This window comes from Dromaius novaehollandiae, chromosome 3 (assembly GCF_036370855.1).
Source record: "Dromaius novaehollandiae isolate bDroNov1 chromosome 3, bDroNov1.hap1, whole genome shotgun sequence".
In the NCBI taxonomy this organism is placed as follows: Eukaryota; Metazoa; Chordata; class Aves; order Casuariiformes; family Dromaiidae; genus Dromaius; species Dromaius novaehollandiae.
In genome coordinates this window covers 14,857,851-15,002,029 of record NC_088100.1, presented here as the reverse complement: position 1 = coordinate 15,002,029, position 144,179 = coordinate 14,857,851, and the positions used below count along the sequence as shown (strand labels likewise).

The window sequence follows — 144,179 nt, the reverse complement described above, 5'->3', positions numbered from 1 at the left end:
ACAAACATGCTAAATGGACAATTACAATTTGAAATTTGATCAAACACATCTTCAGAGAGTAAAAGTGAAAAGGCAAATGACCACACAAGCAGCCGTTATTAGGTAAATTTTCTTTGGGGAAGGTAAAACTTGTGAAAATATGAGTTGCATGGTTGTTTACCTGTGTTACTTTCGTCCTAGCATGTTCTGCTGCTGGAAGCATCAATAGTCTGCTGAATATTGACCCCAAAAGCAAAAATTCAAGATTTAGAGTACTTTAAAAGCAAAAATAAAATTAAGATGCTCTCAATCTACTCACTAGGTCACTAGAATCATTTTGTGTTTAACAATCTTTGATTTTTAGACCAAATTCTGGGCACTTTGATTAGAAAATTGAAAACAACTTCGTAGGACCAGTTTTTCATTTTGAGTTTTTCTACACAGTGCTGGCTGCAAGCAGTAAGAATAATTAACTGGGAAAACTTAGGGGGCTTTTTGAGTTTTTGTGAGGTTTTTTTTTAATTGTTATTGAAATCACCATTAAAAATCACTGAATTATTAAAAAAGAAAAGTAGACAACTTAATTTTCACATTAGTTCTATGGTAAAAGGAAATGCTATAAAGATCTAGTACAACCAGCAGAACTCTTTACAATAAGATGGATCATATAGGCATGGATTCACTTAGCTTGGCAGGGAGCTCAGGAGATCTCTACTCCAACCTCCTGCTCAGAGCAGGATGAACACTGAAATAGTTGTTTCTTTCAAAAGAAATTTTTTTCTAGGGCCAGTATTTTATTCAGAACATTGAATTCAGACCAGTTTCTCGGGGCTTTATTCATTTGGATCTTGAAAATCTCCAAAGACTGATTCTACAACCTGTCAATCAACTTGTTTCTCGGGGCTTTATTCATTTGGATCTTGAAAATCTCCAAAGACTGATTCTACAACCTGTCAATCAACTTGTTTCAGTGCTTGACTACCCTCATAGTGAATCCTCCCCTGCTTCACTTTATCACAATTGTTTCTCATTTTCCTGCCATGCATCTCGGTGAAGGGCCTGTTCCCGTCTTCTCGGCAGCCTTCTCTGTGGCTTTGAAAGATTGCTGCTAGGTGCCATTCAAGACTTCTCTTTTCCAGGCTACACAATCCTAGCTCCCTCAGCCTCTTCACTTGTCTGTGCCATTAGAAAAGAGAAATAGTCCTTATTAGATCAAATGCATCTAAACTCTGCTCAGATTATCCATAAAAAACTCTGAAAAACTTTGTTCTACTCCAAAATGTTTCATAGACAAGTGCTTTTCACAGTTACCCCATGAGGACTTGACCTATGGTCCAGAGAAGACATTGGAATAACACCTATTGATTTTAAGAGTTTTGCATCAAGCCAAAACTAAAGGCATTTTTTTTATGAATTCTTGAACTTTGACCAGGAATTAAGGTTTTTTGTTTTTTGTTTTTTGTTTTTTTAACCTTGCAAACAGAATATCTTAAAGCTTTGGGGAGAATTTGCAGTCTTAAAGGCATATAAGAATAGATAAATGCATAAATAAAAATAAATCAAGCCCCTTTCTTTTTTTTACAAAAGCAAGGCGGGGGGGGGGGGGGGGAAGTAAAACAACAGAAATGTCTCCTGTTGCCTTCCAAGTCAAAAAAGAGTTGTTGTGTGTGTTTTTTTTTAAATGAAGCCTAATATGCTTCTAGTTAAGTGTGATAATCTCTTGACATGGATGACATTCTTCCTTTACCTCTCAGCCTTATCAGATGAAAAGCTTGGGCAATGAAATTCCTGTGCTGGCGGATGTGGCAGCATGGCAAACAAGACAATCTATTTTACTGAACATAAATGATTTTAAAGCATTTTGTGCAGGAAAATTGCAAGACTGTATAATACAAATGGCATTGTTACTTGATCATAACCTTACCCTATAAATAAAGAAGTTTCAGTATGGAAGTTTTATAATATAAATTTCATGTTCAGCACATCTATCAAATAATCTTATTTTAGCATTTAAAAGAAAAAAAATGAGACCTGAAGATATAGGGACTTGCACAAAATAGTATATCTTTTCCTACAGTAATCTCCAAATCGTTGGGGTTTTTTGTTAATCAAATTTTTCTCTAGGGCCAGGATTTTATTCTTGGTAACAACTTGGATGAAAATAATGTGTTATATTTTGAAGAATTTTTTGCAAGCATGACTTCCTTTAACATTCTCAAACTTCAGTTAGCCTTTCAGGGTTAATGATGCATTTTACCTCATTTGTCCATCCACTATTCACTGACTCTTGCATGAGGGGGAGATGAGGGAACCATTTTTTATTTAACCTCACATTTGGTTTCATCCTCTAAATATAGTACTTTAGCTTGTCTGATGAGATAGAACTTCAGATCATTCCATTTACTCTGATTGGGGATGTCAGACCTTTTTTTTTTGTTATGTATCACTGAAAAATCTATTTAATACTATGGTTGGTAGTGGTAAACCCTGCCTAGACCTTAATTTAAAAATACCATAGCTTGATTTTCTGGTCTCTGTAGGAATTATTTTTCCTTTTTTTACTGAATATAGCATACTTATCAGAAAGTACAATATGCAATTTCACAACTAACAGTATAAACTCAGTTCTGAAGTTAAGAATTATTTAATATTGTATTAACTCTGTATAGACTCCTGAAGCCTATTAGTTTTTTTTTTCTAAACAGAGAATACCTAGCAATATAACACGTACCAAGCTCAAAAATGTTGCAGACTTCTAAATGTTATTTTGGGCCTCAAGCAGAAATGGAAAAGGTTGTGTGACCTCCTTATCCATTCAGCATTCTGCATCATTCACATACTTTCGTTAACTTTTGTTTTCTTTGTTAATAGATTTTAATTAATAGGTTTTGTATATATATATTTACATAAAACATATATATATATATATATATATGTATTCAGATCCCATCAAAATACCTTTTTTGATCAATATTTGGCTGTAACAGGTCAGCTTTCATATTTCTACTGGGAAGTGAATCACAAAGTGCAAAGAACATGAGTGGTTTATAATGTCAAGATCAGGCAGACAATGATAAATGTGGATGTTTTCCATTTTGTGTCCATTTTGACATTTTTAGATTCACAGCAAGAGTTTTCTATGGGCATATTCAGGTTTGGACACACTTCTGGAATTCAGACCCCTAGAATGGCCTCTCTGTCTCTTTTCCTTTCTTGTTGCTTAATGCAAAGGCTGATTCCTTCCACTGCTGACATTCTTACTCCTTTCACTGAGTAAATTAACTTTGGCAAAGTTCAAGCGCATTGCTTTCCTAACAGTGCTTAATTTAGATCATTTCATACATTTCTAAGTTAGTCGCACTAGTGTAGGCTAACTGATTCTTTCATACTGAACTGTGATCATTTACCATTGATACGTGACAAACAATTTGGTTAGCAGAATTGTGAAATATCATTTGCAGCTTACACAGATGAGTCCTGATTGCTTTGATGAATGTCCTGGATTAATCTGTACTTGATTAGATAGGTTTACTTCTACAATTAAGTTTTGGATATGAACTCCACAAAAACAACATCACACGAGTTCAGTGATAGGCCTTCAAACTTTGTCTTACTTTTCTTAAAGCTTGTAACATTTCCATGGCATGTAAGGAAACAGGCAGGGGGATTGACACTGTCACTTATTCGAATGAGTACAGCATTTACGACAGCTGTCAGAATTCCCCAGCAGAAATGGAAGTGCTTCACATTTGGTGTGTTCAGTTCTGCAGCAGTAGAACATTTTACTCTACAGTGAAGTCTTGTCAGATTAATTCATTTTACACAAGGGAGTGGCAATTCCACACCTCAGAGAAAGGAATAATTCTTCTTAGGTTTCCTCTCACAAAAGGGTTGCCTTGCTTGAAAGAATTCCTCTCATGTTTAATTTATGGGGGTCCTTTTTTGAAGCCTTCATCTCACAAGAAGTTCTTCACATCAAAGTAAAATTTACCCTTACCCTGCCTACCACCCACATTCCTGCTTCATGCTGAGCTGATCTTATAACCAAAGTTCCAAAAATGAGATGAAGAAATAAAAAAGTATTAAAGGATTAAAAAACTGGATATTGTTGGCAATCCAGTGCTCAAAGTAAATCACAGCATGACAGGCCAGATGGATAGATAAATAGGTAAGGAACTGCAGCATTTTAACATACCTGTGGAGCAGTGTTGCAGTATGTAGTACATACCACACTTATGGTAACATGTCAGATGAGCCCTGGATGATGAAAATGAGGTTGGGAAAGAAATGTGAATCTTAACTTTTTTTTCCCCCCAAAGTAGCACATCAAGTGTGAAATGATATTTTCCACACTGGTGATCTAAGATATAATTTACAGGGAAAGTAGTCTGTAAGTGCCTGAGCCTCATATGCTCTCCCAACTATATATCAAATTCCTCTCATAATAGCTCTGCTAATTAAGTAATTTAGAAAGAGACTTATCTATGTTTGTTGATTTTGATGAGATTCAAGATGACAGATGGATACATGTTCTGGAATATGCTGCTGACTCAAAACATACCCACCTGATTAAGAAGAGTCTGTACTAGATGCAGGAGGAACAATGTGAGTTAACCATATAACAGTGTAACATCAAGAAAGGAGTATATGAAGTTCATATTCTATTTAAACAGACATATGCAGGGGGATATAAAAATAGAAAGTTTGGAAGATTCTGCACAGGTGTCAAAATTAGTGGAATGGTATATTAATAGCAAAGGTTCTATGGAACAATGAACAAGAGTTATGGGAGAGTAAGAAATGTTAAGAAAACTGAAGTCAGGTCAAGTTTAACTGTCAAAATCTGTGCCAAAGTGACCAAGTGGCAGACCACACAATAGATTCCTATGATTCAGGAGTCTTATGATAATAGAACAAAGAAATAAAATAAGTAGTAAAAAGGAAGGAGTTATTAAAAAAAATTAAAAAAAAAAACTTTCAACAGATTCCAAAGGTGGTTTTGTGACAGACAGATACATTTACTTATTCACCCGTCTGTGATTAATGAAATATTACATGGAAAAAGACTCTAGGGGAAAAGTTATAGCAACTTTAAAAAGAAGTGCTGCTTGAAAAACTAGGTAAATATTAGCAGGTCTGTGTGAATGATTTTATTTCACTGTTTATATTCTCAATAGAAATTGAAAACAAAACAAGGAAAGGGAGGCAGAAAGACAAGTCAGAAACTTTGCAGAACAGAGTGCTATGCAAAAGACAAGAGATGGATTAAAACTTTTTAGGATAGTAAAAGAGCTCAGTGACCCACCATTCACAGACAGCCCTTCAGAGACAGATGTTAATTAGCCATAAGAGTTGATGGACAGCTGAGTGACAGATATGGATTTTTTCCCCTGTTTTTATAGATCAAAACATTTTATCCTAGATATTGACATTATTGGTGTGATCCATTGTTTTGATATTCAAAGACTAGACTACTGATAATGTAATACACCACCGTTTTAAAAGCTGAAGCAAGGTCATAGTTAGCTAGCTTCTTTATCAAGTAAAACATCTCACCAGGGACATAGTATTCTGCTAGTTCACAACACTGCTATCTTTATCACCTGCTAGCCTTTGTGCGACATTTCATGTGTGATTTTGTTGAAGCCTATTGGGACCTTATTTTTCAGAAACTATTCTTTAACCCATTGCTAAATTACTCAAGTCCTCACCATATGAAGTACTTCATCTTGAGCCCTTTTTATTTATAATATAAGACCCATGAAAAAGACATTCACCATAAGGGGATTTTGATTTAGGAACACATTTTTCCCTTTATTCTCAGATAAACAGTTTGTTGACTTTCATTGTATACCACAAAGCTAACATTTTTCAGCATAGGATCATGCTGGCTGAACCTCAGGGGTGACAAGATTTCATTTTATAATGACTAGATGTTCTATATAGAACAGGAGAAATGAGAGATCCACCCCTCATGTTCACTTTTCGTGTCACCGCATGTCTGCTTTTTCAATGTACAGCCTAAAGACAGGGACTGGTTTTGCTTATTATGAGTAAAAGAAACAAATGAACAAGGTAATAAATAATATTACCACAGCAATTTTGTGCGACATTTGTAGCTCCATCTCCTCCTCTCATTCTATGCCTTGACAATCCTTAAAGCCATGATTCTTGACTATCAGTCATAGGAAGCAGCATTGCTGAAATAGCCAATTTGCACAGTGCCAAGCCTGGAAAGTGATATCTGTGAAAGTTAGGAGACAGATAGAGATCATTAAATGAAAATGAGCCCTCTAGATAAGATGCTTCAGGCAGGTTATTAGTGAGGTATTGGAAAAAGCCACAGTAAAGACAGTGACTTGTTTACAGTTCCTAAATTCCACTGAATCCCCAAGCTAACAGGTCAATAAATAGTGACATTTCTCCTAAGGGGTGAAACATGGGACGTAATACTACCATAAGCCTGGTGACTGTGTAGCTGCTCTTACTCCACACAGAAGCACCCAAAGGGAATAAATACCGTAAACTTTCAGGGGAAATAAGAGATTTGGTTGTATTGTATGATTCAGGAGTTCTGAGTGGCCTGAAATAAGAGAAATGACAAGCCTTCATGAAAAAGCAGAAAACTTTGGATGGGGAACCCATTGCTGGTGAAAAAAGACAAGCTAAAATTCAAATATTTTATTGTATTGGATAATGATGATTCTCAGTTTAGAGCTGTTCCCTTTTTTTTTCTGTTTCTATTACTTATGAACACATTATCATAAGAGCTGCTCAAGTGAGTAAGGCCAAAGATTTATGTAGCTCCTGTGTAGATCCTGTAAGGCCAAACATTTATGTAGCTCCTGTGTAGATCCTGTTCCTGACAACACCAGGAGAACTTAAGAACATGGCAGGTGCATGGTGTTTTCCCCTGTATATTCATACCTTCCAACCATTTGTGTTCAGGGCCTTCCTTGATCATGTATGCTTCTCCATTATAACAAACCTCAGTGAGCTGCTTTTCCATGAAACTGTTCTCTTTCCTTGACTGTGTGCAAGCTTTTAGCATCCACAACATTTTGTGGCAAGGAGTTCCACAGTTTACCTGCATGTGGAGAACCACTTTCTTCAGCTTCCTTTGAACATGTCTGCAGTTAATTAAACTTGATGCTCCTTTGTTTTGTTCTTGAAAGAAACAACGAATAACTGGCTTGTACCCATCCTTTCTATGCCACATATATTTTTATAGATCATTTTCATACACTTCCTGTTTTCCTCAGGCTGAAAGTCCTGGCTTATTCAGTTTTTGCTCATACAGAAAACATTTCATAGTTCTGATCATCTTTATCACCCTTCTCTGGACCTTCCTGAGTTTGTTTATATTCCTTTGAGTTGGGAAGATCAATACTACATCTTCAAGATGCAGATGAACCATGGATTTGTACAGTGTTTAAACAATATTTTCTCTTTTATTTTTTATTCTTTTGATAGAAATAATTTTATTTTATTTGCCAATAGTAAAGTAATATTTAGGCTCCTCAACCTAGATTAATGCCTTCTATTGCACTAAGCATTATAAACGATGTTACAAACCAGGCTGCATTTACAGAACTAGTACAACACGCCTCAGCCTGTTCTCTGGCACTTGCCTGAAATGGCTTACTGGTGCTATTAAATTCTCTGGGCTACACAGAAGAGTAGCCACTTCCCAGCTGTCCATTCTAAATGGTCCTTAGCTTATGCTAATTCCTGAAACTATTTGGGAGAATGACAGTTATCCTGAGCAAAACTGTGCCAGGCACTATTAGCTTCACCAACATAGATCCTAAGATCTAAGAAAATTAAATTCTCAAATAAAGCAGAAAAGGAATTGCTTAGGAACTTAACTTTTTTTTCCTTTTTTTTCCCTAGTAGCTGGAGCTTGTAGACTTGAAGCATATACCTCGGATACAATTATCTTTTTTTCCCTCCATGTAAGGTTGAGATAGTTAGACATAGCTAAATCTGCTATGACACTGCTAATGCCATATATCAGCACTGAATGTGGGTATTCCACAAAAATAAGCAGCTTGTTTCTCTAAGTCCACAACAAAATCTGGAACTGATACCCTATATCCCATTGAAACTAGGAAGTCCAGGAAAGCGTGAAGACTGAGTTTTCAAAAATGACCTCTCATTTCTGGTGCTTTCTCTCTGAGGTGCTAAGGTTAGGTCAAAAAAAAAAAAAAAAAAGAAAGAAAAAGAAAAAAGAAAAAAAAACCCTCAGATGTCCACAAGACAGAAGTTTAGATATTTTCTAATATTATTCAAGAAATCTGTGCCAGGGTTACTAAATGCTAGCAATGTTTAAGCATGTGCCAGTGTATTAACAAAAATTAATCAGAAATGGCATTCAAATGTATGGAGCTATTTCTCTGCATTCTCATGCATAAACTATAATGTCTCTTGCCATGTTTCTTTACTAGTAAAAATTTAATTTAGTAAAATTCTTTCTAAGAAAAAAACAATATCACATATACATGTTTAAGACCTTTAAGTTAACCTAGACTAAACAGGGCATATAAATTATAAGCAGCATATTGTTCAATTTTTCTTCCTCTTTTCAAAATACTTATTTCATTTTAAAAAAAAAGTCATATGCCTGGCTAACATCCCTTTGACATGATTCAGTTGTCCTTTGTGATGTTGAATACAATATTTTAGCCATTCAAGCATCACCACTGTGAACATAAAACAAAACATTTTCTTGTATTTAACTTTACTCTTTCCAGTTACTATTCACTTTGCCCCTTTTGCTTTCTCCAGTACTATGTGTAATATGACTCCTTATCATCACAGAAACAGTCATTGTGAAACCTGACTGCATATCAACAACTTGAAAAGGCTATGAGGAGAGCTTTAGAAGCTTAATCCAGTGTGGTTCTCAAAGCCCCTGACACCTTACAGAGGATCTCAGATCCCAGATGGCATTGGCAGGGTCTCTGATCATGAAAGGAAATTCTCAGTACCTTGGAGGATGAAACCTTAGTGATTATGTCCTGATTCTTGGAGTGCTATATATATATGCCTTCTTTCTTTTGTTCCCTCTTCCTTGCTTGAGACACTACTTTGAAAACAATTTCCGTAGCTTTTATTCTACAGGATGAAATTAAATGTTATCAGTCAAAGGGTCATACCCTGAAAATACAAAGATGAGCTTTCTAGAAGAGAACAAACAAATTCTTGTCAAATTCTTGTCGTCTTTTGTCTGTAACTGTGTTGAACTGCTAAATTGTGTCCTGCTTCACAGAGGAAGAGAGAGAAAGAGAGGTTGAAAGAGAGAGAGAGAGAGAAAGAGAAACTCAGTTGAAAGGAAAATATTTTTTCTGTTTTTCTATTCCATCTTTGCAACTCATACCATTGCCTTCACCTCCACAGGAGCAGGTCCATTGATAGAGCAATCAGAAATGTACTGAATCAAGATAAAAACACCTCATGAGTGATTTGCACCCTGGTTACCTTAATTTTTGAAATTCAATTTTTCTCAGCCAATGAGAGCTTTGATTGGGAAAGGACTTGAAGATCTAGCCTAGTACTACACATTTTCTGCACTTATCCGTTCCTCAACGAAACCTCCACTGGAAGACGCAAAGTAACATCTCCATCTGTGTTTTTATATATGTGCTATATTCTCAAAGGATGCACAGCCTGTTTATCCCTTTCCCTGAGTGCAGCCTCTCGTGAATCCGACTTGTTGGAAATTTGCTTCTATTGTTGTCTCAAGAGATTCTAACACGGCCTTCCCAGTGCGGTAAAAACTCATAGGCTTTCCCATCCCACAGCTTTGTAGCCCAGAGTCCAGAGCCTGGTCCTAGCCAGGCTAAATCTGTAGGAATTCTGCCACGTTTTCACTCTCATACCTTAGAGCAAATAACGTGAAAGTCCTTTTGGGCTGGTGATATGTGGATTGCAGTCCAAATCATCCTTAATTACAGATAATCTGTTTTAACTCACATTTTAAAATCACGTTATTTGCACTCAGACAGCATCAGAGCAAGTATAAATAGAGGAAGCAGAGATTCGATGTCTGGCATAGTCACAAGTAACTTCTTTTGCCATTCCCTCTTTCTGAGCAAGCAGGATTTCTCTAATTTATTCTGTTTGGTGCCAGTTCTGGCATTTATTCTTTGACTGTTCAGTCTCTTTCAGGTCCTACAAAAGCTGTAATGAACTTTCTGTCAGGGGAAATTTTAAAATCTATTTAAACTGCCAGAGGAGCCATCAGCCATAAGGATATCTGCCAGGGAATAAATAAATAAATAAATAAAAAGAGTTGTGAGTGCTTCATGCAGAGCTTTTTTATTCTAGCACCCAGAATTTCATGACATTGGTCTGTTTTAAATAATTAACAAGTACTTTAAAGGCAACAGCCCTTGCTAAAATGCTTCTGCTGCTTGAATTTCAGAGACATGACTGTATACACATGAGGTTGGGAAGGGAAGATATTGATGCTTTCAGTTGTATTACTTGTTATGTGCTGAGGTCCTCCTTATTTTTCAGCGTGACTGTTACAGAGTAGGAGGTTTTAATGCTCCGAAGCTTGTTAGGAAAGGACCTACCACCCCGGTCTGTTGGTACAGGACATAACAAAACACAGTGTGTTCTGCTCAGCAGAGAAGGACTGGAGAAAGACTGCAGAAAATGTAACATTTTCTTCAAAAAAGACCTCATAAATTTAAAATACATTTATAAAACTTAAGTGCCATGTTGGATCAGACCATTAGTGATCTGTCTAGCCCTCAGACTCCAGATAGCAGATCTGTTTCCTTTTTAATAACTTATGGGTACAACTTATTTTCCTGGTGACAGAAATAAAAATTTATGTGATGCCCCATATCACACGGAATTGACAAAAATTCCTTGCATTTTTTTCAAGAGTAATGTTAGGTTTGAATATAAATCTATATTGCTAGGAGAGATATTACCTTCCTATTCCATGTCTGGGCAGAGAACGGTCCAACCACTGTTAGAGTCGATGGTTGGCAGCTGGTAACTACAGATGCCACCAGTTAATAGAAAGGATATCAAGATGATGGAAGTTTATATGAATGTTTGTTCTCATGCTAGGTTACTTTAAAAATGTTTGGATTTGCTTTGTTTTTTTATTTTACAATCTACTTGTGTAACAACTGTCTTTGTTATTTCTCAATCAGTTTTTTAGAGAGTTATGTGGCTCCCTTAACAGTTATGTGTACTTTCCACAAAGAAAATTATCATCCTCATGATCACATCTGCAAATATTCAATCTTCTACAAAACTGCTCAAAATTTTTAGCATAAGATGGCTTTAGGCTTATGTGTTGCCCTACTCCCATACAGTACTCTCTCTGCAATTAACAGCCAGCTCAATTCTATAAAAAAGGGCAGAGCTAAACAAGGTAAAATGACACTTAATTTTATGATGGGCTGACAGGCTGCTGATTAAGTAAAAAGAGCAAAGCAAAGGCTTTCTTCTGGTTTTGGGGCTGATAGGCATAAACATTCCAACAGCTGCACATAAACACTCTAATAATTTTATTTTCTTCCTTCAATATAGTGTAAATTATATGTGGAGTAATTTTATCTGTTATTTTTATCTTCTTCCAAAGCATATGTATATCTTGAACTGTTAAGCACTGTTTATTATTAAACCATTTCTAATGACATCTTTTGTGTCTAATGTGTCTTTTGAAGACACATGGCAATATTTTTACCCAGTTCACTTAAACATGAATTTTGCTAGAACAGAAATGATCAAGAGAAGCTTTAAAATTTATTTTTCATTTACACGGGTGAATAAGTGGTATATCCTCCAGTATTTCAGGATTAAATCCATTTATATTTTCAAATGATACCTGTTGACTTTCCCTTACTGTCTAATTTGGTATCTAAGATTATTTTGATCTGAAAGAAATTTATTTCTGTACTTGACTGACTTCATGGTTGTGATAGCTTTCACTGTTAACCACAGAATATAAATTTATTTGACAAAAACACAGGTCTCTAAAAAGCTATTGTAAAATTACATTTGAAATTCTTTGGTGTTTTCCTACCTTTTGCTACTCAGATCTATTCAGGCTGTGAAGTGATAAATCATATGACTAATTCAAATGCTCAACATAATGTTACTCTTTCTTTTAAGACATTAAAATCAAATATGTTAAGTTCTGATTTTTTGCATAGATCAATAACGTGCATTACTGACTAGGCAGAAATAATTCTGGAAAGCATAGAAGAGATGCATAATGGTGGGTGGCAACCTTATTGAAATTACTGTTACCAGCTCTTGTGTTGACACTTTTCATTTGCCTTACCCATTTTTCTCACCCTAACGTTTCACAGCTCTTTATATGAACAATATTATTTTTCAAATGATAGACATGCTTATCAACAAATAAGGTCAGGTTAAGAAGTAATACCAGCATATCCCGGAATCAGCAATTGATGAAATAAGCTCCAGTGTAGAAACCTGGCTGGATGATCAAATATTCTATAATCCCAATAAGGACATGATCCAGACTGTTAAATTATGCTAGTGCTCGCATCTCTGAATTTTTTTTCAGGAGGACTTCCAGGTACAGAGTAGCAAACATAGCAATGGCTAAGAGATTTAGCAATTGAATGTTAAGTTCAACCTGAGAAAAGCAAGCCCTCTGCCAAGCACACTCCTAAATGCAATCTGAGTCATGGATGGAAAGATGTGGAGCCATACAGTAAGGGCTGAAAGTCAATACCAAGCCACTTCCTAACCAGCCTTCCAGCTGTAACTAATCCTGTGATTATGCTGAGTATGTTTTGGTGCAAATAAAATGCAGATCATCTTTTATGACCTCTATTCTGTGCACAGAAGCATGTCTGGAGCATTCAGACAAGTATCATAGCTCAGCTGAGAGATACAGGAACCAACCCACAGCAGTTCAAGCAGTAACCTGAATTACTGTGGCATGCCTTACAGCAAACCTGAAACTACCTGAAGAATTAACCAGCCTCATGATCATACTGTTTCAAAGCTTTATTCTATAGCAGGGCTCACTTCAACAATTGCAGCTGCACAATAGTGGGTTGGGATGTGGCTATTCCCCAGGAGCTGTGGAAGCCTGCCTAGCGTGTGGCAAGCACTAACAGAACAATCAGAACATCAGAACAGTCCAAGCTATTTTCAAGGCCAAAGCCCTGAACACGGGTTTAGACTGAACATGCAGTATGCACATATATTCACAAATCACGGTCTCTGTGAGGGAGCAGCAGGGGCAGGCTTCCTCACAAGGAAAGGCCAGCCAGACCTGCAAGTCGCAGTAAGTCAGGCAAGGCCATGGCCTAATGCAGAAGGGCACTTAAATTGAGTTTCACTCTCTTTCCATGAAGATGGAAATGCTTATTTGTATATATTTTTGCAGATAAATATTGCCCAACCCGGATGACCCTAATTTAAGTAACTATATCTTAAAAGAATGAAGTGCTAATACACAACCTTGATTGTTTGCTCACATACTCTAAGACGCAAATAATTTGACCTATTTATAATGAGGTAACAATTCAAAAAATTCATTGTACATTGGAGATTGGCATATATAGGTTGCATTTCCCTTATATATTGTTACATATAAAAATATCTTCAAATTAATATCACTAAAGTATTTCCATTTTGAAAAATCTTGTAGAATTGCATGGTACTTCAGTCCACTGAAGACTATTAAGCTTGGGTTACAGAATCAGGGTCAAAACTACAGCTAGCAGCTTTCTGTAATCAACAGTTCTTCCTTCCAAATTCAAGACACCTGTTGAGGAATGCTCACTTTTCTCCTTATTTTAGTGATGGAAAGTGTCTACAAGTGTCTGTTTACTTGAGGGCAGTTCAAAGACTGGGCTTCTCACACTTAGGGTTTAAATGAATAACCATCACACAGCCACAACAGTGAGATTAAAAAAAAACAAAAACCAAAAACCAACCAAACATAATCCCCCAAAACCTAAAAAAAATGCAGCAGATTGACTTCAGCTACTCTGCATGGGGAAGATGAATCAACTGAACTTGATAGAGATGCCATTGCTTATTTTTTCAGTACATCCATAATTGCTGTGAAGAGCAACCAATACTATATTTTGCTATAATCCTTCACTTCATCACACTGAATGCTCATCCAGATTCATTTTAAGATTTATTATCTCTTCACAGCAAGGAGAACCCCAGGAGGAAATAATATCTGAAACAGGGCTGCTACTGGTACAACTGAAATTATATTTTGCTTAAGGCTCTGGTAGAAAGCATAAGCTCACCTAAATGTATGTTTGAATAATTTAGAGCTATATCCTTCTATGTGAGCCTTAATTATAACCTTCCTCTGATAGTAACCTCCCTGGAATGATGTAAGGAGGGAAGTACTTATTATTTTAAGTGTGGGTGTCAGAAGATGGGGATGACCTCTCTCTGGAATACCTATCTCCTTAGACAAACATTAAGTACTCCCTTAAAAGTCATTTTTTTTCCAGTAGACAGTAATGACTCATTTGGAGCCATTGCAGTCTTGACTCTCCTCTGCCCTACCCCAAATAATTAATTAGTCTGTATAACGGTAGTTCATCACATGAATGACTACTTGGGGACTTTGATAGGTTAATTATTGGTTCATTGCACTATGCTAGTTCTGGAAGAAACCATTGTGATCTATTATATCAATAAAAATGAAAGGAGAGAGGAAGAAAATGTTTACAGTTCATCATAGACCTTGATGTAATGTCTTCTCTGCAGCTATAGAGTTTGGTGGCTTGATAAATAACCCTGGGAATATGTTTCTTGAGAACTCTTTTGAAATGATTGCTTCAGAATGTTTGCTTAGCTTTGATTCACAAGCATATGGAGAAAGAGCACTAGAAATGATGCTTCTGATAAACATTGAGATAGAGATTGTCTTAATACAATTCAGGCTCCCAAATATGCTTCATATCACTAGAATTCATAAGAGTATTAGTGTTTTCTTTGGAGTAAATTATATTTATGCCACAAATTCAATGTTTTTATTAAAAAAAATGATTTTTCTTGTCACAAAATTTGAGTATGTCACTCACATTGAGTATGGACTTGTCATTCACACTTGAGTATGAACAAGCCCATCTTCAGGGTGGAGAATCCCTGGACTTTATAGTTCATGCAATGTCGAATCTGTTTAACTATGCTGATGCAGGAAGCTTAACTTTGCGGTCCAGGCCATCCTGCACTGAACTAGTTATTGATCAATAGCTCCAATACTTGGTAGCTTCTTATGACTGCACTGGTGGCAAGCTATGCACTCAGACTATTTTTCATGGGGAAAATAAAGTGTGGTGGTCTTTTTTTGTTTTCCAAATACATTTTGTACACTTCTGAGATTCTACCAACTCTGAATAATCTTGAATAAAAAATATTTTTTGTCCTACAGTGTGCTGTCCTTTGTACAAGGTAATTTGTACATTATAAGATTTTATTGTCTTGCAAGGACAATAAAAAGAAATCAGAAAGCTTAGGAAAGTGCAATAAATGTTCATAAATGTATAAATTACTACATGAGTTAAACTGTACCAAATGGGCACTATCCCAGATACATTTTTCTTTTGTAAACTGACATGAAAAACATATTCCAGTAAACACTATAAAATGACACAAGCAACATCTTCAGAAATCTGCAGACCTTTCACTGTCCCAAGAATTATATTTTAATAAAACCTTTTCATAATTATGAAATTAAAATAAACTCCATTATTGCTGTACCCATCTGCCTCAGATTATGAAATTTTTTAGGCAGTCTGATGCATGGGAGACATAAAGAATAAACATGAAAAATACATATTAATTGTTTAATATCCAGTATAAATAAACTCAAGGTGTATTTCTTGAGAATACCTGCTACATAACTGTATTGGAACTTCAAGTTTTGGGCTTAATTCTTCAAAATTATTTAAACTTGATCCATGTATTCTGTATTTTGAGTGGTATTTCTATCAATCTAAGGGGAATGGATCAGAAAAGAACAAGGGATGAGAAGAAGAATCAAGGAGAGAGTTTTGGAAGGCAGGATATTCATCTCACACTTTTTCTCACTGCAAAATCCTGTTTTGTCTGACTTGTGGTTAGAGAGTTAACAAAAAACAGGAAAATGTTTTAACACCTCTCAAGTTTTCCAAATGTCCCTACTCCACTGTGTGTAGGGTGAGGAAGAAAAGAGCGCTCTTGCTGACAGGAAAGTACCAGTAATTCTCACAGGCCACATAAATAAAAGCTGTAATGTTAACAACAGGTTTTCTGGGACAGACATTCTGAGGACCTGTATCAGAGCCATTCTGTGGTATGCTTCTTTGCAATAATAATTTAGTGATGGGAGAAAACACTACTTGCAAGAACTGAAGGGTACACACAAATTCCCTCTTCCCCCTTATTATCACAAGGAGATAATGAAGTAATGAGTACACGGAAATAACAAAAGTTCTAATCCTCTCTTACCCTTCACATAGAGTGCCAATTAGCCTGGCACTATGGCTTTTATTTTCCTTTTTCGTGTATGCTATCAGGAAACCAAGCAGTCCTGGCTGGCAGAAAAGGTGTAGTGGGAAAATTAGCATTTTCTGATGGGAAACTCTTCAGTTGGAAATGACTTTTGACCAGCTTTTCAATAAGACTGCTTTAATTTCATGGCTGCTCTCTGTACAGTAAAATTGATTTCACCTATTCAATAATGTACCTGCAGTGAAGAGGCAATTAGAGCATACCATATTCTTCATTGTTTTTCAAACTGTGAATCTTACTATAGATCACCGAGGATATTGGCTAAGTGAGGAACAAACTTATGAAGTGGTTTCCACAAAATAAGACTTGCAGGAACTGAAACTAAAAATCCATTTTGGTACAAAAATTGAAAAAAAAATTGAAATTAATCTTTTTAATTTGTTATCTAGAAGTGTACTTACTTTTCAGTGATGACTGGCACCTTCATCCAGAACCCATGGAAAGTTTGTGTCTTCTATCTCCATGTCTGTTAGTGTGTGTGTGACAATACGTGACAGTGTGTTCCAACTGAAGTAACATTTTCTAACTGTTGAAAGGGAGGAAATAGATAGAAATGTGAATACTTAAGTCTACTTTCAGTACCAGATACTCTGGATTACTTGTACTTAACTAAATTCTTATAAGTGTTAATAAGTCTACTAGGCTTAGTTGGATCCAGCTCATGAACTTTTGAAGGTGCAGAGTGGGCAATATTATGCAATGCATTTCTCTTCCAGATGTAACATCAAGAAACCTTTTGGAATATTGAAAGCATGGTTCTTCAGTCAATTTTCCAGACCTTTGAACCTCCAAGTAGAGCAAAGGAAATAAGTAAGTGGCGTTCAGAGAATTCCCTTGTGTAAAAGAAATTTTCTCTTAATCCATAAATGTCAGACCCAGAATCCTTCCTTCTCAATTCCCAGCCAAAGTGGATAAAAGGACAGTTGTGTTGGTAATAGGCTGGGGAGCACTCTGTGCTGTTGTGTAACCTTGCTTTAGCAAAAGTCTGATCATCCAACTCAAAATCCTTTGATGCTTTCATAGGCCAGGAGTTTAAGTGGGTTTATAGACTTCTGTCATACTAAGGAAGATTTTTAATATGTGTTAGAAAGGCAAACCATAACTATTCATTATGTCTCGGGCTCTAAGGGGCTGTTTCTTAGTCAGGAGCCTTCTCAGAGAAATGAATCTTCCGTATGATTTCAATGCATTATACTTTATAAGCTATTAAATATTGGAAATAACTGATGGCCCATTTTCCTGAATGCCACCTGATCTACATGTAAATGGCAAATGGTTGCCATAGAAATTATTTATCAGTGGTGAATGAAGCATGGCGATGACATTTTAAAGATGGGTCTTTGAGCTGTAGTCTCATCATGAATGCTGTTACAAAGTCCTTATTCCCATGTCAAAGCGTTTAGACTCAAACAGAAGTGAAGTTTGAAGTACTGAAGGGCTGTTTGTCCAGAGGGATGGGAACTGCTGTGAACAAGAGACAAAGGGTGTATCTCTTTTGTTGTCTCAAATAAAAGGTTGGACCCATGAGGCTCTGTCATGCTGAGTTTAACTTTTTAATGCTAAGCCACCTACTGAAACCAACAGCAGCCCCTTTATAATGCAAGGGGATCACTGAGTGCTGAAAATGGGATTCATAAATGTAAGCAGAGGAAGTATCAGCTGCCCCTTAAGCAGTGAGGATTTTGTGGGGAGGAGTGTGTTGCTATCTCTCCTCTCAAGGATTCTTACTTTTAAACTGCTGGGAACTGTCTGACTCTCCCCTTAGATATGCAACCATGAAACTATTGTTATTAGAACCCTTTCATCCTTTCTGCAAAATTTGCTAAGAATGAAATGATTCTGTATGCACAAATAAAATTTACTTGTGGTAGGAAAGACCAGATTTCAAAGCTGTGCTCCAGGTCAGACAGACTTGGCAGCTCTCTGCATGGTGGACACTTCTGACTTTTTCTCCACACATTCTTACTTTCAATAGAGTAGGAAATTTCTGAGAAAATGTTGCCAGTTTCATGGAGGAAAGTCTAATTATTAACATAAAATATATAATAAATATGGTTTAAAAATGTATATTACACTTCCTGCAGTAAATAATGATTCTTTCTACAATTTCTAAATAGATGAATAGAATAGATCTAACTAGAATGATTGTGCTCTTACTGGTTTACAATAAAAGTCATATTACTGAACTGAAGGACGGCTGCAAAGGAAAGAGGCAAAACCACTGTAATTCTTCACTGCTTAGATATGGCATAGACAGCAAGTGCAGTAAGTGTTAAGTGGTTTGAACATTACACTGCTGTTTAACACACTGTCACACAGACATGCACAGACAGTTTGCGTGTTAAAAAAAAAAAAAAAAAAGATTATTGGGATTTTTTAGGATAATGCTTACTTGAGGAATCAAACACAGTGGTTGGTCATTGTCCAGATGATGACAGGAGTCTCCGTTGCAAGCGTCCTTGCAACAGCATCTTGAGTCGGATAAGCTGAGACTCTGTCAATCTCTATTTTGCTCAGTTCCCACTGGCCCATGGTCCCACATGGCCATTCCAGTACATGTTGGATCCATCACTATTAATTATCTTAAGGTACCTACAAAACAACCCATAACTATCTTGATTATGTACAAAAAAATATCCCATGTGACCACTTCTTCCTCTGAAACAATTTCTACTGACTATTCACAAGTATCTACATTCAGTTTTGCTGATTCTGCAACAAGGCCACTGCGGGGAGTCTCTGAGATAGTCAGATTCTCCACCCAGTATGTCAAGCAGCACACTGAAACATATCCATAGTACCTGTCAATCGGTGTAGGCACAGCAGGAGCTATTTGGGGGAATCTTAGAGAATGCCAACACTCTCACCAGGTGAGCTCCATAACAGCTAGTCAAATGCTTTGTTGTGAAGACACTAGGGGTTGAGTCAATCCCGTTGTCTCAAATTGGTCTATTGTCTCCCATCAGTCCATTGTCTCATCTATGCAGAGACTAGCCAGGGAGTTCCTGGGCCACCTGGGGAATTAATGACTTAAGTGCACTGGTTGTGCACACAGGCACAGCCCTGATACTCAGCTACACTCTATACTTCTAGGTAGGACAAACCTGAGTTTCACTCTTAAAAGTTAAATTCCACAGTTTGTGTCACAACTAAGACAGAAAACACCACTCACCAGGCGCAGTTGTATTCCCTGTGATTGTCAGCTCTTGCTAGCTCTCTCTCACCCTCTCTCTGATTTGGCAGATGTTCGTGTAGTTCGCTGGGTCTTGGCATAGAAAAGTGATTTCTTTTTTTTTTTTTTTTTTTTTTTTTTTTTTTTCCCCAGTAGTCTGTGGTTTCTGTTTCTTCATAGCAGCCAGGAATGAGCCTTATGTTTCTGGGGAATTAGAGGTTATACATTAAGTACTGCCACAAATGTTATTTTTAATACACATGATGGAGAGTTTTAGTGTCTGTGATATACTTGCATAATGCTGCAGTTGGTAATACAGGAAGGGTGAAGCAATGCTGTGCTGTGCCAAAGTTAAGGCTTTAAACACTGCAAGCACCTATTCTGCATAAGTATTTCTACTATCATTATGACACTATACCACTATATGCAACGTCTGCTGTTTACTCCAGCTGATTGTTTCTCTGATGACATGCACTATCAGCACGGGCCTTATGACAAATAGTTGTGTTCAGAATAGTGGCCATGGGTCTTGGTATTTCTGGCCAGAAATACTTATAAACAAACAAATGTTATTTTGTGTTACAGCTACCCGTCCCATTTTCATCAGTATTTTGCTATTTCTCAGCATCGAGCTGAGCTGTCTAGAGAAAAATACTCAAGAACAGGTAAGGTTAGCTGTTTAAAACTCCAGGTAGCCCAGATCTTCTGGTATCCATACTTTTTCTTAAGGTAATATTATGTATTACTACATACTAATTATTACATATTTTTATTTATTAAATAACATGTAATGATAAAACTGCTATGTAGATCTTTTTCTTATATCATATTCCTCTGTTCCTCATTAGCAACTTCAGTGTTTTCTAGGTCCTGTGGAGCTGAGGCTGTTGTCCATGAATTTGTGTAAATGCCTGCGTATAAACTGTAATAGTTAATGTCACTTGAAGAGAAAGTTTCTAAGAAACTTCCAGGAGTACTAACTGCTAGGCATAGTGGCTGGAAGTGGAGAATACTATGCCTTTAACCACACTGTGGGACCATGGTGTTTCAAGAACTTTTCATATTGTACACTACATGAGTCAGTAATCCTGTGTGTGGGAAAAAAAAATCTGATCACACCAATTTATATTATAACATAATGTGTACAAATCAGTCAAGCTAACTTAATTGCTGGTGACCATGGCATATTCTTAAAAGAAACATCTTTCAAAGCACGTAGGTGCAAAGGGGCAAAGGGTGAGCAGATCACACATAAGAACTACTAACTGAAAAGTGTTCTTTCGTCTTTATTTCCCACTTCTTCATCTTCCCAAGTAGATCTAATTTCTGATGACGAACTAAAACTTGTCTAACTTCTGATAAAATCTATTTTCTGATTTTATACCTTTGTTTATTCCAAAATCCCCTTCAATTTTTCTGAATGTTGAGGGCTCTAGCAATGCTGGGATCCACTCCTGATCTGAACAATTAGTTTATAAAAAGAGTAGTGCCTAGAGAATAATATCAAATAGTAAAATAAAGTCATTATCAATAATGTAAGTGCTTCCCAAAACTGCAGTGCCCACAAGGGAGTTATGTTCTTCCTTTAATGGCAAATGAGACCAAAATATTCTAGCTTTATTATATTTGGGGAGGTAGCAAAAATACTTTTTTTCCAGTAGCAGAGTGCAAATGGAGAGGAGATAGAGTGAGAAAATAAAGAACTTGTATGTGCTTCACAAAGAAGGAACCTTTTAGTTTCAAACTTCTGTTCATTCAGAGGCCTGTTTAGGTCAGTTTGTCAGTCAGCAAAACCAGAGAGGACAAGTTGTTTAGACTCTATTGTCAGCATATTGGGAAGAGTTTTTCTCTGAACTGTTTTCTTCTTTATCTTTTAACAAGGACATATTGACCAAATTGCCAAAAGAACTAACAGAGAGAATGTTTGTGATTTTTGTTCCATGGGCTGCCAAAATTTGGACCTACTCACTGATTTCAGTCAGTGCAACACTGGTAATTCTTGAAGAGCTACTCACAATATTTACATTGTTTCATACATGGAAAAGTTCTTTATTAATGTTGTCTATTGCCCGATTGTCTTTTGGGTGATTTTATTTCATTCTTTTCAAGGGTCTCTGTGCCAAGACTAGGGATGAATACTAAATTGTAAGATATAAGAGGTCAGAAGCACTGAAAAAAAAGTATTCAAGGAGTCTATCAGAAAAGCTTGCAGCCAATTTATACACGGTGATCTATTTCTTGGATGCATTGTTGATTTTCAAATTTTTATTCACATATGGGCTATGAAAATAAACTTGGAAAGACTGCTTCTGTAATTGACGTAAGATTTTTTCTGTTTCCGCATTTCTACTGACATTAGTTCACAAAAAATCAGATTAATTATAGCTGGAATCATTTTAATAACATCTAGAAAGCCCAAATATGTGAAATTTGGGAAACTGGATTTCCCTTATCATTCTTGATGTTGTGTAAGAGATGTAGGTGTGAAAGTGATCTGTCTGATTACATTAGACTGGCCAGTAAATAACCAGAATGATACATTTGGGGAGTTTCTGTACAGGATGGAGAAAAAATCCATATCTTTGCATGTTGGTAGGTGTGAGAACAATTCATTTATCAAATACTTTCTTTTCATTAGGTAGAACAAATGTGTTTCCTCACATTTATAGTTAGGTTCCTCTGAAATCAACAGAAAATAGAGAAGAAAATAAATTTGTTCATTCAGTGAAATAAGCCTCATTCTGCAAGACAGAACAAATATAGCCAAAATGTCATAGCAATGGGTGAAATTAATAATACCATTGTGGAATTAAGTAAAAATTTATTTTTAATAACAAATGTGTCAGGTTCTGTTGATTTGAACAAAGATGATATTTCTTTTTTGGTAGCTGTGTAAACTTAGAGCTGATCCCCAAGATGAGTCTTTTTCTGCCCTAATCTATAATTTGATTCTACGTTTCTTTGGTTGATGAACAAAACAGAGAAGGCTCAGTTTGTCTGTAAACTGCTTTACTGTCTCTGTAGTATAGGGGACAGTAAAACCCAGTGTTTACTTGGGGAATGGATAAACATTATTTTCAGACTGGTTTTGAAAATGTTGAAGAGAAAAGTGCTATTTTAGATGTTTCTTTTTATTAGAGTGTGGAATTAAAGTCCTGTAGTTGAGATTTATGGTTTTCATAAGGCCAGGCAGAACAACAAGACAGTCTGGATGAGCTTTAAGGTCTTGTGTATCACATGTTGTTAGATAGCCCTGCATTAAGTCCAGTGATTCTAGCTATTTGCTCTAATTGTTTTAGGCATCTGAGATTGGATTTAGGCACACTCTTAACACAGCCTTTTAGACATTTCTAATTATTTAGCAGAGTATGGGCACCTTTGCACACCTGATTCACAATGAGATAATGAGGAAGACAGAAGCTGAGCAGCATATTGACTAAGCAGCTGAAACAAGTATATTGCACAGAGGTAACACCATGTTTAACAGAAACTATTACCTCTTACATTCGAGAGCACTGTCAGAGGAAGAACTGGTAGTCACTGATGAACAGCCTGTTGGCTTGAGTACTTGCAAGTAAAAGGATGACTTGAATTCCAGTCCCTAGAATAATTCTGGACTTTTGACTTCTGGAATTACGTCAGTAATGTCATAACATCAGCAACGTCAACGATCAGCAATGTCAACACCTGTTTTTTAAAAAAATAGATAAATAAAAATAAAATGGCTTGGTCATATTTTTCTCTCTCCTAAAAGAGGATTCATGCTCTGAATCCCAATTATTACTTATTGATATAATATTATTGTATTATTATTCAGATATATTTGGGTGATTACATTTTTGATAGGGATAAAACCTCAGCTAAGCCTTTGGTGCAAGTAAGTTTAGTATTTGTTCCTTCTTTGCTCCTACTGGCTGTCCAGCTCTACATGTGGGAGCACTGATCCACACTTTAAAATTTCCTATCTATCACAGCTTAGTATGCAAGAATCCTGGGTGATTAAGGTTTATTTAATTACTTTTTTAGGGATAGGTATCTAATGTCCATGCTGTCTTGTTTAATGCTAGCTGGAACAGTTAAATTTGCAAACCACTTGCCCCTGCTCCCTCAGTGGGGATTGCAACCCCTGGCGGAGATTGTAAGCATCTCTGGAATATAAGTGGATCATTCATTCATCTCTTCCCATTACCTACAGAGTTGCCTGTCACTATTATAAGCCAAACATAAGTGCCTTGAGTTCAGCAGGGCAGTCTAAGACTTCCTTTCAAATACTACAATATCTGAATTGGTTGTGTAGAGTGAGTGATCTGATTTCATTAACTCAATCTTTGGGAGAACAAGTTTACAGAGAAGAGTATGGCCAACATATTATGCTTAATATCTGCACAATGCAAGGGATTAGCTGTGAAGGATACGACACCAAAATGTTAGCAGCTGATCCACGTTCTGCATTGCACAGAAAAAAACGTAAAATTGAAAACATCAACATGACTTGAGGAAGAAACTGCTTTTCATATTTCATGATCTAAATGACTAAGTTATTATCATTTATGTAGGAAAACAGCTCCATCCAACCTCACCTTTCTGATATGTCTTATCCTTCACTCTTCCGTCTGTGGTCAATCTGAGGCTTTTAAGAAGCTGTGAAGTATAAAGGATCATATCAAGCTTGCTAAGCATAGGCTGAAGGAGCACTCAGTGTTGAAAGGAACTTAGTAAGCATTATCTAACATTTATATAAGAAGATTTTCAGGTACCAAACTGCTGCAGTAAGAGTTCAGAGAGACAAATACACAAAATTCATAACAACCAAGTAAGAAGTCTAGAACTGATAAATTAATAAAGATTCCTTAAAGTCTGTAATTTTAAACTGCAGCTAAAAATAGCTCTTTGTGTACTAGGTTGTGGACGGGGGTTAAAGATATATTATGCTTTTTTTTCTTTTTTCTTTTTATATAGTCCAGATTCATCTTCCCATTTCTGTTATCTCATTAACCTTGCCAAACTGCTCAAAAAAGGATTTACCCTGAAGCTAATTATATCTAGTTTGCTTCTACCTGATCTTGCTGACCTCACTTCCAACTCTAAATTAATAGTTGGCAATTTAAGATACAATTAAAGATCCTTTATAGGAAATCTTGGGCTTGGTTATTTTATTTACATTGATAATGATGCAGTCATCGGTACTAACAGGCATTTTCAGCAGCCAAGTTAGTTGTTGCTGATCCACCTGACATTATTCAGAACACCTAGATATTATCAGAGGCAGACTTGATTGGCTCCAGAAAATAAAATTTTAGGCTGTACACAAATTTCTACTTATACTTCTATTTTATCATCTGATCCTTGCTTCCATCTTCAAACTGCTGCACAATGCCAGGGTCCTACGTTTGTGACCAGTCCTTGACCTCCTCGATCCTGACCCATGGGCTAGCTTGGCCTTGAACCTGTGTCACCATGATGGACCTGCTGGGTGCAGCCTTCCTGCGCTGTGGCTGATCCTGATCACTGCCTCCAGACCGGCTCCTGACCCTGACTTTTTAACTCAGTGTCCTGACTCCTTGGCAGTGCTTGCCTTGCTGTCACCCTTGGCTCCAGGGTCCCCTTCTCCGTGGAGCAGTCAGCCCTCGCTGCTCCCTGGCATGGCAACATGAGCAGGGCCACACAGGACAGCCTCAACTTAATGAAAAGCAGCTCGCAAGGGAAGGAGGGGCAGCCCTCACTTCTAGCTTTCTTCACAGTAGCTCTTATCAGCAAAGGAGCTGACTTGGATGTCGCCAACTGAACTCATAGGAGGTGGGATGTGGCAATCAGGGCCCTGACACACTAATGTTACTGCTTTCACACCCATGATTCTGACCATGTCTCCACAGATCATGACATTTGTAGGTGCCTAAAAATAAGTGAAAATAGAAAATTTGTTTGGTTGTTTTTTTTTTTTTTTTTTTTACAGAGTGAGTTTTTGAGTGATGCACAGGAGGTTTTGCTCTTGTTCTGTCGACAGTGCCAGTAATCTTAACCCATTTCCACCTGACAATCTGTCAAAGCTCCTCTATAAACTGTGCCCATACTGTTATTACATACAACTACCTACACATAGTAGCATTCGGGCATGCTAACAGGTACTCTTGGTATGTAATTTTCCAGCCAATTTCTACAATATAACAGAAGCATTCCTGAAATTTCTTTGCTAACTTGGTCTAAAGCTTACATAAATAATGAACAATACTGATTCATTTTGCTGATAAAGAATAGGAAAAAAGGTGATGTGCTGAGAAGTCTTCTGGGCCCAGCAAAAGCTAAGATAATGAAGTGCTTGTTAATTGTTACAACACTGAACAGTTAAGTGTGGTTTGGGGTTTCATATCATATTACTGCTGGTGATGCTTTTGTGACAATTACATTTAATTTGTTTATAGAAATACAACAAGTAGTGACAATGTTAAAACATTTAGAAAAATTGAGAAAACAAAATCATTAATATTTCACATTTCAGGTTTCACAATATCTGTAATTTCTTTCAGCTATGATGATAGGAGCTGTTGACTACTTTTTCTCATGCAGGCAGAAACAGATTAGTTTTTAGATAGCACAGAAGACTCAAGAGCAAACTTATGCAGTCAAAGAAAGAAGAATAATAAAGATTTTCAACCTTTCTATTTCTGTTGTTGGACAATCTGACTGCTGGAGAAGCATAAACCAGCATCTGGTCTTTAATTAGACAAAAAAAAACCATGGTCATCTTATGCCAATAAAGTGCATCAAATGCTTCCATAGATATTTGGTCATTAATTGTTTTCCCGTACTGAGAAGTTTTTCTCATTAGGTTGCAGAGACTTTGCTGATACAACAGCAGAAGATTTAAAAAAGACATACAGGAGGAGTCAGCTGGAGATTATGATTTATGTGATAAGACTTGTTCCAACCCTAGTTGAAGCCAGGACAGATACTTGTTGTCTTGTTCCCCCTTTCCGGTCTGATGTAAGCAAGATGACTCCAGGATGATGAGGACCCATCATGTCATTGTGCATACTTGTATCCCAGGATGACAGAAGCACTAATCTCGCTGTCTTTGAGGTGTCTCCCGCTTTGCTTAAAAACTAACCACAGTATTTTCTAAACATTAATTAAATGCTTACTTCTTTTTCTACTACAACTTTTTATCTGGCCCTGTGGCCAACCAAAAAGACTTCCTCTTTAAACCTGAGTGCTCCAAGGGATTGATAAATATTATTTTGAACTCTTTTCTAACTTTTGCCAAACAAGACTGAAAAAGACCTCAGGTGACTTTGAGTTCAGTCATCAAACCCCCTTTGTACACTGATCAAGATTCATCTTAAAAAAATAATTTGTTATTGTTTTGTCCTGCTACTCCTACTGACAGGCTGTTACGGAGCCTCATTGCTTTATTGCTTGGGAATCTTCCTCTAATTTCTAGCCTAAGCATATTAGTGGACAGTCATTTACCCTGTTAGCTCAAACTGTTTATTCCCTTCCAAGCAGCACTTATGTAACAACCATATCCTTTGTGTCTTTATCCTTTAAGAATGAACAAATAAATACACAAGACAAAAATCTTTTGACTTCTTGGGTAAGAAGGCTTATCTATTCCTTTATCATACCAACTTTTCTTGCTCCACATGCATGTACAGGACAAATAAATTAATAATCTTATTATTGTATAGATAAGATAGCACTTTTTAAAGTAGAATTGATTATTTCTTACTTTATTGGTGCACTATGTTACCAGTTATACCTGATATGCTACTCTATATCTTCTAAGATGACATACCTTTCTCATTACTGAACTATTTTGGAGGTTTATAAGCTATCATAAGATGATGGAAAACTAGAATCTTTTTATACTAGTCACTCCCAATTAATAAGCTTGTAGCACAAATTATTATTAGTCCCCAATGACATGACCTTGCACTCTATAATTTATCTGATTTTGTGTTACTATGATCCTCAGGTTTATGAAGCTCTTCATGCATGATATCCTAATCTTCTTCCAAATGACTTCTATGCTTGCATTATCAGCAACTTTATGAGCAATTTTAGGCTCATTTGAGTTCCTGTTACCTTTTACAAACTCAGAGTATCACTTTTTGATTGGTTGTGGCACAAACAAAGAAAAGAATGAAGAGTCACTGAGATGAATGGGAAATTGTTGGGAAATCCTGTCACCTGACAATAGAGGAAATTATCCTAAAGCATGGATGATTTAAGTACCATTTGCAGCTGACCACAGAAGGACTTCAAATTGAAGTTTTCAACAGTGTCTTTAACCACTGAACAAATGTAGCACAATAGCAAGATGAGGCTTCTAAAATAATGACTGAGATGTGAAGAAAGGAAAGTGTATTTATCTAGAGTGTATTTGATCATAATTGAAAGGCAGGAGGTCAGACATGAAAGAGAACTGCTTCCACTGCAGCTCACAGCTTTACTGACTAAAAAATGGCAATTACATTATTTATTTATTTAACATGTTCTTTAATTATACGTTCATTCTCAGTGCAACATCCTTTTACAACGTTGTGTGTACAAGGCTAAGTATCTTGATGGCCTCTTAAAATAAGACTTACAGATTTGAGAGTATCTCAATTTGTGTGCTAAATCTAGAACTAACATTTTTATATGCTACTACCAATAAAGGCACCACAGGACAAAACAGAACTTTGGTAAGTCATTTGTAATTTACATTAGTGCTTCTAGTTGAACAACTGTTTATGTAAAGTAATTTTGCCATACTTAACTATTGTACAAAGTTTAGCATTCTCCTAAGATTTTTATTTAATACTCCTTTATTATCAACACATTTTGTCTAAGCTTATAAACTCATGGAGAAGTGTACTCATAAGGGTGTTTCTTTCAAACTTACATACAAATGAAGCTTGCTAATTTGAATATTCTGTTACTACTTTATATTCAGGCTGGTTAAAATTTGTTTTTTTATTAGCAAACATAATAGCAAATATGCTGAGTTTGTGTTTTTATTGCCAATAGACAAAACAAAACAAAAATCCCAATAGCTTTGGCACAAGCATTCTATTAATCATAGCAAAAAATGAATAAAATAAGCCCCTATGGCCCCTATGGCTATGTGTTAAGTATACACAGTACGTGTTTCACGCAGAAATGCTTAATAAATTGCATGTTCAAGTGATGTTTTATTTTATCAGAAAACTGTCTAGAAGGAGCTAAATTCCCCAATAAGACATTTTCCTTTGGTTTTTGCTTGTTTTAGGAATATTCTCCTATTCTTATTCTTTGACAGTAGATGCTTTAAATTTATATAGTAGCATTTAAATGCCTGTTTGCATCAGGCTCTTCCTCAAGACAGAGGCCATCAAGATACTTAGCCTTGTACACACAACATGTTGTAAAAGGATGTTAATGATTTGCCTGACGAAATAGTCTGATGTCTATTTTATTATTCTACTTTTCTGAGATTTCAATGTCTATGTAGCTGTCTTTCTTTCACTATCTCTTATTTCAGCATCTGTTAGTACATGGCAAGTTGTCTTGTCATGCTGAAGGCGGTCCTTAACATCTTCCCTTGAAAACGAAGTTTGCTTGTCTGCAGATGCAGTTACTGATACTGATTGCTTTCATGATTCAGATCAAAACCGTATGAAAGAGTCTTAAAGTCTTTGAGAAGTTTATTCCAGGTTGCAAAAGAAATCCAGGCTTAATTTCATTCCATATCTTTTCCACTACTTATATGTAACCTTTTATTGCCAGATAGTCAGGAAAAAAAATCTTTAAGCAAGGCAAAGGTTCTTAAGGTTTTACAGCTTCCCCAATGCTTTGACCAGTGGAGTCTGTGGTTTTATGAATTGTTGTTTCTGACCAGGTGATTGTAATAGTGCTGTTTGAGAATGTCTTAAATGCGGACCAGTGCTGTATTTATTTTCAAAAAGCTTCTTCCCAAAATTATGAGTGAAGTGGGAAACAAAATGGTCCTTGAAAGAGATTAGGAAAACTGAAGAATCAATCCATTCATCTTTTTTTATTTTTTGCCTGGTTCAGGAAGCTCAAGGCAGAACATCCAATTCAATTAAAACAGTAAAATCACTTCATTTGACATCCAATAGAAGATATAGCAAAAATGTGCTTACAGTGTTTTAGAATGTCTTGCTTTTTTGCCACATTATCTTCATATGCTGCCCCCAACACTACCCCTACAAAAACAAATGCCATAATATACTTGCTTCCTTATAGTTACGCTCCTGACAATCATCTGGCTTATAGGCACATAACTTGTGCAACTTTTTTCCTGAGTAATTCTACAAAATTTTCATCAGCAGATGGATTTCCACTCTGTAATTTCAGGTAATTATTTTATACTTCTTTTTGTGTCTACCAAATTCATCTTGATATCCTTTAAAGCTGTCGTCGTAGGCATCTCAGAACCAAACTTTATGCAATAATCTCATTTTTTATATAATTATTGGTTCATTGAGATACGTAACTTTCATTTTCTCTTGCATAAACTACATATGCAGTGAGTCCTGCAGAATGCCCTACAGATACAGAACGTGATTATCATCTTCTCTCCAGATTTCCTTTTATTCAGTCACTACAAATGAAATCAATTCCTTTCCCCTTTCAGCATTAAAGTTTTAGATCTGGCCTTTTGCATGACACCATGCAGAATGGAATATTATATCGAATGTGAGCACTATCTGAGAAAGAAGGAACATCTCTTGTCCTGCATTATTATCACAATCAGCTTTCATTTAGCTTTCTCAGGTAAACGAGCATGCAGTCTCAAGAATTACCATCAAAAGGGGGTTACACTATATGTTTGTTACTGGTATAAAACTGTTACTTCTGATTAGAATATCAAACACTCAAACTTTCTAAAGAGAAAAGAAAAACAGTAAAATATTTGTTTAAATATGACAGAGCAGTGGTATGAGTGGCAATGTAGAGTCAGTGTTGTGCATGAAGTATTTATTTCCCACTCTCCATTACTGGAAGGACTCTGATACTGTCCAGACTGAAAAAGGAAGTAACATCTGATACATGTAAAGCTTCAGGCATTTGCTGATCCATTCTCAGTTCCACCATTTCACCCTTGGAAAATATAAAGCATAAAGTGAATGATAATCTTATTACTTTCAAAAAATTTCCCAAGGCTTCTGGCAAAACCCAGGTATGTTTGGCTGGTATCCACGCATGATAATGGCCATTGAGGGTTTGCACTGCACTGGGAGTGCACCAAAAGCACTTTCTCAGATTTTCACACACATTTTTAGTACCCACTTGCTCTGTAGCCAGCTCAGTGAAAAAAACAGTGCTACTGCAGAGCACATCCAAGGCCTACTTTGGCCATTTCAAGTGGAAGAAGAGATGATTACCGGACAACTGTACTGGACAATGTTGCATATCTATTTGGTACTGCTGACTGCTTTCCTTCAAGGACTGCTGCAGTTTGTACCCATTCCTCTGCCCCTGTGCTGTCTCTGCTCCAGACTGGGCACGCAGAACAACTGCAGATGGATCTAGGTTTGGGTTTAGTGTTTGTTTATGCCAAATATAGCACACGCACTGCTTCTGAAAATGAGGGCACAGTTAGTGAGGGCCACCTGGGCCCACCTCGCCAGGGGTCAGTTAGTACACCTTTCAGGATGTTGTGCTCAGGAATTGACCTCACTAAGCTTCCAGAGCTGTCTAATCAAGCTCAGGATGGGTAGATATATGCAACGATTACTGACCAATTTAAAACAGTGGTTCTGGCTTTCATATGCAGAATTTGCCTCAAGCACCACCAAAGCCTCTAAAGAGGTGGCTGGTGCTATTAGGAGCAGGAAATATACAGCTGCTGTCAGAGATCCAAGGGCATCAAAACTACCTTTAATGAAATCTATTTGACATTGTCTACTGTTAAAGGTAGCACAGAGCAGAGCCTTAAATCTTTGGAACATATTCTGAAAGACTCAGAAAATTAAATTTTGATTTTACTTTGGCCGGTTCTGCTTTGTTGAACACTAGGCCCAAGGGGTAGGGTGACAATTATCTGAAAGATGTTGCAATGGTTATGTTTTGTCCTGCCACTTTTATAAAGTATTCCAGCTTCTTCTAGTAGTTCCTAAGTCTGTGAAATAAGACTTAATTGCATGCATCTGTTAAATCTTGGTGTAAATAACCATAAACATGTGCAAGGCTTTAAAGTTTTTCATGATTAACTTGATATGCAAATTTACACCAACATATGGATTATGCACTGGATATTATTAATCAGTATTTCAAAAATAATCCTACATGTAACACAAATTTTTCCATTCCCCTTTGTTTCTTAGAAAGTGAAGCAAGAGCCCTTTAGGAACTTTATCTCCTCCTGAAGAATGTCACACAGAGAAGAGATACGAAAGAGAGGTAGATCTAAACTTTTATGTAATCATCCAAAATGGTCTGTGAGCTCTCTCAAGCTTTCTGCCAAAACTTCAAGTGTTCAGAGCTATTTATAATCTGACGAGGGATTTTCATCTCTAATATTATATGTATGTGTAAATATATATATATTTATGAAAGTAACTGCTTAACTTGATCTTAAAACCTATCTCTACTGTCACATTATTCTCCTAGAATATGCTAGATACCCAAAATGATCTAAATGGGTATTAATGACAAGACAAAAAAAAAAAAAAAAAAAAAAAAAAAGAGTAGTTTTGGTATAGAAAATGTGCATATATACATATAAGGAATTTTTCTTCAAATAATTGCATTATCAGAAATAAAGAAAGTACATTAAATTAAATAAATTGAAAAACCCAAAGAACAAACATAAATTATAATTCATGATATAAACTATTCACTTATACAGAAATATCTGCACAGAAACTGTTAAATAATTTCTTCCTTTAGTCTGAAGCAAATCTGCATTGGTAGGTGATTATAATTTGACACATCTTTAATTTGAATACATATCGGTTGAACTCATATGGGCATGAATCACTTGTGTAGATTACATTTAAATCAGTATTCTGATTTAACAGAAATCCTCTTATTTGTGCACATAACTATATCATGCTGCTCGGAGAAGATACCTGATGAATGACCTTCACTGAATTGCTTTGCAGAACTTTTTCAGAACTTTGCACTGCTTTCACTTGTATTTTAATAATAAGATTACCTGTGTCTTATTCTAATTCAATTTTATATTGATGCGAGTGTTGCATATTAATATTTTTACAAATACATCCAATATTTCTGTATTCTTTCTAGAGGGAAAAAAATGGGAAATGCAGTTTAGTCATAATCTTTTTGTTTTTCCCATTTCCTTATGTAAATGACAAATAATGCAGAAATGCTTTCCTGAGTGCAAACCTGCACTTGAAAAATGCATCAGTAATGAAACAAAAACAGTACTAAAACATGGTAAAAACATATAATGTAGCCTACAGGTGAAGTGTTCATTTAAGGCTGTTTCATCTTGTCTTTCTGCCTTTCCTGCTTTTTCTTCCCCTTTTACTTGAACTGGCTTCAGGTTCAGTTCTTTAATATTGATTTCACCTCCAGATTCAAATGCATAGTTAAATTACAGGTTTTAAGATTCCAGAAGAGCCTGATTCTTTGCCACAGTCTCATTTATTCCAGCTACTGGTTGAGGAAGAGCTCGTGAGAGGAAATATAAGCACTGAGAAGACAGCTAATACATGTGGAGTCTAAAAGAAGAGCTAAAGCTTGTATTAGAAACATTTTGCAGCAATGTTATCAGATGGTGAACTTTTTTTGTGGTGTCCTCTTCACACTGATATTTACATAGTGTAAGAATTGATTGGTTTGGGGAGTGCGGAAGACAACTGATGGATTTTTGTGATGTGGCTGTAAAAGACTTTGCACTTATGAATTGCTTGGTTGTAAACTAAATATTCCTAGGGAGCTATGCATTAACATGAACATTTTAAATAGATGTATAATTTAGAGATTTCCACAGTTTCTCACATTTAATTGAAACTGATCTAAAGACAAAAAAAAAGTATTTTTTTCTAATTGTTCAAGCTATGTTGGATAAAAGCCTAACTAATGTGCAATAATATGCTGTGATAGCTTTCAAATTTGTCCTGAAAGGAATATCTTAACAGAGTTCCTAACTGTATGTTTAAGTAAATGCTAATTCTAGAACCCTGAAGCCAGCGCTCAACAAATCCTTATTATAATGTCAACTGCTTCAGATGAAATATTCTGTTAATGACAAGCTTTAAGATATAACTTTACCATTTTGCACAATTAGAGCTTTTTATAAACTATAGCTGACACCATGAACAAGTCATAGCAGTCTTCCAGTTTATATACTTTTTGCTAAATATTTTGAACAAGCTTTATATCCATTTCATCTATTTTCTGTTCTTTGTTTTTCACATGGGATAATTTCTCTTACCAGAATGACTTAAACCTGTGAGCAAGAAAACATTTAGCAACAAACGATAGTTCACTTACAGAATAATTTTTGAAGACTATATTTTGATGCTAAAATGTATGCCTGCGCTCACAACACGGCATTCCGAATTTATCCTGTTTCTAAAGTGATGTAACTTAATAATTCCCAGAAATATGTACTAGGTAACATTCTTATTTCCATTGCATAACAACTATGTCATTCATGTTCTCATCGGTTTTATAGTGCAGATAATGAAGTAGTTAAATTACTTGTCAGCACTGCACTAACATTGATATTACATGTAGGTGATCTAAAAAGATGTCCTATTAAGCAATGTTAGGACATTCAGTGTTCCTTGCTAGACAACTTAAGATCTACATACATATATTTATTTTAATCAGTGCATCTTTTCACAGTTTTATTAATCAATGTACTCCTACTGAGTAAGTCAAGTGATAGCTGCTCATCTGCTTATTAAAAACACCTGCAGTTCTGAGTATACTGAAATTCCTCTCTTCAGTGCCATCACCTAACTAAAATTGTCCCCAAAGATATCATTATTTTTTCCTTACAGTAAGGTTTATGTGAGTGTCATGATTGTGGATTGCAATGTATACTTTAAGAATAGCTTGCTCATTACAGAAAGGCTGACTACATCATGGAGTATAGGAGACTACAGGTGTAACAAAAATTTAATAAACTTCAACAGAAAAAATATTTTACAATGTAATATATATATTTTTAATGGCTCAATGATGTTAACTGTTACTGTGGAGGCAACAAATTTTTTAGTCAATAAAGAAAATGGCCTTGCTAATAGCTTTGATTTGATCCTCCTAGAAGTGACCCTCTTAGAGCAATTCTTTAAACATCATCCTCTTGTAAAATAATCCTTAAGGGGAGAAGCCAAATATTCTCTAGAATTTTGTCTAAAGACTGATTAACTGTCTTTCATCTCTCTTCACCCAATCTTTTGCTACCTAGGTGAACTAGCTGGATGTAGACATATAGAACTAATGAGGCTATTTATCTTCTAACCTTTCTCACCAGGTAGAGAAAGTGGTAGGAAAAGGGGCAAAGATCATATTACCAGAGCCATTAAGGAGCTGACAAAATAATTTAGGCTTCCCAGGTTCCTGGTGCTTTTCTGCACAGAGTGACTCTTGGCCTAAAGCTGTTATATTTAAAAGCCAAGCCTGTCAAACTTCCAGTTTCTGGATCTCACTGTGTCTTTGCCAGTAAGTCTGAAAATCCTCTAGTATCAGATATTTTTCTTAATTACCTATGCCTGATGAAGAAGAAATCTATTGATTCTTTTTTTTTTTAATAAAGCCTCTTTAATACTTACAATATAATACTTATTTTCCAGTTGGTGTGGCTCTCATTTGAAAACTAAAATACAGCAGAACACAAGCTTCTGCCTGACTTGTCACAAGAAGTCTAGTGGAAGCAATTGAGTTTCTATGAGACTTACTAGGTTTCTCTTAAGTACCATGACTGTCCCCTTCAGGTCATGTTCCTACTCTTTTACAATCTCTATAGTTTTCTTGAACTGGATATAGATTGCAGCAGTTCTCCTAACATGTTCTCTGTGCTAGAAGGGTTGTTTCCTTTCTGGTGTTCCTCTTTTCATCTTGGCCCTTTTTCTTCCCAAGCATCACAGTGAGAATTTGTACTGAGACAAACTGTGGTGAAATTTAAGTCTTTTCCTGCATTATTGATTTTTAGCAGTTTCAAATCTGTATAGATGTGTATGACATGTATTCTTTATTCCTAAATGCAAATCACTTTCATTTAGTTGTACTAAAGGGGAAAAGTTCTGTTAACATTTACTTATCAGTAATTTCTACATCATCAGCCAGTGTCATTTACCAACTATACTAGAAAGTTTCTATATCATATAGGTCTTGAATACAAATTTGAATTTAAAAAAAAGGAAATATCAAAAAATATCCCTATTTGTGATATTGCTCCACTGGTTTATATTGAAATATAGATAATGAGTCAATTTTAAATTAGATCTAGTGATTGTCCTGATAATTTCATTTAGTGTAATATTTTTTAATCAAAATCTCATGCTTTGCTAAAATGCAAATGCCTTGGAGAAATAAAAATATACATGAACACAGTAGTCTTTATCAAATAGACCTTTAATTCTATCAGTGTAAATGATCTGAAAAAGCCTTCATTCTATGATCATTTCAACATTATGCTACAGACTTTATAACTACTTTATAATTTCTGAGTAATTTCTCTTACACTTAAATCTTTTTCTTGACCCTCTACCCATTTTCCTTTCATGTTTTATAGTTCTTCAGAATTTCCTCAAGTTTCCAGGAGGGGGTGAAAATTAAGACTAGTGGATCAGATAATCTTGTTCCTGAATACTTCACAGTCTCAAATAGTTTAACACATTTGAAAAAGTTTAAGATTCACAACTACTGCCTCAAAATATTCCATTTTTTTGCATATAGTAATGTTGATTCCCTACATATTATACAGTGTAGATCTAGCTTCCTCATTTATCCAAACACAGGAAAAAGGTGTCTTTTCAGTGTTAAGTCACCAGCCTCACCATTTACCATTTGCCCATCTTCACCTAACGTTATATCAGCTCTTGACCTACTTTTATTGCTAACGTCCCTCATCTTACTTTCTTCAGCCATACTGGCCACTGTTACTTCATGGATTCCTTTTGCTTCCTTAGTTCCTTAAGGTTTCTACTTTTAATATATCACTGATATACATGTCTTTTGTGTTCCCCTCACCCCCACATGTAGCACTTACTTTTCTTCTTTTTTAAAATGGATTCTTTCCCTCATCTTTGTTTGAATATGTCTATGGAATCCTGGATTTTGTGTATGGTGGGATTCATTTGCCAAGTCATAGGTGACTAATGTCATTTTAGCTACTTAGGGTATTTGGGGCTTCCACATGTAGTAGGTGAAATATATAGTACTTATGGCAGACCTGTGAGCTTCTGCAATGACACCCGGAAGCTAAAGGCACTAGATGCCTCTTTTTATGCAACAGAACCTCACCCCCAGTAATTAACCTTGAACAATCGCAAATTTCTCTTAACTTTGCTATTGCAAATCCAAGTTTCTGGTCAATGTTTCTGAGAGTTGGTTAAAGTTCTAGAAAATATGATCTATTGTTAGTTCCAAATCAATCTGAACAAAACATATCCATGAATGGATATCCATTTATGAATTGCAATTTCATTCTGGTGTCTAACTGAGTGCATTCTGCTGTATATTTTAAATTATTTCAGATTAAAAATTCATTTTCCTGTGAAAAAATATTTTGTCCTATGGTATTCTATTGCAAACTTTCTGGTGGATTCAGCCTATTCATCTCTCCGGTTGATAGGCAGATCTCAGGAAAAGTGGCTTGCAAGGGAGAAGCAGGTTAAAAGAGAGTTGATCTCTTCCTCAGGTTTTTTAAGCCTAGAGTAATGTCAGCTCTAAAGAGTTATAAGTTAGTGAGTGGGAAGCCGTGGAGACTCAGAGACAAAGAAAGCAAGAGACACTCACCTTCCCAGCTTTCTGGTCTTGTTCTTTCTTTCTTTTCTTTTTTTTAAAGAGCTGGTGCTAACTGATTGGTTTAGAACCTATCTCTAATTGCGTTTGCACAGTGTTGAAGCTGGGAAGACTTGTGGGAGACTCCACATATGAAGTTTGATATCCTCACTGCTGACTGTATAAACAAGGATATCTGAATTTTACACCGGAATGTTTGTATTGTGACAATTGTAATTAGGAGTGACTGACACTTTATCAGTGTTTCAGTGTTATTCATTCAGTTTCTGGAAATGGAGGTCTTAGCAGAATGCACATATTCTTATAGCAAAAACATACTGATAAAAAGAATAAATTTTCATGTATTGAGCTGCTGTCAGATCATCCCTGTTTTGAAAAAGAAAAATTGAGGAAGGTCAGTGGGGGGAAGAAATGGGCAGCTGTAGTGGAGAAAGACCACCCTAGAAAGCTTTTGAGTTGTAATTTTGGCCCAGAAGAACCATGTACACATATACTACTATAATCCCTGAGTGTATGTAATTTATAATGAAATGTTGACACGTAGTTGTAACTGTACTATTGTTATGTGCCACACTTAAAATATTCACACCAAATCATAATGCTTCATTGACCTTGACATATTTATCATCCTCAGCAGTTCTGTTTTCACCCTGTAAAATGTCTGAAATATTGCAATAAGAAATGAACCTCATACTTCAAGATCTCATTGAATACAAAGTTTGATGTTACATGAATATAATAACATGAAGCACATAAAACAGCCTTCATGACACTTGCATCATTTTTCGAAGTTTAGTGCATCTTCTTTAAATGAAATCAAATCAAAATGTGAAGAGATAACAAATCATATATCAGAACTAACTGAGATGCAGGAAGGGGGAACAGACACACAAAGAAAAAAAAAGTAACTGTCTTATATTTAATGTGTTTTTTTTCTAAAGAAAATAATCAGAAAAAATGGTATTTAATAAAGGGTTCTTACTTTCCTTTAGCTCAGTAGTCTAAAGTGAATTTGGCTCAAGGTAAATTTTTATTGACCGAAATGTAATCCCTCAGACTGTACCAATACTGAATTTGAAAGCTAGAACAAAACTATGGATATGGTCCTCACAATAAGTTTCAGCAGAAGTTATCAAATATGCATACAGTAAATAACCCCCGACTCAAATCTGAGCAACTATTAAATGGTTTGGTTGGAAGGAATCTGGAACTTACGATGCAGAATCAGGGCTAACCATTTTGCCATTTTGTAATTTTCACAGATATCGTGTGGTCTCTGTTAAAAAAAAAAAGTAATAATTTCATTAATATTGCCAAAAATGAACAGGAATTCTAATTATTGGCCTTTTGCAAAGAAGAGAAAACCTAGAAATGAACCTGATGATTCTATCTTCCTCCCCTGCTGTTAGCTTTTTAGTGTTTTAGATGTTTCTCAGGGAAAAAAACAAAACAAAACAAAACAAAAACTAGTCAAAAGTGCCAAGCAGTAAGTCTCCTATTGCTTCCCTGGAGAAATTATTTCACAACCCAATAAATCTCACACAGGGAACTCCTTCCTTTTTATATTAAAGCTGAACATTAAATATCTTTTTTCTTGATTATAAGGTCTTCAAGCTTAATAATTCTTCTTCCTTGGTGGGTATATTCCTTTCAAATACTGTAAAACTCTTACTATTCCCATACTCATATTTGCCACTTGCTCAAAGGCATATCTATCTGTTTTTGTGGAATGCATTCTTTAATTCCTTTAATTTGTTTTGTCCTTCTCTGATTTTTTTCTAGCTTATTTAACTTCACGGTTGGTAGGCCCTGGATTTAAACCACCTACCGCTAGACACTTTATGAGGTTGCCTAAAATAGCTACAAAAGCTGGGGGGTTTTTAATCAATAGAGAGAGATGAACACATCCAGAGCACAATTTAGTCCACCTGAGATCTGAACTTCCCTTGGAAGTGCCTCTGTGTCTGCATGGCTAGCGGGTGTCTAGGGCACCTGTTTTAAGTTGTTGTCCTCTAACAAGAAAAAAAGTTAAAAGTTTGTCAATAACAAGAATTAGTTATTGAATAGATTTTATTTATTTAATTTTCCACTCCCTTTTCAGAAGAATGACTGGCATTCTTAATGTGTAAAGGGTTGCCAAGTTAAAAAAAAGATGAGAAGAATTTAGACTGAAGCTTAGAATTTCTCCAGTACATTGAAAAATAAATGAATGATAACCTCTATTAACTCTAAAATCTGTAAAATCTAACACCTGTCCTCTCAAGGCACTAATACATCATGATGGAGTAAGCTAACTTCACCCAAATCCAGAATAATCTGTCTACAAACTGCCCCCAAAAGTAAACGGAGAAATCTGAAGTCAAATTTATCTGCAATAGATAACCACTATTACGGTTTTCCATCATTATATTATGATGGAAACCAAGAAATAACCTATTCAGTCTTGTGAAACTGTAGTTTAAGACAGAAAAAGATTTTCTAAAATCACTGCAGCTTACTCTGAAACTACAACTAGCATTTCGTATGTCTGTTTTTTTTCAGTTCATCTGTCCAGTCATCTGTGAAGCATGGTAGTAAAGAGAATTTAATGCATGAGAGTGCAGAAGAGCAAGAAATCCAGCATTAAAAGCTTTGTGCCTTTTGTAGTAGCTCTGCATATTCAGTTGCAGTTTAAGTTTAAGAATAAAAAGGTCTGTTTAGAAAAGTTGCTTACCTTTTATTCACCATAGGGTACATTCTGCTCTTGGCCAATACTGAGCATGATACACAGCATATTAAAACCTACCATTAGGCTTTCATAGAGTAGAATTTTGCAAAGTTTTTGATTTTATAGGATACATACATAACACATGAGGATGTACAGTGAAATAATTTATGATACAGTGGAGACCTTTTCCATTCATTTTACAGAAAAGAATGTTTTTTATGGTTTTGTTATGGTGAGAGAAATGAATATTCTTGTGCTGAGAACAGAACACAAACGGATTTTAAATATCAGATGCTACAAATTATAAAATTAAAAATTCACACTCTAAACTTTAAGACCATGCAAATAGTGCATTAATTACACACTTTTGCAGTTAAAGTAATAAGAAAGAGTAAAAAAATAATCTCTCAAAAGTTAATTACCCTTTTACCTTATCTGCTGTGTCTCACCTTCTTTGCATAGCACTAGATTAAAAGAGGGAAGTAAAGCTTTACCCTACGACTTCATGGTCTCAAATAAGTTTTTATTTTCTTACTGTATTTTGCTGACAGTTACTGAATACTAAGGATAATTGCTAATAAATTATACTAAATAGCATTAAGCTGTAACATAAATATAAAATATTTATTGAGACTGATTTTGTCAGAAATTTAAATTTCCATACTTTGAATAGCCCTGTCTATACCTATGGAATAGTTGCAGAGAATAGTATAGGATTATTGAAAAATCTGTTAGCAAAATAAGTTTGTTTGTTTGTTTTTTTTTTTTAGTAGAATAATAGGCAATGAAGCAGAAAAGGACACAGAGAAGGGAGTAAATCCACATTTTTTTCAAAGTAAAATCAGCTGTTCAGCTGTATCTAATCAGTTCCTGACAGTGGTTTGTCCAGCACCTTCTTAAAAGGGAGATTCTACCATATTCACAGGCAATCTACTGCATAGCTTCCCACTGCCTTTATGGTATTTTTCATGCATTTACGGAAAGGTGTCCTTCCAATAACCTCATCCCATTTTTCCTGGGATTTGCCAGCAGACACGAAGAACAGCTTCTGTCTTGCCCTAACTGTGCTGAAAACTGGTATTGTGTGTTCCCTAAGACTCTCTTCTTCTTAGTTGAAATAATCCTAATTCTTTCAAGTTTTACTTGTAGGTTAGGTTTTCCATTCTTCTGACGATTTTTGCTTTTGTGCTCTGTTGTACTACATTTTTCTTTACCTAAGGCCTCACAAATAATGTCATTCCTGTTTAAGCTCATAAGTATGATGACTGTTTTCCTCACAGCAGTATGACAGTGATGCTGAATCATCTTCAAATTGTAAAAAACCCACATATCTCCCTGTGGAGAATGCTTGCATAAGGAATCATTCTCATAAGATTTTGCAGTTTATTTAATTGCACACTTTTTTCTTGCTTTACTTTGTGTTCTAGTTTATTTTCAATACCTTTAAATTCTATCTATCATGATAGTACCACCATTACATCAATTTATGAAGTGCACTTTCTATTTCATCTGTGAAGATACTAATGAAAACATTGGAAAATCAGGTGGCTTCAAGCTAAGTTTGGCCAAGTAACATCTGAAAGCTAGACCAGTATCTCCAAAATAAATAATACATAAATGAAAGGACAAAATAAGGTTTGTAATGAAGGCAGACGGACATTCAGAAGATATGGCCAGAAAAAAACAAAAGGAAAGATTGCCAGCTGTCATGGGTCAAAGGCAAGCTAGAGATAGGCCATCAGTTAGTAAGTATAATGTTGCTGACAAGTGCTGCAACACCAGAGGACCTGCATCTGCTTTAGTGACTGCTGGAGATGTTGAGACCCTAAATGGTCTGCCAGAATCTAAGTCATCAAGTAATGAAATCCTAGGATGCTCCTGGAGAAGAAAAGAAAATCTGCAAGTTTCTGGAGGGGGAGAAAAATGTAAAGAAAGGATACAATATACCATAGCACATAAGTGGAAAAGAACTTCCTTCTTGAGGTACAAATAAAGAAGGAAACAAAAAAAATCAAGGAGTAGCATATATGGCAAATATAGAGAATGGAAATGATGTCTATGAACATTTATTGAAGTGCTACTGAAGAAATCTCTGCATTAAAGAGAAGCTATATTAAAAAAAAAGTCAAACTAGTGCTAAATAAATTATTCCCTACCAGCATTAGATATACTTTATGTAAGTGGGTGATTTGGTTGAAAAGGTTAAAACAGAAAAACAAAAAACTGAATTCCCTAGGAAATACCGAAAGCTTATGATGACACCTTCAGTAAAATATCTGAACTCTTCAAAAGACTAGACCATGGAAGGCCTCTGAAAAGTGATATAGTCAATGTCTTACCCTTCAGATCATCAGAGACATGACATTTGGGAAGCCAAGAAGCACCTGAAAAGGAAAATCATAGAGGATTTAATTGTACAAAGCATGAAAAGATTTGCCAGAGTAAGGAGAACATATAAGATGTGTCTGGCATAACTAAAAGGCACACAAATGGTTGTTCAGTTCAACATTTGCATTGAAACAATTTTCTCTTCTACAGATTTTCATTAAGGAAATCTGCTGTTCATAAATCTTGGAGATTCCCACAAAACTGCTTCAGAATTGAAAAAAGGCACTTTCAATAAATATTAACAATTTTAACAAAATTAACAATGTAATTAACCTCATTATAGCAGTTTTTCTATACAATAATTGTTATTATAAATATATTATTATATTGAGATTTACAATATTATCATACAATATCTGTAATAGGTTTTCTATATCATAGAGTTCCCAGTTCTTTCTCTAAAATAATATTTTGTGGGGGTTTTATATATATTTTATTATTTTTCATAAACTACTGTAAAGAATGCACATTTTAGAATTATTTTGTAAAGAATTTAAGGATACTTTAGAAATGGTGGTCTGCCACAAAGTAGAAAATCTGCTTTCTTAGAAGAGGAAATGTGAGTAAGATTTGCTGGTGTGCATTCAGAAGTCCGCATTGATTTCTGTAGGGTAGAGGTGTTGTCTTTTTGTATTACACAGTTTAAAAGGGGAGTAGAATTTCTTGGTCTTGAAAAGACAGAGATGAATCTGTGTATCTTTTTTAACGTATTTTTCCCCCTTTTTCTTTCACTCTTTTCTCCCTTTCGCACAACCCTCTGTTCTAACATGGTTTACAGTCAGAATCTCAGTCACTGCATTTTAGAGTGTAAATGAATACACCATAAAAAAAGGACGCATAATTTATTGGAGATCATATCCAGTTTGTTTAGGGTGCAATTCATCCCCGTGTAAAGGGCAATACTGCCAAATTCAGGTAATCAAACACCTTGACAGCCTTCCCTCCCCTCGTTCCTGCAAAGAATGAGACTGATTTAAATCATGGAATCAAAAATGAGCCTTTAAAATTCTGAGTCTCTAGGAAGAAACCACTTTTTGCTGACTATTTCAGGTTCATCTCCAACGTAGGATTTCTGCAAAGACAGAAATGTGGCCTTCTAACTGCTCAGAAGTGACAGTGGATAAATGCTGTTCAAACTAATTTTTCCTACCCTTTATGCCTTTAATATTTTTAATTGTTCCCACAATTTAATCTCTGATTCCCCTCAGCTTTCTATGCCTTCAATATATTCTCTAATTTTTTTCACATTCCACTCTGTCTTCTATATCCCTTCAGTGTCCCTGATCCATCCTACCTTTCCTTATTTCTTGTAACCTTGTTTTCTTAAAATTTGTCTAGTATAGAATAGCTTACAAGCTTAGCAATTCTAGGAAAGCTGTCCTGGCATTGAAATTTCATGTAATTCTCATGCTATGATTCATCTGTTTTTAATGATTTCTTTTTTTACTTACTAAAGCTTTTCTTCATATCCATGCATACTAAAAAGTACTCAAGTGAAAATGCAGGTATTAATGGTATGCCCAATGTTAATAGTATTCCAGGAATCCAGGCTTTAAAGAAACTCCTTCAAGCTATATAAAATTTATAAGCAAATCATTCAGTGGCTAAACTGTACTGCTCGCTTCCTGAATTGTTTCACTGACACAGAAGTGAAATGCACTCTTTGAAACCTTTCATGATCATTTAGTTTTGATTTTTTAACAGTTTACTAGTGCCGTACATGGATTTCAAAGTGAAATCTCAGATATGCATGAATTAGTCATTTGTATCCCCTCTTGAAAATATAAATCTTTAAAAAAAGAAATAGATGGGTCAAGACTCGGAGGGATTAATGATAAGGAAGAAATTATTACTGGATACTACAAAACACAGGCAGTAAATTACTGTTGTCTGTGGCTTTTGTAAACAAAAACACTTCTGGGACATTGCGTATGAGCAGACGTGAAACTTGTATTTGAATGGGATGAGCTATCATCATCTAGAAGAGGGATTAGAGGAATTGCAGTGGCATCAAATCCTAAAGCTGGATTCAATGATACTGCAACAGCATGAAATTGTAGTGTATCTAAAAGGATATAGAAACACAGCAAAGTTAAAAATAAAAATATATATCACCATGCTTAAAACAAAGGAAAATCAGAAAAAGGAAGATCACTAATACTAATATAAAAACAAGACTGAAGAGAGAAAAAAGGAGGAAATTCAAGGTTTAAGCCACCTGTGTAGCCCCATTTCTAATTTGTTTGATTTGCTTTTCAATAGATTTAAACCCCTTCTCCCTCTAACTTTTCCTGGATTTTTTTATATATGTATATATATGTGTGAGTGTGTGTGTGTGTGTGTGTGTGTATATGTATATAAAATTATATCCTTTTTTAGATCCCTAACTTTATTTTTGTGAAATCAGTTATACAGCTGAGAAATTGACAGAATTAGATGATAGATGATCAAAAAATTGAGATAAAGCTTTGATTTTGTAAGTTTAATGATATAAACTGGATAATATCTAGGAAAGAATATGAAATTCTGAGTGTCAGAGAGGCTGAGGAAAAACATGCAATGCATGTTGTTAGTTTAACAATTAGGACTAGCTACCATCTAGTTATTTCAAAAGGACATTTTTAAACTCATTGAAAATTATGCTGAAGGTCAAGATCTCTCAGCATAGGTCATAAAATGTAGATATCAACTACCTTAAAAATCTAAAAGGCATTTTCAGTTTATGTGAACACCAAGGGAATGTTCAGAAATGTACTTGGGTGATTCAGACATACAGTCTAGAGTCAGATGTGGTATAAAACCATGTTTCTGATTTAAAATAAAAGCATATATAAAGTGTACTAGAATCTTTCCATGCATTATTTCATACTTTTCAATAGATTAAACTTTTTCTTTGGACCAAGTTTTCATCCAATGAAAGACAAGTTTGAAATATTATTCTCATTGTTAATATAAGCAATATTATTGTGTTAGGTAAGAACATAAGATGTTATTTCCTCTTTCGTGTCCTAAATATATACCTGTACCACTAATTTGAAAATGCGGAGAGAGCAATAAGCACGTTCCCATTTTCCAGTGTGCCCTACAGAGTGTAAAAAGTATTTGGGGATGGACAATAAGGGCCTGAAGTGTCAGGCAAAGCTCTGTTGTTTGTATGAATTCATACAAGGAACTGCAGAGTAATATATTCTTAAACAGAATAAAACTTTGGCTGTGCTTCAGGATGATGTATAGAGAACTTTTTATGAAAGATCAGTTGTGAGTGAGCAAGATGGAGGCTTCAGTTTTCATAAACACTGTTACTTAGATGAGAAAAATTGTATTTGCTCTTTTTGATAAAGCAGCTGACAGCCCTACAAAAACAGTACAGTTTAAAAGTGAAATATATAAAATATGATAAGCTTAAGTTACATTTTTAGATGAGATATTACTTGAGACAAGATCCTTATTGCACCAATATTTCTATATAAAAAACTATGCATCTCTCTCAAGGAAGCTGATTATTTCTGAACATTGAAGAGACGGAGAACGAGGAATCCACCGGCATTCCTTTAAGTGTCTATAAACCATTTTTTACTGTTGTTTTCTTGCTTGCACTTGCTGTCTGTATATGTTTGCTTGAATTTTTTTTCTTTTGTATTTTTAAATTCTGTATAGTTGAATGCTTAGAGAACCTAGCAGAATGAAATCATATATTGCAATGGGCATAAGGGTTTTAATTCTTAAACTTTTATGTAAACGAGTAAGTGAGAATTAGAGTAAGCCTTTTGAAGTCGTTCAATATTCAGACTTATGAGAAGACCATAAATAAGACAGTAACGTACTTCAGTATTTTGTTTAGAAGAGAGTTTATGTCCTCCCTGTGAAGACTTTTTCAGTCACAAAGTATTAAGAGGTAGAGCTCCAGTCTCCTTTGGTTGGGCTTAGCCGAGTGACTACAACAATTGTATCCCAGCAAAAAGAATATTATTGTCTTCAAGCAGTGGTTCAGCCAATTGAAAGCAAACTACTGAAAAAGCAAGACCACAAATTTCTAAAGCAGAGAGGGACCTTTTCTGTAACATTCTTCCCTATTGACAGAAAATTTAGGCATCTAAAAGTGAGAGAAATAGATGATAACTAGGAAAATGGATATCTGAAAATTCGCCTGCTAAGAGAAAACTTCAGCAGTCTACTGACTTCATACTGACTTTTTACTTTATATTGACTTCATATGAGTGATTGCTGGACAGGTCCAGAGGTTTGGTTGAATGTATTTTCATATTCTTTGTGAGCTGCTAATAAGCCCAGGAAAAAGAATGGAAACCTAACTTTAAATACTTTCTCTGTTTCTAAGGTATGGGAAGAAGCTGATAAATGGTGTGTGCCTGTAGGGCCTTGCTATGCCATGAAGAAGTGAGCTCCTAGAAGCACCTCCTTGCATTTCTTTTGATGAATTGGCCAGATGTTACATGAGGCCAGGAAGAGAAATGGTTGCTAACAAATCAGCTTGCAGCTGCATGCAGAAGGACTCTGCTCAGCTATGATTTTATTTCAGCTACCTAAGCCAGGAACAAACTACGGAAAAAATAGAAATGCCTGTTCTCTGTCGGTTACCTCTAATACTCTTTGAATGCCTTGACGAGCTTCAGCAGGTATAACTGAAGGTCTCAAAGGTCTGAGCTGCCAACAGATATAATGAAATCACTAGTTAGTTAGAGAAGAAATTATATCTTCTGGTGAAATTAGAGTGTAAATTATTCTTGATAGTTATATTTTTGTTTGATCTGCTAGCTGGCCAGAAGCATACATATAGCTTGGAGCCAGACAGGGCATGTGCTGACTCATTCTGCTGATGCTCAGGGTACAAGCTGGGCTTTGGGGTGAAATTATGGTATTTGCTGCAAACTAGAGAGTTTTCAGGGAAGAGGAAAGACGAAAAAGTGACAGAGCTAGTTTCATTTTGTGGGAGGGCCGGAACATAAATTTGTAGGAAATCAGGTTTTGCTAGGTCTGTTATTCACACAGCAACTTACCAATCTGAAATTTATATTATCTCCTGGAATATATTTCAGAGAAGTACTAGGTCAAGTGATTCCAGGGGCTTAAGATTGTGTCAAGTTCCACTTTCTGGGTGATTCTATCATGTGGCAGAGTTGAAAAACATTCCTAAAGTGACATTTTTGTCATCATTTTAAAATCAAAGATTACATGTGGGAAGCCAGATTCTTGTGTGAGTTGCAGTGGAGTGTAACTTCTGCAGAGTTATTCTGGATTTACAGTGGCTTAATCAAGATGAAATTCTGGTCTGGTGCCTCCCAGAATTAATCATATGCTGCTTTTGCTGTGCTAATAGATATGTTAGCAATCTGGGGCAGGGCAGGGGGGAAAGGAGTTCTAATCTTGTTGACATGTCCCAATTCAGCTGCTGCCACGAAGATACTTCCCTGAAATGTAGTTAATAACCAGTGAGCTTTAGTCAGAGGCTCAGAATGTTTTATATTTTCTTGGCAGTCTCTGCTTGCAAAAAGCCAAGGACTCCTCGCAGCAGCGAGCTTTAGGTGGGGAACGTACAGCATTTGCATTTCCATCTCTTCTGACCTTGTCAACACTACGTATGTCATCAGGAAGGGAAAAAATGTGAACAGCTACCAGGCTTTCTTGGAACACTCAGCAGCTGAAATAAGATCTTAAACCGGGTGTTAGCAGAACTCTTTCTTTTCATTGTCCTCCCCGCCCCAACCCCCCAAAAAGCCTTTTGTGAAACTTGGTCTTCTTGGTTCAGTGTAGCAGACAGCTTTGATGAAAGCCACACTATACAGACATGCTAGCTGGCCCAGGTTCCACTGAAAGCATACTTAACATGGTAACTCCAGAATACTATCACTTCTACCCCCTCATCTAATGAAAAGAATGAGCAATAATGACTATAGCATAGGAACTTCAGTAAGCAGAAGTCAATGACTATGAGAGAGTAATACAGTACACTAGTGAAAGAAAATAATACAAAATATATAAATATAAATTTTATAGTTTTATATATATACACAGTTACGGTTATATAAGTTACAGATATAATGATAGTCAGAAGCATCAAAGTGCTTCTGTGGATCCTTGCATTAGTCTCTTCCTTTCTTTTGTGTTTGAATGTGAACTAGCTGAAGGACAAGGCAATAAAATGATCATAAAAGTAGCTTTTATATTTAGTAACATTTGTGCTATGCATGTCTTCTACAGATGCAAATGCTTTGTGCTGATTCAGGTTATCTGATGTAGCCAAGTTATTCCATATATTTCCTTTATTCTCTTCTTTTCCTCCATGTCTAGTTTCTTCTTACACATTTTAACTTTGCCAGAAGAATGACAGCAAAGTTTAAGTACCTTTTTTCCTTTGTACAGTCTGATTAATTCTCTCTTTGCATTTTGCCTTCCCAGAATCTTTCACACACTAATGACAGTCTGTCACTCTTGAGTTTCTTTTTAGTAGATCTTCAAGCTTGAAATTTCATACATTAATATTACAAGATTTTCCATATTCCAAATTTTCTCCTATTATGGAAAAGGGGTTGAAGTATGGTATACATCCAGTAAATCGATTTAAGTGTCACAGAGTTGTCATCTTTGAATCATCTACATAATTGTAGAAAGGTTAAAAAAGAACAGTTATCTTAACAGCTTTGGGATATTTTTCCAACTGAGATTACAAAATTTAAAGTAAGAACCAGTGGTAGTCATGTGGAGGCTATATTAAATTAAGATACCTTTAATGTACCCAAGATAAACTGCAAAATCTTAAAGGCAAGGATTCTGTCTCCTTTTCTAGTGTTGAAGTTTTTGATAAATGAAAGCTATAAACAAGTTTAAGTGTACATTTAAGTGGTTTGCTGTTTTGTAGATAAATGTTCATACATGCTTTTGTCCTCATGAGCTAGTTTCAGTAAGAGATGGTGTTGTCTTGTCCAGCAGTCATGAAATCTCTGCCTAGCTTGTGTCTGCTACTGTGTCTGCATATAACTGCTGAAATCCTGGCAGTACTAAGCTACTGAATATAGACTATCGTGCTCCTATAATGCCCTTGACAATTCTTTTTAAGGGGATTAGAAGGGGACACGAACCTAGCTGCCGCATGATACTTCCTGAGAAAAAGTTTAGTCAATTTTATCACCCTACAAAAAATGAAAGAGGAAAATAATGAGGAGGATGTCCCATACAACATCATTTTAAAGGTTTTGAGTTTGTTTCATCCTGAAGGGCTGTACACTTGCTTTGTACAGCGGTGCTTAACCAATATGCCATGTGGTCATATGTCCAGTTGGATCCTGCTTATTTATATTAAATTGCTAGAACTGTCCCCAGCACAGTCTTGGTCCTGGGCCAACTAGCACTTTCTCAAACAATTCCTGAGTACATTATGGGAGTTATCATGGACAGGGAACCATTTCCAGTGAACTGTCTGCATACAACTACTCTGCTTTAGATGATGAGAGCTGTGGACTGCCTGTGCAGGCCATTCTCTGGCAGTTGACCTCAGTGCACAAGAACAGCCTGTATCTATAGCTACATTCACTCCCTGTCTGACCCAAAGCATACTGAAATATTTCCAGCAGAAAGGAAGAACCCCAGCATGTGACTCTGGGAGGCCTACTGCACAGTACTCTACATCTGATCATTAGGCAGGTGTCAATTCGTCATATGAATTCAAACACAGCTGTGAAAATGGAGAGGTCGGTCCATTAGTTTTCAACGTGTAACTGAACTGTCTGAAGGAACAAAGAGAAAGGTGATACGTTTTCAAGTACTGACTCCCTGATTTTTGAAGTTAAGGACTGGTATATTCACTCCTAACTCCAGACATTCATTTGTTCAAGTTTATAAATTCTGCTCAGTGCTAGGTATCTTCTTAAATATTTTACTAGCAGATGAAAGATCTTACAAGGACCACCATTTAAGCCTTTCCCTGGCATTTTGTAGAAAATAGCTGATACAGCCTCCTAATCAGCATGTTGTTAGGGATGAATCCTATTTTGAAGTACTTCCATTTTGTCATCGGGCACTGTACTAGTTAGATGCATAATTTGAATATAATGAGTTCCAAAAGTTGGCAGGTTATTTTAAATAAAAGAAAAAGCAATCTCAGACCAGTCCTCTCAAACTGTAACTCCCATGTGTGTATCCGGCTAAGCATAATTATATAGATATTAACAAGAATAAAGTCTGACAAGATGAAAGTTCAACATAGTTGTTTTATTTATATTACTCCTGATTCTTCACCTCAGTGCATCAGTTTTTATTTGTTGTGGCTTCATTGACAGGAAACATTACCCAACGCTTGTGAAAAATATTTCATGATAGCCTGCTATTTTCTGAACCCATTAGGATCCACAATAATTTTAGTGTAGTGAAGAGTAACCCAGGATTGAGACTAAAATGACATTTTCTTACAGACATCCTTTAGAATGGAGCACACTGTATTTACTAAAATTCCCTGAAATACTGTAAAATATAGGTAGTTATTTTGTTTCCCAGTATTCCAAAGTGTCATAGCTCCATCGTGTCGGGTAAGGTTGCCTCCTCTGACATAGGACAACCCATCATAAATAAGGACAATTCTGAACAGATGGTTTGTTGTGTGGTCCTGCATAAGATGGATATCTGAGATCTGCTGACCTCCAGCCATGTGTTAATATGGGCTAGCACTGCTGTTACCTTTACAGGTGCTAGGTACCCACTCTCTCATTTACATCAGTTATAGGTGTGGGTGTTTACCACTGTGTATATATATGTAAAGCTTTGGACCTCCTTAAGACACTGAAAATGAGCATGAACTCATTGCCAAAAACTCAGACAAGTGGCTTGTCAAATGATGTGATAAAAATATCATAGAAGCCTGTAGCTGAAGCAGGAATTGGATTTTTTTTTTGGGGGGGAGGGGAGCGGGGAGTGAGGTATTCACTTAAACCAGGAGATTTATACTTTTATTTCTGTAGTTCTGTAGTTCTTTAGTCTCCATGTAAGTCTCAATATCTAGAGAAAATGTAATATTCATCCTTGCACTAGCACCATTTATGATGCATTCTACTTTTTCCCCCGATCCCATTCCTGCCATGCTGAATAAGTCATGAGTATTTTCAGTGAAAGAGAGAATAAATGTCATGTATTAGAATGCTTATGTACAAGGGAACTGTATCAAATATTGGTATTTTCCTCTGTTCAGCCATTATAATTTATATAGGGTTTTTTGATTAAAGAAATCAAATATTAATTGTGCTTGTATGATGTCAAGAAGAGAGGTAGAAACAGCTTTGTACAGCTTTGGCCAAGTCCTGCACAAACTCACTAAGACTATATATATATATATGTATATATATATATGTATATTTTTTAGTGAACACTTCTCTCCATTGCTAGCTTGGGGGTCTGGATCTCAGACAGATGTCCTCACCTCTGCAGCACAGAAAATCGCTCTCACACTCTCTCTCTGTCCACAGTTAAACTTGCCTCTGTTTCCGCAAATATACTTATCATTTATTTTTCTTCTCCTCTGGGGGGGGAAAAAAGAAAAGAACAAGAAAATGAAATAAAGCTTTTGTTAAACTACTCTATAAAAATGTATTCTGGCAGTTATAAACTATATTATTCACAGTTGTATATCCTACTTTTTTTGTCATTTTGCTGTTTATACCCACCCACAATAAAGACACAGGTTTGAACTGTCATGCCTTTTATTTTTCTCTGCTTTAGCAACCTATCTAAAGAATTTCAGATTTGATGAGAGAACAGGAGCTATAAACACCCCATGATTCACAGCTCCTACTAATAGGAGATAAAAACACATCCTAAAGGGTAAAGAGGTTCTTTAAAGGAGATACTTCTTATTCGAGGTGGTTGAATAATCTGTGAATACCTTATGCAAAAAGGAGGAAAATAGACCTGATTTTTCATTTTTCAAATTTATTTCTTAATCGTAAGTATTCAACAAATTGTTTTGGATAGGCTATTTTGTTTTTGTTGGCTGGTCACAAAATAGTTGTTTCTATTTACTCAGAATTTAAGTTTTATTATTTTTCATTCTGCTTTGTGTGGTTTACCATGTAAACTACAATTTTTTTTTCCTCTCTCTTTTTTCTCTTTTGCATGAAAGATGTGTATAGAAATTATGTGCTACATACCTGCTATGGTCCATGTATCAACAAAAATACTTGCATGAAGTATAGACAAACACCACCTCAATACAATGAAATATAGATGTTTTCTGGACTATGAACTCTAAACAAATAAATATTCATCAATGATGGAGTTCTTTAGAGGTCTTTATTTTATGTGCGGTCCCCAGTTATTTAAATCTGCTACTATTTTTCAGATAAACTTTGTACAAAAACCTGGAGAAATACCCATCTAAACCTTGAACATAGTAATATTTCTGTTAAAACTTGAAGTATTTTTTAAAAAGCTTAATCTCAATAAACAGTTTTTTATAGGATTAATTGCATTAAAATAGTTAAGCTGTGGAATTGTTATCAACTTAGAGAAAGACAAAATTCTAAAATCCTGCTTAACAATCTTTAGATTTGTAATTCATTTATAAGACTGGTGATAAGGTCTACCCCAAGTTTCACCAGATTTTAGAGAAATCTTGAGCAAATCATGCATTATGATGATCCTCTGATTGACCTACTTTACTGAAGTTGGAAGAAATTCTGATGATACACAGCGAGGATAAGACAGTCAAAATTTGGGCTCAAATCTTTTCTGCTTCAGTTCCTCTTCTACAAAACATAGGCAGGCAATGTGTCATACATGAGTATGTCACTGCCATGGTGGAAAGTTCTGCTGAGTATTAGGGGGTAATGGGACATCAGGAGTTCAACCATTTCAAGCTGGCAGGGTTAGGGCTCTGCATTTTGGTATACAAAACCACAAGCACATTGGTTTGGCATTAGGACTCCAGTAAAAGACCTTTCAAAATGCAAATTTCTGTCTTGCAAGTTATCTCCCTCTGAACCAAACATGCAGGCTCTAGGAATTTATTACATATCCTTGATGCGAAACATATGTCCAGGTTATTAATCTAGGTTCAGTATTGGGAAATAAATAATGAATGTGTAGTGCTGCCTCTGAATCCAAGTAGAGCACAGCTTCAGTTTATCATTTTCCACTTTGAAAATCTCTTGTTTTTCTAAACTGCTTCGGTTTATGGAAGAGAAATTGCTGTCTCTTTTACTCTTTTGTTTAATTGTTCTGATTCTTGCTGAAGTGGTTATTCTGGAGAACGATAACTTCTGCCTAGTTAGTCATTTTATATAAACCAATACCTCTCAGAGATCCACTCCAAGGCAGTTAAGAATTCTTTTGTCTATATTCTAAAAAAAAAAGAAAAAAAAGTGAAGTTTAGTTCAAAGTGCTTTGTTGTTTTCATGTGTAGGCTTTAGCTTTTTTTTTTTTTTTTTTTTTTTTTTTTTTTTGCCTGCAATACAGGTACAGTTCCTTTCTTCCTGCTTTTCTCACACAGAGATTTGCAATTTCCCCAGACACAGACACACTGATACATATTTTGAAATAGTCCAGAACCAGAAGTCTTTACATGAATTAATTAATAGTCTACTTAAAAACTGTGCACCGTCCTTTCTCAGCTTTTATGTGCTCAAGATAAACAGTCAAGACTTTTGCTTAGGCCAGTAGCATAAATCTAGATAGTAGTATTTCTCTCTGCTGGCATCTGTACAGATAGAAGAATCAACAGATTTGTAATGAAGAATAGGGCCTAAGTTCCAGATATCGTATATCAGCTAAAAATTCTAGGTACTGAGTCATAGACATAGCAGTAGAGGCTGAGAGACCTTACCATCATCCAGCACGTAGGGCTCATACTCATCACACAATTCAAAGAAGAAGACATAAAATTCTATTTCTCTCACATCTGAGAATGAAGCAAGGGGAGGAAGAAAATGCTCCTCTTCCTTGTGGTTGCTTTTACCAGTGTATTCCTGTGTTTTGATAAATTTACTACTTTTCCCATATCAAACAAAATGTTTTATTTTCATTTGAAATCCTTTTCTTGGGAGAAACATAAATTCTTTTGACAGTCCTACATGTTAGATGCTCCCTTGGAGAAGGAAGAAATCAATGGAATGAATTTTGTTTACACAGGATTTTTTTGCACAAAAATTGTACCTGTCATTAGAAATGAAAGATCCTTTTTTTTTCAAATAATTGAGCATTTTCAAAGACAGTCAATACTTTCCACTTATTTTCTTATAAATTAAAACATGGCTTTCCACAAGAAAAGAGATTTAAAGGGAAATAGTCTTGTTAATGGTTCAATTTTGGGGCTTTGGACTCTTGGAATATCGTAATTTAAAAATCAAAATGAGAGGATTTAACTACAAATTTGGCAGAATGCATTTGAGATTTCAATTTCTCTTTTAAAATTATTTTTATCTTTCCTTCAAATTAAAGGTATCTTCTATTTTTTATTAAATCCATGATGATGGTACTGTCATCCTTGGGGTGTTTCATTGTGACGAAGAGATCACACCTTGCTGTAAATTTAAAAAAAAAAGGAAATGCATTACCTTTTCGCTGCATCTGAAAGTCCCAAATGAAACCACCACAGCTCACTGCACAGTATGCTGAGTAAAACTCCTCAGATGAAGAGCAGATATCTGCACACTTGATAGATTTCATCTGCACTGCTTCTACATGAGATGTTCCTGTGTCTGTGAAAGATTCCTAGAGTGCAACAGAGAGACTAATGATAAAATATCTTGCCAGAGCCACTTAACACCAACTTCTAAAGCTGAAATTAAGCTCAAAGTGGAAAAATTTGCTCCAGTTTTAGATACCTCCCACCACAACTGATTGTATTATTCAAGCAACAAGATATGACAGACTATGTGGTAGTGCTGATTAATGGACACTTTGGGTGCATAGTGAGGCATGAAGTGAAGCTGATGCACACAAGAAGTACATTAATCACAAGTTCAAAATCCTGAAGCATCCCATTGTCACTCTGGAGTGAATAGGTTTTACATATAAAAATACATATTGTTTGTGCTTATTTTTAATGTCATATCAATAAGGTTTTATGGCCTTTTTTTTTCCTTTTAAAATGTGAATTATACATTTTGTGTGTGTGTGTGTGTGTGTGTGTGTGTGTGTGTGTGTGTGTGTGTGTGTGTGTGTGTGTGTTTTAGAATGGACATACTAATGCAGACATTGTTTGAGATCCTTTTGTTCTTCCACCCTCTCTCTCAGTTCCTGACAAGCTTTATTTTTTTTGTGTTCGAACAAGGAAATTGGAAGCTGGTTAATAGTTTGGAGAACAGCCATTTTGAACTGACTAAAGGGCCTTTGAAAATGTATTAGATATATATTATACGTATTGCACTTCTACAATTTTTATTTGCATGCAATTAATAAGAAGAAAAGCTCTCTACTTACTCAGATCTTGATCTAAGTAAAAGGATAAAGTGGGCTAGATAAAGCAGCAGCAGAAATTTTCCTTTCACCTACATCAACTTGACTGTTCTACCCTTTCATTTGCTGATACCTTTGTGTCTTATTAGCGTGTTAGCAGCTTCATGTCTGATCATCATGCATAGTCCCTCTGCTTAGTAAGAGACATTATATAGCTGCAGTCATCACCCCCACCCTGACAACAGGTAGGGAGCACCACTGATTACTTTATCAACCAATTCTAATATCTTAAGTCTTCAGTCATACCCTGGAGAGATTGTTATACTTTAAGGCATAGTGTGCATTATTTTAACCCTCATCTATTTACTCCCTATCCAATTATATTATTTCGAAATTTCTCCTGATCAGAAATTAAAAATGCTGTAAATATGAACCTCCTGTGCACCTTTTCATGTACAATCCATATTTATATGCATACTATTAGCTTCATAGTAGGGATGACACTGTCTACTGCTAAAATATAGCTGGTTATAGATGTAAGGGTGTGTGGAATGTGAGAGCATCTGATTCATTAAGTTTATCTGATCAAGGACCTTTTCAATTCAAAAAGAGTCATAAGTAACACAGAAAGTGATAAACAAAACGCAGAGAGACACAGTCACGATAAAGGAGACAATGACAAAGATCAAAAGTCTCCACTCACTAGCTGATGGGTGATAAAGAAAATGTAGGCATAGCTTCGGAGAGAGCCAACCTCAACTTTGTAACAGATAAGAAGGGAGAAACCAGACGTGAGGATTTGGGATATTTGAGGGATGCCTGTGGGACTATGCAAAACTTATTACGGAATGTCTGGGGAAGGGGATTGAGGAAGAAGAGAGGAAGAGAATATACTTCTCTTCTATTGGAGAGAGGAGGGGTATAAGAGGGGCCAGTTACCTGTGAGCAATTGCTGGTCAGTGCACTTGTCTGACTGAGCCCTGCACCTGGTCACTGCTGTCTGTCCTACCCTCTTACTAAATCCCCTCTTAGCTCTCTTTCTGTGAGCTCTCGCCCTGCAGCCCGTGTTTGAGTGCTGCCAGGTCCAGGCGCCCGCGCTGGAGAAACAGGAGCGAGCACCTGGGCCACACGCAGGTGAAGGGGATCTCATGTCCATGGTGCCAGTGCTGGGCGAGCGAGGGTCCCAGCGCCAGCTGTGGGACCGGAGTCATGGGGACATGCGCCCCATGTGCCAGCGATGGGGGCCACAGCGACAGTGACATGAGGGTCCTGTGCCACGGCCAGAGCTGGACCGCGGGTCGTGGTGCCCACATGCCCAGGCAGAAGCTGAGGGGGCAAGTGTCAGTATTTTCCCCAGCCTGGTGTGTGTGTGTGTGTGTGTGTGTGTGTGTGTGTGTGTGTGTGCATGTGTGTGTGTGTGCGTGTGTGTGTGTGATACACACTTGGCCTCACCCTTGGCTGATCCTGCAAACAGGAGAGCAGCAGCCGTGTCCATCGGCCTAGGATTAGGAGACCTCCAGGTCCTGGGAGCACTAGGCTAGCTCCAGAGGCTGGGCAGGAGGATGGCCATGGGAGGCAGTAGCCCACATACTATCCTTAATAATAAACGTTGAGAAAGAGTCTTTAAATGAAACCTATGTCTAGTTCCTGAATGATTCAAGAAATACTGAAAAATCAGCTGAAGTTTTCCCAATTCCTTGAATATTCAGAGGCCAGAGCCTGTCCTCATGGCATCTTTGTTCTAAAGAAGTCCTTCAGAGCTTGGAAAACATAAAGCTCAGAAGTGCAGTTGTTGATATGCACAGTATGCTCTATGTGCTAATGTTGACAGCTCCATATAGTGTCTTCTTACATTCAGTCCATGCCATTCTTAAAATATTTTCCTCCTTATAACTGAGACATTTCTGTGTCACACAAAACATTTATTTTATATGTATGCCTTAGCAACAAACTATGGGATTTGAAAAAAATGCAAAGGAAGCTTATGCTTCTAACTAATAGCACATCTGTGTCATTTATGTGTTCCTGTGTGTATCGGAAAGGTTATAAGTCAACATGGAGCTCTCATGAGAAATTGCAGAAGATCTTGCTAAGGTCATAAAGGCCACAACGATAGCAAGACATTAATGCTGTATTAGGGGAATTGCTGTGGAATAGATCAGTATTCTCTTATTATAGTACTGGTAGTTTTGATTTGACTCATTCTGCCCCATGATGGTACAAATCTTTTTACCACAAATACTTCTTTTCACTCTTGCCTCCACTTCATGCCAAGATGTATTTATTTATTTTTTATATTACCTGCTGTAAAGAGGAATGCTCCATGGTGACTTAGGAAGTCTTTACAAGCACCTCAGCATGCTTCAATCTACTGACAGTGCATAGGTCAGCTAACATCTTTTTGTATTGGAAGGTATTTTAGAAAGTATGTTTGAGTCATTTATTTTAAGTGGGGTAGAACAAAGTTTACTTACAAAATATACCAATTACATAAAGCCCTTAAAGCAATTTCATTGTTTACAGTGCAGCTTTGTTGAGCTTCATTGAAAATTTTCACAATTTTGTTAGATTTGTATGTATATTGTCAGTTCCCTTCTGTTAGTGCTATTGATTCAGTCCACCTAAAGTCACTGCAGTTTCTAACCCCAATAATTCTAGCCCTAACAATTACAGATTCATATGAAATTTATTAAATTATTACATTTTTAGGAATTTTTCCTGCTTGTACTTTTTATAATTATTTTCTTACCCTAATCTTTTTTTATTACATCATGGAGTTTGCAGGCTTGAACAGTCTCATTTGTATGAAAAGAATAAGCTTACATTTAGAGTGATGTTGTCATCTACAGTATTTCTCTAACTTTGTGTATGGATAAGGGAAAACTGCTTAACAGACTCTTGTTAAAAACTGAGTGATCTTTGGTCCTGTCCTATCTCATGCATTATGTCAAAAGATGATGCCTGTGGTTCATGTGAGGGTACACGGGCTCATGTAGGGTAGGTATGTGCTGTCTCAGTTGAGGAATATATATACATGTATATATACATATATGTGTATGTATATTATATTCAATATGTACATATGGAATACAAACAATGATGGTGTCAAAATTTAACTTTTATGTTTTCCTTCAGGGCCTTCGCTGGGAGTAGCAGTAATTCCGTGTTGGTCCCACATGACTGAGAAAATGGTGCTGTTTGTACCCCGGTAACACTGGGGAAAGCCTGCAGTGCCATCACTCAGGGCTAGGTACAAATGCCCCTGAGATTTTTATGCAAATACCTCAAACACGACTCCCCTCATGTGGTAGGAGTCTGTGCTGGGCATACGCTAAAGCACAATGAGTAGCCTCATTGGTGGTGGCCAAAGGGGGAGAGAATGGGATGTCATTTGTTGTCTCAAAGAAAACCAGCTCTTAATACCAAATGTTGAAGACCCTCCCAATCCTGTAGTTATGCATACATTCCTGGCCATCCCAGTTTGACACAGTGGCAGGGGTGACTTCTGTGTGTGTGTTGATGGTAGATCATGACTTCCAGTTTTGTTCTGGGGGCTGTACTGTCAACTATCTAGACATTCCATTTACTTAATTTTTTTCAACTGAAAATTTCATTTGAGAAAAAGTGTAATGAGCCAAACCAAACGAGATTCCAAACCTAAGAGACTTGTTCTAAAACATCAGGTAGGATTGCTAAGACAACACAGTGTATAAAAGCTGGTGAATTTTTTCCTATGTCCTTAATCCTACCATCAAGGCATGGAATATGGAAGAGTACCCTACATCTACAGCATTCTTACAATAAACGTGTTTTTCTTTTCAAGTTAATCTTTTCACTGTAACACTACTTTTTTTTTTTTTTTTTTCTGACCCAAAATAGATTAAGGTCTTTTTGTTAATTTTTAACATTAATTTTGCTCTTTAAAGAGAATTATAAAGGAAAAGTTCTAAAGAGGGACTAAATGTTAATAAATAAAAAATGTCACATTTGTCAGCTTTCATTTTGTTAGCCATTTAAAGAAAAATTGCTTGAAATAATAACATGATTAAAAAAAAATCAGTTTTACGTAAGTGTCCTCCTCTCCCTCCCCACAAAATCCTTCTGTTATCGATAATGATGATTTAATAGCTGTTAAATATGTTTAAAAGTATCTCTAGAAGAAAAACCATTTCAACATATAAAGACATATTTTATCAGGTAAGGAGAGAGATAATGGAACTTTCTCAAAGCTTTTTTTTTGTAAAATCTCAATACATTTGTGTTATATAAATTAACACGGGAGCATCTTATTTTTGTCTACTAACAGACAATTTGATTTCACAGATAGTTTCATAGCTAAGCAATCTCTACATGGATTTGAAATGATGATTTGTTTTTCAACATAAAAAAGAGAGACATTCATCCCTCTAAAAGCTCTTCAATTGATAGCATTTAAATATAGTGTCCATCTTAATTTTTTAAAGCCTCTTTTGAGACTTTACCTCACATTTAAATGATTCAAACTGTAAGCCTGCTATGCAGTGACATGATCCTTTAGTAGTTGGCTTAAGCTTCTCTTCAGGTTTCCTCCTATAACTCTTTTTGACCATTTCAAAGTATGAGTCTTTTGTATTTGCCCTTCCTCCAACAAGAGTCATTCCCTACTTCTGGTTAGCCTTTTTGCCCTTCATATCTTTTCTTTTGTTAATGCAAATCTTCTGAGACAGAGGCCCAGACCCCTGTCCAATATTCAAGCATGTTGGAGGAAGCATGATGGACTTCTACACTGGCAAAAAAACTTTATATATATTTGTTTGTTCGTTGCTTATTTCCTAGTAATTACTAATACCCAGCTCTGCTTTGTGAGTACCTCCAAGCCCTGGACCCGTGTTTTCATAGAACTGTCTGTTATAACTCCCAGGTCGCTTTTCTTCTGACTACTTCTGGCCCTTTACCCTCTATCTGAAATTAGTTCTTTTATTAATGTGTATCACTTGGCATTTTCCAACACTGAATTTCATTTGCCATTTTATATTCCAGTCCTTTAGTACTGTGTAGTCCTTCTGTAACTCTTCATATTTGTTTTTGTCTTTATAAATGTGAATTGGTTAGTAATCTCATTAATTTTTGTCATGAGTTTCCACTTTTTATGACTTTTGATTAGTATGTTGAACAGCACAGGTCCCTGTAGATCTCCAATGGTGACCTCCCTACACTGTGAAAGCTGACTAATTGTTCCTATCTGTGGTTTGCTGTCTTCTAACCAGTTATTAACTATTAGGATTAATGACTTTCCCCCTTACTCTGTTGTTTCTCTAAAAATTTTTTGTGCAGGATTTCATCAAGTACCTCTTAGAAATCCAGTTACACCTTTTTGACTCCATCTCTTGTCCACATACTTTTTGACTCCTTTAAAAAAATTATTAAATTTGTGCTTTCTTTTACAAGAGCCATGCTGACTTTTCCAGAACATATTATTATTAATCCTTATCCCACTAATGTCATTCTTTCATTTCTTTCATTTGATTTGTCTTCTTGGTAGGTATTTCAGCAGATTCTCAAAACAAAACACCACTCTCCTCCTTCCCCTTTTCCCTGCCCCCCACACAAAAAGCAGAAGCAGCACATATGTTACCCTTCAGTCTGTGTCATTAGTGCAGTTTTAAGTGACAAGTTATTACTATATTTGCATTTGACAGTTTAGCTATTTCATACTTCAGTTCCTTTATGACACTTGGGGGAAGACCAACTGCTTGTATCAGTTTGTTACTGTTCATTTTGTTGATTTGTGCTAAAACTTCTATTCACACTTTGATTTCAGATACCTTCTCTAATGAACCTTCTGAGAGGAAAAGGTCTGGTGGTGGAATGTCTAAGATCTCCCCTGATAGATAAAGATGTGAAAAAATAATCTACTTTTTCTTCTATGTCTAAATTTTCAGGCACGTCTTCACTCTTTCACAGTCCATTGACCCCACAGACTACCTGGCAGGCGTCCTGCATCGAAAGATTTCCTGTTGGATTCCACTCCTTTAGTAAGGAGTTCCTCCACTTTTTTTTTTTTTTTTTGGCGTATATTATTAGGTTTTTTGCACTTAACATTCCAGACTTAATGTTCTTTTGTATTTTCTTCATATGAACATGACCTTAGCTTCTTCTCACTTCAAACGGCTTGCTTTATTTTTTCACTTTTCTATGTTTTTACCGTATCTTTTCACAGCTATTTTCTGGGCTTCTGAAGGTAACCTGCATATGACCTGTAAGCATAATTTAGGTAGATGAGATAGACAGGGACTCTTTAATAGGAATATTTTGAATCAGATGCCACTCAGTCCTTAAGACCAAGTCAAGAAAGTCTTATACTTTATGGTTTCCCTAACTTGAATCTCCATAAGACATTAATTTGTTCTCTCTGCATAATCAGTGTCACGTAATGATGCAGTTTACCCAATCCAGGTGAGCTAAATGAAACTCCCATTACTCCTGTATTTCACTTGCTTGTGGTTCCTGTAGTCTGTCTTTTTCCCACCTGTCAGAGTCCAGTGCTCTTTGACCAGGTTCTTTTAGATATTCCACACATGGAGGGTGTAATGTTTAATAGCAAAATTTACTTCATTGACAATATTTGATGTTACATGAGATTTTTGATTTAGCAGAGTGATACAGCAATATGCTGAAATCACAATACTAGTGTAAGTTACACTTAGCAACATATAGCAACTGCAATATGCAGTTCAATCACAATACCAGTGTGATCCCCGTGACGGGTCTCTATAACGTGCTCACCATCATGACACTGGGCACCCTCAGTTGCTGGGAAGGAATACGTGGTTTGAAAGCAGCTCAAGCCCATTGCTCTCTTTGAAATCCTTTTGCTAGTTGTTCAGGTTTTGTGCTCTCTGTTGGGCTGGCTAACTCAGGGAGACATTCACACTCTTTTGATGAACTCAGGGAGAGACATTCACACCAGCCGAGCCACTAAAACAAAGGCCACTCTTGGGTCCCCTTTGTATTGAGATAAAGTCAGCTTTCGGTGCAACAGCTGTGGTCAGTCACACCCTATGTTATTCCTGAGCTTCATGGACACTTCATGTTTGGCCATCTCCTCTGAGCCTTCTTCCATTGTAGGGGTTTATTGGTCTGTCATGCCATCCCAGCCACTGTTGTTATTTTTCTTGGATAGTCAGTAATGTGTAATACCTTTCATACTGATGCCTGGATCCTGTCACTACCTAATAGCTATGTTATTTCTAAGTCTTCCCTAGAGACTTTAATGCATAGCATCACCTTTTCATTATGTGACCTACTCTATCTTTGCTGTATGCATAGTGCAATGTTTAACACTAGGATATAAATTTCCTTCCTGAGTTTCTTGTTTTCCCATTATGCAATATCATCATCCACAGCCTTACTTTCTGTTTTCCACTTTTATTTATGTTTCCTACATCTCATAGTTCTTTTTAAATGGGACTCATCTGACTGGTTTTCACCATTTTCTATTTGAACCTTGTCAAGTACTTATCTTTCCTTTACCAGTGGATACGAAGTTTTCATAGTTCTTTTTAAATGGGACTCATCTGACTGGTTTTCACCATTTTCTATTTGAACCTTGCCAAGTACTTATCTTTCCTTTACCAGTGGATACTAAGTTTTCATAATTTATAACTGAAGAAGTGATCATCCCAAACTGTTTTGCTGCACCTGCTGGCTATAAGCTGTTTCCCAAGCTTGGCAGTTCCTTAACTGAGAGAAAGACCTCACACCTTCCCATCTAGAAATGTACTGAAGTGTATGGTGAGTAATTTCCCTTTTGTGGTGTGTATCTTTTTTTTCTTTGACTAGAGTCAGTGAGTTTAAGGCAATGGTTTCAGACCACATATCTAGCTTTTAGATGAACCCCCCCCCACATGAATAATTCCCAAATAAATATTTTTGATCCTTAATATCTAACTTTATTTGTTGCTTTAATTGAATACGGTGTTTTAGGATGCTTTAATTGAATACCTGTTTAGGATGCTTATGGTCAGTCCTGGAGCCCAACTGAATGTTGCACTAGTCCAGAAACATGTCCATAGTACAGATCTGCCTGTTTAACAAAATGCTTCTATTCATCACAATGCTGCAAATTCAAAACTGCCACCAGACTGCCTCTCAGATCGGCATCCCTACAGAAAAAGGAACAAGGTGTCCTGCAGACTATTGCTGACACAGTATAATTATAGGGCAAACAGTTGCTCACACAAAGGCTCAGACCCATCTCAGAGAAATGGGAAGCCTATAGGCTTGAGCTAGAGAGCTGAGAGGTCTGATACTGTCGCGGCCCGAAAGGAGTCGTTCAGGACGACCTCCCTCCCCTTGGGGCCAAACGACCAAGTTCGTGATGCCCTTGGACTGAATTAAGGTGAAACGACACCAGCCAACCAGTTTTAAGATTTATTAACACAAAGATAAGGCATGTGGTCAAATAGGATAATTCAATGGCGAATACTGCAACTAGCTAGACAAAAACAGATCTTACCAACATGCAACAAAAGAGAGGGGGAAAGAGAGAGAGAGAGAGAGAGAGAGAGAGAGAGAGAAAGATATCACCACCCGTGGATCCAGCGGCGTCCTGTTGGTCCTCTTCCTTTGGGAGTCTCGGCAGTGGGGGGGGCTCCCGTCTGGTGGTAGGTGGGTCCTCTTCACCCTGGGTGTAAGTTTTGGTGGTGCGCGTGCAGTAATTACAACTCGAGTTGGGTCCGACCCTAGGTTAGCTCGGAATGACACGCGTGCAGTGGTTACAGCTCGAGTTGGGTACCTCCAAAGAGGGACCCTGAACAAAGAGATCCCTGGGCAATTATAGCTTTTTCAAATTAAGTTTCCCACCCCCCCACGTGGTAGTTCAGACCAATAGTAATTTTTGAGTCTGGGGTCTCCTGCTCCTTATTGGATCTCATCGTTGTTCCTAGGCAGGCTGTTTCTTTTCTCCCTTATCTTTTCTGTTGCAGTTTCTGCAGACAGGTGTGTCTTCCTTCCTCGGGTCCCACCATCATCTCTCAAGGTCTTGACAAAGAGGTGGTAACTCCAGCAATTAGCACTGTTTCAGCAGTGCACAGGAATGCAAATTGCTGGTAACTCCCTTATCGTTCCCGCCTGCACCAGCTCTGGGGCCCTTTCTCACCAAACTAGGGAGTGCGGCCTAAGGCTTCAGCAAATTTAGCCACTCATGCCAAGCAAGTTTTATAGAAGTTGTGCTAAAAACAGATCCCAAAGTCTCTGCCCGACTGTGGTCTCGTTCAGTGCAGGCTCAGTGTGTTCCGGGTGGTCGCAGGGAGACCATCTCAGGGGTCGCAGCAGCCCAGTCCTGTTTCCGCCAGGGACAGATGGCTTGTTCGGGGTTATGGCCTGCCTGCACCCCATGCACCAAGAAATGTTTAAGGCAAAAAATTCATTCATCTGTCCGCCACACCACCCCGTGACTTAAACATTGATTGGTACGTCTCCTTCCTGAAGTCTTCATCCACAGTGGTGATATGAGATAGAGAGAGAGAGATATCAGAAAGAAGTATAGAAAGGGTAGAACAAGTCATGGGAAGAGTAAAAGGAACGATACAGGTTCAGGTAAAAGGTGCTTAACAGTGGTTACACAGAGGTGTTGCCCAATGCAAGCTCATGCTTTAACAATTTTAGCAACTTTTAACTTCACAGAACACACATCAAAATTGAGTTAACGAAGGTAAGTGATTGTTACAACAGGTATAACAGCTGGCAAATGCGGTATGGATGTCAATATGCAATTTCCTCCTTCAGGGTAAACTGGGAATGGGTTTAAATGATGGGTACTGTGGTTGGCTGTGGCCAATAGATGGCACAGATTTTCTTTATGCCGTCGGGTGAGGTGGTAGGAACAAATTGCATGTCGGATTAATTGAACAAAGCAAGGAATTGTACAAGGTAAAAACATTAAAGCGGCAACTGCACCTAACAAATACAATATTAACTGTTTCACCCACGGTGCCCCCGGTAACCAGGACCACAAATTGCCACTCCAGCCGTTCCAGGTTTGGACGGGGACATGGGCTATTTTTCTGATATCTTTGGTTAACTGGAGAACTACCTCCCCTACATCATCTATTTCTAAACAACAGTTGGAAATATTTAATTTCCCACACACCTCTCCCTCTTCAGCTAACAGATAGTCTAAAACCATGCGGTGCTGAAGGATTGCCATGCGCATCTGTTGGGACTGCAGAGTTAAAAGATCTTTTGCATTAGCGGTTTTGTTGGTAATAATTTCTAGAGCCACTTTTAGGTTGTAAATTGGTTCTCTTGCCCCCGATATTAGTTCATTAGGATTCCAGGTTGCAGGCCCGTAATGTTGAACTATTCGTTCAGGAGGCCACTCATTATTTCCCCATTTTTGCATCTCACCCAAATCTACCTTAATGGATCGCGTCTTACGGGCAACCCTTCTGTCTCCGAGGTTATCATATACTTTTATGCCTAACCAAGGTCCGCCTGTTTCTGGTAAAAGGAAAAACAAAGGTCTGATAATCCCTGTATAACAAATTCCCGACCACCCCGCGGGTAAAAATTTATATGCTGTGTGTCTGCAGATCCAATAATGCCCCTTCTTAGCTCCAATGCCCTGAGCAAATGGCCCGTTTATCCCTGGTGGGAATTGAAAGTAAGTTGTGTCTCTGTCGCCCAGAGGGCTGAAAAATGTGGTTGCCCCATCACCTATTTGGCCGGTATAATACCAAGCCCCAGAAGTGCCTTCCCATTTGCAGGTTTGCTTGTAAGGGGGATAATTGGGTCGTTGGAGAGTTAAAGTTTTGTTTTTGTTTGACCAGTATCCCTCAAGTCCCCGATGACACCCCGTTTCATTGAGCCACATCCATAGGTGGAGATTCCTGTTTTTGTCGAGCGGCTTATGAGTGAGTGTCCATCGACATTTACTTTCCCCCACTTCGATCCCTCCCTCCTGGGTACGAATTAAACAATATTGCTCCATGGCTGGAAACTGAATTGGCCAGGTCCCACTGTCGTCCCACATGTCGTCCACGGTTTCGCTGTAATTGCTTACGATCTGGTCTGGGGTGAGGGATGTGGATGTCCACGGCCAGCTTGATAACCCTAGCGGTCCTCCGCAAACCCAGCAGTGGCTTAAATTGAAAGTTTGGCTTGCTGCTTTCACCAGCAACACGAACTCGTTGTTCTCGAAGAGATTAAATGAGTTGGGGGAAGGTAGAGGGAGTGGTCGTTCGTTGCCCTCGTGGATGCATCCTTGAATCAGGATGGTCCAGAGTAGTAGGTGCATCTTGGTCAGACCACCACCCTTGAAAACATAAATAAGAACAAACTCGCTCCTCAGGTCAGAAGGAGGGAATAATCCATTTTGTGTGAATCTTGTGGGTTTTCCCACTAGCATCTTTTGCTCTCCAAGTATATTTATTATTCTATTAACCTCCCAGCAGTTTTGCTCCCAAAAAGGAAGCCATTCCGGGCAGCCTTTGAACACCATATATGAGTCCAAGTAGATGTGTACAGGGGAGGTAGCCTGGCCTTTGCATTGGGATACGCTCCACACTGCAGCCAGCTCTCCCACCTGCGCACTGCCCTCTCCCTCTGTAATGATCTGCTCCTTAGTCCCCACTTGCAGCGCCACAGCCTGGTATCTCCAGGTTTTCCCTTTCTGCTTTGAGGAAGCATTTAGGATCTGATTGGAAAATGGGGGAGCTACTAGAATTACAGAGGGGAGTTGGGGGGTTTCTTTATTCAAGTCTGCCTCATCTTGTATATTTAAAACTTTAGCAGCTCCCTCTGTTACGGAGAAGACTTTGCAATAGTGCTGTATTTGTGTGTACCATTTTCGTACAGAGGCTCTCTGAGCCACCCCGTCAGGGGGCGGGGTCCCTGCCAGGACCGCTTTGGTCACCTTGAACGGACCTTGGAGAACTATGGGTTGCTTTCGAATAGTTCGTTCAGCCTCCCTTAGGGTGAGGCTGACTACAAACATCCCCTTCTCCCACGTAGTGTACTGTTTTTCAGCGTCATATAATGGCCTGGCAATAATTGAAAAATCAGGAATGTGCTTCCTCCAAAATACGAGCAGCCCTAGAGCATGTTGCAGGTCCTTTTTGGACTCCAGCATTTTAATTGAGTCTAATGAGGACAGGGTATCCGGGGGAATGCAGGTCATCCCCCCCCTCCACCAGATTCCCCAAAATTTTACTTCACTGGAGGGAGTTTGGATCTTTTCAGACGGAATTGTCAGCCCTGTCTGCTCTAGGTGAGCAATAATGTTGCACTGTGTTCTCTCAACGTCCTCTACCTGGCTCCCTCCCATGAGCACGCCATCTATGTATTGATAAATTTTGACTCCCACCTGTATGGGGACAGTTTCGAGCTCTTGTGCTACCGTAGGGGGATGCTTGTACCCCTGAGGTAGTTGAGTGAACTTGTATTGCTGTCTCTCCCACGTGAAGGCAAAATGCTCTTGGTCCTCAGGCTGCAAAGGGACCATAAAAAACATGTATTTGACATCGATTGTTGCCATCACGGGGTGGGACTTCTCCTGGATAGTCGCTATTAATTCAGCAATATTTGGCACAGCAGCCGTCAGTGGGCCTGTATTGTTATTCAGATGCCGATAATCAATTGTCAATCTCCACTTTCTGTTTGGTTTACAGACTGGCCACACAGGGGAGTTACAGGGTGAGTGAGTGGGAATAATTATCTCCTGTTCTCGTAATTCAGTTATTACAGGGGCAATTCCCTCCCTTGCTCCTAATGGCAGAGCATAGGGTTTGACATTGATTATTTTTGAAGGAGGAAGTGCGGGTGCTGACTGAAGCAGCCTCATCGAGGCTACAGGGAGCCCAAACGTCCATTCTTTTCCTCCCGAGTCTACCCAGGCACGGCCTTTTAGTAGGTCAAGTCCCATAATATTTGTTGGCAAATCTCCTAGTATCATTGTGGTTTCAACTGGAGATTCATCACCTGGCAGCCAGCATTTAATTCGGGCTGTCGGTTGTGGCTTAGAATTGCCAAAAACATCAGTGACCCAGATCGGTTTCTTATCAGCCACTATCCCATTGTTATCAGCAATATCCTTCCGAAGAGCTGATATCTGGGCCCCAGTGTCTACTAAGAAAGTAACTGGAGTTTTAAAGGGCCCTAGTGGGAAAGTTATCAACAAGTCTCCTCTGCTGTTTTCTGTGAGCCTCCTTAAGTGGACCCACTGGCCGTTCCCCGGCTCACTTAAAAGGGACAGCTTGGGGGGTTTTCCCGACTCCGGGCTTTTAAAATCAATCAGATCAATTTCCTGGGGTGCAGACGGGGTTACTACTCTAGGTTCTTGGGATAAGGGAGCAGGATCTTTGGGATTTGAGGAAGATGGGGTTCCCCTTATCCTGTCCCAACTTCTTACCAAACTTTCCAGGTTGGGAGTTGGCAACCTATCCATGACTTCTCTGGGAATTCCCTTTGAAATGCCTTCTGCCCATAATAATTGTCTCCTGCTATCCGACACCCGTACCATTTTCCCAGGATGTGGGTGTTGCAGTGATTTATATTGCCTCCCACTTTCCTCAACTCTTCTTATTTCTGCTTTATGCTTTGTTTCCCCCTGGCCAGTGAATCCCATACGCCTTCCGTAATTAATTAGTTCCTGTGCCACTTCCCCCCAAGTCATGTCAGGGGAGCCTCCCCTTTGCCTCGGTCGAGGAGTTCGTAATCGGTCTTGCAGCTGAACAGCATATAGCTTTAAAGCATCAGGAAGTCCCCTGATCAGAGGATGTAACCTCTCGGGGTCTGCCACACACTGCATAGGGGAGGGCTGCTGCGGAAGCAGCAAACGGTCATGCATCAATTGGAGGCAAGCAGTTTTCTGCACGCTTTCCAAAATGTGGCCCGCTGTGGGTGTTTTAATAGAAAAAGGGTCTCCTCTTTCCATTGGGTCTAATCCTCCTGCCCAGTAGGCTACCCTCTGGGTCAAGGACCATGGTTCCCTATTATCATTTGTGGTTAGGAAGACTCCGGGTCCCCAGTATCCTCTAGCCTCATCTTCGCTCAGCAGAATGCGATCCCCCCCAGTGAGGGAGACTCTCCACACATACTCAGTTTCAGTTTCCCGGGAGCCCCGGGAGTATTTTTCCTGTATTTTAGCCAAGTCCTGAGGGGAATAGGGGATAATACGCGTGGTATGTTGTTGAATACCCCTTTGACCATTATCAATGGTTTCAGTTTTAATCAAGGGTCTCATTACTACGTTCCCATCTCCAGGATAAAAGAGGTTCCTGCTCTCTTCTAATTCTTTAATTGGATATATGGATTTTAGATCAGATGCCTGTTTTCCGTCTAGTTTTGCCAAATTCGAGAATCCCAGTTCACTATCATCAAACCCCCGCCTGTTTTCTTCCAGTTCAGACCGCAGGATTCTCTCTCGGTCTAATGAGTCCGATAAGATTGTTTGAAGTCGCTGAGTATGGTTGCGCTCAGCAGCGAGTTGACTTTGCAAGTTTCTCACCTGTTCTTGCAAAGACTCAATTGTCTCTTTGTCTCGACTCTGCGAGTTTCTTATCTGTTCTTGCAAGGACTCAATTGTCTCTTTATCACCTTGCCTCTCCCTCTGGGCAGCAATTAGTGCCGCCCCTAAAACAGCACAAACTGTTGCTTTTCCTTTCCCGGTTTGTAGTTTTCGTTCCTTTGCCAAAAGAGTGATCCTATCTGCCACCGCCTTTGAGTCATGCCAATTGTTTTGGGCCCAAGCCATGCCAGGAAGAGAGGGCAGGGCTTTATAGCCCTTCAATTTTTCAAAGAGAGGATTATCCTCCATTGTCGGATCCTCAAATCGATCCCGACAACAACTATCACACAACACAAAAGGAGACTACTCCAAATTATTCAGCCTACTGTGGGTTCACGTACCCAGTGTGGATCTTTACAACAAGATCCTCTGTACTCCAAATTATTCAGCCTACTGTGGGTTCACGTACCCAGTGTGGATCTTTACAACAAGATCCTCTGTCCCCGCTCCTGGCAGGCACTTCCCAAGGAAGGGGCCACGCTAAGGGCCCTGGTCCCTTCTGGTAGGTTCAGTATCTCAAGGGCATCCTGCCGACTACGCCAATTATGTCGCGGCCCGAAAGGAGTCGTTCAGGACGACCTCCCTCCCCTTGGGGCCAAACGACCAAGTTCGTGATGCCCTTGGACTGAATTAAGGTGAAACGACACCAGCCAACCAGTTTTAAGATTTATTAACACAAAGATAAGGCATGTGGTCAAATAGGATAATTCAATGGCGAATACTGCAACTAGCTAGACAAAAACAGATCTTACCAACATGCAACAAAAGAGAGGGGGAAAGAGAGAGAGAGAGAGAGAGAGAGAGAGAGAGAGAGAGAAAGATATCACCACCCGTGGATCCAGCGGCGTCCTGTTGGTCCTCTTCCTTTGGGAGTCTCGGCAGTGGGGGGGGCTCCCGTCTGGTGGTAGGTGGGTCCTCTTCACCCTGGGTGTAAGTTTTGGTGGTGCGCGTGCAGTAATTACAACTCGAGTTGGGTCCGACCCTAGGTTAGCTCGGAATGACACGCGTGCAGTGGTTACAGCTCGAGTTGGGTACCTCCAAAGAGGGACCCTGAACAAAGAGATCCCTGGGCAATTATAGCTTTTTCAAATTAAGTTTCCCACCCCCCCACGTGGTAGTTCAGACCAATAGTAATTTTTGAGTCTGGGGTCTCCTGCTCCTTATTGGATCTCATCGTTGTTCCTAGGCAGGCTGTTTCTTTTCTCCCTTATCTTTTCTGTTGCAGTTTCTGCAGACAGGTGTGTCTTCCTTCCTCGGGTCCCACCATCATCTCTCAAGGTCTTGACAAAGAGGTGGTAACTCCAGCAATTAGCACTGTTTCAGCAGTGCACAGGAATGCAAATTGCTGGTAACTCCCTTATCGTTCCCGCCTGCACCAGCTCTGGGGCCCTTTCTCACCAAACTAGGGAGTGCGGCCTAAGGCTTCAGCAAATTTAGCCACTCATGCCAAGCAAGTTTTATAGAAGTTGTGCTAAAAACAGATCCCAAAGTCTCTGCCCGACTGTGGTCTCGTTCAGTGCAGGCTCAGTGTGTTCCGGGTGGTCGCAGGGAGACCATCTCAGGGGTCGCAGCAGCCCAGTCCTGTTTCCGCCAGGGACAGATGGCTTGTTCGGGGTTATGGCCTGCCTGCACCCCATGCACCAAGAAATGTTTAAGGCAAAAAATTCATTCATCTGTCCGCCACAGATACCACCTGTGATTTTCATCAATACCTTTATTTAATCTATAAAATTAGCATAAATTAGATGTACCAACAAAAACCTACATAAATGCAGCTTGGACCATCTTTTCTTGGGCAGCATGTCTGTGCATCAGTGGCAGCTGGAAGTGAAAAAATCATTAGGAATGTGTGTGTGTGGCGGGAGGAGGGAGGAAGGGGAGAGTGAAGAATGCAAGCGTCTTTAAAACCCAGTGATGGGCTTCCTAGCATTAATGGCAGGAGCTGAATCCAGTATGTGGCGGATCAACATTAATACATTCATTTATACATTAACAATTAATTGAGGTGAGTATAGATCGACCCTTGCCCAGGTCAATCTTCCCTGTTAGTGAATTGGGGGCTTCTAGGATTTAATGGCATTTCTACTTCACTTCTACAGCATTGGGCCTGTAGAATCGGATTTCTACAAATTCCATAAGAGCAACAGTACCTATCTGCATGCTAACAGGCAGTGAGGCTGATGATACTGGTGAAGGCTGCTGAGGATACAAACAACTGCATGCACGCTAAATAACAGAGATGCTGAATTCTTTTTTAATTGAATAAATGAGTCCTAACATATCCTATGATCCTTTCAGAAAGGCTTCATAGGAGATAAAAAGTTTATCAAAAATAAATATCCAGTCATGTTTATAAGTGCAGTAGTGGTTCACTGTCACTTATTTAAATCAAGACAAGCAAAAAACATTCAATCATAAGCCTGTCCTTTATAAATTATCCTTTGCAAGTGAGAAGCAAAGAACATACAAGAGACCCTTCAAGCCTCATGAAGATTTAGATTAGTCTCCTGGGGAATATCATATATGAATGACACTATCAACCAATATTATTTCTCCCCTCTGAAGGTATAAATGAGGACTTAGAAAGGCACAGCTTCCAATTCTCAGTAAAAAGCTTCATGGTCAGATCAAAAATCACAAAGACTTCCCAAGGTGGAAGCCAGATGCTACATAGATGCTACAAAGACTGTGAACTCTACAAAAGGTTTTGTATTCAAACTCTAAGAGCTTGAATATATAAAACAAAAAAAACCTTGAGTCTTTCCAGTGGGGCATTATATTTTTCTTATAATTTTCTTCTTCATTAATACTTTGTTTGTAATTTGAAACCAATAATTTTTACCCCATTCACTATGCTGATTTAAAGATATTTTCTTTAGTATGTCTGAAAAGCTTCAATTTTGCAATGCTCAGAAGAACTTCTTTAGATTTCAACATTATCAGTTGTCAATGAATATCATGAATGAACAGCCTAACCGCAAGACTGGATTTTTTAACCTTTCTTTATGCAGTATATAAACAGCTTTACTCCTGCTTTATTGATCACTACACTGTACTTAAACCCTGGGAAATATATTTCTGTTATGTTGTGAGACAAAAGATATGCCAACCTCTGATGAAATCTGTTCCTTCCAGACCTTAGAAGTGTCGTTAGTTTTTGTAACAGTTCCGTGGTTGATATAAACATTTTGACAGAAAATATTTCATGGTGACTGCAGTGTAAAGCTATCTGAGAATAAATGTACTGTGACTTGGAACATAAGTTACAATTTTCTTTGCATAGAGGCAAAATGAAGTGATGACAGAGTTCAGGAAACCTATTCTCCTCCTAAAATTGCAGTTTGACCTTGCTTTTCAATAGGAGTCTTTCAAAAAGTTAAACTTGACAGTGCAAGAAATTTCACAGAGTTATGACTGTAAACTGGCAATTGCCATACAGCAGTCTCCGAATTCTTCCTTAGTGTTCTGTTTTGGAGAATACGAAGAGATTTCTGGGTCTCCAGACTGTAGTACTCGGTAGCAGTATGAAATTATACAAAGTAAATGGTCATGGGAATCCAGATTTTCTGCTTAGCGTGCTTAGTACTGATAGACCGTAAGCCTGGGTTTGCTGTCCCTCGTTGGACGCTTTCCTGGGGAAGTATTGAGTAGAATATCTTTGCACAAAGAAAGTATCTGAATTCACTTTCCCATGGATATGAGTTTTCTCATGTCCTGAAAGACTGCTGAAACCTTTGGGCTGGTAGGTAAATGAGAGTTGCCATCACCTCTGCCTGTTTCCTAAGAAAATGAGGAAGCTCCAATTTACTGCCCCCAAATATTTTAAAAGAAAGGATTTTTTTTTTTTTTTTTTCCTGGAGACAGTTCAGGGCCATGAGTGCTGAATGGAGAAAGAGAGTGAAGCACTTTAGTACCAGATGGAAGCAAGTTTTAAGACATGTTCTTTTATATTGGATTTCTTATTGGCTGCCTTACACAGCTTCATGTTAAAAATGTAAATCCACTACAAAAATTTTAACAAGTTTAATATATTATACAGGAATTCTAACTATTTTAGGGCAGATTACTTTCTTAAGTTGCAAGCAGATCTTCATTTATCTAGTCTCAAGAATTGTTTCATTGACATCTTTATTTTTAATTAACAGACCTTCCATATATCATGTGCTTTGATATCTGTGATGGCACCACCATGCTGGATTGCATGCTGGAGAGGGCCTATGGTGTTTGGTGGCAGCTGTGAGTCATTCCTTGCAGTAGAGACTTTTTAAACCAGCCTCTTCATTAGAGGTCTCTTCCTCTCCCCTCCATCCATAATGCTACACTACGGACTGATTCCCAGTCACCAAGCTCAGCAGGTCCGTATTTTGGAGGGTGTTTTAGTAAGTTCCATTTGACACACTTGTGGCAGTGGTGAGAGAAGCTTGGAGCTGTGCAGCCAGTTCTTGAGAGCATCCGTCGATGGGAGGGAGCTTCAGACAGTAGTGAAGACCCCAGTGCGTGAGATGTAATGAGTCTGAGTGTCAGCTGGGACTTTTGAAAATGTGTCCATATTAGCCAAACTCTATACACATGGAAGGTAAAAACTTCTTCTACTGACTTAAATGGTTAAAGAGTTAGGTCACTACTATTCACTTTTTGCAATTTCTTCCTAAGATTTTAAGCCTTCTATTCATATGGTTGGCAAACTGAGACAGTACAAGGAACTCCTATTGTTTGTGAGAACTGCTTATAAAATGAAGTATAAACAAATACTGACCCAGCATATGGTAAGCATATTTAGCCTCTGTGTCCAAGAACCATATCAAAGCAGTATAAATAAAAGACTGCATGTACTTCCATGCATTACTATGAGCTCCTCATGCCATTTGCTTGGATACCCACAGAGCAGGATTTTAGCATTGTAATTTAAATCACTGAGATATTGCATGTCAATACACTTACATCCCACAGCAAGGTCATTCTATATGCTCTGTAGCAGCCTCAGGAAATAATGAGTAGATTGAGTAGATTACATTATAGAACTGAATTACACTTAAATTAAATCATAAAATACATGTTCTGACAATTAAACAGCAAAAAAACCAGCAAAAGATAAGAAATCTGAGGTATGGACGTAAGCCTACATTTGTTTCACTGTGGCATACATATGCTGTATAAAATGCACTGAGTCAGATCCTCACTTGGTGTAAATCAGTATGATTCCTAGAAGTGAAAGGATGTATGCCAACTCAATCCAGTCAACCTTCTTCATATGCATAAAATAGTAAGTTCAGTTTTTATAAGGAGATCGTTGCAGCACTTGGACCACATAAAAGATAAGAGAAGAAAGTAAAACACTCTCAAGGGAATTATACAAGGCCTTGGGAGGGAAGTAAAACATTGTAATTGTGATCCGAACACAAAAGAAGAATCTAAAAAAGAAAAAAACAAACAAAGATGGGTTTAAATGGTCTACTTCAAGACTGCAAAAGGTTAAGCGGGGGAGGGCAGATATTGTGCTCAGGCTAGTAGATTTTAATGTATTAATTAAGATCTGTAAAAGGCCATGCTGGGGTGACAGCCTGCTGGTGGCACATTTAATTAGTTGAGTCTATTCCGTAGTGCAGCGATTATGAAGAACTCTAAAGACACAGAACAGCAGCGCAGGAAACCTTCCAACTGCAAAGTGAGGCAAATTGGTCAGAAGCGTTTGAACTATTCAAACTTGGGAGAGCCTCTGTTGACTGTCAGCCCTCTGCTAACTTCCTGAAGGTATTTTGACAAAGTCAGCAAAATGCAGGGTGCACAATGCTTTCCTATATATATGTGTGTGTGTGTGTGTGTGTGTAAATATATATATATATATAAAAACAAATACAAGCAAGGTCTGAAAATCAAAGCGCTCCAAAAGTGTTTTCTTCAGCATCCTAAGGAAACACAGTTCATTTCTATGTTCCCCTGTGCACTGTTGCTGTGATATATTTTAGAACAAGTTGCTCTTGGCTAGATTTTAAGTTAAGACTACATCTGTGACTGTTCCTATCCCCATCCTAGATACTGACTTCTCCGCATCCAAAATTGTTCTGCTGAGTTGCTTGATGAGTGCTGTTGTTCGCAATTTATAAGACTATAAGAAAGGAAGGTACATGGACTTTATAGTTAATAAACAAAGGCAATGATTGATATGTTATAGTGTAAATGATTTAGAACAAGATCAGATATGCATGCATCAGAATGCTAATTGGATCTGCCACTGACAATTTTACCATTGCAGTTCTACTTAAGTTTCATGTTAGGACTTTTTAAAGCCTGGAGAAGTCTTTCTGTTATATTTCTATTATCCTTCTACTCTTTAGCATGTGTTGATATTGAAATTAGTTAACTATAACAAGTATGTATGAACTGTCCCATGTGATGGCCTACTTCAAGAGACACTGAAATACCAGCCTAGTCTGCATTTGGCAGCAAGGCAGATTCGGAAAGCAGCAAAGTTTTACAACACGAGGGACTGCTCCCATGTTTCTGATCCACTTGTCTCAACTTTTACTATTGACTCCTATACAAGATGAATGAGGGCTTCCATGTACATTTTCTATTTATTTTTTCTTTTTCTTTTTTTTTGCTTTTTACTTCCTTAAGATTAAAAATAACTAAGGAGATGCTTTGGAAAGTTGGGATGGGGGAAGTGTTTTTGTTGGTTTATTGTTTTGGTTTGTTGTTTTTTAATATATTTGGGTCTGAAACCATATATGCCAAGTTTTAGCTTGGAGCATTTTTTTTTTTTTAATGGTTGAGTTATAAACTCCCACAGAAAGGGTTATAATAGAAACACTGACAGGCATTTAACTATAACACTACTAGCAGGATTGTTATAATAATTGGATTTGGGGTGGAATGCAAAGCTAAATTTACAGATTCTTTCTGCCTTGGGGGAGCCATTCATTTTTGTCTGAAACAGCTATGGCAAAACTTAACATCAACGTAGGAAGAAGACACTAAAAAAATGAATGGTTTCTTCTCTGTTAGCTCCAAGAAAACAATCATTACTTGATAGATTTAGTGATGCATGAAATATTGGAGCCTACATCTGGGGATCATTACAAAAAAGAATAAATAGATTTATATCGAATGTCTTAATTTGTTGCTTTAAGTGAAAATGTGAAACTTGATATCTGACACAAGTATCTTTTCATTGGATAGTTCACTGGAGTGTTAAATTAAACAAAGCCACCCAAATAAAACCACAGAAATAAAGGTTGAAGCAATTAAGAACTTATCCTGCAGATCTTTATTCTGAAGGTCATGTGGTTTAATTCAATTAAAATAGAAACTTCTCTTTCTCCTTTTTTTCCTGTTACTGAGTTTGGCAGATCTCGATAACATCTTAATGTTTATGCCAGTGAAAGAAATGGCTTCATTCTGTCAGAGAGATAAATGAGGTAAAGTCATCAATGAATTATACTCAGTATCAGTATCAGTGTTACTTGTGGCAACACACAAGCTTTGCACAGGCACCTTCACATCTCAGGATATTCTTTAATGTTATAACCTTGTCAAGCCTATAGTGCTTGTACATATCCAGTTGTCTCTTAAAAACACCCATTACGCTGCCTCATCAATAGTTCTCCTTGAGCTGATAAAGTTTAATCTGTATTTGAACTAGAAAGACATGCCAGGTCAGATCTGGAATTTAACTCTATGAATGTAACTGCTCCAAGCATGTAGGCAGCTTGCACTACAATTTCTGTCGTAAAAAACAACCTTTATCAACTGACAGGGAAGAAGTTGAATTTTTTGCAAAACCATAATTGACATGGCCCGGCTGGTAATGTTCAATTATCAGTCAGACCTGATAATACATTTTCTTTTGAAATATAGTAAAACATCTTTAAGAGCTAGATTTGAGCAGCAACACTTTCTGAGGTAAAACCAAAGTAGAATTTACATCTTAGGATGACTGCATCAAAGAGCATTTGTACAGGATTTTGCATTTTTTTTTAAGTATGTTTGAGTAGAATAAAGGTTTTAATGATCTGCAAGGTTTATGAGATCCATCTTTCTCCCTGGACTTGATTGACAGCCTCTGTTGCATTCAGCACATCACTTGGCCTACTATTCCTCCATGGTCTATATGGAAAAATCAAAGTCCTGGTGTGTCAAGGTATGTAATGTAATCACCTCATTTCATGCTATTCAGAAAAATGCTTTCAATGGTAATTGAAAATTGCTGATATGAACATATCAGCATGTATATGAACAATATGAACCTACTTCAACTGCACTCTGAGCTTTCCAAGAGCCCAGAACTGTCCAGATTCTGGATTGCTCTTTTCCCTTTTTCCTCTTTGCATGACAGAAGAGGAGAAATCCCTTTACCTTGTCCAGTTAATTTCTTGCTCTGCATATGCTGACTGCCTACACAGCTGTTGCCCGCCATTGTCCCAAAAAATTAATGTGAGACTCTGGGCTGTGGTCTCTGTGGGGAATGCAGTTGGGATCACTGCTCTGCTCTCTGAGTCTGCAGACTTTTTGTAAGCAACTTAATTCCAGTATAGCCAGTGGAATTGGTGTGAGCTAAAATTTTTCCTCCTGATGAATTGTGAAGGCGTAGTCCGCCATTTTCAGTGGTCTCAAAAGTAAACTAAAAAGTGTAACTTTAGAACTGTTGCTAAGCTGCATTATAGAAGTGCCTGTAGGAGCAGTGTACTCTGCAATTGTATTAGCTCTGTCAAACCTTGTTTTCTAAAGCAGTCTCTGTGCTTTTTTGAAATGCTTTTGCTTGTATCCTAAGGATGTATTCAAGCTAATGGCCTGCAGTTATCTGTAAGCATCCCCACAATGCTCTTTACAGGTGAGTACTGCCTTATACCTTGGGACTGGATTGCTGCAGCTGATCCTCAGTAATTCATCAGACAAATGTTGCTACAGGAAACCTAGCTATGGAATTTATTAGATGGCACTCTCCAGTAGGAAAATGCTGACATATTTGGTTAACCAGTAGTGTACCTGAGGTTATGTTTCTGGCCTTAAATACTGAATTCAAGCAAAAATTGGAAATGGACAGGAGCTGAATAAAATAAAATCACACTATTAATTCAATAGCATAGTGAAAATGGAAATACATATAAAAATATTACTGCTTATATAAGATTCTTTCACTTTTAATATTTACTTTTTTAATATCGTTTTAATACAATATTACCGAGATTTTTATTTCCTTCTTCTTTCTCAGGAAAAGTGTTCTACAAAGTAACACAATTTTATGTCAGGAAGCTTTCCTCTAACTCTAGTGGAATATATTTCTGTATATCAGCTCTTGCGTTTTTCTAAGGTTCTCAATACTTGCTATGTTGCTCAGTATTTCTTGTCTCATCTATGTAACTTCATCCATGATGCCTCTGTGGTTTTGATACTTGGTTTTCATTTATCCTTAGCATTAAATCTCTTTTCATAGATACTTCCACTGTTTGTAGGCTTCTCAGAGACTATAATGGCAGTCAGGAGCATGCAGACACTCTTTATTATATTTTTTGTTTGTTTGGGGGGTTTTGTTTGTTTGTCTATTTTTGAAAAGCAGTAATACTCTGAAGCCCTCCTCTGTGGCACTGTTGAGCATTAACATGGGTTTCTTGCTTGGGATCCTTCAGCGAGATCAGTTCTACGAAGAGCATGTGTTGGTCTACAAGAAGGAAAACAATCACTTTTCTGGAATAGTTATTATTCTTGACCAGAGTGAAATTCTGGAGCAATTTCAGAGTGGTAACTCCTCTTTGTGGTTGGAACCTTTTAGTTTATTTCAGAGTACAGTTCTCCATAGAGGGATAGAATATGGAATAATCATTGCAAAATACTCAGTATTTTTCCTGCATGCTCTTCAGTTTCTTAGTATTCTTCACCTAAATGTATAATATCCTGGGTGGGATACTCTGAACAGAAAGAGAGAGTTTTAGAGAGATGGGGTATTTATTCATTAATAGTTTCTGTCCCATTTTGCTTGTTTGTACATGACATGTATAGCTTCATGTCACAGATTCTAATGACTTAGCAGAAAGTAGCATCGTCTCAAACCTTGTCTTTGGCTAAGTGGGAGCCCTTTGCTTAATATTCCCTTTTAACAAGTTTTCCCTTTATGAAAGAAGGGATATTTTATTTGGATGTCTTTTTGCCAACAGTATCTTGTGCTGATGTAAAATGTCCTTTCTTTTTTCTTTTTTTAAATCTACCTAATGTCACATTCTCATCTAGTTGTTTTCCATACCTTTTAAGTTTTTGATATAAGCTTTTCTTTTGCCCTAAGATCTTTGAATATATTCTGGTTATTAAGATGAGTTGTCCCTTAAAAACAAATCTTTTTTTCAGCTGTGCCTTTGTTAAGATTGTTTAAGACTGCTTTCTCTACTACTAAATTTAGTGTTGTTTCTGATTGCCTTCTATTCACAATTTTCCTTCACTTCCCAAAGCATGAATTTTGATGCCTTGACACTATCAATCCTACAAACCCTTTTCTTAGCATGCTAACTTCAAACTGCTCAAGATTACTGAAATTTTCATTTGTCTCACATCCAGTGTTTCCCTATTTGAAGTTTGTGTTATGACACCAAGAAATCAGCAGCTAGGTATATAGGAACATGCAAAAATCTGTGTAAGTTAAACTAAAAGTCTGTCAAGCCCAGCATCTGTGAGAGGATGCGAATAATCAGGGAAGACTATAAGGGTGTATTGAGACCCTTTCTGCTATTTATTCACCTTCCTTTGCAGAAGAGCTGTCTGTTTACAGACTAAGCCTTACAGATAAAAAAGAAAAGGTTGATCCCTTTTATACTGAGTACTTAACTGAGATGCCTACACTTTTTCTATAATAATGGAGGGAGAAAGTCCTCTTCAGAGAGTGATTCTGTCTTAAATTGGCTCTAGACCCCTCTTTGAAGGACTTACTTCAGCAGTAATGGGATACCTTCAAATGATGAGGTTCCTAAACTGGCACCTCAGATAAGTGCTTAAAACACAGCAGGATAACTCTTCCCCAGATGGCTAGGTAATCATCGTGGCGGGAATTCAAGGTGTCTGGGGCTCTCACAGGTAGCCAAGAGCCAGAGGTTCTGAAAATTCAATTTCCTCTTTGCTTATATCTAAGGGCAAAGGGAGAAAGCAAAACTCCTGATGAGATGACCAGCTGCAAATTCTCAGAGAAAAACTTTTTGGATCGGGTCCTGTCCAGAAAGTCCACAGGCAGGTGGGGTTCTACAAGAGACTGGTGTGTTCAGCTCCTCATAGAAAAAGCTCATTTTAGAAGGGGAAAAAAAGTATGGGAAGGGAAGGAAAAATGAAAAATTGTGATTCAGAGTGTGTTGAAATGTTTGGGTTGCTTGGATTAGAATCTACAGTTTTTGTTAATCTGAATAATACTGGAATATAAGATGATTCAAGCTATTTTAAATTCTCGGAGTCATTTTTTTATTGTTTTCTTAATATACTCCTTTTACACAATATGATTTTCTGAATGTCTTCTTTAACATAAAATCTAATGATTCGGTATACTAGAGTATGCTCAGGAAGCCAGTTTATCTCTTGAGTCTGTACATGTGGATTTGATCTGAACAATGATAAATGGTTCCATTTTATTACAGGAACTTGTCATTAATAATACCAGGTATGTCATGTACATTATAACAGCTTTGGTGTATTTAGTCCTTTGATATTTTATGGAGGAATGGTAATGAAATTTGCAAGCTGCTACACAGCTTTGTGTAAAAGAAAACAACACTTGGGATTGTTTACAGAAGTTTATAAATAATGTCAGATAAATAAACAATGTATCTGTGGGAGATGTTATGAATTCCACTAAGGAATTGTGAATAATTTTTTTTATACTGTATAGCACTTCATGTAATAGTATAACTTCTGCAAATAGTCTTTATGAAAAGGTTTATTACTGTACAATAAAGAAAGATTCATTGCAATTATCACTAGGAATTAATGAATTAGAAAGCTGAACTTTGTGAAGCACCTGGATAAGAACATACATTTTGCTGTAGAGTGTTTTTACATTTCCTCCTCATAGAAAAACAATGAAATTTGATTTCTCAATCTGCAGATACTCTGAGATTTAAGAATTACAAACACTGGTATTTTCAACACCCTTTTTGTTTTGTGTGGCTGGATAGTCATCTTTGGAAAAAAATAATGGCAAGAATTTAGACCTCATCAGCCTCCATGAAGATTTCATTAAAGTAGTACTTTATCTTCCCCTTTATTTAAAACTTAGCACAGTAATTGTTTTTGTAATATTACACTAAGGTAGCAATTGGTTTGCAATATTTACATTTATAAATATTACACAAATAGTAGAAGAATGAGGAAAAAAATGACTTCAGCATAAACCTAGGAGCTAGGCCTCTGTAGCTCTTGACTGGATTCTCAAACTAACTGATTGGTGATACTGTATAACTAATACTTTAGCCCTTACCTATAACATATAGGAGATAATACCAACCTATCAACCATGGCTGTTATAGCAATCTGTTGTTCACTATCTGTAAATTTCTGCAAAATTTAGAAGAGCTAAATATTAGTGGAGCATTTTTTGGCTCATAGCAAACCTAGGCAGCTCTTTCCATGAAACAAGTGTGACACTGTATTGTCACGGCAATGGCTGCATCATCATAGAGTGTGGATTCATCATATTTCCACTGCAGCTTCAACAAAAAGAGAATAATTGGAGATCAGGAGAGAAAAACTTTGCTTAAATCTGAACAGTAAAAAGAGGTCATTAGCAAAATGTAGAAAGAGAAATGCATATACTGGGGAAAGTAAACATATTTCAGTTAAATGATGATGTGTGGATATGGAAAGTTTTCTCAGTCAGAAAATCTCCACTTAATAGACTGAAGAGCAGTAAGGGTTTGCAGAAATGTCTCTAATGGGAACTGATAGTTAGAAGCAAAGGCTAGTGGGCCTCATTACTTTTCTCATTAGGCAACATCTTTAACTAAATAAATCAGATGTTGCCATATAACATCCCACAAAATCTGTCAAACTGAAGGGTATAATCTGGAAACGTACCATGAAATTAGCATAGATCCATGCAGAATTGGACTGAACAAGCATTTGCATCTTATACTAATTGACAAAAAGCAGTACTACTGCAGCACACAATTTCGCATGCAATTATTATTAGAGGGACAAGTGAAAACATTCTGAACTTCAATTTTCTCCTCATGTTCTGATGTCAAGTGCTACCCCAACCAACGTCTCCAGTAAATAGGATTTTATTTTTGTAGTACTGTGCAGTATATTCTTTAGCAGCATCTTCCCCCTTTCAAACCAAAAGTTTAAATGGGATCCTTTCCCTGCACAGCTGTGGGTGGCTGTGAAGAAAAAGGGGAAAAATGTTTCTTAGGAAGGAGGGTGGAATCAGCTTGGTGTGCCAGCACATAGTCTGCGATGAGCCAGGCTCAGCACTGCAGTGCAGAGCATTAAGCCAGGATATACAGCCCTGAGGCCAAAGCTGGTTGCTCTAGATTCTCTCTGTAGGCAATAGGGGAAGGTGGCCTCTTCAGAGCTCCTGAATTAGGGCTCTGCTCTGAAGATGGTCTATGCTGAACAATTAAATACTCAGAGGCAGAGGGGGGGGGGGGGGGCATGAGACTGTACGTGGTACTGCCTGTAGCCAAAATGGGTATTTCAGTCTTTCAAACAAAATGGCATCAGTTTAACTGGAACACTGAAGAATGAGCCCATTAATGTATTCTTCAGAGCTCACAACACTTTTTTTGGCAGGAAGGTCTGAGTTCAAATCCCTTTTCAAAGTCAGGCAAAGGAAGAAATCATGCTGCCTCTTCTATATGCTATGCGAGTACTCAGTGAAGAGGTTTGTGTTTATGTGTCTGAAAGGCATTAGAGAAGCCATCTGGTAATTTATGAGGCTACTTTGCTGGCACTAGTATTTCTCTTCTCCACAAGTTACTGAACATCGAGAAAGCCTGGGCCATTTAACAAATACTTCTTTTTTGATGCATTATACATTTCCCAAACGTACAAATAGCACGTATCTGGGAAAACCCAGAAATTTAGCAGTCCTTCTCCAATATCTTCTTGAGTACCTTCAGGATCAGCTCTCCTTAGCTGCCTTCAGGTTTGGTACAAGATGTTGACAGTTGAAGTGGGGGCTAGTTTTCAGGTTATATGAGACATATTGTTGATAGTTATGATTTATCAGGCTAGCAAAATTTTTTTGCTTGTATATGTTCAGCAAACCTCCTATCTCTAGCTGAGCCACATGCAAGCTTTTGGGGAAAGATACCTTTTTTTGTTTATTTTTGTTTATTCTATTTCCTTTGCTATGTGAAGCATACAATTCTTTCCAAATTAACAATAAACAGACAAATACATTAAACTGTCTACCTTATCAGGTTGTTCAATGGAGCATGACATTCAGTTTCACTGCAATTGGTATTTTAGCATAACTCACATTGAATAACTGCCACTGTTTAAACATTGGTAGTTATCTAGCTTTCCCCTATTTCTACTAATTTATCCACCTTTTGTGGCAAAGAATTGTAAGATTTAACATGTACTGCCCAAGCAACCATCTCTTGTGGTTTTGCTATGAACTTAAGCTTCTTGGTTTCATCACCTGTCAATGCTCTTGTTGAAAAAGTGAAAAAGTGTTGAGGCAAAACATCTTTCTTAATAAAAAAAAAAAAAAAAGAAGAAGAAGAAGAAAAAGAAAAAAGAAAAAGCATGTGTAGGTCACTTAGAGAAACTATCCCAAAGGATCTCTTGTCCTTTAGGGAGGGGATAACAGGGTAGTGAACAGTCAATCCCCACTGCTTCACATACGTATAAAGATCTTGTTCCATAGTCTGCCTAATGCACAATAAAATGTATATGAAAGGAAGAGTAACTATCAATATGTAACATTTCAGAATTTAACTACTCTCATAATAAATTAAATGTTCTGTTTACTCTGATTAGTCACTGTGCTGATGGTATTCTACTGTGATGACATTTGTGGTTTTAAAGAAAAGATTTTCTAATGTAGGTAACAATAGTAGCATTGGTCACATTGATAAAACATTGTCACAAGCTGTACTACAGTTCAGAAGAAGTGTCTGTTCCCCAGTGTAAAGGAAAAAAGATGCTGGATAGTAACTACACATATTATCAGTGACTGGGAAACAGGATAATTAAAAGATAACTAAGAAGATAATTAAATGATAACAGAGACTAACCTGATGTGCTTTAGGCTAAGTGCAATAATTAATCTTGATACATGGTATATAACAAAGGTTTTCCAGCATATTCTCCTACACTAGCCTACTAATCTGAAGTCACAGTTCTTATAGGCAGAAATAATTGGACCAAAGCGAAACGTTCATGTTAGACTAGTTCTGTCACGAGGGTAGTTAGTTCTGCTGTGAAGCTGTAGTTGGTTCATTTTAGAGAGCAGACAGGAAGAACAGAAAAACTTAATTAGCCGTGGAGTTTCTAAGTCCTACAAATATTTTGAGAAGTTCCACCCTCTCGCTCCACACTCCTGGAAACTGAAACTGGTTTTCAGTTACTTTACTGGAAGATACTAGAGTGATTGGCCTGGAGACTGAGATTGTTTCTGAGATTTTCCAGACAAGTGAGGGTTCTGGAAGGATACTTTGATCCCGTTCTGGAAGGGCTAATTCTTAGCACTTATCAGGAAATGTGTTTCGCCTTCCATACAACTTTCTCAAATTAAACATTCATTTCATTCCCACCCTGGAGGAAACCCCAGTTCTTAAAAATGCTTCACTCTGTGCTAAAGAGACAGATATTGCATAGACATAAAATGTAGGTGTGCTTGATTTGGACCAGAAGCATAAACTTGCCTCTCTAGCATTCTAGGTGAAAGCTTTGACCCATCAGGTTAGTCACTGTTCTCTTGTGGTTTTGCAGCCTTCTCTGAAAGTCCTGTCAGTACCTGCAGGTGTAAGACTAAGCTTGTGAGAACAGAGTGGAAATTCCCTTGTGTGCTACCAAGGTTGTAACAGGTCACTTGAGACCATAGGACAACACAATAAATGAGAGGAACGCTTCTTTTTGCATATAACTATCAAGCCTTGGACCTTGAGGCAATTTGCAGTTGAATTGTTTTTTACCTATATTTTAAGATTTTTAGGATAAAAATCTCAGTTTATTTGACTTATTATTAATTTTTAGAGTGTGTATCATGTATCACCAATATCTTTTATTGCTGGTTTAGAGGTAAGTGAAGTACACTTTATAAAACAGCAAATGGTGGGCTACAGTCATTCATTATGCTGATGCTCTGGGGAAACAGCAAAACTAAGTATTAATTAGTGTCAATTATGACACCACTTTTTATAATATTGATTTGTTAGAATGAATTGAGGTCAACAAATCCCATTCATACAGGCTTCTGAATAATGGCAACCTTTTAATAAGAGCATAGTTAGGAAGAGTTTAACAATACAACATTTCCTTAGAGCATCAACATGTGAAAGAAAGAACAGTTGATAGAAATATATATATATTTTTTGCTCTTATCATAATACAATTTTTGCCATAAAACTAACCCAGGTTCATTGCAAAATTTCAGCTTTAAGAAAAACAGGTAGAAGAATGAGAAAGGTGGTACAAAAAGCAGGAAAGAAACACTAGAGTGGTTTTGAAGATATTCTGAAGATCTAAATACTCAGAATCCTTAGATAGGATAAATCATGAATAAGTGAAACTATACCAGTTTGTACCAGTAGAAGATATAGTTTACCTGTCTGTGATTGGCTTACCTGACTACATCATTAGTGACCTCCTTGTGAGCTAAAGTTATTTGTACTTGATTTGCCACTTTTTGCTATCCACCTTGTGACAGTAGTTATCTAAGTCATGGAAAGCAAAGATAAAACTGGTAGACGTGGTCGGCTACCGTAGTATCAGGCAGGACCGATATGCATAGTACACCTTAACAAGCTGCAGAAGTCTCTTTGGCAAAGTAGAAATAGGAATGAAGCTATAGAAAGGGCACTTTTGAGGTAAGGTCATGTTTACTATATAAGGATCAAAACACTATAATGGTTTTTTTGTGTGTGTGTGTGTGTCTAGTGTTGGCTGGGTGGTACTTGTGAACATTTTCATTCAATATGATTTTTCAGAATGGATGATGTTTTGGGGAGGGTTTATTTGGAGAAGAAGTCCACCTGCTGCACATTATTTTGTTTTCAGAACTTATATCTTTTGTTTTAAACCTTTAACAATGTACTTGAGAAGAGCAGTGGGTGGACGAATGTAAATAGAGAAGCAAAAATACACACTTCAAGCAATTTTACTGCTTTTCTCTGCTTAGTTAAAAGGGTCTGAAAGAATTCTGCCAGGCCAGCATCTTCAAAAATAACTGCATTCCACATGGTGATGAGTCTTGTGAAGATCTGGGCCTCAGTTTCTAGTTCTCTGCCTCATGAATACAAGCGCATTTGAGATTAAGATCTGTGAATCTTCTGCTTACATGAAACATAAATGCTTCAGGAAATAAATATGCTTCTTCATTTTTATGGCTTCTATTATACTAGATTCCACTTGTGGAATTTTGGGAGTCATGACCCTACACAGCCATATCTGACTTACTTATATTTATACCTCCTGCAACTTTGAGGTGGTAATATTAAATAATCTGCCCAGTGTTCTCAGACACAGAAGAACAAAACAAACCAAAGCAAACAAATACTTGTGATCATACTATAGGAGAAATTGTTATGAGATCTATTGATTGCAGGAATTAAATATGAAATTCAATGAATTTTGTTTTCTTTTTTTGTTTACTTTTTGGTAAGAGAGTTCAAATTCTGATAAAAACTGCGGATATACTTTTGTCATATCTAGAAACAATATGCCCTTGTTCTCATTTAACCAAAAACAGTTTCTTTTTCATTCAACCGAAAGCAACCTCAGAAACCTCCTGGAAAGCTTGTTTTATAGTCCTCCAGGTTCAGCTAGTAAGCTGAACAAGCATTTGAGAGAAATCTTCAAATCATCTGGTATTGGCTCATTGCTAAAATTTAGTGGACTTGGTTTAAATGATGTTTTTTTGCAAGGTGTAGTGTGGGTCTTTTGGGGGAGATGCTGCATGTTTGCAAATCCTGTTGTGCTGAGTGGGAGATGAAGGTGTCTGACACTTCTGAGGAGGAACTCAGAATTAGTAAGATCAAATTTTGCCCATCACAAGATAAGACAGAGCATTATTTTGATAGGATATTAGCTATTATTTATTTTTAAGAGGGAAGAGTATTCTTTAATGACTGATTAAAATACATTTAGAAATGTGAGTCACACTGTGTGTACAGGGGAGAAAAGTGTCTTGCCACTTCTGCTGCAGTACCTATTTCTTGTTACAGCAAAAATGATCAACAAGAATGATCTTGGGGATTCCAAAATTGGAGAGTAAAATCAAATATATGCTTCAATTCATTCTCCAGACCAAAGAGGTACAAGGTAATTTCATGTATCTTGGAAATGAAAGCCACAAACAATGCCAAACAGCAATTGGGAGAGGAGGAAGATAAATGAAGAACTGTGTTAGAATGAGTGTGCCACTACTAAGCTCTGAAGAAAGCCCAGTATATAGAAAATAAATGGAAGCATATCGATACCATTCAGGAATGACTGTTGCTATTTTGAAATAGTCCTGCAACGAGTCCCTCAGTAATCTCTTCATCAGTGTGCTTTATGTGATATACTTTATTAATTTTATTTTTTAATATGTTAAGCATAGTCCTTTTCAGTTAGATTATTTTAATAAGAATTATTCCTTCAGCTGTTGTTTTTCCCCTATAGCTTTGTGCTTCACCCATTCTGGGTGAAAACTTCCCTTTCAACTGGTGCTTGATAACATCCCCTTTCCCCCTCAATTGTTACAGCCTACTAAGTAGTGCATCTAAATTCCTCCAATCTGTCTTAGCTTGAAATATTCCAAAAAGCATTTTTGCAAGGACATTTCATTTTAGATTTTGCAGCATCTATAAGGGAAGCAGACTTGGTGCCTGTCAAAGTCACCTGAGTCCACTTTAAGCTCTGTAGCTTAAAATAAAACTCGGATATTCCCTTCCAGCACAGAGTTATGTTCTTGATTACAAAGCTGGGAGCACTACCACTGAGGTAAAGCGTAAAATAGGAAAACTTAATCTTAGATCATACTTGACAAGGATCTTAGCCACTCCAGTATTTTACCTAGCTTCAGGGGCTTTTGTTTTATTTTGTGCAGAGGTGCACTCCTGTAGCAAAAGCTATTTCAGTTCTTTTGCAGCAGTATCTTAGAGGTACACATCCACTCCCTGTCTGTGAAAATTGCCATAGCCTACAAATAATAGCCCTAATCAGACTCTTGTGATAGACTCACACATTTTTGTTTTGTGAAAGAACAATTGTGAACATGTTGCCTGACAAACCACTTCTCTCAGAACCACACCTGAATTATAATAGCTTTTAATTATGCAATTTTCTTCACTTCTGCATATATTATGTAACATCAGGAATGCAACTCTCAAGGTTACAGGGAAAATTCTAAACTCTTATACTGTCATAAAAAATTAGAAAAGCATGCCTGGATCAGCAGAAATGTTCTCCTGGCACCTGATGAACCAAGATGAAGAGAGGAAAGTGAAGGAAGGACAAGTGACCCCGGCAAGATTCTTCAGATTCACTGTTGCAGAATACAGTGTCCAAGAGCCTGCATCGGTTACCAGGAGTGTCCTTCAAAAAAAATCCTTGCATATTTTGAGTGATTTGTACTTCACAGGATGGGTTTGTGCATTTTTCATTCACCTCAAAGGGCCAGGCTGTCTACACCCCTGGCAAGGGAAGCATCTTGTCCCAGACAAAAGGTAAAAGGTAGAAATGCTCATCAACACACTGTGAGGATGGTCATGAATGGTCATGAAATGGTCATGAATGGTCACAATGGTCATGAAATACAGGGATATTTGAGATATACAGTGAAAGCCTATCAGCTCTGATATGGATGCATTTCTTTAGTGGCACAGAAATGTTTCTTAGATGAAAGAGTAAACCCTGTAAAGTTAAGTGAGATGATTTGCATTCTTATTTTAGTATGCCTCAGTGCCATTGTACAGGTGGGGAACTGATAGCATTTCTTCAGTTCAAGAAGATGTTATGGAGATAAATTCAAAAGATGTGAGTTGTACATGCAACGGTGTTTATTGTTTGCATTGCTATAGCATGAAGGAGCATGGAACAGAGCCATGGATCAGCTTATGCTGATCAGCTAGAGGAATACAACAACTAGATAGGGAAAAAATCTTGGAAAATTTTTAGATAATATAATTTCACATGGCTTTATAACATTCTGAAACAATTTCCTTTGTTCTTATTTTTTGTTTGTTTGTTTGTTTGTTTTTATGATGACATTTGCAATTCACCTTCAGAAAGGAATAAAGAATTCATTTAGACCAGGACCTTCAAAAATTCCAGCTGAGTAAACATTAATTAATAAACTATTAAACAGAACCCTGATGACTGATTTGAAGATTTGTGACTCTGTATATTTGTTAATTAATAAACATTTGTTCAATGTTTTGAATATGACAAACACCAGGAAAGTACTAGAGCACAATTAGTCACCCTTTCGCAGACCTTTAGGTGAAAGAATTAGCTCAGCTGGATTAGTGGGAAAGTAATCTGACTAAGTAGATGGATTTACAAGCTGACAGTCGGATTTCATTGCTGCAGGGATAAGAAGCAATTCCTGCTGTTAGACTTACACTTATGGATGGCAGAGAGAAAATGAGGGACAACGTTAAGGATGCTCTTTGTCTAACAGTGCCATTTGTGCCCACAAGTGAGACAACTGTATTTCCATATTATGTGACATATCAATGGCTACATGGTTGTGCAGCCCCTTGACTCAGCTTGTAGCTGTGTCTTCACCTGTCGCATCAACCAGTTCTTTTGCTGCTCTCACGCTTGCTGTCCTTTCATGGATTATGCTTCTGGGGGTTCTGATTCCTACTTCTGTTTTTTCACTGCTCCAAGCAAGCACTGGCCGAATAAAAGCCAGGACTACTGAGTCGAACCTCCCACATCCCACAGGCCAGAGAATTCCCACTGATTCCTGCAGCAAATGCATATAATATAGTTGAATTAGTTATCTTTTCCTTCCTCTAGCTATAGCTTTCTGAAGATCTGATAATTATGATAAAGAATATGTCTCTGTCCCATTCTATTATCAACTGAACCCTTTCCTAACCTTGTAAATCCCGTTCTGAAAAAGTCAACTACATCGTGCAACGTGTCTGAAAAATGCAGATACAAATAATAAAAAGTTTATTTTTCTGTGTGTGTAAACTTGGAGTTTCTCTAAAGTCACAGTAAAAGTTATGTGAGATAGGAATGTCATGTTCCTAATCTTATTCTGGTAGATAGTAGTATAACCGAGAACAAAATCTGAATCTATATGTTTATCTAAATGTTAACTGTTCTTCTTCACTGTGACAAAGAAAAGAAAAAGACATGCATAAGGAATTGGGGAAAACAAGACAAACCCCCAAAACCCCAAGACGAGCACTGTGATTTTTGGTTTATTTCCCAATTAACTGACACTGACTTATTAATGTTTAATGCCCTGATAATGTCTGCAAGCAGTTCACTAGAGTTTTAAATAATATATCTTAGTATGTGGCTAGAGCCATATCTCATATTTGTATTTAATGAATGTAGATTATATTTTCTTCTCAGTGAGGCCATGGCTGGAAGCTCTATATTGATTGACCAGACAAAAAGTGAATTAAATATTGCTCACCATCCTAAGGAAAGTGAAATTACTGAATGATGTCTTGCATCTATCCAAAAATCCATTTCAGTCCCCCCCTCCCTTCCCCCAAAATCTATGATTTGTTTCTCAGCAGATACTACGGGGGACAGAAACTGACTGTATTCGTGAATATACTGAGGAGATTAGCTCCCTACCTAGGGAGAGGCAGGTGTACATTCCCGATTTAATATCCCCCACCACAATGAAGGGAAAGAGCTTGTAATGCCTGAGCTGATGGGATTCAGTGCTTTTAGACAGGTTTTAATTATCCTTTTCAAAATTTCTTTTTTTAGGAAAAAGCTTTAAACCAAGGACTCAAAACAAAGGACACACTTTTTTGGGCATTCCCTAGGAGTTGCTATGCAACATACGTTGAATGCTGCATTACATATGCTATCAGTGGCAAATTTTTTTCAGGACCAGATATAAAGCCATCCATCTCCTTTACTAGCCCTCAGTACATGATGCTGACAATCTTATCATTGTCAAGTCTTTTTAAAATAGGATGAGGGAGTTCTCCCACAAGAACACATCCCACTGTGCTCAAGAATTATCACAGCTAATGAAAATATTTTTTGAGAGTTAGTTGTTAATGTATGTGTGGCGGACAGATGAGTGAACTTTTGCCTTAAACATTTCTTGGTACATAAGGTGCAAGCAAACCAAAACCCCGAACAAGCCAGCTGTTCCCAGCGGAAACAGGACTGAGCTGCTGCGACCCCTGAAATGGTCTCCCTGCGACCATGCGGGACACACCGAGCCTGCGCTGAACCGGACCACGATTGGACAGAGACTTTGGGACCTGGACTGCAAATTACTGCTGCTTAACACAACTTTTATAAAACTTGCTTAGCCGCACTCCCTAGTTCAGTGAGAAAGGGCCCCAGAGCTGGTGCAGACTGGAAAGATAAGGGAGTTACAAGCAGTTTGCATTCCCATGCTTCACACTCCGGGAGGGAGGATGTCAAGGCTTTGAAATAGGGCCTGCTTGGGCGCCAGGACCCTGGGAAACAAAGCCTCCCCTCACTGCTGAAACAGTGTTAATTGGGGGGGGTCTGGATTATATCCTCCTCGTCAGGACCTTGGAAGATAACACCTACTGTCACTGCTGGGGCAGTGCTAATTGCTGGAACAACACCTGTTTGTCAGGGCCCTGAGAAAGAAGGGCAGAACCCGAGGAATCAACACATTTGTCAGCAGAAACCGCAACAGTAAAGATAAGGGAGAAAAGCAGCCTGCCTGGGAACAACGATGAGACCCAATAGGGAGCAGGAGACCCAAGACCCAAAAATTACTATTGGTCTGAACTACCGCGTGAGGGGTGGGAAACTTAATTTGAAAAAGCTATAATTGCCCAGGGATTTCTTTGTTCAGGATCCCTCTTTGGAGGCACCCAACTCGAGCTGTAACTACTGCACGCGTGTCATTCCAAACTTTTCAGCGGGAACCTAGGGTCGGACCCTGCTCGAGTTGTAATTACTGCACGCGCATCGCTAAAATTTACACCCAGGGTGAAGAGGACCAACGGGACGCCGCTGGATCCACAGGTGGTGATATCTCTTTCTCTCTCCCCCTTTTCTCTCTCTCTCTTTCTCTCTCTCCTCCCCTTCGCCTTCTCCCCCCACCTTTTCTCCCCACTCCGTGGAAAATAAAGTTAAAAGGTTGTACGATATTTGACCGGTTTTAGCGTCTTAATCCCGTCCTTGGGATCATAACAACCCCCCCCCGATACTGGATCGGGACAGTATGTGAAACTGCAGATACTGCTAAACTATCATGCATGCATGTTTATGAGGATTTTGTATTAAGTGTTTCTGAGTAGGCACTGAGTTACAAGGAAAAAAATATATAATAAACTTTTGTATTCTTTTTGCAAACTTGAAAGTAATTACTTTGATCTTAACAGTTGGGTCTGTTGACTTTGCTTCTTCTAGAAAAGGTGACAGCACTCATTACCATATTGCAGAAATGTGTTTCTAACTTGGCATCGGCTTATAAGTGCTTCTTTTATCCAACATAGAGAGCTGACTTTCCCCTTTCTCAGCACAGTCTGCTCATTTCAAGATGTCTAGAGCCAAAGCTGACAGTGGGAGGCAGTCTTAGTTAACTGAAATCAGCTTACGGTAATAAAACTGTCCCACTGAAACAGTCCTTAGAGTTGTCTTGTTTTTAAGAAGCTTTTCATTTCTTCTGTTAATCTTTGTCAGAATAAACAGAACATAACTAGTAGCAGCTTACTTTGTTAGTCTGGTGTATCCTGCATTGAATTGCTGTAGCTTTAAAGAGCGCAAACAGTATATGTCAGTATAACTGCTGTAAGCCAGGGTTCCCCACAAAAACGAGATGTGCTCTTATGAAACAGTAGAAGTTAATAATTTACCATTTCTGTTCAGTAGGTAACAGTGGCAAAAAGGAAGCAAACAAAATAGGAGAAAAAAAGAAAAATATGGACTCAGTAGAGCCAGTTCTACTCCAAAGTATATCATGCTAATGTCACAGTTTATTTGCCCTATAGTAGTTATTAACTCTCCATCAAATTATATGCTTTATACATTCCACTTTGTATAGTCATGTACAGGTGGGAAAACTGAGTGCTTTGTACATGGAAGATGATGTCTTTTCTGATGTAATCGCATAATTTACAATGATTTTGTACAACTATAAGCAATTCTACAGCATAGAAGGTATCAAGTAAAGCCCTTGCTCTTCTTTTTTGTGCCTTGAAAGTCCCTGAGCAGACTGCACCAGGGTTAGCTGATCCTTTAAAGAGGCTGTTGAAGACAACTTGGGGTTGAAACAGCTGAGGGATACATATGTGAGTTAACTGGAAAAAAAAATCATTAATTAGTGTTTAATTCATGATGTAGTTTCAGAGAAGAATAAACTTGAAGGAACTTTTTCATGTTCTGTATTGACTTTGGGATAGTTTGATAGGAATCTTCTCTTTTCTAAATATACCTAAATAAATTAGCATTTTTATAATGCACAGAACTCTCCAAAACTGAATTAAAACATTATACGAGGTAGATGTGACATTCAACCAGAAAGAAAACTTTTGATCGTTATTTGTAATATGGAACCAGAACTCCCACAGGTTACAAAAGCAGCATATGATAAGTCAGATATCTATATCTAGGAGTTTGAGAGTTCCTACACAAAAGGAAATCCTATTGCTGAAGAGCAGAGCAGATGCCTACTTGGATAGCTCCTGATGGTTGAAGATATATGTTCAGAATTTCAGGAGTAAGCTATAGACGGCCTAACTTGTATATCTCTTTTGTGTCTAAATTGCAACTGGTAAAACAGTCCTTCAAATTTAACTGTTCTCATATAGTCAATGGAGAGAAATAAATGACTTTAAAACCTTTAGATTTTTGCATTAAGTCAAGCATGAAAAATAGGCGGAGAGGATCTCTTCCCAAAGGCCTTCAAAGACAATTATGTCTGTTGCTGAAGCAGACTCCTAAATGAGGAGGGAGTTTTGAAAGGAAACATTTACAAAGTCTAGTCCAGAGGAGAGAAAACCAGAGCAGTGGTGGGGAATGAAAACATATTGATTTTTAACTGTAATATAATCAATAGTTTTCCTCCTTTTTGTGACGGAAGGGTGATGATGTTTATTTCCTTTGTTCCTTTGTTGTCCAACTTGGACGCTGTCAGGTGAAGGAAAGACTTAGTAGAAACATAACATATTCTTGCACAGTTGTAGCAGATACCTTGGATTTTTTGTCTTACATTTTTCTCAGAATCACTGTAAGAACAATAGAATAAAGCAATGCAATTAGATACTCAAGTGGTAAGAAGGCAAAAGAAGAGTAACTGATAAGTACTTACTCCCTTCTCCTTTCTCTCTGAGTTGCATAGTTCTGAAATAACAGCAAAAAGTGGGAATTGCAAAGGCAAGCTGAGAAAAATGAAACATTTCTTCAGACCATGATTGTCTGGCACTTAAATTTTCCTATGATTCTGTGTTTTCATAACAAAATAGTATGGCCAGCTACTAAGGTTCTCCAACCTGAAAGCAAGACAAAAGAAATGGAGGCTGTTGTTTAGCTAGCCAGAATTAGTGTGCAGAAAAAACAGACTTTTCTGGAGTAAAGATGCAAGGATGAGCAAGGTTGATCCTATCTGTGGAAAGAAATTAGATGAAATGATGAAGAAATTAGTTGAAATAATGGAGATATTATCTAAAACTGATAGAAGAGAATGAAGCACAGCTTGAAAGGTGATGGCAGAAAGCTCATTAGGGAAGGAGAATAATTGCATGCTGAGGTGGAGGATACTGAACAGCAGAGAGTGATGACCATCATATCTTTTAATAAGAACACAGGTGGCTCAAACAGAGTGTGATAATAACTCTCTCCTGTGCTCGTGTTTTTAAGACTGGCTAACATTGGAGGATATAGAAGTCAGATTCTTAAACTGTCAGCTAATCAATACAGCCCTTTGGGGCACTGATATGAAAAAAATGATAGCTCTTCAGCTAGAGGATCTTGTAGTGTGCAAACAGGCCACATGGAAAGCTCTAATAACCCATGGATGAGATAACTGTAGGTATACAAGGTTTAGCCTTCCAGTTAAAGAACTCTAGTGGTAACAAGCAACTGGAGATGTAGTTTTCTTATGCAAGGCATAGTTTTAAAGAGTGATCGGTTATTCCCCAAGGCTAATGAACAGAAAGAAGATACAGAGAGACCACAGATGGAAAAGCAGATTGTTTGGGGTTGATAAATGACATTATACTTTTGCAGCATACAGAGAATCTGCCTGCAGATGGGCAAGGCCCTGGAGAGGATTTGCACTGAACTATCCCTTTGATGGAGTTCACAGTTCATTAATCTATGACTTAGTTGCATCTTAGTTAGGGTCATTAGAGGAAAACATGAGCAGAAGCCAGGACTACTGAGGAATACAAAGACAGACAATTCCCAGCTCTAAGAAACAGGACCACTGTAATTGCAGACTACTGCAATTTTAAGTAAAAGGCACTCCAAAGCTAGCAAAAGACATGAGAAAAGTTTTAGGGGAAATAGATGGTAAAAAGGAAAGCCTCTACAGGGAAAGAAATAATAATCTTGAACATAAGTGGATTGGCAGATAAGGAGGCTTAGTGCTGCGTGTTTCAAAAAGTGGATGAGTTCCTGGAAGAAAAGTTACTTAGAAAAATCCCACCATGAAAATGTAACTATGGAACTAGTCCAGAGGATCGAAATGCAGCTCTGTACAGACTAGTTTACTAATATCATTCACTACTGGGATCAGAAAGATGACATATTTTTACCTTACCTTAAATTCCATGCATTAAGTTTAACTTGCTTTAAAATAAAACCTAACATCTGAAATTTTACTGAGACTAGTTTTCTTTAGATTTTGGGACTGACATATTTTGACATGATGTTCTAAAGAAGTTTCTAACACACATTCAAAACGCGTATTCAAGATTTGCAAGAGACTAATAAGAAAAAGCTTTACACTGGATAGGTCTGAGGTTCGTTTTGATCATACTGAAAACCACTGCAACATTTTCTAAGTCAAAAGATTATGTTACAGGCCCTTGAAATCATTAGAGAACCTCAAATAGTTCTGCACTGATCAGCAGAGAAAGGAACACCTGATTCATAAGAAGTCAGCAGAGCTAGTTCAGATGTTGCCCACTCCCTGATACGAGGGTGTATATTTAAAACTTACCAGGTTTCTATTTTAACTTCACAGCAAATGAAGCTTCAGTCATTGGGTTATTTTCTTGCCTTCTTTGAATGTTAATAGTCTTCTGACTATTGGGAATTTGTCCAGTATTGCAAGATAAAAATAAACATAAATTGGCCTGAAATGTCCTCATTTAGTAATGTTGTTTGCAAGTTAGTCAAACCCGATGATTTAAAAAATGTTTATTTCTAGTAGATGTTGCTTAACATCCTCCTGTGTTACTAATGGACTGGAAAGTGCTTCATCATACTTGTGGGATGCAATCAATCATCCTGTTACTTCTAAATATTGAAAAAAATACTTATAGAATACATGTAGAATATGGAAGGCTTTTCTCCTTTATTATTAGTAGACTAGCTCTGTCTGTTAATGGACTCAAACTGTTCTTTGCTTTTTTTTTGAATTAATGAACAAGTAACAACAATCCTTCTTGCTGTCGTTAGCTCTATTAGCCATGGATTTCTTTCTTTCTTTACTCATCTTCCCTTATCAACTTTGAATGTGTATAAATTGTTTAATGTGTCTCCTTTTCCATTCATAAAATACTATGGTTTCTTGTTGCTGCTTTTAATTAATTCCTGGCCTGTAATGAAATTTTCTCTAATGTTATCCTCTCTCTCGGTTATGGAATCATAGCTGTTATGACATTCAATAAACTCTGCTTAAAGTACTGCAATTTTTAATTCACATTTTTTTTCTATCTATATTTATTGTTTGGTTGAATTGTCTGAAGCTTTAGGAAACTTTCCACTTACATGGACTGTTGACTAAGACATTTCTTTTCTTGCCCATTTTGAAAATAATTAGGTCAGGACCACTGGTTCCTGGGCAACATTGAACTGACCTGTCAAGCCATTAATTTACCTTGACCTCTCATAATGAGATCCTAAGGAGTTATCTGGTGACGGACCTAGCCAAATTTGGTATATATTAGTTCTCAATCAATATGGAAAATTAGGTAGTGTTAAATCAAACTTGGAGCTAAATTCCCTTTGTCTGCACATACATGCACTTCCTGGGTAGGAAAAAGCAATAAGCTGCAACAGAAAAGAAGTCAGTTATTTGTATTTTTCTGAGTTCTTTCAGATAAGTGAACCACATTCTCTATAGCATGGTTTGGACCTTTTTTTTTCTTCTTTTAATTATGCATGTAATGCTATAAACGTGACTGTAAAAAATAGATCTCTGATTACAGTGTCAAAAATTCTAGCTTTTATGTTGGAATAAAATAAATATGACACTCCATAAAGTCATAATAGTAGATAAAATATATAGTCATAAAATACATAGTCTTGAGGTAACTCCATCATCAATTGCCTGGTAACTCAAGATTTCCTCCTGGCACCATATTAACATTATTGAGATGCATTAAGATTGTGTATTAAGATGTATTAAGAATGTATTAAGGATTGCATCATGCTACATCAAAGGAATATATTTTATTATATATATATTTATATATATGTGATATAGGTAAGTGTGATGCATAACACCTTCAAAGTCTTCCTAGATATCCATAAGCAAATAATTCAGTCTCTCTGTGCTTCAGTTCCTCAGTGGCAAGGATTTCATTTGCCGTGCTTTGACTTGTCTGTTTAGACAGAAATCTCTTCAGCGCAGAGCCTGTCTCTCGTGTTTCTGTAGTCCCGAGCCTAATGGATCCTGATTTCATGTGCCTCTAGGCTCTGTGATAATACTAATAATTGATTCACTTGATGTTTACAATAGAGATGGTTTTCAGCTGCATAACATGGAGTCTGTTTTAATTTCTCATATTACAGTCCTGACTTTTTTCCAGCTCACGCCTATGATCCAAAGTTTGGGATGGTTAGATGCAGTTTTCAGTGAAACTAATGTCTGATTGTTATAATAGACCAATTTCAGGGATACAATATATTAGAAGTGCTGCAAAGCCAAGTCTTGTTTATTTTACAAAAAAAATCTCACAACATTTGTTAAGGCTCTTCAAGGGGAGCTGTTATGCTTTCCTTATAGTAAGTAAGCCATTGCCAAGTATTTATGTACGCATGCTGCTTTTTAAATTCCACTTAATAACTAGGTTTCTTTTTAAATGTAAAGTGTAAATTAGAAGTCCAAAGGATTATTGTATTTTCCAGCTTATTAGTCATTGTTCTCCTTTAGTCTAAAACATGCAAATTAATGGCTTTCAGGAAAAAATCTGGACACTTGATTTATGACTTATGAATGATATTTGCAAATCCTAGAATGGTTCTCAGATAAACTGCTGTGAAAAACACTGTTGGTGGATATCCTGTATTAACTACCTTTTAGTGGTGTAATGATGTATTTCCTTGGCCTGCCAGATGCGTCTTGTCTTTTGGGTTTTAAAGCTTAACAGAGTCCTATTTTGTTAGTCTGCTAGGCACATTTTCCTCTAGGAATAATGAGGAGCTTAAACTGTGAATAAAGCTCCAGATATGAAAAACTTGCTCTTGCTGATAGTTACTTACGCATATGAATATATGCGTCAACAGCAACAGAACTGTTTGCCAGAGTCAGTACTGATCAGCATACATAATGATTCCTCTCTTGGCTCAAAAAAATGTGCTGCAAGTTGGTCACATAGAAATTTTCTAGCTGTTCAACCCGCTACTGGCTGAAATCATATTCTCTTCAGAATGTCTCAGCCTATCACTTTGTCCTACTGCAAAGTTTCAGAAAAGTTTCCAGTCAGATGGTGCAATTAATAGCTGTAAATTCTGACAATCTTTACTGCAAAGTGCAGTCAAAGGTAGTGCAGAGCAGTGAGTATCATCAGTTGCAAACACCTGATTGACAGAGCCCTTTGTGGTGCTATCAGTTGGCAGATGTGAAACCAGATGAGACCGGCTGGCTCTTCTTCTACCTTCTGAATATTATTTAAACAAACATACATATATTTTTTAATATTACTTTCTCAGCAAAATCAATCATGTAATTTCCTTTGGGTAATGATAAGAACAAGACAGGGTAGACAGGCTCAAGGAAAGATCTTGCTATTAAAATATGACCCTCACCACTGATAATCTGCTGTTACAGTACAGCTGCAGAAATACACAGTTGTGAAGTCTGAAACAATTTAACAGTCCTATAAGAGGCTGACAATCCAAGCGACTTCTACAATCTCAAGTGCATTATTATAATTAGTCTCCTTATTGCAAGCATCATTACTGTTTTTTCAAAAACTGCAAATTATTTCTGTTTTCTCCTTTTGAAGACAATTATATACTGCTCCTGGAGCACTTGCGCACACAGTAATGTATTTGGGAAGTGGTCACGCATTTTGAGCAAAACTTGATTAAAACTGCAGTAATAATAGATACGGCTATATATAAAAAAATACAGTCTATATCTTATTTTTACAAAGTTCCTCTGTGACAAAGTAAGAGCTGCCAGCATGGGGAATACCACAGTTGGAGGCGAATCAGCTGCTGCTGACAGCATGTATACAGGCCTCCCAAATCCCTCAAAGAGACAAGACAAAACAGTCCAGAAGAGTAAAAAGAACAGAATGATGTAAGCGAAGATAATGCAACATTCATGCCTTACAAATCAGGTCTTATCTAAAGATCCAGAGGAATGATATATGCTATCTCGATAGAGACCATCCAGGCGGTAGGCTCCCTGCACAAGACTGGGGACAAGAGGTGCTTTAATAGATCTTTCCAGAATGAAAACAGTAGTTCAAGGACCCAGACCTCTATAGGCAAAAGTTGGGACGATAACCTGGAAGGGATGGAAGTGCAGCAGCATGAACTGCTTTCCTTCTCAGCGGAGGACAAAGACTTGCTGAGATGTGACATAAATGTGTCACTCCCAGTTAACCCACCAACCCTCACAGCAGAGTGTGTGAAACTAGTATGAGAACATATGTTTCTAGATACTGTCTGGCTCAAATTCATTCAAGAAAAGAGCAATGCTACAGAACAGGATTAGCAAATAAACTAAATAAACCACTTTGTGCTCTCCTACCTTCCTCCTCTTTCTTCTCATGCCTCTGGCTACTCCAAGCACTAGCCGCCAACAAACCAGGGACCCAGTCCAAAGCCAGATTAGGTCAACAGAAGACTTAACATTGACTTCAGTCATCTTTGGATGCAGTTTGTAAATGCAGGCGCAAACTGGCCTATCTTCATTAATAGACTTGATATGTTTGCCTAGTTACTGGGAACATGTTGGGTTGGTAGACAAGACAGTGTCTCTCTCCCTTTTCTGTCTGTATTTGCAGAACTCCTTCCCTCTATGTTCTACATAGTTTAATTTTGCCCAATTATCAAGCTCCTAATTAACATCTAAGTCTGTGCTGAACTAACTGATGTATTTTATTAGCTATGTTTAATCATAATTGTCTAATATGACAAAAAATAAATAAGAGGAAGTGCTAGTATGAACGTTAAATAGCCAAAATCAGTTGCAGCCTTCTGAAGCCAATTTTATCCTCTGTTTTTCCCCTCTATTTTTAGCCTGACCCCTTCACACCCTCACTGACCGAATGATCCTATTCCAACCTACTGCTAACTGCAGAGGTTTCAATAAGCAATTTTCTCTAAGTGCTTTCTCCCGCAGCTCCTGCACCTTTCCTATACAGCTTGCAATCTTTCTTATTGAAACAGAAGGTTTACGATCCTTTTGGCTAACAAAAGCACAAATGACAAATCAGATCTTATTTTGACAGTGTGCTTGGTGGCTTAGTGTGGGAGATTCATATATTCAGAGAGCTCTGCACAAGTTCCTACTTCATCTTTATTTTGAAATCCCTCCATGTATAAATTCATAACCAAGCTACAGCATATGTGTGTTCAAAATAATGCTTTCGGTGGAGGACCGTACAAGGGTGGTGTCTTGTCCAGTGTAAATCAGCTCCACTGATTACAATGTAGGTATAAAATTAGAGCAGCAGAGAATTTCATTGATGGGACAGGGTTCCAGCCTGGGATCTGAAGTGCTTGTGACTGCAGTATGGCTGCCTTGACCAGGTAGGTTACTGGTCATACATACTACCGTGTGTGAAGACTAACCCTCAGAGAAATCAGACAGCAGGGTTATTTTGCAATAATCTTAGAATACTATTCCTAGAAAAAGGTGAAAGCATGCTTTCGAAAAATATTGACGTTGTTACTGCCAACAACTCAGTTTTGAATTTAGAAATCTGTGTGCTTGATGTATTTTCATTTGCATAATTTCATTACCATCTAGAAATGCCAGCAATTGACGAAGTGTTAGTAAGAAAGTTAAATCAAAGCATGTTTTCCAGTCCAGTAGGTGTTAGCAGCTTTAGCTTATCTGTGCCTTCAAATACAAATTTAACTTTATGTGAAATTTTAATATTTGCACTCATTAATGTTGGAAAAATGGTATATATTTGGAACTTGCATTCAGAAAAAAGTGGATCCTGTGCTTTTTTCCTCCTTCAATTTATTCTACTGAATTTCCTCTCTCTGTGCTGTCCTCTGTAGTGCCATCTGCACTATTAAAACTAGAGCTAAGACAATTCATGTGAATAAGGATGTTTTCCATCAGATTCTTATATGACATTTTACCTCTTCAAATCCTGTCCAGAAAATAAACAGACTAACATAAATGATTAGCTTATGGCACTAGGATTATTTTTTAAACCTACTATATTATTTTATATTATTTTGCATAGAATTTTAAGGCTGCATCATAGACAAAAAACAAAAGAGTGAAACCCAAATTAACTTTCCTCTTTTGTTGGTACTACTTTAATGTTCTGATTCTCCTCAAAAATATTGCCCCTCTAAAACAGAGTCAAGCTTGAACATTAGTTGACTTCTAGTTTCCGAATTGCTTTGAAATTTAGTATTTTTGCACTGCTTGAACCTAAAAATATTGAAGCACATACTTCTGCAGATGCAGATTTACTGGAGGTAGGGGAGAGAGAGATGCGCAACTGCCCTACCAGGACCTGCTGGTGGTCCAACTCATATTGCCATGTTGTCGGGTGTTGCATTTGCACCCACACTATTGCACAGCCAGTGATTAGTAGGTCTCCTTACAGACAAACAAATCAAAATAGTTTATGCAATTACATGCTCACATGATTTGCTGAATCAGGACCTTCAACATGAAACTAAGCAAAATACGTTTGCAGAAACGTGGGAAGCCAGAGATCAACGAACCTTGTGTTTGGGGCATAAATGTTTACGCAGTTCGTACAATAGCGCCTTGCAATGAAGCGCTAGGCTGTGGTATTTTAATTCTACTGTCATGTGCTGCCACCTGCCAGAAGTCACCACGTCTGTACTAACCAGGCGGATAACACTGAAGCTGGTGGAATGCAGACCTGCTTCTTCAGTCAAGGGCTGCTTCCTTTTGCAGCTACACTGACAAGACTGAGAAATCTCAGAGGATGCAGAAAAAGGAATTTTTGCAGGTTACTGCTCTTTGAAACAGCACAACACAGACTGTTTCCTCAAGTGTACTTAAAAGTCCAGTGTCAAATCATAAACTAAGTCAGATTCTCTGAGTGCAGCCTCACTATTTTCATATATTGATGCATTTACAAACTTAATTTCACATACCGTGTCTTTGAATCTAGCCAGACAGTCTCTAAGGTGGAAACCTCTGTGTGGGGGGGACTCTTGTTCTTTTTAATGTAATTTTCCTTCTGTTTGCCTTCTTCCTATCTCCATCAGTACAAGGAAGAACAAAAAAACCTGTCCGACAACTAGCAAACAGAGAAGGGGACTGTTACATTGCAAATATGTACGGCCTAATATTTGCAGCTGCTGATTTGCTTTCGGAGAAAGCCACATGACAGCTATGAAGCTGAATTCCTTCTCACTGTTTGCTTTTCATCCCCTGTCTTCCTTGCCTTTCTTTTGTGCGAAAAAGGAAGAGAAAAGGGAAACCTTGCACAAGTTTCTGTTTTGTGCTGAATCTGATGAGCTGGTACTTAGGTCCCATCTCAGTAACTTTTCTAAAATGCTTTCTTCAGATGCTAAACCCTTGGCTTATTCTTGCTCTCTTGCAAGCTGGATTGCTGTCCAGGTGTAGCTTTCTTTTTACCTTCTTACTTATTGAGCTGGCCAAGGATTTTTTTTATCCAGGAGTTTTGGAAGATCTAAAACTCTATAAAACTATACTCTAAAATAATGGTGAACTAGAAATGGTGTCCAAAGCAATGTGTGCTTGAGTCATTCATAATATATATATTTTTTTAATAAGACACCTATATCTAATGTATAGTATTTAAAGCACTGGTGATTTAACATACAGAAATAGACCTGAATATGTCAGCAAGACCACTCAGATACTATGCATGTGCTTAAGCAACTCAGTGATTTGTAGGAAGAGTTCTCAACAAAGAATGGTATGTTATGAAAAATCATCATCTTGATTAACAATTCAACACAAAACATGCAATGACTTTGAGAAAAACAATATTTTTTCATGCTTTGTGCATTGTACAAAAAGATATCCTTGCTGAACGGAAATTTTGATAGTGCAGGCTGCTTGCTTTTAGTTTGTGTTGGACATGAGCTACACTTCAAACTAATTCTGGTAGAATTTACCACTAAAACTGCTCAATATTCTTCTACTTACCTGAAACTTAACTGACTACATAAAACACTTGTTTCACCTTCTAATATTATGGCTCAAAACTTCTGATAGAGTCATTATAACCTCTGCCACTTGCTCCTATCTGAAGTTGGAAAATTAGTAGAGGGACAACTTAGATTAGCAGACCAAGTCTCTGTTGTTTATCCCTGAAGCTACCGGGATTCGGGGAGAGTGTACTGACATCTGTGAAACCAGAGGGAGCCTCTCCCAACCTCAGCTGACCCAGGCCCTGCAGCACAGAATAGCCCTCCATAGTATCCATACTGGAATATGCCTTCTAGGGAGAAAATTACCATTGAAAATGGTTGGCAACTGAGAGACTTTAAGTGAAAGACCGACCTGCACAAGGCTGAATTTCAGTCTTTGTAGCGCTGCTGTCTTCCAGCGTGCACAGAGCACTGCCGGATACTTTCCCTGGTATTTTTAATCAGAACGATGTCTCTTCCTTGGGGAAGCTCATTTATTGCTTTGGCTGAAACTGCTTTATTGTTATAAAATTGTATTTACTTAATCTGAAGCAGTAAAGAGAACCACAGCTTAAATTATATTAAATGATAGGAATAAGAGCCTAAGGGATTAATTCTAACAAAATTCTGCACTGAAAGGTAAAATTTTCCTCCCAGAGACTGTACTTGAGCCATTCATCTCAGGGACCAGATTGTGGAACAATATCTGTTCCTCGCTCTTGCAACAGAACAGCCAAGTTTTCTGAACTTCCTCTGAAAGTTTGAAAGGATTTTATGAATACTCAATAAATGGTGAAAACTGGAGTATTGTGAAAGGATTGTCTCTTCAACCAGGCTAACTGGCTGGTTTCATTTGTTGCCAACTTCATTAAAAGTCATAAGTCAGAAACACCAATTTCATTTGCATTGTTTTCTTGATATAAAACATCTGTAAATCTAGCTTAACTGGTACTATTCCATGCATTATTGTTGATTAATGCAGCCAGTGGCACCAAAAGTTGCTTTAGGGAAAAATAGTACTTTTTTCCATCCCAGTGATTATTAGAAGAAATATTTTTAATCATTTAGCCTTTAGTAAATCCACAGGATACTTCCTTGTGTTCCTGTAACCTGAATTTACCTTACTCCACAGGCACGTATAAAAAGACAATACACACTATAAATTTCTGATGAATTCCAATACTGAGCTGCATTCTTGGTGTCCTAATCAGCATAACAATGCTATCATTATATTCCATTGTTAATTATTTTCTTCTCTTATATTTAAGACTATTATCCTCTCTTCCTTGTATCCGATTAAAAGAAGAATATCTTTTATTATGTTACATTCTCCCTTTAAATGCTTTCATGAGGAGAATGGCAGTATTATCACAATTAAAATGAAATGCTCAATGCAGAGCATGTCTTTGTACAGATCTTCGAGTGGAGCTATGTAGAGATAGTTGATTTAATTGAAATAATGAATTCAGCCTGCATTACCCCATGCAGATATTCTTTGTCTTTAGCAGCTATATTAAAGATTTTCTATTAAAAGTCACATTAAATTGGGGAATATATTTGTCTGCATATTCTAAAGTGTGCATATTGATTTCTCCAATTATATGTCTGACTTTTTATTATACTTTGTGATTTTGTCAGGATCATGCATAAAGTACAGAAAATCATACGGATTTCCACTCTTTGCTTATAATAAGCAATATTCTTTTGAGTAAAAGAATATATCTATCTTTTTATTAAATCTGAGTGTGCATTTTTTCTTGTTTGCATACATCCTACCACTGTGTTGCACTAACCACCACTTTGCTGGTAAGGTTCAGAGACTGGCCAAGGATTGAGGGCAGATTCAGCTCCTATTAAAGTTGACATGATTTGGACTGTGTCTGAGATGAACTATTTCTTTTAGAGTTTGATGTAACTCGTTTTTTCGTCAGCCTTTCCCTTAAGGTCTGATTGAGCTCTCCACTGCAGTCCATCAAAAAGCAGTCACTGACTTCAGCCAAGTTGGATTGGGCCCTCAAGGGCACAACAGCAATGTTTACACTATGGGCAGCTGCATTGTATTTTTTTTTTTTTTTTTTTGAAACAGAGCAATCCAACTTTCAGAAGTGTCAGCTGAGATGGATATTCAATATTACCATATTCAATAAAAATATGCATTTTTCAAAGATTGCAGAGGACTAGATATTTATCCACATTTTTGTTGGAAAACAGCTCATCTGATAGATAAGACGATTGTTTTCACTGATTCTTGTGGTGATGTAAAGTATTATTCTTTATGAATAATATTGGAATCTACCTATAAAATTTTTTTCAGACATGCATTTCATACATATATGCATCTCATTTATATTTATAAGTGGAGCTGTTTAAAATATTTCATTTCCTAAAGGAAAGAAATGGGATAAATCTTGTGCAGCATTAACACATAAGTTTATGAGTACCCTTCTTTAATATTGCTGGTCAATACCCATTAATTCAGAGAAAGATGAATTCATTATAGTATCTAGCTGATACAATGCTGCACAGAGGTTTCATTTTTTATTATCTTGTATTTTATTTTATTTTATTCAGTATTCTCTGCTGCCTAGAGGCTGTAGATAATGTTAAAGCTCCATTTTGCCAGGCACCACAATACAACAAACATCCAGAACCACAAGGCTACAGACAATATTAGAATCAAAGATCACACAGTTTAAGTGAAGGGAAACTTTTTGTCTGATATCTGGAGCTGGCAAATTTTTGCTGTGACATGTGGGAATTAACTGCACCAAAATTACTGTAATTTCCATTCTAGGAATAGCATTATAGAAATCTCTTATTGATGCATTTCCTGGCCATTATGTAGAACTACTCACTCCACCCACAGAGCTAGCTGATTCTCTCCATGTATAGGAGCTTAGATGCATGCCTGACACATTTGGTTAGGTATGTGAAAAAGGTATTTTAACATGGTTTTTAGTATCGTATACACAGAAAATCATTGTTTTTATTTCGTACACTTCAAAATATGACTTGGGTACTTTTTATAAAAAGTTATTTATTAAGAAAATTGGGGAAGGGAAAGAAAAATCACAACCATGTTAAAGTTCAAAGCCAAGCACTTAAAATTAAGCACTTAAAAAGGAAAATTTAAAATTAAATTCTTAATACAGTTCTGTGATAGTATTTATCATATGTTCATGAACTATTTTTCCTCAATCAGACCTAAAAGAAGGTATATTATATCCTCCTGTCATTTTTTTGGTATGTAGACCTGTTCTTAACTGGTCTTCTTAAGGCACTATTATTCATTTCTCCCTGTTCCCTTATTCTCCCCCACCATTGTACCTGGATGTTTCATATAGATCTGTGAATTTATTTCTGTAACACCTTGTAAGATAAGCAGAGTATTATGCCCATGCTACAAGGTAAGGTTTGTTGCACTGTTTGATTAAATTGAAGAATATCCAGAAATTCTAGGTGTCCAATATAGGAAATGTAGGATCTGATTTTACAGAGTGTTTATATTACATTTTACATATTCAAAGCACAATCTCTATTGACTGCATTTGCACTTCTATAAATCAGACCCCACAGTCTCAAGTTAGACATCTAGAAAATGAGAAACATGTAGTTGGTAGTCATCTCTGAAAAACAGAGTGTAAGTGACTGACTACAATCAGAGAATTATTCTTCCAGGCAAGGACTCTGCTGTCTAGGTCACCACGTAACCGCTTTAACTAGAAAGCCCTTCTTTGTTTTCATGCAGTCTTTCAAAGGTGGAAAATTTAAATCTGCTTTGTGGATCACATGAAATGTAAAATAACCACTGGCACCAGTGAGTTGTCATCCTTTGTTAAGCTCAATATGCAAGAGTGATGAGCTACATACTTACTTAGTGCATTTCATAGGTATGTGTTTACAGGGGAAGGCAATCTCTGTGCTAAAGATGGGCAAAATCTCTTAGGATTAAGCAGAGAACTGAGGAGGATTCTATGTAAACTGCATTATTTTCAGATGTGAGACAATTTTCATGGAGACTCAAAGGGATTTCAAGCTGACTGCATCACTTCAATTTCTCAATGAAAACAGGTTTTGTTAAAAAAAAAAATTCAGCAACCTTGCTTTATATGTTAGCAGAATGATGTAATTCTTTCATGGCCTTGTTCTCTGCAACAGCTGTACTGTTTCAGTTATCTGTCTGGGGAGAAAAAAAAATTTTATGCTTTTTTAATAGACTGAGATAACACGTATGGCAAATTTGAGTCAGATTATTTAAGTTTTGGTAAGCTAAAATCAACTAAAAATACCTAGAGACATAAATTGTTTTGCCACCCTAATAATAAGGCAGTACTAATGTGCCCCTGCTCCATTAGAAAATTAGATAACTCTTAGCATTAAATTAAGAGAGATGATGCGTGGTGTGGGGCTTTCAGGCCTGATGGTAGACAAATTTGCGTTTATTCTTGAAGTTACTAGGGGCATTTTTGTTGTGAAAGTAATATAGCTCTTACTTAAGAGCTATAAGAAGTTATATGGCCAGGTAGTGGAACCTAGGGTAGCGGAACAAGGCCGTATGCACGTTCACTTCACTTCTTACAAATCTGGTTGATCTCAGTACTGAAGCATACCCTAAATTCATTTTCAAGTTTATAGAAGAAAAAATACTACCATCAGAGCTCTTCTTCATATTTTAATTAATAATAGAACATGACAGCTCATCTGAGAGCTTTTCAAACCACAAATAAAAAATGGTGGAGATTCAGCTACTGAAAACGTCTGGGAAAATAATTTGCTGCAAACTTAAACATCAGGTGGCTTCCAGCTTTTTTCTGTTTCAGATGATATTGCATCAGAAAAAGATATATACCATTTTATTTCTTATTTCTTCTGGTTTATTCCATTTTCTGCACTGCAAGAACAAATATTCTGCATTTCAGACACATTCTGTCAGAATGCAATGATGTACTAGCGTCTAATAAGCTTACACCATTCAAGGACAGAAAATAAATAGGATATTTAGGTTAGTTCCTATCTATTGTCATTTCACTGTTTGACTAGGGTCATCTTATCAAGAGTATGACACTGACAATGGCCAATATCAAACTGTAATTTCTGGGCTAGAGATGGCTTTTTTTATGTAGCGCCTAAAATATAGGATCTTTACTCTGATTTAAACATTGTGGTATAATGTGGTATAAACATTTCATAATAACAGCTACTACCAACTGAATACTGAGTCTGGTGCAATACTCCCTCTGTTTCACTGTGAAAAATTTAAATAGGGCCTTTTGGAAGAATCATGAACTTCTCTTTGGGTCTGAAAAATAGAAGAAATAGAGCACTGCAGAGACTATAGCAAAAATATTGCGAGGGACTTTCATGAAGCAGATGTGCTTACTTGCCAAGTTCTTCACAATTAGATGTAGTTTTAATTTTAAAGCATATCCTTCCAATATTCTTGAATAAGTTAAGATCTCTGCTAATTTGTTTGACTCTAGCTGGACACAGAACAAAACTCCCTGGGACTCCTGCTGACATCTATGCTAAATTTCTTTACTGGCTTCCAGTGTGCTGTCAGGTGTTATTTCAGAGTATTAATGATGATTTTTAAAGCCTTGAATAGTGTGAGAATTGTAATCCCAAGAGCTCATTGTCACTCTTCATCCTATCAGAGTAACCAGTGATTAAACTAGAAATGGTTTGGACTGGCCTATATGTTGCTTTACTGTGGGTAATGCTAGTATTGCCTACTAGTAACACCTAGTTTAGCCAGCCTAATACCTGCGTCATTAAAGCAACAACTACAACAACTAATAAAACCATTAGGAATACTGAAAAAAAAAATTATTGATATAGGACTTTTCACTTAGAGCAATATAAACTGTTTCAAGGTCTGTTATCTTGCTATGAACTCTCCATTTGGAGACTTTGTCAGCATAGTCACATTGGCAGACCTTTTCCTTACCTAGACAGGTTTTCTTAGCTTTAGCATCTGCCAGCCTGCATAAACCATGTGTTGATAAATGACTCCATTCAAGGCATGGGATTCACTTACCTGTGTCTGGGTTCTTGGTCATCAGTGGTAAGGACTTGCTGGGACAGTCTCCCGATGTAAAGATTCACTTGCATTGGCAGACTTCGAGTGACATGCTAGAGTTTAGGTGTTCAATGGTTTACTTATTTTAGTTATTTTTGCTGTGCTTCTCTAATTGCTAACTGCGGGGGGCTAACAGGGGGTGCTGTCAGTGGGAGCAGGAACGGACACTGTGGGATGGTTAGACTGAGAGGATCCAGAAGCTGAAGCTCAGCTTCTTTGAAGCTCAGCTATGACGGTACATGAAGGAGACAGGTTGCATGGATAGCATGGCCCATTTCAAAAATCCTTAAAGATTAGTACTATCTGCTACACTGGGTAAATCAAAAGAACAAAAGAAACAGCAAAACATTAGCCACCACCATGAGTTGACTTACACAGACCATTTGACTGACTCAGTACAGCGTGTCCTGTGTCCACACAGGTAGCAGGGTTAAGGTCCACCTATGTTTAGTGAAGGATCTGTGGGAGGATCTGTGCTTCCCTTTCCTGCCCTGGGGATGTGCCCCAGGGAAAGCTTTCTCTCCCATGTATTTGTACAGTGCTTAGTACAATGTCCGGATAAGAATACTGTAACAACTGAAATTATGACTAATTATTCCACTTCATACTGATTGCATGCTAGCTTTCGCTCACTTTTTTTTTTGTTTTGTTTCCACTTCATTGTAAGAAGATATCGGAATTCTCTCAACCTCAATACAATATGAGGCCATTTGAAGCAACTGCCTTGTCTACACTGTCTTTAACCGAACTAGAAGTGCTTAGTCTTAGGATCCTACCAACGGCTGCATGTGGTGTTATTTCTTGAACTATGATTCAGTGCGGTTATAGAATTAACAGCTTCCTTTCAACAATATAGGCTGTTGTTAGATACAACAATACACCTATTTAATAAAGAGTTGCTTGGGTAAGCATGTGTCCAGTTAATGAAATATATACACTTCTGTCAAAAGTGGAATGGAGTGTGCTTTAGTTGAAAAAGAAGTTTGTGCAGTGCTGAATGGCCTACATTTTTGCATAGAAAAGAGTGAAGTGACTGTTCTAGTAATTTGGCTGAGGGCTATATAAACCTAATTAGAACTGTTCAGTCCTACAAGGGCACACGACTGTAGTTGGCAACAGCTATTTAAATATTCATTTCTACCCCCAAAAAGGAGAAAAGAAAGACCCTTTCTAATTTCATGACAGCCTTCTCATATAAGGAAAAAAGGTGATCATAAAATTATTAATTAGTGATCTATGATTACTTCACCATATGCTAGAACATATGTTCCTATGCGGTGGAGTTTAACTTTGTGAATTATATGTAACACAAATAGTACTTAGTCATTTTATGGAGGAAAGATATTCCCACTTTAATTATGGTTAGATTGCAGGGTTTTTTTCTTTAGTGTAATACCAACTTTGATATGTAAAAATGGCTATCCATAAACTGATTAATTTTTCCTTCATTTAAAACATTTCTTACAGATGTTTCGATAGCCATGCCTAGTTTTCCTTTTTCCTTTTTCCATTTCTCTTTTAGGATACAGAGTGACCTGAGGAAGAGGGAAAAAAAATACTTTTTAAATTCTTCTTTATTGTTTGCTAGCAGCAAAATTTTCTCTAGTGATATTAAAAAATATATGGAGAAAATCACATTATTTGATACTGAATGTTGTCAGGTAAAACTGAGTAACAGCTACCAGACTTAAGTTTTGTACTAGTTAATGATCAAGTACAGCATAATACAGACAGTAGAGTGAAAAAATACAGCTAGCAATAATCTTGCTTTTGATTTAATAGTTTTATGAATATATTCTCAGCATTTTGTGTAACTCACTGTTAAACTGTTCATTATCATCAGCCTTTTTTCACTCATTCTTTATTTTCCTTCCAGGGTATTTACTTTTTCTGTAATGGCTTCAAAATAAAAGATAAGATGTCTCTCCATTTGTCTTTGTTGAAGAATCCCAGGACAGTTTTGAATTCATGTTTTAGCTCAGGAGGTTTGTCTCTAAACTCTCAGCTCAGATTTGACCTCAGGTTTCATGCAGCTCACATAACTGTAGGAACAATGTCCACAGGGGGTAAACAGCTTTTAATGATGTTGTTCCCAGGACTGATTCTTGAAACCATTCCACTATTAGGGGCAACATCCCCAGGTAGCAGCAACACAAGTGCTTTTGTTAAATGCTACATTTTTCATAGGTCATGTTATCAAAATGGGAAGTAAAGGGAATGTCACTTTCTTGGTACACCTTTTTAGTCATTATTTTAATGTTGTATGTCACAAACCAGAAGATAGTCTTTTTTTTTCACTTGACTACATTATATTTATTTCTTCTTGTACCTGGCTTTTCATCCACTCAAACATCATGGGGTACTGAAAAGTTTTCTATAGGAATGAGTTTTTCTGGTTTTTTTTTAATTATTATAATTATTGTAGCTTGTTATGGTTCACAGATGTTAAAGAGCTCCAATGTCAAAACCAGTTTCCTTAAAGGGGTCTTTCCTTTCTATCATTACATTTATTGCTCTTCATTTGTATAGACTGAATTTAGAAAGGATTAGATATGCTTCCAGTTTGTGTATAACAGGAATTATTAACTCTTTTAGTGAATTTTTTTAAATCTTTCTGGTCCTGTTGCTAGATGAATTAAAAATGTAGAATTATCCGCACCTAAATAAGAATACATTTGAAACTGGTGTGCACATTTTGGGGGTTGTTTTTTTTTGTTGTTGTTGTTTTTGGTAGTGGTGGTGGGTTTTTTTGAGTAAACTATTTTATTTCAAATGAGTACTTTCCTTCAATGAAGATGTTTCATCCAGCCCTTAGAGTAACTTTCCACACCACTTCTGCTCTGACGGTTGCCCTGGACCGTTTCAGAGATATTCCTAAGCAGGGACAGGCTACAGTCTTACTGGCAACCTAAACAACGCCAGGGCTCGGGTGCAGGTGTGGGAGCTGGACTGTCCTTACACCTGCACTGCGGTTTTGGCTTGGGCCACCTAACCCCTTCCCGAATAACTCCAAACACGGTTCGAGAGCTCAGACAGGTCAGGTACTTTTTCCACCTGGTAATTTAAATATTTATTATTAGCTTATTAGTTAGGACATGTTCTATTCTGCTTGGCCACATGGCCAGGCACCTTCAGTTTACCATGGCAGATGTAGCCCCTGTCACTCAGAAACACATTTACCTGGCAGATGATCTTTTTGCCTTTTTTCAGGCATGGGAAGGGGGGTACTGATTTCCTTTTGACTTACTAATATCATCAATACATCATAAAATGACATGCTCTAAAAAGGCTCAACTCCACCAGCTACCAGCTGAAACAGTAGTTGTTTATTTTCTACTCCTTCCTACCCATGTATTTTAAAGAAGGGCTGAGGCATGATATAACACCTTAGATATGCCCAAACTCCTCACCATGCGAGGAGCTCCGCTAAAGCCAGAAGGAGGGCTATGTTGTTGTACACTGCAAATTGCTGCCAGGACCAGAACACTTCCTCCTCTGCCTCCCTCTTGTTACAGCAGGAAAGGAGGTTGGCATGGACACAGGAAGGAGCTTTAACTAAAAGAAATTTATAGAGAATTAGGACAATTATAGGATATGTGTGGATGCATCATTATCTCTTAATAAATGATCCACAAAGACTTAAACAACTCAAAGACTATTAGATTCCTCTTTCTTCTCCCTTTGCTCTCAATATGTGGAACCACAATGTCAATGATTGGTGTAAAAATATAGGAATCATTAGTGGCACTAACAGCAACGATAATGAGAAAAAGGCATTGAATACAGCAAAGAGGCTTTTCATGTGCAGCACCTTCCATAACCCAGCCATAAAACAGGGCTCTGATTACTGTAGCTTCTGTTTGAAGTAACAAGTTCCCCTGCTGAATCTCTCTTTTGTCTTTAAGCATAAAGCTAACCTTGCACATTCAGCAGAATTAGCCTTTCAGACCCACAGCCATGCTTTCTGCTTGCAGAATACAGTGTAGTTAAGTCTTCTCATGGACTTGGTAATCAATTAAAAGAACACATTCCATATTAAGGGAATATATGTATTTATACATAAAAGCTATCAAACTGTTCCTCAGCTTTCACTGATCTTTCAGAAGGTTGTTTCTTTGATTGCAACTCTACTTCAGACACGCTGCATTTTCATGTTTTTCAGTGGATGTACTTTCTAAAGCAGGTAGTGCCCAGGTAGAATGCTGATATGACCATCACACCTTTTAAAAGAGTTTTTTTTTTTTTTTTTTTTTTTTAATAACAACTTTCACTATTAAAGTTTGCAAAGAAGCCTATACCACAGAGCTTCAATATAATGAAAAACACTTGACTGCAGACATTTCATGGTATTATTGTTAGCCAGAGAAGGGACAGCAAAATAAGCCTGCTGTGTTGTGTGCAATGTCCTAATAGTGTGAGACATATTAATTGAATTCCAACTCTGCAGTCAAGACATTTCTTTTCTCTTCTTAAATATATAACTCATTGGTGGGCAAGAGAGACAGCAGGAAGCAGAAAGACAAATGGGGAAAGTCAGAGGCTAATAATTATTCATGATATATTTTGGATGCGTGTTGTCTGTGATCATTTGGTCATTATAAATTTTAGAACATTAGGCCAGTTTACATTTAGAACTCAACAGTGAATTTTACAGTTTTGTAAAAAAAGAAACCATTGGATTATGCTTAAAGAATAAACATATAGATTATGATCAGAAAAATGTAAATAATAGTTATATCTATTTCAAAGATGTTGCCACTAGCAGAAGTGAACAACTGTGATAATATAGCATTGAGGAAGCAAAGTGTTTCACTAAATGGCAGAGCATTATTATTTGCTTTTCATAAATAACTTACAGCAGAAATAACTGAAAATCAGATTTCGTCATTCAATTACATTTAGTTACAAATGAAATTATGTCTTAGAAACTTCCAATCTGCCGGCTCAGTCATGTTTTTTCACAAATACTGTATTTTCATTTCTTATATCTTTAGCTAAATTTGAATAAATTTTCACAGCATAGCAAAGAGCACATTCCTTATATCAAAATGGCAGTTGCTTTCCTCTTTCAAGTATTACATCCTTTCACCAGTGAACAGAGATGTTGAGGTTTCTCATTACTGTTACTTCAGTAGTTTCAAGCATGTTGTTTCTAACAGTGTATTTTTTTTATTCTTGTTCTTGGAAATGATTATATTTTAAGTGATACTTTCCCCAAAATCTCAATCTTAGGCAGTTGGTGATTTGGAAAGTACCCTCCTACACTTTGACCAAGCTCTAAGCAGCCAAAAAGAGATATTCATTAGGGAAAGAAATAGGAAGCTTTAGCTACAAGAAGTGCTTTTCAAGACTGCTCTGCAAAACTCCATTATGAAGTTTATACCCATTTACATCCCAAGTATATTATCTTATCAATGGTTGTTTCATGCTCGATTAACCCATCCCACTCGTAGTTAAGCGTCATGTAAACCAGAGTCCAAATCCTTCAGGAGACAGTGCTGCTCTATGAACTTGTATGTTATCCAGCAACCTGGGACCCCTGTCTGGCTGGGACCTTTGGCTAGTCAAGCAATAGCTGTACATCAGTACATTTTGACAAATTATATGCCAAGGATTATTCAGGTATAAGATTACAGTCAGGAGTTGTGTAACACTGTGCTGTCGCTGTCAGTTTGCCCACTCCCAGACCAGGTTTCCCTTTTCTTCAATGCATTTTTCCCTTTCTATCAATGTTTCCTGTTGCAAGACCCAGAGCCTACACTCTATCATGGGAACTAACAGCTACTTTAACAGATATTTAGAAATTAATATTTTCATCTCATATGTTTGGTTGCTTTTCAGTGAAAGATGAAATACAGATGATTTCCAAGCCTGAACACAGAACTGGACTTTATGATGGTACAATTTATATAACATATCCAGAATGTTAAATGTTCACCCTCAGATAAAATCCTGATATAGGAAATAATTGAAGAGGGAAATCTTTTTCATCTTTTAGATTCTGGTGAGATGTTTAGAGTCACATGTTGGTAAAGTCTTTCATATATGCTATTTCACAGTATTTAATTATTTAACCAGCGAAGGAGCCCTTCCCCATTCAGTTTACAAAATGGATGGTTGTCTGAGAAAGAACCAAGGCATGATAAAATCATGTGTCTGTACGGATCTGCCAATTTATTGCAGCAATGAAATAAGACTTTTTATTGTCATTCAATATAAATTAAATAATATTGCTAACCAGTGTAGTAATGCCACTAAATTGAGGATACTATTATTCAGAGAATTCAAGATATTAAGCATAAAGCTGAAACCTTGGGACTTGTTATAATGCCTCTACAAATGTTAGCTTATTCAGGATAACATCACATGCATGGTCCCTTTGGTTCTTCAAAACTTCAAGCTCTATGCAAATTTTCAACATGCGGTGGAAACCTTGTGATGTTCCATCAGCAAATGGGGAGGAAAAATATCACCTTGGTGATTCAAGACATATTCTTAAAAACATAGATTTTTCTAGTCTTTTTTTCACTTTGCTTCATCTGTTGTAAAATGTGGACACTTCTATTCTGACTTCTCATATTAATATAAACCTGTCTCATAAATATACTTGAAGTACAGTTCTGTCAAAGCTATGTATTATTTCAGCTGCCACAGTGCAAACTACAAGTAGCATGGAATTTCAGTATTTGAAACATGCCATTACAGAAAGACTATTAATATTGACCTTAAATCTTTCCTCTTTGTTTGAGCTTTCTTAAGGTACGATTTTGTTGTTGTTGTTACTTTAGTGATTTAACTACAATTGTGAAAACAAATATACTTTTGAGCCACAATCACCATTTTCATCTTAGAATGGCAGCGTCATTTTTCTTGCTAAGCCAAGGTGTAGTTTGTCTTTTTTTCTAACAAGGTACTAGAGGTACAATTATAATGAACGAAAATACATGAATTTGCTCAATCTCTCTTAAAAAGTGATTGTAGCAGGGACATCAAGCAGATGATTTGCTGTGACCACTGGCTCTATATTAGGTTTTAGTGGCTTGAGAGTAGGGCAAAGCACCTGACTGCAGGCATAGCATGTAGCATTAGCAGTAATTAAGTGACTGAGCTAATTATTTCATCAGCTTAACATGAGCAATTTTTTCTCTTCTTGATGTCACACTGCTCCATGACAGGAAGACTAAGTTCAACTGCAATCCCATCTGCGTTCAGAGCATTATGCGCTTCCTCCAGGTTGGTTACTTCCTGCTGAGCATGATGAATGGCTTCAAAGTGTTCAGAAATTAGATGAGTTAGATACTTCTTAAACTTGGAGATAAGCTGTTGTTTTTCACTGTATCCTGGTTAAAAGACTTCTATTTAAAGAAAAAGGTCTTGTTTTTCTAAGGTGAAACTTTAAAATATATTCAGTTGCCCTTCTTGTTTTATTTATCAGAGCTACAACAGCACCATAGCACCTTAAATCACCCAGCTGATTTAAATTCTAGGATCTCTCAAGTGCAAAGAAAGAAAGAAAAAAAAAATTCTACTGTGGCTTATGATTTAAGTAGCATTCACAAAGGAAGTACTATCCCCCTCCCTTCCTATCCCATTTTTAATGAGTGACTGAAGTAGAGGAAATATGCCTATATCCAGAATAGCAATCTAGCTCTATCAGCATGATGCCTACCCAGACAAATTAGTCTAGAAGGAGTTCCACAAAAATGTGGATATATTGCTTGCAGGCACTTTTACTAATGTCCCTGTGCTGTATATGTATGCTATGAAATTAAGCAGTGCAAGGGACTACCCACTGTCAGAACAATCCTTAACTGTTTCTGGCCCAGGTGAAATCTCTCAAACAATTCTTAGCACAGCATCGTACTATATGTACCCTCAGAGCTAGAAAAAGGGCTCTGGCACTGTTTATGTTATTATTATGGGCATATTTGCAGAAGTCTGTTTAGTAGTACATTGAGCATCCACCAGGAATGGAGTCTCTCAGTTTCTAATTCTCAGAGTACTTCCTAGCTGTAAAACCTGACCTACCTCCTTTCTTCCTTGTGGCTGTTCCCTTTTAATGCCTTCTGCCAAGAAAGGAGAGTTCTGTGAGAATATCTATAATCACAGATATCACTGTAGTTGCAAATTCTTTCCTGTCAGGTTATGCAGACTGTCATTTAGAAGTGCATTGAAGTTCATGTTGTGGAGGAAGGTCAAGAAGATAATCTTAGCAGCAGCAGTAGGGCTTGACATTAGGTATGAAAGCCAAAGGGGTCAAGAGGTAAGAACTCAATTCACTCTGCTATAAACAAATTCATTTCAATCACTCTGACATAAGTTGGTAGGGCTAGAGGTTCATCTGCTCTTAAAAGCTTTTCAACCTGTGCATCCTCATGTACATGTGGTCAGACTCACCAGAAAGTGAACCAGCTCTTACTTTTCTTCTAAAGCAGAATACAGAGGGCAGATTACAGCAGATTACATCACCAAGGGCCAAGAAAGAGCACATGGTGCTAAGAGTCCTGGTACCTTTCCTTCTCTTCCAATTTGCTTATCTCCTGTCTGAAAAAGTTATTAATTCAACCACTTCATCTCTATCTGAGGGCTTGTGCTTGATAATATTTGGATCTATGAAAACTCCTATGGCCTCTTTCTTTCTGGACTCAGATAAACCACACAACACATCACTTCATCTGTCTTAATCCCGAAGGTTGCTTCCTTTGGTGATCACTGTTATTAAAAGTGACTGTGGGTGAAAATAAATACATTTCCTTTTCTTTCCTTTTTTTTAAGAAAGAAAGACTGAAAAGGTATTTAACATGAAACTGAAGAAATAATAAGTGAAACAGCAAATTCCAGAGCTTTTGTTTACTCTTTTGAAACTGAAATTGAAGTAAAATAGGCAACAGATTTAAAACTGATGACAGGACATCTGTTTTTCACAGTGAAAATCTGTTAAACTGGTAGAACTCATTGCCATAATATCCTAGTCAGTTCAAGAGCTTAGTAAGCTTTAAAATAACTAACCATTTACATAGATAATAGGAACACCCACTGTTATATTAGATGGAAAATAATGATTTTGTTCAGAATGGGAATAAATCTTCACTTTTTTATACAGAAACATATCATTAGCTGGCAAGTATTAAGCAACAATTTCCATATGGACCAGTTATTTTAAAAGAACAATTCTTATAACAGAGCTTTTTGACTTGCTGGTGAATCAAAAATAAAATAAAATAAAATAAAATATATACATATATAGAGAGAAGAAAAAAAAAACACACACATATATATGTGGAGTGATTCAAACCTGGAAAAGAATGGAATTATCAGTGAAGTGAAAAGAAAACATATGTTTTCTGTCAACCAGAATCTCCATTTTTATTTGACACATTGTTTAAAATGAAATGGATTGTTCAAGAATATTTAAAATGAATAAACTAAATGCAAGACATTGACTTTTAAAGACCTGACTTCAAGGCTGATAGCTGAGGGTGCCTCAAGGGCAGACTGCTGGGTTCCTTCCTGAGAGCCGAGGCTGGCTTGTGGAGGGCATGTGTATCCCTCTGATGGCACATGGGCTCTCCAGGGCTGAAGCAGCCACAAGGCAGACCAGGATGCAGTCAGGGGAGTGGTGGTGGAATCTGTGATGACTTTCTGCAGAGGTCACTTTTTCAGAGCAGTGTAAGCTGTCTAACCTGCCAGCTGCTGGGTAATACATTCTTTTTTCTTTCTTTCTTTCTTTCTTTTTTTTTAAACAAGTTTTAATACTTCTTTTTTCCCCTGTGGATTACCCAACCATATTTTCTCAGTCTCTGCTACTAAAATTATTCTTCTGTGCATAGAATACTTAAATACACTTTTGGTCAGAGACAAAGATGAAATTGATAGCTTGGTGCTTTTTGAGCATTTTACTGTGCACATTTTGTTGTTTTATATAAATGGAACATCTAGATTTGGAGAAAGCCCTTGCTCTAAAAGTTTCACCAATGCTATTCATCCCTGTTTCACTGTCTTCTTCAGCAATGAGCAATATTTGGTTTCTCCAGACATGAGTTAAAACATGTGTCCATAGGGAAAAAATATATATATTACTCTGAAAGACTCTAGAGCTGAGCAGTTGACCTGAGCAGTTGACCTGAAGACATGATAATAACCCAGAAATGTGTGTTCTAGAGCATGCTTTATGTCATCCTGAGTTATGCACCTTAAGTAGATATGAGGAACATACTCCCAAAAGTCCCTAACCATTTGCACAGTTTGCAAAAGTAACATTGGGTTACTAGCAGAGAGAGAAATCTGATTTGTAGACATCTACACAGCGATCAGGTGTCACTGAACCTGCCCATTCTCTTTCTAAGCTGTCTGATGTTTACTGTCCTCGATGTTAAGCATCTGTCACTTATTTCAATGCTAGTTTTGTTTTATTAAGATAACTTCAACCTCCATCAAGCTTCCTTTATGGGTCTCTCTACATGAGAAGGCTGTCATGTTTAACATTATTTTAATACAATTATTGTGTCGTTCTTGTTTCTAGATCACAGAACCGTAGGCGGATCTTTGTCAGCCAGTTCAGTTGGTATAGTTTTCTATATTCTCCTCTCTTATAGACTGACTGCTCACTGGTACTCTATAACTCCTTTCTATCTCAGTCAGCCAGTGTCCACCAGTGCCAAGTAATTTCCTGAGTCCTTAATTTTCCATACTTGCCCCAGAAGAACATAGTACAAGCTCAGGACCAGTGTTTACATCACTGAGCATAATAATCGTCTTTACAAACCCAGAGCTCAGTAAGGAATAACGTCATATTGTTGTTAAAGATTAAGGACTATGAAAATGTTCAGTAATTTCCTTAAGCGTGCATGCATTTCTGGACCATTCTTCTTCTAATTGTCCCCCCACTTGCCTTTCAATCATCTTAGAGGCTATGTGATTCAAGAGAAAGGACATTAATTAAACTCTCCTGAGGAACATAAACCTGCAAAAAAGTAAGCTTGCTATTCTGGCATCTCTGAAATGAACCTTCTCAAGTTTGACGTTCACATTTAATCACAGCCTTCAAATAAATTAAATGTTATTGCATTGCTTCTTATTATGCTTTTTTTTTTCTTTTAATATCAGGCAAAGCAAATCCTACATTGTTTGCCCTAACATATTTTTAGAGCAATTACATTGAACTTTAAAAGTATGAGAAATATATGTCCATATCTTTATTATATTAACTATTGTTCCTCAAAAATCATCTCAATTTTCCATCAGATGTGAACAAACCCAGTTCATTAGCATTTTGATGAAATTAGGAGGAGAGGTCTAAGAATCTGATTGTATTTTGATAGAAAATAACAACAACAAAGAAGCAAAAAGGTGTTAGAGAACTGGAATAGATTCAGTAAAAATCAAAAACTGCAGTGGAAAGGATATGCACTTCATTGTGCATGAAGTACTATACATCTTTTTGATAAATTATTTTATAATTGTTTTTTAGACATGGAGTCATAATCTTTTTTATAATTTCTATAATTAACCTTTTTGAAACAGATTTTAAGTATCTCACTTTTGAGATAAAGTACTTCCAGCACATTCATTTAAATCAAAAATACTTCAAAATATTTTTCAGTTCAGGAATGCATATATGCATATTTTTAATTATCTATTCAGGAAATCATGTTGTGAGAAATGCTTAAATTTCATTCAATTTAAAGATAAACAACAATGCACATGGATATTGTTTGTTTCTTTGGTTTTTAGTGGTGGTTTAGTTTGATGGGTGAACTAAGAAGTCAAACAAAACATTATGGGTCATCTAATTTGGAGGGGAAATTTTGGGTTTTTTTTTGTTTTTTTGTTTCTGTTTTTTTCAAAGAAGCAGGAGAAATGAGGAAAGAAAGTTCTAGATGCATGAGGCCACCTCAAAATTTAGAAAGTGTTTTAGTCATTATCTCCGTTGCTACAACAATAATCTTCAGCCCATAGGTTAGGAAATTCCTGAGAGATGAATCTGTGTTTGGAGGATGAGGCAAACAACACTTTTTCTTCTTACCTGTTACAAACTGTGCCTGCATCTGCTCATGAATCTAGCCTGAGTTAGCTTGTGTTGACATTTCCAAACACTTTTCTTTCTTCTAATTCAACTTGGACTCAAAAATAACTTCAGGCAACCCAAAGATACATTTGTTTTAGAAAATAGCCATTGTAAAATATTTCCCGAGACACAACGCTGAACCCTCAGGGTTCAAACGAAGCTGAAGACGATGCAAGAAATGCAGACAACATTAGTAACATGACTTCTGTTGATAAGTTAGAGAAACATCCAGGTATGTCTAGCTTAATTACACACATCTATTTCAAATGATATAACTGGCCTGATATAATTTAGGCCTAATTTATTTTTTCCCATTAAAGGCAACAGAAACTTTACAATCAACTCTTTTCAAAGTGATATTTTAGAAATCCCATTTTCAAAATAAAACACTGAATGTATATGCCTGGCATTTTAGCTGCATAAAGACAAGCATGGTCCTAGGAAAATCAGAATCAGTTTAATAGCTGGCAGCAGACCCACAACTTTCTTTCTGCTCTTGCACTGAACCATGTGGTTTGGGCCCTTAAACGGCATCTGCTAGAGAGCACTGACAGACCAAAGAGTGAAAAGCTTTGATTCATTTATTTCCCTCTAACAGCACTTGTTCTGAAATGCTTGTTCAAAAGGCTCTCCCTCTACTTATTCTTTAATCCTTTAAGTAGGGACATTCAGTTTTCATATTCAAAGAAAACTGGTCTGACTGAAGATTTATGTAGTGATATCACAACACGTACATTCACAAACTTCTGTCTTCTGCAGTAATTTTAAACATAGCTAACAAAACAACCTGGGCAAGGCTGACTCATGTTTCTGCAGAAAAGCAATTTGCAAGTTTTTAGTTGGTTCAAAATTCATAGGTACAAAATAATGTTAATAATAAAAATAATAATAAAAATAATGGCCCCTCTCTTCGGGTATCAGAGGCAAAACCCACTGAATGAAATAAAAAGAAGAAAAAAAGAGTTTCTGAAGGTGTGTAATGAAATGTCACAAACAGAGGATTACAATAAAGAGCCAATGGATACCAATCCAGGAGGAATCGATTCTCCTTTCCAATCAAATTCAACTGTAATAGCACAACTTTAAAAGTGCCATACCTTTCTGCCAATTTCAGAAAAGACTGCTGTTGATCAATAACAGCTGTTTTGAGGAGGAGAACAAAGCAAGGGAAAGGAGTTGGTGAGTGGAGACATGCTTTTCCTCGGAAGGCTGGTGGCATAACGCTGTGTGTAGCGCAGAAGCAATACACTAGATAATCCTCACTTCTATTTATCACCCATAAAACTTTCATTTGCAATTATTTACTGTTTTGTTTATTTTCTTTTTTGGCATCTTTGAGAACCTTTAAGAATCTTCCACCTGATTGGAATAGAGTATTTTAATACTCTTTATTTTAAATAAGTCTTTATTTTAAATTGAGTGGCAGAGATTTTCAATAGAATTCACCTCAGAGAAGAAGAAATTCCCTGTCGAACCTGAGACATGGAGACAGGACGGTAGACACAGGCACACATCACATAGTATATACTCTCTTCTGTGAGAAGCCATTTTGTTTTAAAGACAGGCAATAGTCTAGGATTCTTTAGACCCTGTTTTTATTTCTGGCTTTCAGAAGTGGCCTTATACTGCTTCTGACTATTTTGCTCCAGTGTTCCAGATCTCTGTTTACATGGAAAATTATCTCTCTTTAGAAAAGGTTTTCTTGAGTTCTTTTACAAAAGCCTTTCTATTAAAGCAGCATTCATTATTGTTATTTATGTCTCAGCTCATGCTTCAAAAACTTGCTAGTCTAAATAGGGAAATAATTTTGTGACCTTCATTTGCCACTCTCTATCCAGTTCCCATGGCTTTCTGCTTAGAATTTTCTTTTTCCATCATCCAATATTTCCTTTTGTTTCTCCTTCCAGCACAAAATTGCCCCATTACTCATTATTAGTTCATTGAATTCACAGCTATACCTGTAAATAAACCAGGGCAGGGACTATTCCCTGCCACAGAGCCAGCTGGCCCAGAATGGTCTGGTTCCACGCTGTAAAAAATCTCTCACCTCCAGAACATGCTGTCCATACCCAAGCTGGTTATTAGGAGTGACTGGTGGCCTGGGAGTTGTTTGGGAGAGTGCTCCCTGAGTCTGAGCCAAAATCAAGTAAAGGATCTTTGTAAATGATCCAAGGCCTGGACACAGTTTAGGTTAGACAGATAGATGTGGTCTCAGTCTTCTGCTCACATCAGAATGGTGTTAGGGTTGGGTATTTATTTTGTGTGTGTGTGTGTGTTTGTTTTCTCTTATCAATCTTAATGTTTACAGGAAAGGTGGAAGACTAGAATTCCCTCGAGAGTCTCCCAAGTGTTTTCACAGCTGGCTTGTTTGTATCTAATACCCTTCCGCCAACCTGCTTTATGTCCCTTTCTTTGCATTTGCTGTAATGCCCACGATGCTCTAGTTTCTTGATCTTGCTAAAACTTGAGCTCCCTGAAACCTAAAAAGCAATTGATAGAGTTGTTACAAGGGAAGAGACAGAAGTTATGGCTGGGGAAAGAGCAGGAGCCTGCAGGTAGATTGGCCTGGGACCTTCAGAGCTGCCTGGCTGCTCTCTTCCTTTCCTGCCACCACCTTCTGCCCTTCCTGGGGGGATAGATGGTGCTGCCAGTTTTGCTGCTTCAGTGATTCTAGCTAAAGAAGAAAAAGCACGTACCAAACTAAAGATTATAGATGCCTGAAATTAGGATGCTTCTTGTGTCCAGGAGTAGGATTCACTTGGCAATTATCTATAGTGGGTTGGCTATTCTCGTGAGCATATAGGACATTGGGCTGCATACGCAATGCAACATGGGCAGACACAAGCACACTTGCACTATGTCAAGGGCTGGCCAACCACAAACCAGCTTAGATTCAAGACAACTTAGCAGGTATATTGATTTCAAGCTCTCATACGCTGTTTTTTAACTATAGACCGTATTAGTTTGAGCTGATCACCCTAAAGCAAACAGAGGACTCCTGAAATGGAACCAGTTCACATCCTGACTACTTGAAAGTCAGAGGAGCTCAGATTGTGCTTGTTTATGATATAAGCCTGTGCTTATTTATGATATCATATATTTGTAAGCAATTAGCCCCAGAATGCCCAGCTGGTGGCTGGCTCCGAGAGTGCTATGTTAATGTCATGGGCACACAAAATGATGCCTGGGAACAATCAGTGCCTTGAATTAAAACACCTAGAAAATGCTGACACTTAATAGCAGCCACACAGAATCTGGTGAAATGTTAAATACAAAACTGCAGCTGAGCTAACTCCTGCTTTAGTGAACATTGCCTATTTGAGTATATCTGACTCTGTGCCTGATTCAGAGAGATAAGTGCTGGATCTCCAAAGCCTTTCTGCTGGAAGAGGCCTATTTTTTCAGGGCTTACTCTATTCTATTAAAATAAGGACAGTTTTGGTGTCCATATTCTGTATAATTATCCCCCAGCTGCAGCATGGTGGTTCAGTTACTGTGAAGCAATGCTTAAGCTAAGAACTCAACATTTATAGATTTGTAGAGAGAGCAAGAAATAAAGCAAAAGAAGTTGGACTAAGGACCTGAACTTAAACTTGGTTCTGCTAAAATGTGCGATGAGAAGCTCCGCTCATGGAGGAAAGGGACATGGCTGAAATAGTGGTATGATCCTCCAGTTATTTTGCTTAGAATTATTTGGAGGGGGAAGGAGCATCAAAGTATGGTCAGAAGATCTAATAAAGAATCTTTGGTTGCAAAGACTGGTGAAGTTTAGGGTGTGGACAAGTGATTTCTCTTCTCTTTTGTACAGGGGCTGATAACACTCTACGTTACAGGCAACATAATTTAGTATGTGTTCTAGGTGCAACACATAGAGGACTGTTTGTTTTACAGCATGAGGTAAATTCAGATGGAGCCAAACAAAAATTCATGGATGAGTGGATATGCAAAAAGGCCTTATGTTTCATTTTAAAGGCAGTTGCATACAACAGAGCTGGAACTATCTTTTCAGAATACCTAACCATCTGCACTAACTTCCCTTTTCAATAAACAAGCTTTCAGACCTTTTATATTTTTCAAGCTTTAGAGCAGTCTAAGTATCTTTTGAGCTGGAATATGAAAATGTCAAGTTAGCCAACAGGAAAACCTCACCTTGCTATTTTCTGGGGAAAAAAAAATAGCTTTTAATACTAGCAGCTACAGATCAGACAGGTGGTATTAAGACAACAAACTGAACATCTTTATGCGGGTGCTTCTATTTTCTCTGTTTGCTGAGATATGTGTTTTGCACTGTCCTCTGATTACTGCAGACATGTTATTTTGTTCCAAGTTGTTGAAGCACAACGACTAGTTTCCTCTAAGCTGGAACTAGGTTACAATTGAAACATGTTTTGTTCTCTGGAAGTCTGTCATGATAGGGGGACCTATATTATGCCAAATATCCTTGAGATATCATGAAACCTGTGTTTAGTGTAGACATCACTGGCCTGTGTCATAATACTGTAATTAACCTTGACTCTCTGTGTCTCTGTTTCTCAGTATATGAATGGACAAAATGACAAAATCCAGGTATTTTGATATGTAGTGATAAAATATGCTATATAACAATGAAACAATAATATTTTGACATTCCCTACAAATAAATTTCATTTTGATTCCTAAACATGGAACAAGAGTATTTGAAAATATTTGGATAGGCTAAAAGCAGAGCGTATTTACCTCAACTTTAGCAAGGTTTTTAACACTGTCTCCCACAATATTCTCATATGATGACCAGATAGGTTAAAAAAAAATATGTTGGATGATTGGGCCCAGTGGGTAGTAGTTAATGAGTCATACTTTACCTGGAGGCCGCTAACTAGTGGAGTACTGCAAGGGTCTATCCTGGACCTGTCCTATTTGACATCTACCAACAACCTGGAGGAGGTAACAGAGTTCAGTCTTATCAAGTTGCAGATGACACCAAATGGGAGGGACTGGTCAATATGATGGCAAGTAGGATCGCCATTCAGAGAGACGGAGACAGGCTGGAGGAATGGTCTAGCAGGAGCTTCATGAAATTCAGCAAGGACAAATGTGAAGTTCTGCATCTGGGAAAGGAGAGCCCTTTGCAACAGTACAGGCTGGAGACTGACTCACTGGAGAGCAGCTCTGCTGAAACCTGAGGTTCTGGTATATTTGGCAAGCTGAGCATAAGCCAGCAGTGTGCCCTGGCAGGAAGGAGAGTCAACAGTATCCTGGCCAGTATGAACACAGCCAGTAGATCAAGGGAAGTGATTGTCACTCTTTACTCAGCACTGGTAACTAGAATATTGTGCCCTGTTCTGGGATCCCCAGAAGACATGAAAAAACTTCAGTGAGTCGAACAGAGGGCCACCAAGATGGCCAGGGGGCTGGAGCATGAACTGTGAGAAGAGACTGAAGGACTGGGGCTTGTTCATCTTGGAGAAGGGATGGCTTTTGGGGAAACCTAATAGCTGCATGTCAATACTTATGAGAAGGCGACTAAGGAGAAGGTACCAGGCTATTCACGGTGGTACATGGAAGAAGGAGATGCAAAAGACATATATTGAAACAAGATATGTTCATACTGGATATAAGTAAAAACATTTTCCCCATGAGGACAGCTAAGCAGTGGAACGTGTCACTGAGAGATGTTGTACAGTTTCCATCCCTGGAGATTTTTCAAGACCTGACAGGTTAAAGCCCTAAGCAGCCTGGCTTGACCTTAAAGCTGCCCCTGCCTCTGCTGTGAGCAAGAAGTTGGACTAGAGACCTCCTTGGGTCCCTTCCAGCCTGAATTATTCTATGATCATATCCATCTGTACATATTTTAAGATAATGATCTAAAACAAATGGAACTTGTCCCCAGTCACTACCTCAGAGGCATGTGTTCAACTTTCTGTGCTTCATCACTCTTAATTTTTTTCCTTCTTTCCTTTTCTTGTTTAATAAGCCCCCAAAGGAGATCCTAGACTGGTTGTGTAAATAGGAAATAAACTTCTGACAATTGACTTGACAATTTATACCATCATTTTTTAAGAAACATCTCAGTTTCATGAATCTGAGTTCATCTTGAAAAAGAATTTAGCATAGTTGCAGCAACTAGTGGTATAGTACTGTATTTTCATATTGTCAGAGCACTATTATTCATTAATCCTATATGTGTCTATATTCCCAAAGCCTAAATGCTATTTTTTTACAATTTGCTAGCCATAATCTGTATTTAAAGTGATATCTGTGTGAGTTTGTTCTCAAGGGCAGTCTCAGGTTGTCTTTGCTTTATTTTCATTATATTATGTAGATATACTGAATGATTTGGGAACCTCAGTGAGAGGTAGGCATGGTAAATGGATCTGGGATAGTTTTCCACCCTAAGTCTACCTTTGAAAGCATATTATTGTGAAATTATGTTACTTGAGACAGCGTATGACTTTAAAGAGCACTCTCATGCAACATTTCTGAACTTTTGAAAGCTTTCCAAAACAGATTCAGAATTTGTATGTAACTCACTGTAATCAGGTAAGATTGGAAGAGGGACCTGATCTGTGAAGGATGTGGCTGTTTGGAGGAATTTATAAACGGAGATTTCTTTCCTTTAAGACTGAAGAAAGATGCTTTAATACGAGGGAACTGCTTTACTACTTAAGGCAATGTAATTTCCTGCCTCTGTATGTTCTGTCTGTGAATTCTAAGTCAACAATATTTGCTTAAGCTGCATGATCGTTGTAACTTATTGCTTAAGTGGTCTAGCAATGTGTTTATATCCTGTCTTTGCCTAGTTTAGTACACATAAAGACATTTAGTAATTATTGCTATGTAAAGATTAGTAGCTGATGGATGATGATGGTATTTTAGTAAATTGCTTCTTTACAGTAGAGTGATGGTGTTGGTTTTTGTCTTTTGTCAGTGTAGGGCTTCTTTACATTACAGTTTGTACCATCTTAACTGTTTTGGAAAGATTGTATAATTGCCCCATTGTGGGTGTGGATGCAGTTATATCTACAAAATGCTGATTTATACAGTCCCATAAAGGATATTCTTATAAAAGATACAATATTTATAAATCACTTTTGTATCAGCATCTATATAAGTTGTTCCTGTTGATCTTTACCCCGTACTGTAATCTGGGATCATAGGTTTGTAAGGCTGGAAGGGAACTCAGGACATCTGTGGTCCAGTCTCCTGATCACAGCAGGGTCAGCTATAAGACCAAATCAGGTTGCTCAGGGCTTAATCCAGTCCTCTAAAACCTCCAAGGATGGAGATGGCACTTCTCTGGGTAACATGTTCCACTGCTTGTCTGTTTTCATGATGAAAAAGCTTTTCCTTATCCAGTCTTTGTGAAAGTATGCTTTTTCATTTGGTTGGGTTTTTAATTATCACTAGGAGACATCTGCCTAACAACTCTTGTCATAGTATTTATTCACCCTTTCTTCAGCTTTCTTGCAAGTTTATTACCAATTACTGTCTCCTGATAATCTGTCATTGCTACGTCCTCATCAGCGTTTCTTGGTTTGCAAAGGTACTAACATAGCCATGCTTATTTTATCCTTCACGCATATTATGTATTTTGACTTTCAAATTATTGCATTCATTTTAAAATCTGTCATTTCTGTGAAAATTTGAAGACATAGCATTTTTAATACTTCTCAACACTGAAATTATTTTTTCTTTGCCTCCTGTTCTTCTGCAGATTTTTGAGATTTTATTCTCAGTGACCAAATCTTGTCATACATGGTACCTGACATACTCCAGACTTTCCCAAACCGTACAGAGGCTGCACTCCACCTGCACCATTTCTGTTTCATTTGAATTATACTTGTTTGTCATGGAAATGACCTGCTATAATTGTTTGCTTTCGGTTGTATGTTAATGATTCTTGAAAAAAGAGGGTCATGTGATACTCACATTCAAGTTCACTCCATTACCCTAAGCATCTAATTTTCTAGTCTCACCTCTGCCCTACCAAACTGCAACCTGAGTCTGGGCATATTCCTCCCCTATATATTTGATAGATTCTATCACCAGATCATTCCATCTACTGTATCTTTTTTTGCAGATGTTTTTACTGAGTTTCTCTTCTTTTTTTGCAGACATCTTTCAGGTGAACCAGAGGATAAACAACAGTAAATTGAGAAGCAATTTGTCTGAGTTTCCCTGTGAAAGGATATATGTTTCTAAAACAAGACAAACAGGTCAAATGAGGGAAAAAATCTTTGATAATATTTTTAGCATTACTTTAAACCCTGGTCAATTTAGTGCTGCAGTTTGCAACATGGCCACACAAGCAGTTATATGAACATGCTTGACAGAGTCACACTTCAGCATAGCAAGAGGAGCAGACAAATGGAATAAACTAAGCCTGGAGCTCCTTCCTATCCAGCTCACTCTGAAGACCAGAATGATTCATGTAACTTTTATCCTAATGTCTGTTCCTAAAATATTTTGCAAAGCTAAGGGATTGGAAAGAACAAAGGTGTAGGAATAATTTTTCTTGTATACCCACTGTATATCAGTTGGCAAGTGCTGGGACTCGAACTAGACGATGCTGCAGGGTAAGCACTGAAATTCCGTCATCTGGTGCGATGGTTTTGGCATGTTTTCTACCTGGGCCAGCAACCACACTTCCAGAGAGTTCCTGGGCACATTTCTGGAGTTATTACAGGCTAGTGGACTATTTTCAAATGGCATTTTAAAAGCAGCCAGCCTGCTATAGATGGTAAGAGAGTTTAACAGTATGAATAAGACCAATCCTTGCCTGTTGGGTACAGACCCAGAGAAGTGACCCTGAAACAGTAAATGTGTTAATATCAATGTCTCTACAGAAGACAACACCTCAGGGTATTGCAGGGGAGAATAATACATATTTCCCTCGCTTTCAGTATAAGGAAGGCCCATGAAGAATGATGTTTCTTAGAGATGATGTTTTCTTGTGTTCCTTCAGCTGTGGTGCATATGCCATGCACAACAATATGGGCTGTGTGCACACAGTGGTTATGTCTTTTTCGTTGTTCTGATTTTAATTCTTTGCTCAACTCCTTTTGCTTTGTTGTTTGTCAAACAATATTCTGTGGAAAATTGTCTCTGTTTAAGATTCCTATTCTATCAAACAGATAAGTAATTGCAACATTCATTTTCAAAGTGTTGAGTAGTGCAGATAGTTCTGTGCCTGTTTTAGTAGAGGTTTCATTTGTTTCTCAAGATGTGTTTTTAGTTCTTTCTTTTTCTTAGTGCAAAAATCCACTAATGTGCATCAAAAATGACTTATGTCATGGCCTTCAAAGTAGGAAGAGTTCTAAAATATAGATTGGGCTCAAAATTATCTGTAAATTCTCATAGATTCTTTCTCTGTGATGAACTACTCATATTACTTGCCAAACAGGACAAAAATTCATTAGCACCATGTGATAAATTAAAGCAGGATTGCAGTAGGAGTAATTCCATGCAATATCTATGTATGTGTGTGTGTGCGCGTGTGCGCACGCACCCCTCTACCTACATATAGATATGTATATTCAGTGCACAGAGAGAGGTCAGATTCCTTCCTTGGCAGCACCAAAAAAAATTTAATAGACTGCTCAACTCTGTCTGGGAAGCTAACATCATCTGTGGAAGCATCCTGTTTAGAAGATAATAATAATCCTGAGTCTATGCTGGCTGGAGTTGCAAAAGTACCCCTAATTATGTTGACAGTCAGAAGGTTGCCCCAGTGTACACTAGCAGAGAGTGTGACTCAAATTAACATTTCAGGGTGATTTCTATTTGACATTTCTAGTGTTCCAGGTAACATTTCAGGTCCAACTAGTTTAATCAGTTCTTTCATAAGAACTGTCAATACATTATGTCATCCTAGACATGTTTTATATTAAAGAGTAACACATTTTTCTCATTTTAATGCAGTACGTAGGCACTCTTCTCCTACACTCGTGAGTGAGTAATTCCTGTTACATTCAGCAGAAGTTACTTATCTTCTATAAGTGGGAAACACGGTCCTCTGTATCTACTTCAGCCCTCATAACCCAGTTCAAAGGTGCTACTGGTAGCAAAGGTCAATGAGGAGTTTCTCAGAGGGCAGGACTGAGATACTTTCCTAATTTGAAATGAAGAAATTATTGAAAATGTAGAATTCATTAGTGCCACCTATTTGTGAGAGTACAAAATTACAGATAATCCCTGCAGAGTTGCATAAAAATAGAGCATAATAAGAAAATACATTATGTCTCCCTCCACTTAATCAGGTGAAGGAGAGAAAAACATCTAGGACAAGACCCAAAGACTTGGTGGAGTTTTCTTCAGTTCCGTATTTAGATTATTGCAATGTAGGAATGTGTTATTCAAAATTTAGCAAGAATGATATATATTTGCAGGGTTTCCACTTACAACTTAAGATACATTTTTTTTCATCTGCAGAAACCCCACTGCAGGAAAGACAAAGACAGGAGAAGACACTGAAGCTATTGGAATGTATTGATGTGGAAAGAGTAAGAAGCATTTCCAGGGAGAGATATATGCCCAAAAAAGATTTGGAGAAGACTTTTTGAAAAGAAGAAACCTTTTTCTCTCTTCTTTACCAATTCCCCAACCTTTTATCAGATGAGGAAGCTTTAGGTAAAATGTAATGGGTAAAATAAAAATCCAAGAAAAATCCTTGGAATTTTATTAGTGCCTTTGCCCCTCCCTACTGTTGAAGGAGTGGATATTGTTGATACTGATGATTCAAGCTGGTACTGGTTCAAGCCAAAATATCTGGAGAGGTTTAGGTTCTCATTTAATTCTGAAATTAGACACCAAACTTTTTATATCTCTATAGAGAAATAGAGCTTTGAATGACAGAAGGCAGGTTAATTGTTAATGCACGGTGAATTCATGTTGACATATGGCTTCAGAGGGACATCTGTAGCCTGAGGTACTGGAACAACAAAGCTAGAAGTTTATTTGTTATATAGCTTTGTATATTTAAATTTTTTTTAATCTGATTAGACTGATTCTAAACAGCTTTGTATTTTAAGAAAACAGATAAATAAAGTTTATCAAAATAGTGTTAATTATCAGTTAATTTCTTTGCTGTTATTGGTTTTCTTATTAGAATGGCATTGTAATTTGAAAACATGTACAAGCATGTGTTATACAAGTCATTGCTCTGGCTGACAATATGTGTGTGTTGGCACAGTCAATGAATAAATAACTATGTACTTTTTTGGGGGAAAAAAAAAGTTAACTGTAATTTCAAACAACTTTCCTTTCAATCAAATGATTCATGTAATGCATTCAGCTTGAACACAAAAGCAGAGATTTCTCCTCCATATAGAAAATTGTTCACGGTTCACCTATTGCTTCCAGGACGATGAAAATACCATGTACAGGAAAGCTGAAACAGATATATTTTAAAAAGATGTTGAGAGGTGGAAAATCTTTTATGATGTTATAAGTTCTACTAACTTTGCCATAATCATGACACTGGTGTAATCATGACACTTGTGTCTGTTACTAGGAAATAATTTTTCAAAAAATTGACAATATTTAAAACACAGATTTTAAATTCAACTTGTGCAAACAAAGCAAAAATAAAACGAATTTCATTTAATTGAGATATACTGATTTGTTTTGCAACATTTTTCCAGTTAAAATTAATTTTAAAATTCTTGTGATGATCCAAAAAAATTCCTCAGATTAAAAATTTATCAGCTCAAAGTGTGATAAGAAGAAGGTAAATACTGAAGGTTTTATGTTACTGTATAGAAGTAGAATGTTGCAAGCAGTTGTATACGCTCACAATAAAATGATCCAATCAAGGTATTTGATGGGAGGTGTCTAAATCACACCATTATAACCTGAGCCTTATAAAGAATGTATCTTAGTGGAGTTGAAAAGTCAAAGTCAAAATTTAGAAAAAGTAGATTTTATTCCATTTTACTATTTGATGTTTCATGAAATAATCAAAATTTGATTTTTTCACAAAACCCCTGATTCATTCAATGGGTTGATTTGATGATGTTCATGTAGTGCACAGCTATTCAAGATTTTATTTCTTTTCTTTGTTATCTGTGTGGTTCCATGTTTTATTATTACATGCTAATCAAGCCCTCTTCTAAAGATCCAGATAGAAGGTAGTCATCAAGAGGATGCATACAAGCTACTGTCCTTTAGACAATACTTTAAAGAATACATTGATGTCCCACAAATATAAATCATTAGCACATAAAGGTGTGGGTTGTTGCATTATTTTTAATCGTCAAATACCCAGTTACTGTCAATTGTAAAATAATAATAATAATAATAATAATAATAATAATAATAATAATAATAATGAACTGACTTAGAGCAATTATATTACTTAAGAATCCGACTCCTGACATGGGATAATAAATTGTATCTTCCAGTAAAGAGGCAAGATAAGCCATTTTAGAACTCTCTTATAATTTCCATCCTACTTTTTAAAACCCCTTTCACTCCAATGGTTTATATCTATTAGTTTCCAAAGACCATTATAATGAGCTCACCATTTTTCATGAAGGTTATTGTTATATTAGTGAATAGAGAGCCTGAAAATAAAGAAGAGAAATCAAGCAATATGTGAATGCATCATGTAATTTGTTCCACCATGTACTATGATCCAGTCAGATGTGCTTCATTCTGATCGGTACTTGGATTGTCCCTGAGGAGGAAAATATAGTGTGGCATTAAATTCATAGATGGTCCTCCTCCATATAAGTTAGTCCTGATCTATCATTGCAGATTGAAATAATTGTACTGTACTGTTGGAAATGCTGCCTTTTCCAATGAGTCATAGGTCTAAGGTCTCAAACATTTATAGCAATTAAAATTCTTTTGCATTTTTGTAAAGGATGACTTGATACATAACTCTGATGTTCCAATGAGTTTGGAGCAATTAGATTCAGATGTAAAATATGAACTACATACCTGTGAAACTTTAGATCCACTAACATCACGTTTACATTTATTTATTTATTTACATTTACTCAGAATTGCAGTCTAGCCACCCTTCACTTTCCCTTGTATCTCTTTTAAGATCTGGCATTCTTTACCTCTGTGGGTTTTTTGTTTTGTTTTGTTCTGTTTTTTACTCTGAAAAGTTGCTCAGTTTCAGAGGAGAATGTAATAGGCCTTCATAATTTCTTTCTAAGTTTGTTAAACTGTCTTTTGAGTTGTGGTCTGCCCTGGGAACCTTTGAGAACAAAAATGCTACATAACATAGTTATTCTTTTTGTCAAACACATTGATACAGTATAAGTGTTTTGTATTTTAAATTCAGAAGATTTTTTTTTTTACTCTACCCTAGAAAATAAAGCATAGTATGGACCAAAACCAATGTAATAAAGTCAATTAAAAGTGTTGTTGTAAGACTCAGAAGTTCTATAGTCGAATTTCAGAAATAGATGCAGAGTTACAGAAGAGACAATTATATAGCTCAAACCTTGTGCCACACCTACTCCAGAGCAGTTCCAGATGTGATGAACCAAAACAAACACAAATTTTCTTCACACGCGTGGAGCCCTTCGGTATTCAAATGCACTGGAACTGATGTGCCTGGCAGCATCTGGAAATCCTCTGCAAGCAGGAGCTATCTTTGCCTCATTTTGCTTGTCTGTTTAGCTGTGTGTTTTACTTAGCGTGTAGTCATGGTTTCAGACTGAACACTAAGAACACAGTGAAGTACACAAGGATGATACCACGGTGCCTATGAACTCTGTGATGTATCTTTTGCATGAATACACCACTATATTTTTTTACTTCAAGCAAGTCCATAAGAAGGTGATAGCAGTACACATGTTGTTGTTCTGTAAACAGACTTTCGTGATTCATTCCAGTTTGATGTGTTCTGCCAAGCCTCTTCTCAGGAAATGGTTGGTCACTACAGGAGTTGTGTAGGTGACACATGAGATAAAGATTGACCTATCAGTCTCTTACCTGTTGGACATTCACAACTAAATCATCCATTCAGGCAAACATCAAAGAAAGCAACTGTCTAGTCTGTGATTTAATCTGATGTCAGTCTTACTGAAAAATCTTTGCAATGTCACACACTAAAGCAGAAGCTACAAAGAAATGCTGGTTGCCAAGAACTGCAAAAGAGGTTTTTTCCTTCCTATGTACTGTAAAATAGTCTTAGAAATAAAAGTCAAGGTTTTTGACATCGGATACAGTTGGGATTTGGGTATCCAAACACAATCACTGTGCATTCAGCTGCAGGTATAGTGTACATGTAAAAGAACCTATGCCCAAGTGTGGGAGAAGTCTGCTAATTTTTACTCAGAGGGGGCCAGGTAAAGAGTAGGACATAAGGTGAGAGCTTCATCACCAAAGTAATCTCGGGTGCTGGAAACGGGCTTCCCATCCTGACACTTCTCAGTTCCCAGGATTCAAAGCCTACACATTGCACCAGGCATCCTTTCCATTTCCACCACAAGAGCAGAGACTTACCCCCATTTTGACACAATACACTGGAACAAACTCCACCAATTTTTTCATACTAGGAAGGGTTGGCAGAGCAGTTGCATCCCGGCATATTCAGCTATAGGGTGTTAAGATCACCCTGATCAGCTAAAAAGCCACCAAAATTATGGAAGCACTGGATCTGCAGTGATCAGCTGGATCTGCTAAGGATGGTCACGATTTTAAAAAGTCCCACACAGACTTGATGCAAAGATTTCATTTGGCTGCTAATTGCCTAGAGGCTACATTTTGCATATGTTTGCTGTTGGCAGCCCCACTGATTCTCCACCTGCAAGACACTTCATTCCAGTACCTGAATATAGGTCAGATGAATTCACTCTTTTATTTCCTTTTTCCTACTGTTAGTGCCATCGTTTTCAGAATTTGTGGACTTTCATTTGCAAATTCACTTCTGTCTTTGCTCGGAAGTTATTTTCATGGGTCACTGACAGAAACAAATGGATGACTTCTTATCCTGCATTTGTAGGGCTGTATTTATACTATCTCCTTTAGGCTTCTACCTTAGGCATTGAAATATCTCAGAAGTTTCCGAGGCCTGGCCTTGACAAGTCTATCCAGAATACACGAGCTAATTGCTTCACTTTTTCCTTAAATTTACTCAGATAATGCTGCACATGATAGATGTGCATACTCCCAACTTAAGCCCTGAATATAAGATTTTAAACTAGCTAAATAAAGACTTACCCCTATATCAGCATTAAAAACTCCTTTGTCTGCACAGTCTTTTCTACAGTTTTGCTCTCCTTTTTCTTGTCCTCTTAGGCCTAATGACACCAGCTAGCTGTGATCTGCAGCTGCTTTGCCCTCCACCTGTTTGTCAGATTTCTCCTTGCAGAGTTCCTGGAGGGGGATTTTTCTGTCAGATTAAACCTCTACGATGCAGAATCTAGAATCTAGGAACTGGATTGTTAGACTCAGCGTGATTAATGCAATCTATTTCAGATGTTTTCTTTCGGATGAGATGAATCATGTTCTGGGAATGACTGTTTCTGTCCACTGACTCTGAAGAAAGCGAACATTACCATCTCTGACATCTGTAGTTAGATGAGATGAATCTTAGCCACCCTATCTTCTTCCAGCATATAACACAGGCCTATCAACAGTGCAGGTCTCTGTGAAAGAAGGTACAAGATCTTGTTCAAAGTTAGACATCACAGGTAAGATATATTAACATGAGAGGGTAGAATATGTGACCCTTATTCAGAGAAATACCACAGCAAGCAGCCAGGCACTGAGGAAGATTCAAAACATTTGACTAAGACATCTACCAGTACTCTTATTAGGACTCTTTGTACAACAGCTCCATGCTTTCACGGGATGAGAGGAAGCATTTCAAAGGCATACAATAGGAAATCATGGGCAGGGAGATGCATTTAAATAGACATCCACTTCTGTGAATGTATTTCTGTGCATAGATGAGAGACTTTTATCTGGGTAATTTAGAAAACAGTGACCAAAGAAATTGATGCTGATTGGTTGTATGTGTTTTCAGAGGGACAGGTGATACCTACCAGATGTCTGAATTGTTCTCTCAGACTTAAATATGAAAATTCATGGAAGATGAGACATAGGCAGAATGTAAGTGGCTCAGATATGGCCTGGCCTTCAGGATTTTGTATTTTATTTGAGCAAAGTTTGTCATATGATCTGTGCCAAAGGGGTTCTTCAGGCACAGTACAGTAAAGCTTGAAACATATTTTGCTTTTATATTAATTAGTGGTACAATTAATCTGGGGAATTTAGCTAGATTTGGAAGACATCAGATGACAAATACAAAATCTGTCTTTATTCTGCTAGGATCCTTTCTTCCAATTTAGAAATCAAATGACAAGCACTAAGGAAAAGGTCATCATTTGGTTTATGGTAACCATGAAAGAAAGCATATTAGATTGAAGCATAGCACATTTTTTACTGCTTGGAAGATATTTGAAATAGGTGATACTTTGCATCAATCATGAACTCATGTAGGCTGTAATCAAGCAGATTGTACCAAAGAGTACTTGAAGAGACTGAAATACCAAGAGAAAATATACAATAGTTGGATATAAAGTTTCTATTGTGACTGAGAACAAATAACTCTTTGAATTGCTGCTTGAGATGACTCTGAGAGAGCGTGTAGCAGCAGCAAAAGCACATCAGAGTCCTTAAAAGACAGGACTGTTTTCAGTGGTGGATTTGCACAGGTGAGAATTCACAGGCCAGATTCTTTACCATAGGAAGCTTAGTTATAAGCTAGTTTTAGCCTACATATGGGGGAAAAAAAAATTTAGAACAAAGGTATAATAAAGAATATACCTGTAATAAGCATATAGAGGAGAGACAAATCTTAAGTGTAGGTAATTCTGTCACATTGAAGACCCTAGAACGTATCTGTTAGTATCAGCTGGAGTCCAGATCTGGGACCCAGGACAAGCTTCTTGGATGCCCCCACGAAATGCTGTACAGAACTACCCCGTGGCACTTCAGTTCACTGAAATGGTAAAGGAAGTTCAGCCCCCATCAAGGGTTCAGATTCTGAATGGTGTCTTTCTCTTTTCCTTTTGCAATCAAAACTAAAGTCCACCATTTTTGAAGACGAGAAGAACACCCTTTCTGTTCCACTTCAGTTTTCAATGACCCTCTTCAAACTGACCTCCTCTCCCCACCTCCTGCCAAAAAAAAAGAAAAAAAATCCATGATTTATAATTGATAATACACGTGATTATGCATATTATGAAAACATGCATGGATATATTTTCACGTTTGCTTGTTAACAGTGCAGAAAATAAGTTATCTAGGGGAAGAAAAAAAAAGTCATATTCTGAATTCAATTTTGTAACTTCATGCTGAAATACCTATGATATTAACTGGACAAACAATCTCCACTCTTCCATAACAGCATTCATGTTAAAATTAAACTTGTTTCTCTAGCATGACTTCATATTTTGAGGCCTTGCTCAGTGTGAGCTAGAATGAAAAAATATACTAATGAAACTACGCACAGCTTTTTAGCACTGCAGCTTACCAAAATGTTCTTTAAGTATATGACCTCTTTTCTGATTTATTAGAGGCCAGTACTGCATCTCACTCCACAAAGCAAATCTTTTTAGTTTAGCTTCTGACCTTTGGAAACCTTGCTAACAAGGGTCTTAGAATTTGGATAGCTGTGAACTTTTTGAAAATGGACTTTAGAAAGTTGATGGTATTTATGTCATGCATGACACTCAAAAATGTCTTTTAAAAGTTAGTAAAATTAAGAAATAAAATAAAGCATGAAATATATTCATATATAATTCCTTTAACAATACAGACCAAATCTGCACAGTTACACCTTGTCAGAGAGTGAAGAAAGTAATTAGAGAACCTTAAGCATTATTCCTCTTTTATTAAATGTTTAAACATGAAGACCAGTACTTTAAGCAATGGAGCATTTATTTCTCACTAAGTCTTTAGACTCAATATAATTTGAAGCTTAAAAATTTCTGGGGGGAAAAAAAAAACACACGTGCACACACAATTTGTTATGTAGATAATGAAATAAGTATAGAATGTGAACAAATTTAGTCCAAAGGCTCTACATGCATTTGAACTATGAAAACAGTACAGAGTACATAGGATTCTGTATCTGGAGAACGTAGTTGCAGTCAGAGCAGCCTGCACATCTCTTGTTGGTATTCTTGTCCAGATCTGCATCTCTGATGTACACTTTATGTATATCAGCAGGCTGGTTTCAGTGAGCTGCCCGTCCCTCTCTGAGTGTCTTCAAGGCATCTTTAATCTTTGACCTCATAAACAGAGATCTGGTCAAGACAGGATCTCCAAGGAATTTTTATTCTACAAATCGTAGTAAATTATATCAGGACACTGACGGTGCCGGGGGCTTGTCCTGGTCACCAGGGCCCGTCCCCCAGCCCTGAAGGAGCAGGGCCCCAGGAGCAGCCAGGGCAGCCCCAGCCCCAGGGGATGTCAGGCACTGCTGACCAGGAGGATGGGGACAAGGATAGGGTCGGGGGTCCCATGGCTGCACAGGGGCAGAGCCGTGGCAGGAGCCAGCAGTGCTGCGGTGTTGCACGACAGTGACTGGTGGCCCTGGGCTGGGCTGAGATGGGGCTGGGGTCCCTAAAAAAGTCAGGAAAATCATAATCCCCTGAGCTTGGTGGAAATCATAATCCCCTGAGCTTGGTGGAAAAAAATAGATTGCATTTTAAGAAGAAAAATTCTGTCATTCAGAGTTATTAGCTAGATGATGTTCAGGGACAAAAATTCTGTGTCACGCTATAGAAATCAGCTAACATGTGTGTACAGTAGCAGGCAGTGGCAGAGGGCATGATCACCAGCAAATGCATACAGGATTTTAAAAGGATACAAGCAAGATATGGAAGGGAACACAGCAAAATTAGAAACGGGGAGCTGTACTGTCCTGAGAGAAACAGCAAATAAACTATCACATCTTCAGAGATAGCTAGCAAATATCTTCCAGGGGATTTAGAGGGGAAAGAAGCAGAGCCAAGAGCTGACAGACAACCTTGACTTCTCTTTTTTAGAGCGGTGTACACACAGTCACAGTGCTTATTATGGTGGTGCTAAAATCTGGCTGTGTCTTCCCAGGAATTTCTTTAGCCATTCTGTCTTTCTTTCTATCAGTTATGTAGGTTTGAGGGAAGGGAATGAAAAAGTGGGCAAAGGGAAGAGGGGAAGTCACTGATAATATTTGAAAGCTATGCATAAGAGAAATGAGGGAAAAAGAAAATGTCTGCAAAACTGCTGAATTGAAACTTCTAGGTTAAAAACAAAATGTCTCATGGTGGTGCCTTCTCTCATAGATGGTGTGGTTCCCAAGGTCATTGTTTCAGTGGTGCATAGGAAACTGCCTGGGGCTTCTTATCTTCACATATGTAACCTGGAATGAATTCTCCAGAGAATACAGAGTAGTCTTTACAATATGGAAATCTATGAACTCAAAATTCTAGTGCACTGACAGTCTACGTGGGTATAGGTCAGAATCATCTTAAAAGAGGCAGAAATGGAAAACATCAAAGTTTTGGGCTGACAGTAGCAAATGGGAGCATCCATGAAATTCAAGTAGTTTGTAAATTGCTGGTTAAATGCAATGAACTATATCATGCTGTCATAGTTTAAGTATTATCTTACAGAAGATGTTTGATTTTCTTTGAGAGCTTGTGCATCAGTGTTGGCTAATGCTAATTTAAAATGAAATAAAGTTTATTATTTTTTAATAAAAATTGCTAGGATTTTCCATTAGTTTTCATGTCAAGTGACACAAATCAAGCACTTTGGAGATTTTCAGCCAGAGGCCCTGTGTTTAGCTCTGCTCTCTGAAAGAAAATAAATTAAAAACTTATAGGTGATTGAGATCAGTAGGTAAGGAGTACGGAAATTCATCTATGAGTATCTAAGCTTAGGTTGCATTTCAAGGATATGGAATAATTGAAAAACAATTATTATTAGAAGAAAGCTTCCTCTTCTTTCCCCAAAGAGTAAATGAAGCATATTTACTAATCAAAGTCAATAACTGAAAGCATCATACATAATTAAGTTTACAGCCAAAGGCAATACTTACCCTAATAAAATTGCCCTGAGGAAATTAAACTGCTTATTTTCCTCACATCACAATTATAAGCTTTAGTTATATTGCTGTAGCTTGCTTCCTATGACCTGAAGGTTTTACACTGGATTTAGGATGGGTAATCAGTCTTTAGCTTTAATCATCATTCCATTCTGAAGAAAATATGTATTAAGAATGAAAAAAAAATCATTAAAAGTTTGTAAAACATCACTCTCAAGCTTTCTTGCCATATACTTTGTATAATTTTCTCCCTTGTTTAATCAATGTTTTTTTCCAGAGCCCTT

General features: G+C 37.3%; 1 long non-coding RNA gene across 1 annotated transcript; it reads left to right on the top strand.

The window, feature by feature from the left end:
- Nucleotides 1-93,479: 93,479 nt before the first annotated feature.
- LOC135327802 (uncharacterized) lies at nt 93,480-134,934 on the top strand. The gene is made up of 3 exons (XR_010388181.1): nt 93,480-93,999; nt 131,948-132,049; nt 134,265-134,934. It is a non-coding gene; the product is annotated as an uncharacterized LOC135327802 (long non-coding RNA).
- The last annotated feature ends 9,245 nt before the right edge of the window (nt 134,935-144,179 follow it).